Raw genomic sequence first — 144,179 nt, 5'->3', positions numbered from 1 at the left:
CCGGAATACGTCTCTAGCCTAGACCTCTAAATGTTGTGCGTTAAGTTCCAAAGCGTTGTTAGATTCATTCAATTTATTTTAAGTTGATCTTTCTTAGAAGTTTGGCTTTTTGGATCACCACGAGATGTAGATGTAATTCCTAAATGCAATCTAAAGATGATAAGTAAGCTTTTATCTCTTTTCAACAATGAAAATCCTAGCTACAAGGGGAAAAGAAAGACACAATCTTTTCTCAAAGAGCAAAGAGCACACTGTAAATGCACTTTTCCTAAATCAAACCATACAAACTATCAATATGAAAATGCACATATGCATGTATTTGTTTTCACTTTCTTAATATTTATGCCTAAAAAGAAATTTGATGTACAAATCTGAATTTGCTTTCAAGTGAAAAACACAAACAAGCTTCCTTTCGAAATCAAAAAGGTAGAGAAGATTACGACACTTTATGATTTTGAAATAAACGCTCGTTTCGACACTAGAAAGAGACAAATTCAAACCAAAGGAAAAAGTAAAAAGTATAATCAACTGTCAACAGCAAACAAACTTCCTCCTAAGATCAAAATCGACACTTACGACAGATCTGAATCTAAGGACGACAGTATGACTATTCTACTCTTTCAATGGAAAACTGTAAATGATGTAACAAACACACAAAGAACACCTACAGTCTTTTTGTACAAAGGAGGCATAATTAAGGCAAAGAAAAGGGGTTTTCAGACAGGTACACACACTGATAATAGGCTGCAAAAATCAGAGATAAAACTGAACAAAATGAAGCAAAGAACCTCAACTACACAAGGCAAAGGCTGATCAGCGCACCTGTTGCACAGAGAAACTGAATTGCAGCGCAGGTAGCCCTCTCGGGACCTGTGTTGAAATGCAGAACCTCTTCACAGAGCCTGCGCTGGGGCACAAACGAGACTTCTATTCGGGTTCTGGGTCACGGTTTGCAGTTTAATCTATGGATTTTGGCCAAGTAAAAGCAATCAGTAAGGTACAATCAGAGGGATGATTTAAAGGAGGACTAAGAGCTATCACAAAGGGCAATTAGAGCATTGTGGATCAACTCTTCAAATCATAAACAAATCCAGTGAGTGGATTGAAGTAGCAGCTACTTTGCATTTGATAATGGCAAATGCAGTTCGATTGCTACTTCTGTGTTTATGAAACAAACAACAAGAGAAACACAAACAAACTAACTAGAAACGATCCCCAGCGGAGTCGCCATTTTGTTGTTGGGAAAAGTATCTACTCAGAACGCCCCTATCCCACTCTAAGGTGTGACAGTGCCTTAGCAACAAACAAGGAAAACTACTTTCGTATTCTTCTTTATGAAATGTAAATGAAGAGGAATAGGATGAACTAACCTGTGTCTTGCGCTAGTCCGTTGATCCAATCGCTCTCCTCTTTGACAACCTCCAGCTACCTGCTCCCTTACTTGCCCAGCTTCACCAAGTTCCTGCAAGATCACAGAAGAGGAAAACTACACAAAGACATAGATTTACATTCATAAATAGCTTAGGATCAGATTTAAGCTAAACATGCAAATATAACAAAACATCATTGATACACAAGCATGTAGGAGAAACTCAAATAGTTTTATTGATATAACAAGAAGATCCAGGAGGAGATACAACCAAGTGATTCCCGATCCAGCATCTACCTCCCAGCAAAGGAATCCCTTCTTCACCTCCAACAAAGCATAAATCACCCAATGCACTAATCTCAACCTCAAAACCAACAGCAATTCTCTGCAAAGTACAAAATTCCAGCCTCCTGGATCTCTGGGATGAGGTATACATATATAGATGTATGCAAAGAGGATGAGTCAGCTTATGATTTGACTTGTGGCTTCTCTCTGTCAGTTCTTGCTTCCACTTGGAGACCGAGAGCCTCTTACTCATCCTTGGTCGAACTCAGTGAGGCAAGTGTCATTGAGGAAGATTCTGGAAGCTTCCATTGTTTGTCCACCTCGCGGAATGACACTGCCATTTGGAATTTCCCACTCAGCGCACCCTGGTAATGCATTTAGGTGCATTGCAACGCACCTAGCTAGTGTACTGGGGTGCTATGCAACGCAGGTAGCTAGTGGAGCAGCTGAAATGATCATGATTTGACTGATTTTGAGTAGTTTCTGGTGGAGAACTTCTGGGAGAAGCTGTAATTGGTTGACCTTGTTCCTCTAGGGGTAGGAACAACACTTTTAGGGACTTTGGATCCCTTGGATTATGGACATTTCATGCTTAGAGCTGTAAGGCACAAAAATGTCTATAACAGTACTTGCTAGAAATAATGGGGAAAAATGGAAGGAAACATATATCCTATATTTTGTATAAAAGGCAGAATGTTGCTCTTGAACATGACATTCATCTATATCTCATGTCGTGTTTGGGTTATCATCACTTTTCCACTTACCTTATTGGGTTTGGGAAATCAATTTGCCTCTCATTCAATCACATCCTGTTTTCACCATGACCTCTGATCCTACTTTGTGTCCAATGCTGCCAAATTTTGGAGTCGTGTCATCGATATGTTCAACAGAAGTCCCATCTGCAATTCAAACCCCTTATACCCTGTTTGACTTTTCTGCAACAATCCTAAATCACTCTTTCCAACTCTGCAAAATCCTATGGTTTGTGTCAATGATGTTGGAAACATTATGGCCCTCCTTCAATGGGTCACTTCCTTTGGACTCCAACTCATTATCCAGGAAGATGGTCTAGAAACTCTGTTTCAGTACCTTGGATCTTATATGCCTTAATGGCAGGTTCTTCGCATTCAACGATAGGTTCACATCATTGGCCTTTGATCGAATGATTATGTGACTGTTTAACTTCAGCTTCATTATTCACACTCGTGGATTGTGGTGTTGTACCTTGAGAGTCGTCGTCATCATTGGTGGTTTCTCTCATGCTTATTAACGATTTACATCATTGACCGGTAATCAGGTGGTTTCTACCATGTTCGACTCTGACACATTTATTTGCATGGTTAGATTCGTACTTTGGTTGGATCAGGATAGAGATGAAGACCCTAGGTTTCATCTGATAAATCCAGGTTGTGTGGATTTATTAAGTATTCATGATTATACACATGATCCCTTCTATTCAGATGGTTACGTCCATGTCGTGGATCCATAAACATAATCCTTTCTATTTGGATGGTTGCGTCCATGTTGTGGATTCATGTATTGTTAGATGCCTACTCAAAGATGTATTATTAGGCATACTTACATCAGAGATGTCAAATATATTATATTATGTTTGATTTGCAGGTCTCCTGACGGTGTTTCTCGAAGTCCTTGCCTTGGCTTGTAAAGCACTTCAACCATCACTTCCTATTCTGATTTCATGCTTTCAGGGCCATTTGTTATATAATATTGTGTCACACTCCCCATCTCGTATCCTGAAGTGTTGAAATTTGTGTTTTTAGTGCCACATATGTCACAAGATGACGAAATATGTCAGTGTATTCATCATGAAACATGTTCAGAAGCATCCATGAAGAAAAGAAGAAAACATTCCTTGAAAGAATTTTGAAGAAACTTGTAAAAAATCTTTGTTTTCAGGATTAGTGCATTTTTCATGACTAGTGACCCATGCTGGTAAATTATTACACTATACAGTCCTAGCATTGCCAGTGTGACTTTTATCAAGAAAACTCACATTGAACCTCTTTAGGTATTTTTTCCCAAAATGGAGGAGAAGCTTCTCTTACTAGAAGTCTCGAGAGCGATGAGTTGGTTACATGCGAATGAGGATTAGACGATACCTCCCATTCATGTTACTTGATCCTGCTTTCATGGATATTTTCCTTGAGATGTGTAACTTTTCCCTCCTTTCATGGATCCTCAAATTCCTCTCATTCCCTATAAATGAGATCCCTACTATCCACTATCGGTTGGCTATTGATGGGTTGCCTTCCCTTGTTGAATTATGACCAAATGTTGCCCATTTTTCTAAGGAGAAAGGAGTGCTTGAAGGTTAAGGCTAGGACTTGGAAACTCACCTAAAGGAGGCTTCCAACATCAAGGCTTAAGTGGTTGTAATGATCCCTTTACCATCTACTAATAATACATTATGTGTTTTCCTTCCATAAATGTGTCAATGGTTGCTCTTTTAGTGTAATACTCCTTAATCTGTTACATGATTTATATTGGAATGAATTTTTCTATGTATGCGTTTATTGTCTCCACGTGATATTCCTTGCAAGTATTCATCCATAACAGCGAAGATGAGATTGAACTTGGGAGTGAAAGAATAAGGGACAACACCAACGAATGTTAACATCAGAGTGAGGTAGGTCATTTATCCTCCTTTGGGTTTTCTGATATAAACTAGGAAAGTTTACATATATTTGTACTCATTTGTTTCTAGATCCTCCCATAGGACTAGAGGGATCATTTTTGTCTGTAGAAAGGATTGTCTGCACAACAGTTCCAGCATAGGAATATATATTGTTTTTCCTTCTTGTATAGCCGAGAAGCCTAGGTGGCTTACATAGACACTAGAGAAGGAAAGAGAGAAGGATGGTGCTTCATCTACTTCCATTTAGGTAATCCATCCTCTTAAAAGGTTCCCTAGTTATATTGCATTAATGTCTTCCATGATTGATATAAAAATTTCTAGTTATGAGGAAGCAACAATAAAGCAGGTATGGCAAGATGCCATGGTGGAGTGAAAATCCATCATGAAGAATGATGTATACAATATAGAAGATAGTGTCAATACCAAAAAAACCATGGTGGATTCTAGGTGGCTATACAAGGTGAAGCACGCGACAAATAATAGCATCAATAAGTATAAGGCTTGGTTCGTAGCAAGAGGATTCTCCCAGAAAGAGGAAGTTGACTATGAGGATATCTATGCTCCAGTTTCCAATTAGACTTCTATCAAGAGCTTTATGTCTTTAGAATATATTTTTAGTTGACATTTAAATCATATTATGTTATGAAAACCTTCCTTAATTTCCTAATTGAGGAAAAAGTGTACACTTATCAGCCAAGAGGGCTTGACGCTTGTAGGAAGGACACCCATGTATACAGATTGAAGAAGGCCCTTTACGGGATGAAGCAGGAACCCATGGCTTAGTTCTCTAGGATTTATGAGTTCTTGTTAGCTTTGGGATTTTCCAAAACTACTACACATCCTAGTTTTGATTACTTATTTGAGAGATCCAATCTACTTGTTTTGGTCCTACATGTAGATGATCGAATCCTTACAAGGAGTTCATAGAAGCTCATTGCAAGGTGCAAGGCTACACTAGCATGAGAGTTTGACATGATGGACATTGGACTCCTACATTGTCTCTTGGGTCTAGAGGTATGGCAAGGTGTAGGTGAAGTTTTCCTTGGGCAAGCTACATAGTTGAGATCCTAAAGAGGTTTCACGCGATGGATTGTAAACCCATGACCACTCCTATGATTCAAATCTGAAGTTTCATGGTGACTTTAGATTTGGTAATCTTTCCTTGCATAGAAATTTAATTGGATCTTATATGTATCTAGCTAACATTAGAGTTGGACCTAATATAAATTTTGCAATGAACACCTTGAGCCAGTTCATGGTTGAGATGAGGAGAATAATGAATTCACTAGATTGCTGCAAAACATGTGCTGCAATAACTAAAGGGCATGGTATATTTTTGTTCAAGATATGTGGAATATGCTAAGTTGATTTTACATGGATTTGTTGATTTTGACTTGCCAGGAGATGCAGGTGGCAGGAAGAATACTTTAATGTTGTTTCGGTTAGGGTTCAGGAGTGATATCCTAGTTTAGCAGGGGGAAGGCTTTAATAGAATTAGTTCAACTCAAACAAAGTATAATAGAGTACATGGAAGCCAACACTGCTAATTCTTAAGCCATATACCTTAACAAGTTGGGTGCAAAGATGACATTCAAGGTGTTGGAGCCTACTATGATATATTGTGACAATCAAAGTTATATCAAACTCTCTAAGAATCAAATTTCCATTACTTCTCCAAACACATTGACATCAAGTACCATTTTCTCAATGACTGAGTTGAAAAGGGAGAAGTTCTTGTAGAGTATTCAAACAAATCAGTAGATTGCAAATATTATGACAAATCCCTCTGCCAAAGCGAAGTTTGGTATGTTCAAAGAGATACCTGGAGCAATTGAAAACCCTTTTCTGCAGTAAGCGGGAGTGTTACAATATGTATCTCAGATATTATTTTACAAAAACAACATATTCGTACAACATCATAGTCATGGTGTGAGAGTAGTTATAGAAGATCGGGGTACAAGTCCACCAGTTTTAGATAGATGGTTCAGGTTATCTCTCAGTTCTATATAAAGAGTTGAGTCATCTTATTTTTAACCAGTAGATGGATCGAGATATGGGTACCTCTGAGTTCTAACTAAGAACCGAGTTTAGTTTTATTTTCAACTCACTTTTCCTATAGCAGAATTTTCATGTTAAGAATTAATGAAAAACAATGACAGGTTTTGACAGTCATCTTTTAGGTTCAATTTTTTTTTTCTACACTGTGTTATATAGATTATTGCATCTAAAATTTAGAGATGTTTTGATAGGTTTTTAGTTTATGTTGTTTTAGTTTCTTGTAGGAATTATATAACATTGCATATTATGTTTAAAAAAATTTAACACATTTCTTGTAGCAGAACCTATTGATCCTTTCCAAAGGAATCAAACCAAGGTTGGTGATAGGACAACACAATATTTCAACCAACTGAGCTACCCTCCAGGGCTCACAAGATCAATTTTTTAGTCAATAAAGTTTAATTTATTTTCATGGTTATGCACATTTAAGTATGTCCTTGTGGATGGCCAATTGATCAAGAGAAATTGTTGTCCAAGACCATAAGTACTTGATTCATTACAATTCATTTGTCAACAATATGATTGTAAATAACAACAACACTTGACAAAAAATTTAGGGGATTTCTTGTCTTCTTTTTTGAGTTACCATAATGAACTAATAGGCTTCAAAGGATGGAAAAGAAGAAAAAAATGCATAAATAGGACTAATTCAATAACAAATTTACAAATAAGCACTTACATGTATTCTTTGCCCATAATACAACTCTCAACCTCACACACACCTAAAGAACCACTAGCTTCCCTTGATCATCATGATACGCACCCTGCTCATACAAAGCCACGTTAAAAATGAATCACAAGCACACAGGCCTTTATGTAGTCACTTCTCATATGCATGGAACTACTATCAAATAATGGATTAGGTAAATCATCTGAGACACCTATAACATAAACCTTTTTCCTTGACAACCCATGGGAAGCAATCTTTTAAAATTTTTCCAACCAAACCAAACACATGTGATAAATATGCTAGAATGAACTCCAAAAATAAAATGTTATACCAACAGATCATTGGTTCCCCAGAAAAGAAAATTGAGGGTTAAGCTATCCACCAGGGTTCCCTTCTCATTATGGTATGTCCCACCTGCATAGCATGAATTTCAAAGGGATGAAACCAAGTGAAAGGAATGAGGCTAGATGCAAGTCTAGTGTGGTCTCAAGGGAATGTCAATGTATGTCCCTTAGACCTAGCACCTAATCGGGTGGAAGTCTACCATCATGTAGTCCAACTCCTTGGGGCATGTTTAATGAAGCACTTCTGAAGAGAACAAGATGAAGAAAATATTTACCATATGTTTGAGGGTATGCTAAAATGTAAATGAAGCCCAAAATTAGGAGGATCAGATAGTGGTGCTAAAGGATTGTTTTCCAAAATCATTGAATCATCATAATTCTCTAGAATCTGATGGATAATTTCACCAAGAGAAGAGAGGTGAAATTTACGACCCCTGTGAGGGTAAAATTTACAACCCCTGTGAGGGTAAGGTTGGGCTGATCCATCAATTTTTACTGTGTCCATCTATGATTGTGCATTGAATAAGGTTAGTGCATTAGGTGCATTGACAATAGCACAAGTCCTTCTAAACCCGGATCTAATATGCACCACCTCGATGTTGTGAATGTTAAAGATCCATACTTCAAGTTAATAAAAACATGCCATATATCAAATATCACACCAAGGTTTGGATGAGTTTATGCTAATCGTAAGGTTTCTATGGGAAAATGAATCTCAATAAAAAATGGAGATGAGGTATTGAAAAACTTGGCATCATCCAAAAAAAAATATGTGGGGGATTATCAACTCGATAAATCTGCAACATCAGGAAAAATGGGCCAAAATTTAAGTCAAAACTTGGCAAACAAACACTCAGACCATAAAAATTTGCCATCGTACAAAACTCTAAAAATTAGGAAAAATGGGAAGAAATAAAATATTTTTGAAATAGTGTTCAATAGTGACCATCCTAGAGTTTCTTTGAGACACTCCACCACTTATATAGCAATACAGTGTTCAGTTCATCCGGCAGCTTAAGAAATATTTTGAAAAGCGATATGTAGCAACTATATAGTTCATTAACTTTCCCTGGTAATAAAAGTATCTGCAACAATTGCATCGCTTCTAGGAATATAAGAATGCAAAACAACAACACTAAAAATGATCCTTGAAACACCAAGAAAAACCCAAAAACCAAAAATTAAAACACACACACTATCCAATCATGGTAATCAGATCACGGTGTTAGGAGTCTAATTTATCCAATGAGTGCAACCACCCAATTCACTGATAACAAATTTAAACACCCAGTGAAGGATTTTCTATTAAAAAAACCATCAAATTAGTAATAGCCAAGTGTTGAAACCTGATACCCAAGATAAGAACACTGACCACGCCAACATTGACTTTGTTAGGATCTGTATCTAGTACTGAAAGAGCTTCGGTGACTACGAGAATGGAGTCTTTGGGAGTTGGCTCCACAGTTTTCCAGCATCCAAAAGTGTACATCAATATTATGCCCCTTTCGAGATTGGATTTTCTCATCTCAATCATTGTTGTGATGATATTTTCCATTTTGTTACTGTTGTGCAACAATATAATGGCGCAGTGCTCCGTCCGCTACCGAGAAGGTTATATAAAGATCCATCAATTATTGAACCGAAGCTTGTGGAAGGCCACCGATTTTCCTAAATGTGAGAAAGGACCAAATTTCTAGTTGGTTGCATGCAAATTTTGGAGATTTAGCCAAAGGTAGGCTTCTCATTTAAGTCATTCAAATTTAGAAATGAAAGCCTAAGAATATACTTCTTGTGGGTGGCTCTAATGACTTGGGATTTTTTCAAAGGTTTTGTAAGGCAATTGTTCGACATTGGCTTATATCGTATATTTGTATATATGAGGAGTTTTGTAGCTAAATAAATCTAATGACAAGGGATTTTTTTTTTTAAGGTTTTGTAAGGCAATTGTTTGGCATTGACTTATATGGTATATTGTATATATGAAGAGTTTTGTAGCCAAACAAATCTAATATGTAAATTAGATATTCATAGGGATTTTTGCACATTATTTGAGATGTTTAGTAGTTTAGTAGTCATTTGGACGGTAATGGCTAGTAGCCATATGGATGGTGTTGAGTGGTTTTGATTTCTTTTGAAATCTAAATTTTTAAAGTTTTTTAATATTTTATTTGAAGTTTAAAAAACCAAAAAGGTAGTTAAGATGGTTCTTTTTATGTATGTATATATATATATATATATATATATATATATATATATATATAAACGATATATTATGTATAATTTGTATGTGAAAGTTAATTTTGAAGATTAGTTTATGTAGTTAGGAGTTAAATGTGAAATTTTTATATAAAAATTGGAGAGGTTGTAGGTTTGATTTTCTTGATCCCTTCAAGATTAGGTTTTATAACTAGGGTCAAAAGTTTATTCTCATTTTTAGTTTATGGATTATGAGGAAATAAAGAAGTTAATTGTTATTAGCAACAACATAGATCCATCTTAACTCTAGATCTACCAAGTGCCCAAAGGGATTAAATTTATGAAGATGCGATCTATTTTTAAGTGAAAAACTTGGAACATCGGTATTTTGATAGATAGATAATTGACTTGGTCAAATGTTAGATATTCGACGAAAATTAAATGTTCGTCATATATTTGATGAAAATTCAATTTTCGTTGGATATTCAAGCAACAATGACTTTTTTTGGTAACAAAAAGGAGCGATTCAGGATTTGAAGTAGCTTGACTTATGTTATTGACTTCTAAGTTCCTTCGGCCCTTTGAAATATGGTATTTATTTGAGGCATACTTTAAAACATTTTTAGACCTTCTTTTGACCTTTTCCAAAATTTCCTGATAGTGCTTATGTCAACTCCATCAAGTAAGATTTTTTCTTGGATTTATGAGGCTCAATCCATGCTAGTCTTCCTTTAGTAGATAAAAAAAAAAACTTCAAAATTTTTGCTTCTTCCTTGACTTTTCATCAAAGAGAACTCAGATCATCATCATGGAGAGTTAGGTTGTTATTATCTTGTATCATAACTCATCTTACAATAACTTGGATCGTATTGGCTTAAATTCATAATTGTTCTTAGAATTGAGATATTCTTAATCTTGGCTTGTTCTAGGCCTATAGTAACAAACCAAGACCCTTGGTCCTTCTCCTATAGCACATATATTTCACCCCTACCAGAATAGAGATAATGTTAGACCTATTCTAGGTCTTTTTTTTCAATAGGGACTTTGTTTCCAACCATAGAAAATTCTTCTTACAAACTCGGCTTCTGGTGAATATGTCCTTCATAATCTTGACTAGATTTCAGAGACAAATTTGGACATTGTTCCTAACTTTGATACCATGTTGAAATACGAATGCATAATAGAATTTCTTAACATGATAATTGTTTATATATGTTTTTTATTTAGATGTTACTTCATTCATTAGGTCATCAAGACATTATGAAAATACAATGCACAAAAACATAAGAGAAAATGGAAGTTAGGCCAAAGGCCATGGCAAAACCCACTAAGGAAAAACCCAACAATCCTTTCCTTAGAGATTCTTTGTCAACAAGAGAAATCCAAGTCATAGACAAACTGACCACTTGATATCCATTCTCCAAGTTTCAAGTTGACCCTCCAAGCCCTCCAAGATAAGATGCCTTAAACTGTCCACAAATAAGTCTTGCATTGTTTCTATGCTTCAGAAATAATCTGCATCATTTTATCATGATAAGCATGCCAAGACAAGCCAAGTTATAAGGCATGCCAAGATGTGATAGGTGCCAGGGTGTGGTGTGAATGCATGCTAGGGAGTGTGAGGGCTAAGTGCGAGGGAAACACAAGGGAGCACTAGTTTCAAATGCATGGAAATAAAGTGTCAACGAGTTCCAAATGTGCTAAGGAGGGACTAACAAGGTGTGCTAGGTAGTGCCAAGGCATGCTAGAGTTCTAGGGAAGAATACCAAGATGTGACAAGGACCAAGATGTTCCCATGCATGTTAAGGAGTGTTAGGGAGTGCAAGGGAAACACAAGGGAGCACTAGGTTAAAATTCATGGAAATGAATGAATAAGAGTGTGTGACAGGGAGTGTCACCAAGTTCAGGATGTGCTAAGGAGGGAGTGACATGGTATGATACACAACACTAAGTCATGATAGAGTGTCAGGGCGGCATGCATCCAAGATGTTCCAGCTTCTAGGGTGTGCCAACATGTTCTAGGAAGTGTTAGGGAGTGTCAGGAAAACACAAGGGAGCACTAGGTCAAAATGCATGGAAATGAATGAATAAGAGTGTGTGATAGGGAGTGTCAGCGAGTTCCAGGTGTGCCAAGGAGGGAGTGACATGGTATGCTAGGCAGTGTTAAGTCATGCTAGAGTGCTAGGGTGACATGTGACCAAGATGTGCCAGGTGCCAGGATGTGCCAACATGTGCTAGGAAGTGTCAAGGAGTGCTAGGGAAACACAAGGGAGCACTAAGACAAATTAATGCATGCAAATGAATGAATAAGATTTTGTGATAGGAAGTGCCAGTGAGTTCTAGGTGTGCTAATTAGGGATTCAAAAGGTATGCTAGGTAGTACTAAGGCATGCTAGAGGCTAGAGAAACATGCCAATATGTGTCAGGTGCTAGGGTAAACCAATGCATGCCAGGGAGTTTTATGCAGTGCCAGGGAAACACACGGAGTGCTAATTTCAAATGAATGGAAAGAATAAATAAGAGTGTGTGACAATGAGTGTTAGTGAGTTCTAGGTGTGATAAGGGGGGAGTGACAAGGTATTCTATTGTAACACCCTCCTCCCACATATACCCAAGTAACCGACCAACTTGGGTAAACTTGTGATGAGAAGTTACTATGATATGATTCAACCTCCTAAGTTGCATTAAAGAAGTGGAATCGATGAAATCACACCATACAAACCTTCCACAACAACAACAAGACTCTCAGGAACCATCCCCACCTCTCAGAGTCCCACTGAGTTTTTAGACCAATTAACCCTCAGACTCTCCCATGATATGGACATGCTAGCGTCCAGAGGGCTCGGGACACTCCCACAACATGGCATGCCCATGTATTGGGACTATTTTGTTCAATGTTGTGCCAACGTCCCCAAGGTTTGAGCCATTTTTCAGGCCCAAATCTTGGGTCACTGCCTAGAATTGAATGACACTTTCAAAACAGAAGATAACAAGGGAATGGTGATACAAATCTAATTACTTAAATAAGCCCTTGACTGGATCCCTACTAGCCATGACAGGAATTTCGTCAAACATATCACAAATATGTAATCTACAAGTGTAAACAACAGATCTAAGCATAGGGGTCTCATACTCATTTGAGAATCACTAAGAAGCATTGATGCCTCAACACATTAGTTTCGATTTCATCCATTAGGCCATTGATACATTTTTCATTCATTTACAAGTGAAAACAGGATGAGAGCCATACATAGCCACTATCATAATACATATTCATAACCATCATATTAATGATGCAAAGGCCAACTAGTTGTGGGACTTCCACGAACCACCCTACCATACACATGGCTGAGCCACCAAGACTATTACAACTAGGTAGTGCCAAGGAATGCTAGAGTGGGTGACATGCCAATATGTGGCAGGTGCCAGGGTGTGCCAATGCGTGACAGGGAGTGTTAGGAACTACCATTGAAACACAAAGGATAACTAGTTCAAAATTCATGGAAATGAACAGATAAGAGTGTGTGATAGGGAGTGTTAGCAAGTTCCAAGTGTGTTAAGGAGGGATGAAAAGGTTATATGCTAGGCAATGCCAAGGCATTCTAGAGTGCCAGGGCATGTCAGGAAGTGCTAGGGTGTGCTAGGGAGTGCCAAAGCCTGCCAAGGAATGCAGGGGATGCTAACATGTGCCACAAAGTGCCAAGGGATTGCTAGAGGTGCGGGTGTTATGGCATGTCAAGATGTAAACTATGTTGCTTAGTTGTTTTATGGCCACAGTTGGACGTGAGCCTTGACTTGGTAGCTTGTTAAGTGGGATGAGTTATGATTGGGCGCAAGTAGCCTAAGATGAGTATAGGTAGTTCTTAGGTGAATAAGGAATAGTCTAGTTGTAGCATCTGTAACTTAGTCAAGTTTTTGTAGTGGAGGTAGGACTTGGTTGGGTTCCCAAGTCTCAAAAAAAGTAAGGGTAGTTGTGAGTGCATGATAGCTAAGGAGTGTCAGGGCATGCCAAAGAATGAAAAGGTGTGCAAACACATGCCAGATAGTGTCAACTCATGTTCAAGAGTGTTAGGGAGTGGTAAGGGAACAAAATGGATAACTAGGTCAAAATGCTTCGAAATGAATGAATAAGAGTGTGTGCCAAGGACTGCTAATGAATTCCACGTGTCCCAAGGATGAAGTGTTTTAGAATAATTTCATAATAGGATGAGTGGGAGGAAATATTATGGTTGTGATAGGGTGTGGACAAAGTAGTTTTAGAGAAAGGTAGACTTTGGGTTGGGAAAAACATTATATTTCCAATGACTTGGTTGGGTTCCCAAGTCGCAAAAAAAGGATATCTATGAGGGCATGACAACTAGGGAGTTCCAGGGAATGTCAGGAAGTACTACCACATGCTAGATAGTTTCAAGTCATGTTAGGAATCCCAAGGCATTACAAGTGCTAAGGCATGCCAAGATGTGTCACGAGCTAGGGTGTGGTGCCAACGCATTCTAGGATGTGTTAGGGCCAAGTTCCAGGGAAACATAAGGGAGAAATAGTTTCAAATGCATGGAAATAAATGAATAAGAGTGTGACAGGGAGGGTCAGCAAGTTTTAGGTGTGGTAGGTGTCAGGGGGTGCTAAGATGTGTTAGGGAGTGCCAAAGCATGCCAAGGAATGTAGGGGATGGTAACACATGTCACATAGTGCCAAGGGATTTTAGATGTGCTATGTGTTATTGCATATCAAAATGTAAACTATACTGCTTAGGTTTTTTATGACCATGATTGGATGTGAGCCTTGTCTTTGTAACTTGTTAAGTTGTATGATTTGAGATTCAACATGAGTAGCCTAAGATGAGTTATAGGAAGTTCTTAGGTGAACAAGGAATAGTCTAGATGTAGTAATTATAACTTAGTCAAGTTGATGTTATCGAGGCAGGATTTAGTTGGGTTCCTGAGTTGCAAAAAAGTAAGGGTAGTTGTGCGGCCATGATAACTAAGGAGTGTCAGGGCGTGCCAAGGAATGAAAAGGTGTGTTAAACAATTCTAGAAAGTTTTGATGCATGTCGAGGAGTATTGGGGAGTGTCAGGCATTACAAGGGAGAACTAGGTCAAAATGCATGGAAATGAAGAAATAAGAGTGTGTGCTAGGGAGTGTGAGTGAATTCCAGGTGTCCCAAGGAGGAAGTGTGTTAAGATAATTTTAGCATAGGACTTGCAGGAGGCAAGCCTACGTTTGCAATAAGGGGCTTACAAAAGTAGTTTCAGACAAAGGGAGACTTTGGTCTAGGCACAACACTAATTTTTCAATGACTTGGCTGGGTTCCCAAATCGCAAAAAAAAGTAAGGTTGTCTATAAGGGCATGATAACTAGTGTTAGGTCCCTATACTACTAGTGTAACCCCTTATTGTTAGTAGTACAACCCCCTTATTATATTGTTGTGCCCATGTAGTCCCCATATTGTTATTATTGTGCCCCATAGAAGCCCATTATTGTTATTATTGTGCCCTTACATTATTATTGTTATGTCGGGTCTGATTATATTATGACCCCTTAGACTCCTATATATAGAAAGGAGGTCTTGTCATTTGTATCATCCAAGAATTGTTCATTTGTGTAATGTAAAGGAGGTTTCCCCCTTGAAGAGGCTTATTTCTAAGGCGTTTATCTATCTTTTCTATCTTTTTGTGAGTTGGTTTCATAACATTTGGTATCAGAACTTTGGATTCTAGGGTGTCACTGCTCCAAATAGGTCATCGTGGAATTTTCGCTATAGCTTTTTTTTGCGATGTTTCAGAAGCTAAAACAAAAACCCATTTGAGACGAAATCGTTCTAAACTTCGGGTACGAATTTAAGATCTTGTCTCACTACATTTTCAGAGATATGATCTGAGGAAGATAGGGTTTTTGCGGACTCCTGAATTACATTCCAAACAGGTGACCTAGGGAAAATCGTTATAACTTTTGTTCTGAGCATCGGATTGAAATTTCGTAAGAAGTGAAAAAAAAAGGTGTGTAGTTTTTTAAAATTTTGCATAAGATTGATTTGAAAAAATAGTTTGAAGGAATTCAAAGGGAATAGTGAAGAATTATTAGCATTAATTGATGCCCCAAAGAAAGAAAATGGAAACACCTAGTAAGCAACCTGAAAGCTATAGCATGACTTGTGAAGAAAAGGAAGAAATGCAACATGATATATCAAAATTACAAGACCAAGTACAACAAATTTAACTCTCACAAAAGGTAACTGAAGCCAAGATGAATGGCGTGGAAGCTAATATGAATGGCGTACAAGTTAATATGGATGGCGTGGAAGCTAAGATGGATGCCATGGAAGCTAAGATGAATGGCATGGATGCTAAGATGGAAGAATTGAAGATAAATTTGGGTAAGCGACTACAAGAAATGGTTACTAATGGTGAAAGCATAGTAAAGGAAACTCATGATGAGAACAAAAGAAATGTTAATCATGATTTCATAGACTTTAATGTTGGATTGAAGACCCACCATGTTCCAAAAATTGATATGAGGAAGTTTGATGGCAAGGATCCCGGAACATGGATCTATAGATGGAGCAATTTTTCAATCTCCATAATGTGCAAAACACACAAAAGGTACATATTGCAACTTTATATTTGGAACCAAATTGGTTTGTATGGTATCGATGGCTTTTCTCTTGTAAACAAATTGTCACTTGGGCAATTTTTACGGAAGAAATGATAGCACATTATGAGGATACAAAAAGCAACACCTTTTTTAGGCAATTGATAAATCTCAAACAAAAGGGTTCAATGATGGAGCACATTGAGCACTTCCAAAAATTGAACATAAGGGTAAAACATATTCCAGAGGAGCATAGGATTGATGTGTTCATAGGGACTTTAAAGGATAATATCCAACATGAGGTTCGCCTTTGGGAACCTGATTCATTGGAGAAGGCATTTAGGTTAGCAAGAAAAATGGAAAGCAAAATTATGGCAACCAGGAAGCCTACCACTCACAACTATAAAGATGGAAGTGTTTTTTCCCCTAGCCTTCCACAACCTACAAGGTTGACACCACAACAATTGGAAGAAAAAAGAGCAAAAGGGCTTTGTTACAGTTGTGATAGCAAATACACTAAAGGTCATAAGTGTGCTGAGAAGAAATTATTCTACATAGATTGTGAAGAGGAGGAAGAAAAGGAACAAGAAATGTCAAAAGAAGAGGATATACTCTAGGAACAAACCCTAGATAAAGAAGAAATGAATCTGACCATATCTTGTAATGCATTGGTTGGAATTACCACTCCTAAAACTATCAAGATAGAAGAACATATCAAGAAGAAAAATATAATAGTGTTGATTGATTCGGGAAGTATCCAAAATTTTATTCATTGTAAGATAGCCAAGGAATTGAATTTCTTCCTATATCCAGCACCAGAGTGTCAAGTGATGGTTGCAAATGGAGGAACCATAAATTGCTCTGGAAAGTACCATAATATCAAGCTATCCATGGGAGAATATGTATTGAATAGCCCAATGCTTTCCATTCCAATGGGTGGTTTTGATGTTGTACTAGGAGTCTAATGGCTACAATCCTTGGGTACAATAGCTTTTAATTTTCAAGAACTTTTCATGAAATTTTGTGCAGAAGCAAAGGAAGTTGAATTAAGGGGTATTGCAGGGAAACCAGGAAAGATAATAAACTCTAACGGTATGACAAAGATTCTAAAGAAGGAACAGTGAGGCGTAATTGTACAATTATGCTCGCTAGAGGTTCCCACATCGAAATTATCTATTTCTCTAGATCTCAAAATAGTATTGGACAATCATTCCAAGTTATTTGAGACTCCCAAAGGCCTCCCACCTATTCGTGATCATGACCATGCTATTCATTTGATTCCAAGAAGTGTTCCTCCAAACATCAGGCCGTACAGATATTCCTATGCCCAAAAGAGTGAAATTGAACGTATGGTTGCAGAAATGCTAGAGGCTGGTATAATTCAACCTAGTCAAAGTTCTTTCTCTGCTCCAGTAGTATTGGTGCACAAGATGGATCATGGCGCATGTGTCCGGATTATAGGGAGATCAACAAGCTCACTATTAAAGATAAATTTCCCATTCCTGTCATTGATGAATTATTGGATGAATTGCATGGATCAATTTACTTCACCAAGTTGGATCTTTGTTCAAGATATCATCAAATCATAATGAAGACTGAAGACATTCCAAAAACAACATTTAGAACTCATGAGGGTCATTATGAATTTTTGGTCATGCCTTTTGGCCTTACCAATGCACCTTCTACATTTCAAGGTTTGATGAACTCCATTTTCAAACCCACCCTTAGAAAATGTGTGTTAGTATTTTTTGATGATATACTAATCTACAACAAGGCTTGGAAGGATCATGTTCAACATGTTGACAAGGTGCTCAAACTATTAAAGGAGAAACAATTATATGCAAAAAGCTCCAAATGTTTCTTTGGAGTACAAGAGGTGGAATATCTTGGTCATATTGTATCTCATGAAGGTGTTAAGGTAGACCCTAGCAAAATTAAATCCATTAAGGAATGGAAAATCCCCACATCCATAAAGCATCTGCAAGAATTTCTTGGGTTGATAGGTTATTATCGCAAGTTTGTTAATAACTATGGGAGAATAACAACACCTCTAACAACATTATTGAAGAAATATGCATTTTCATCGACTCCAAAAGCAACAAAGGCCTTCAAACATCTTAAAGAGGCAATGTGCCAAGAACTGGTCTTAACTACGCAGGACTTCACAAAAACCTTTATTGTGGAATGTGATGCTTTAGGAAATGGAATTGGTGTTGTTTTAATGCAATATGAAAGACCCATTGCTTTCGAAAGTCGTCTAATCAATGGAACATATTTACACAAAGCTATTTATGAGAAGGAAATGTTGGCAATACTACATGCACTTAAGAAATGGCAACCCTACCCAATGGGAAGACACTTCAAGGTAAAAACGGATCATGATAGTCTTAAATACTTTTAAGAAAAAAGATTATCCTCTGAAGAGTAACAAAAATGGGTCACAAAGATGTTGGGTTATGACTTTGAAATCATCTACAAAAAGGGAAGCAAAATGTTGTGGTAGATGCACTCTCAAGAAAGGATGAGGATGTGGAAGCATTGTTTTGTGCTATTTCTATTATCCAAACAGATTAGATAAATGAAGTAAGGGATGAATGGAAGAAGGACCAAGAAGTGTGGCCACTCATTCAAAAGTTGTAGAAGATCCCAGTTCAAACAATATTGCCAGAACTTGATGAGGAAGGAAAAATCATATTGGAGCCTAGAGCAATCACAGAAACAAGAACCCGACAGCTACAAAATTAATCAATTTCAGAGTATCTCATCAAGTGGAAGAACTTACCTGCTGAAGATTCCACATGGGAGGACAAGAATTTTATACAGAAGCATCAAGAACTACTCAAGCATTGAGGACAACACTTTTTGAAGGAGAGGGGCATGTTAGGTCTCTATACTACTAGTGTAACCCTTTATTATTATTATCACAACCCCCTTATTATATTGTTGTGCCCATGTAGTCCCCATATTGTTATTATTGTGCCCCATAGAAGCCCATTATTGTTATTATTGTGCCCTTACATTATTATTGTTATGTCGGCTCTGATTATATTATGACCCCTTAGACTCCTATATATAGAAAGGAGGTCTTGTCATTTGTATCATCCAAGAATTGTTCATTTGTGTAATGTAAAGGAGGTTTCCCCCTCGAAGAGGCTTATTTCTAAGGCATTTAGCTATCTTTTCTATCTTTTGTGAGCTGGTTTCATAACAACTAGGGAATGCCAAGGTGTGCTAGGGAATGCCAATAATTGCTAACACGTGCTAGATAGTTCCAAGGCTTGTAAGGCATGCCAGTACATGGCAAGATATTCTAGGTGCTAGGATGTGGCACCAACGCATGCTAGGGAGTGTTAGGGAGTTCAATGGAAACACAAGGGAGCACTAGTTTCAATTGCATGGAAATGAATGAATAAGAGTGTGTGATAGGGAGTGTTAACAAGTTCCAAGTGTGATAAGGAGGGAGTGACAAGGTATTCTAGGTAGTTACAATGCATGCTAGAGTGTTAGGGAAGCATGTCAAGATGTATCAAGTGCTAAGGTGTGCCAATGCATGTTAAGGAGTGTTAGTGAATGCTAGGGAAACTCAAGGGAGAACTAGGTCAAAATGCATGGAAATGAATGAATAAGAATGTGTGGCAGGGAGTGTCAATGAGTTCTAGGTGTGCTAAGGAGGGAGTGACATGGTATGTTGCGCAATGCTAAGGCATTATATACTGCCAGGGCAGCATGGGTCAAAGATGTGCTAGGTGCCAAGGTGTGCCAACACGTGCTAGGAAGTGATAGGGAGTGCAAGGGAAACACAAGGGAGAACTAGATCAAATTAATGCATGGAAAATAATGAATAAGATTTTGTGACATGAAGCGTCAATGAGTTCTGGGTGTGCTAAAGAGGGAGTGACAAGCTATGCTAAAGTCTAGGGAAACATGCCAAGATGTGCCAGGTGCCAGGGTGTGCCAATGCATGTCAGGGGGTGTTTGGGAGTGCCATGGAAACACAAGGGAGCACTAGTTTCAAAAGCATGGAAATGAATGAATAAGAGTGTATGATAGGGAGTGTCAGCGAGTTCTAGGTGTGCTAATGAGGGAGTGACAAAGTATGCTTGATAGTGCCAAAGAATGCTAGAGTGGCAGGGTGCTAGGGTGTGTTAATGCATGTCAGGGAGTGTTAGGGAGTGCCATGGAAACACAAGGGATAAATAGTTCAAAATTCATGGAAATGAACAAATAAGAGAGCGTGATAGGGAGTTTCAATGAGTTACAAGTGTGCTAAGAGGGAGTGACAAGGTCATATGTTAGGCAATTACAAGGCATGCTAGAGTGCTAGGGCATGTCAGGGAGTGGTAGTGTGTGCTCAGGAGTGCCAAAGCATGCCAAGGAATGTAAGGGATGCTAACATGTGCCACACAGTGCCAAGGTATTCTAAGACATGCTAGATTATATGACATGTCAAGATGTAAACTATGTTGCTTACTTGTTTTACTGCCAGAGTTGGATGTGAGCCATGTCTTGGTAACTTGTTAAGTGGGGTGAGTTGAGATTGGACATGAGTAGTCGAAGATGAGTTATAGGTAGTTCTTAGGTGAAAAAGGAATATGTTGAATTTCCATAGCACATGAGAATCTGGGTTTGGTCTTATAATATTTGATGCAAACACACTCAAGTGCCACAACACATATGCTTTAATACACAACAAAATCTACACATATCAGGGAACCAACTAGTGCACATGACAATTTTTAACTTTCTATAACCCTTCTTCATTATATTACAAACTATAATATAACAAGTTAGAGCTCCCATACCAAGGATCGTGGCCCTTTACAATCACAATGATACAAGGGATACAACTAGGGTTTGGTGTTAGTCCTTTGAAAACAAATATATCCTTAACAAGATAATAGTTGACCTACTTATTGATGGAGGCCACACACAACCCTTTCAATCCACATGTCCTGAACACATCTGGTAGGTCCTCTTGCCTCCCATTCTGCAACTCCTTAATATGCCTCTATCAATGAGCTCAACTCCTTTAGGTTATTGAACTCGACTCAACAAACCCTGCACTCTAGCTACCTCCTTTTTCCTTCAAGGTTTGCAACACTTAGGGTCTTCAATCAACTGTTCACGACTCCATTTATGATCATCTCTTTGGTTTTCCCACTTTTTTCGATACTACTTCTCCAAGATGACAATTCTAGGGTTATGGAGGATGCCCTTCTTCTCACTGAATCAATCCTCTGTAATACAGTGAACTAGGGCTAGTTGGATGGCCCACTTGACTCCCACTTTAGTCCTTCAAAGTTTGCACATCCTTAGGCCCAATACACCTACCCTTATACCACTCTTGTTGTCCTTCACAAGTATAGGACTTAGGGATATTCTTCGATAGTCATCTAAAAACCCTCCAATTGTAATTGGACTGCCATCAATATGCCCAACCACAATCAATTGTTGTATTGATCTAGGGCCCACAACACTGCCCTCATCTAGGGCTCTTCAAATTTTCCACCTAATAATGATTTGAGTACTCTAAAAATCATTGTTATTGTGTACCAATTTATTTGTTTTCCAATCTATGAACAAATCTGAACTACTCCTCTTATCATCCTTCTAACAATCTGTAGATGACTAAACTAGGGTCACAAATCAACCATTAATAGTCCATTTACTAATTTTTTATAGGTTGTTTAAGATATTTGTCGAAAACTCTATGGATAGTCCACCAAAATCAACTCTTCTTCATGTCAATCCATTCTTCATATGGCACATTTATTCTTCTCAATCTTCTACTCAGGTTCCACCCTCCTTGGGATATATTATCTCCACACATACTTTTTCAAACCATCTTCCATATCTGCGGTCTATATTGTAGAGGTAAACCTCACTCTAAGGGTCACAACCCCTCTTCTTCTACATAGATTTGTCACAGTCTTAATGGCATGACGTATGGACTAAACATGCTAGGAAACCACCCTAACTAGGGAATTATACTGCTGATCTAATTTCTTTAGAACAAACCTTATCCACCGATATCAAAAACAACAACTCTTTCCCCCATAAGAGACTTGACCTAGCTGATATGGATAAATAGATTTTGGGCATTTCTTTGAATGAATCTTGACATGAACTTTAGATCTCTACGACCCTCAAACTAGGGTTACCTCAATCATTATTACGCATGTGGCTACTTCCGTTCTAGCCATAAATTCTAGTGCAAACCCTCCTCCATTTGTGTTGGTCTTTATCACAGACCTTGCGGCCTATTAACCACCACAAGACAAGGTCTCAACCCTCTCTGTTATTTCAGAATTTGATGCGGCCTTCACACAGAGACACCACTGAAATGACATGCCCAAATTCTCATGAGAAGCCTCTCTTGAGCTCGATATACCATAAGAGTTCCAACAATATGACATCCTACTTCCTACCTCAAACCCATTAAGGTATGTGGCATTATTTTGAACCCTCACATGTTGATCTTACTCTTGGTGGATGATCGTGGTCTCCCTTTAGTAGCCCTTACTCAACCCTCTTACTCGGCTTACATTTGGACTACATCTCTCCTGGTCTCCTTGACCAAATGAGCTCCTTCGCTCTTGATGTTCTTCCCTTCATCCTAAGGCCTCCATAAATGGATTTTCATTGGCCTCTTAGGAACCCTCTTAGGAAATATTAATTTTCCTTTTTAATTTTCTTTTAGATTTAAACCCCTTCTTGGGTCAAAACCCCTTCACTTGGATTCTTTGCCCACAAATAATTTTGTGACAAAACTCACATAAACCCATCTCACTAAGCTTGTGGGGTACCTCCCAAGCTACACGATTCAATAATAGTCTAGTTGTAGTAACCGTAACTTGGTCAAGCTTTTGTAGTCAAACAAGGACTTGGTTGGGTTCCCAAGTTGCAAATTAAGTAAGGGTAGTTGTGAGGGCATGATAGCTAGGGAGGGTTAGGGCATTCCAAGGAATGAAAAGGCGTGCTAACACATGTCGTACAATGTTAATGCATGTTGAAGAGTGTTAGCGAGTTTTGGGGCATTGTAAGGGAGAGCTAGGTCAAAATGCATGGAAAGGAATGAATAAGAGTGTGTGTCAGGGAGTATCAACGAATTCAAGTGTGCCAAGGACGAAGTGTGTTAGGAGAATTTCAAAATAGTGTTTCCATGAGGAAAACATATGGTTGAAATAAGGGGCTTGACATTGCAGTTTTAGACAAAGGGATACTTTGTGTTGGGCACAACACTGTTTTGCCTTTAGCTATTATTTTTATATGAGATGTGGTACACTTTGGGTGCATGCTCATGTTTTAAACTATTCTAGATAATTACATATTGTACATTGTTGTGTATAATTTTTTGGGCACTCGGATTGTGTCAGATTATATCTAATATGTCTTGTGCATCTTGTGGTTCTTGCAAAATCTTAGTTAATTCTCTATTGTTTATATGAATTGGGCATACATGTGAAATATTTCCTGTGTAAGATATGTTAGTTGTTTTATGGCCATGGCTAGATGTGATCCTTGTCTTTATAACTAGTTAAGTGGAACAAGTTGATCTTGGACATGTGTGGCCTAAGATGAGTTATAGGCAGTTCTTAGGTGAACAAGGCATAATCTACTTGTAGTAGGTGCAATTGGTCAAGTTGTTGTGGTTGAAGCAGGCCAATGTCACATGAACTGTAGTAGCCAAGGACTTGATTGGGTTCCCAAGTTGTGAAAAAATGTAAGGCTAGCTGTGAGGGCATGAGTGCCAAGGTGTGCTATGGAATGCTAACATGTGCCAAATAGTGCAAAGGCATGTCAAACATGCTAATATGTACCAAGTGCTAAGGCATGCCAAGATGTGCAAGGGTGTGACAATGCATGTTAGGGACTGTCAAGGCAACAAAAGGGAGAAACAAGTTAAACTACAAGGAAATGAACACATAAGAGGGTTAATAAGTCATCAATTTACCTTTTCCAAGAGGGGCACATTAGGCACACCAACACTAGGTGCCAAGTGCCAAGTCTTAGTGCATTCTAAGTGCCAAATCTTCCTTTGTTGCTTCTCATCTATTTTCCAATAATTAATCTCAAATAAATTTAATATTAAACCATGCCAAATCATACTAAGGCATCTCAACACATGCCATACATGTTAATACTTTCCAAGTGCTAACACGTGCCAAGTGCCAATGTGTGTCAGGGAGTGTTATGCATGCTATGAAGTGGCAGGGCATGTCGAAGAGTGCTAAGGTGTGCTAGAGAGTGCCAATGCATGCTGAGGAGTGTTAGGGAGTACTAGGACAACACAAGGGAGCACTAGGTAAAAATGCATGGAAGTGAATGAATATGAGCGTGTGTCAAGGAGTGTCAATGAGTGCTAGTTGTCAAGCCAAGGAGGGAATGACAAGATATTCTAGGCACTGATAAGGCATGCTAGGGAATATCCGGGCATGTCAAGAAGTTCCAGAGTGTGCTAGGGAGTTCCAGGGTGTGCTAGTGCCAAATAGTGCCAAGGCATGCCAAGATTTTCCAGGTGCTAAAGAATGTTAGGATGTGTAGGGTGCCAAGGTATGCCAATGTGTGTCAAGGAAACAAAAGGAAGAACAATCTAATATGAAAGGAAATGAACAATAAGATGGTTAATAAGTTGGGACTTTATCTTTTTCAAAAGGGGCATGCTAGGCACACTAATAATAGGTTCCAATACATGTGAAGTGTCATTGTGTGCCAAGTGCTAATGTATGTCAATGCATGCCAAGGTGTTCCAGGGAATGCTAGGGACTATAGGACATACCAACACATGCTAGGAGAGTGCTATGTTGTGTTAGGACCAACATGTGCTTGGGCGTCCTAGTCATCGCAAGATGTTTTAGGTACAATGATGTTCCAAGACATGCAAGGTGCGAAGGAATGTTAGTGTGTGCCAAAGTATGTTAAGGTGTGCCAAGACTATTGAGGAGTTCTAGGTATCTATCATTAATAGAATCGATAGAGCTTGATTATATATTAAATAATATAGTTCCTACACACACTAGTAGAACTTTATCTAAATGGAATTTGCTAGATGATAAACCTAATAGAGATGAATCGTGTGTTGATTCATAGGAAATCTATATTCTCATTACTTGAGGGAAATGATACACACTAATTACTTCTTAACAAATTGATTTGATCTAACCATTATTGCCTTGGACACATAATGAAAAAGACTCCACAACAATGGTATTAAATTTTTAACATTTGACAAAAAATATAGTAACAAGCACATAGCATCATCAAAAACTCATTGGAATGATCAATGATGATGAACATTTTTTTACCGTCACCAAAAGTAACCAAAAATATCATTGGTGAGGGTCAATAAATGATCATCACTAGAAGTTTCACCAAAGAGAAAATTAGTGATGGGCCTTTAACGACCCACACCAAAAGTGTCATTGAAAATGGCTTTGTTGACAAAAATTAAAGGACCATCACTATATACACTTACAAAAATTCTATTTTAAGGTCCATCACCACATGTGACATTGGTGATGGACCATAAATTTCTGTCACAGGCATGACCCTCACCAATGACCCTTTTTGTTGTAGTGTCATGTGCTAATCTTGCTCCACTTTCCTTGATCCAATCCAAGTTCCAAGACATGCACACAAGGAGTGTTAGTTCCATAACCAAACACAAATTGATATTAACTCCAAAATAATTTTCAATCATTTCTTTCACTACATGATGTTCTTATAATTGCCTCCTATGTTATAATATTTTTGGATTACTTATTGAGTATTTGGAAATAATTCCTTCTAAATGTAGGAATTAGAAGAAATTAGTTCTTCTAAAATACATTAAATGTAAACATACAATCATACCTTATTTAAATTTTATTTTTTCCTATTTACTCTTCATTTTTATTAAGTAATGTATTATAATTAACTACAAAATTTTGGGGAATTTTCATAAAATGTAGTGTAAAATCCAAGAATACAAGAAAAAGGAGAGGTAAACCCTAACAAAGATCTCTTTGATAATAAAATATAGAGAGCCATGTTCACTTTCCTCAAAGAGGCAACCTCCAAGTGCAATGCTCCAAATACAATCAAAATTATTGACAAACATTACATGATCTTCTACTTAATATATAACTATCCATACAAAATATTAGCTACTTATGGGCCCACTTATAATGAGATCCTATTAAATAATTTGGGCCTTCTTATCAAATAATACATTTTTTACAATTAGTGACTATTAATTAACTATTTAATGGGCCTTATTCAATGAAGGGGGCCTAGTATCTTTGTTGGGTCCTTCGTTTTGGCAGTCAAAGTTTTTGGAATTTTTTGATCAAATATGATGGATGGAAAGTTGCGGAGAAAGCAGTCAAGGACAAAGAAGAAATCCACCAAGATCCTTTAAGCGCTAAAGGTTGGCCAATGGAAACGAGGGAACCATGTAGTCATAGTCAAGCCACAAGAACCATCAATAAGACTGGAAACAGTCGCACCTAAGCCACAGACGAAGCTGAGAAGGAAAGGGTGTGGCATTCGAGGAAGAAACTAACATTTCTAGTGAGAAAAGTTCATAAAAGATGAATGGAAAAGAAAAAAAGAGGGATAGAAGGCTGTTATACCGAGATGTTGTCATTGAATGTATTGGGCTTAGCATTGTTCTGTGCTTACCTAATCCTGAGTTAGTCGATGTTTTGATTTCTCATTCCTATCTGACAGGCCTCAGAGCCTAAATGTAATGATGTAATAATGTTTGAAGCTAATGGAAAGGGATTACTTATGGATATTCATGTGTTAGTTTTATGGGGCTCTTTAAAATTTGTATTATGAATGAATATGAATACCCTCTGTTTCTTTGTATGCTTTACTTGTTGCCCTTGATGATGGATATATATATATCTATATATATATATATATATATATATATATATATATATATATATATATATATATATATATATATATATATATATATATTATGTTGTGATTTCTAAGTTAGATGGAATTGTTAGTCCTTGTGCAACTCCCCTTGATGCCTGGTTCTAATCCCTTAACCCAGTAAGGTCGTGAAACGCCTCAGGTGAGATGCCTTAGTCCTTTTGAATAAGGTGAAAATGCCAATGTTACGCTAGAATATAATAGATCCTTTATTGGCCCCTGTGTCTGAACCGAGGGTCTCTACCCTTTCATAATTTTTTGCCAACAAATGGTTCCATTGTCGGGACCTAAAATTGTAAAAAGGTATCTGGAACATGGTGTCGAGGATTTTTAAGAATGATCTAGAAGATTGGTGGCATGAACAAGTAGAGAAGTTTATGTCTCAACAAGCACAGCTCCGTCACAAAAGTGTGAAGCGAGTGAAGGAATAAATTTTGTATGCAGAGCCTACAAGCGATCAGTATGAGATATTCTGGTGTAAGTTCCCTAAAGATCTTTACAATTGGCTTTGAAGGCTGCAGATAAAAGAAAAGATGGAATTCAAAGTATATCTCCTTGTACCTAGTTGAGTTACACCGTCTTGATACAGACCTAATTCGGGTCGTCGCCTTCTAGGTGTATCCTACTTTAGAAGGGTATGTTATCAAGTTTTCTACATAAGGCCATCTGTCCTTTTCCAAGGATGAGGTCATGATCAATTCAAGGTTGTGAGTAAGACTGTTGAAGGAGATCTCGTTTTGGGTTAAATTTTAATGGTGGAATGGAACCTGTTGGTGATTCAGAGCCAATCAATGGCTACCTAAAGCCCTAGTATAGGGGGAGGGGTATAATGGGAGGAATGTTACCTAGCTGCAAGTAATGAAAATGTTGGAGAGATGGATGTGGATGACTTCCAGAAGGCTAGAGATATGAGGGCACAAAGGAGGGTGCATATAGCTTAATAATGGTGGGAGAAAGCCTTGTAGGAGATCCATAGATGACAAAGGGAGTTACAACAAGTATGAGCAATATTAAGCAGCTTAGAAGCACAAGGAGGAGGAAGCTCGATAGAGTTGCAGAACAATGGGGACAAAGATAGAGTGAAGCATGGCCCAACATGGGAGGCTAGGATTGCCATGGTAACACAAGTTGAAAGAAGTAGTAGATATTTTCTCCCGCTAGCAGAGATGGAGATGCTAGATAGATCGTGCCCTACGAGAAAAAAGAGGGCCCGAATGATGACATGCACTTTGCTAGGAGAAGGTTGTTTTCTGAAGGTGATGCATCTATGGAGAATAGCGACTCATTTCCTAGTAGTTTAGGTAGCACCTTCCCTTGGTACTTTATCAAAACTCTATTCAATTTTGATCTAAACTAGTTAATGTTATAAAGGTCCACAAAGTACATAATACCTACAAGGTTGGTATCTCTAGTGGTAGAAATAGTAGTTGTAGTTCAAGTCTCCAAGGATCATCACAACCCGGTTCCCAAGGGTTCATAATTTCCTCATAGATTCAATCATGTATGGTTGCGTTGACGGTGCTAGACCCACCAATATGTCAAGGGGATCTCCCCAGGAAGAAGTCCCAATTAGACCTCAGGTCGTTTGGTGTAGGAGTCCTAGTAGTGGGTCGTAAGGTAATGCCTTGACTACGATGTCCCATAGAGGAAAGTAAGATAACTATGTCAGTAGCAAGGGTGAGACTGATATTGTGAGTCAAGGAGGAAGTATGAGAGGTTCTAACACTTCGAAGGGGGAAGGAGGTGAAGGTGAGTTCCATGTTGAAAGGGATAAGTCTCAACTCGGCTAGGAACACACAACACAAAGGACATGCACTCCTTACGGTGGAGCAGTCCACTCAGATGCAGCAGTCACATCATACAAGGTAATATAACATGTACAACACTCATGGATCAGTCTGAGATGAGTGCAACGGTTGTTACAGCAAGGTTCATGTGAAAGGTCTGTCTAATGTCCGGTAGAGCAGTCGACACAGACGGTGACAACATTAACAACATTTGCAACACATTAACAACAAGATTCATATAATTGCATACAAATCAGTTCATATGTAAGTTAAACAACATATATCATTAAGGCAACCATAGCAGTCCAACTACAATAACAACATATGCATGAAAATGTGTTGGCTCTTATTATATAAAGAATTATAAGTCTCAATCATACAATACATCCATGTAAACCTGCTAGCCCCAACAGTGGAACGTTTTAGCCACATCCACCTGCTCCTCCAAAGAGATGTACTAGCTCCGTGCAGTGGAGAAGCCAAGGCACGTTACAATACTATCCAAGCCTTCTTCAAGATAGTCTTAGTAGAAGCTTGGCTGACCAAAAGCCTATACAATGAGTTATGAGGGACTATTTATACCAAAGGGTGGGGTAACCCTTGACATTCCCCTTTGTGACCATTCAACTATCCTAATGACTCTTCACCTACTCTATGCCTATTACATCCATTCTTGACACTTGACTTACACTTGACATGACTCAACATTACAATGCACATGTACCCATGTGAACAATGGTTTGGACAAGCCAAACTAGACATCATTCAAACTTAGAAAACCATAGAATTCCAACTACTTGACATCCTCATGCTGATCAACTGTGACATATTGATGCCAAGATTGGCAGTCAGTGATAGTGTCTGCGTGTTCTGCTATGACATCCATCTCAAACCTGAACCTTGCCTCCATATCATCTGGGTACATTACTCAGGCTCCTCTGTCCAACTCGTCTGTGAGCATGCACATCATTGTCTTCAGTGTGGCTGGACCAGCAACGTACTTGCGCATGATGTTTGCATTGATAGGCAAGTCTGGGCTGGTGGAGGTGCACATCAACTCATCGAAGTACGAGTCTAGCTCTTGTCAGACCTGTTTCTTTGTCTTCTCTTGGGTGAGAGTCCCAAGTAATGGGATCGCATGAGTGTGCACTACAACATCCATGTTTTTTAATACTCGTGCATGGGAAGCTTGTATTCTAGTGATGAGTTGCGATAGGTCTTCATAGTTCCAAATCTAACTCAAGATACATGCTTGCAGCTTGACCGCATTGACCTTCATCATCTTTGGCAAGTGAAGCGGGGCTCTGTTGTACTTCATCATCCATGCTTGCATGTTATCAACAGTAGCATGTATGTTCTTTAAGATGTGTGCTCTTATCGCACATCGTTGTTGCCATCCGTGGAGATGAACGACTGCTTGATGCATGGTACCAAACTTGGAGTACAATGCTCGCATAACAGTGTCCAAGGACAATACTTCATCTAGTATTTCCTTCTTCAATTCAACTCACGTAGACATTGTCACCAAGTCTCCTCCCTGCTTGGCCACTTATAGTTCCTTTGTCATTCTCTCATTCTTAGCTATGAGAAAATGAACACTTGAGCTAGTGGCTTCGGCATACACTCTAGTTGCATTGGCCAAAGCAGTTGGACGCTTGTGCACATCAGTCATGATCACTTGCTCTTAAAATTGCACAGGGGATGTTTGGTCCTCCAAAGTTGATACTCTCTAAGACTACACAACTCTGTGATGAGATTCGTCAAAGGAGATGTTGTGCATCTCTGCTTCCGACTGACCACCAAGGATCTCAGTGACCCCTTGGTCATTTGACACTTGCTCATCATCAGGATGGAATGAAGCAGGTGAGTTGACCTCTTTGTGATGAGCCATGAGGTCGATACCCTGTTCCAACTCCTGCTACTCCATGTCTGCATCCAACTATTCAAGTGCACGTTCTATCTCATGATAAAAGTCTTGCCCTTGCGATGGTTCACTATGTTCGCCTGATTCTAGTTGTTCATATGAATCAACTACCAGTACAGGCATTGCTTCGTCTGTTTACACATTGTTAGGGCCTAGATCTACCTCAGGCTGAAGGAAGGAAAGTTTAGGGTAACATCAAACCACGCTTAACCTGGTAGCTAGCCCTACCAGGTTGGGAGAGGGATCTCTCCTTGTCAATATCAATTAAAATATGGCAACTAGGGCTTGAGATGACTGAAAATAAATGCTGATTTTAGGCTAGGTATATTAGGTCAGAGGATTTTGTTTGATTTTTGATGATTGGTTGCTGGATCAAATGAAGAAGGTAGCTTTGGGTCTAGGAAATCAACTCAGATTTGCAGGAGGTTATGTGGGGCAAGGTAGGTAGGTGTTTTGGCACTTTGAATTGGATGTGATGGGAAGTCTAAGACCATTGAGGAGTTGGAGAGGGCATGCAAGGTTCATGAGTCCTCTTCAAACAGCAGAAAACATTAAAAACTAAATGTATCCTCAAGGCAGAGCACTGAGTATCAATGGATTCCACCTATTTATCTTGATTCATTTAGTTATGAAGAAAGAAATAGATGTTGGCACATATACACATAAGAGAAACTAAATAACAGAGGAAGAAACAATGCCAAGACACATTACCACAAGAATCCCACAAAATGCTACAAAACCTTGGTGCATTTCCTTGTCAAACTACAGAAGTGATTTACAATAAAGCTCAAAGAATCCACAAGAGTCCAACCTTTACAAATGAATAAGAAAGTACAAAATATATGCATCAAACCACCTATGCTAGCCATCAGGGGTCGAATCCATGAGTCAAGGAGCTATTTCAACAACATCTAAACTAGGAACTAGAAAATAGGCAGTGGAACAACTTGCCTCTAAAACTATGGAAACTGATTCATTCAACCTCAAACCACCTCTAACTGATGTATCTACCCCCTCAAGTCATTTTTCATCATATTTACATCATATTACATCATTTACCATCACAAATTTACCAAGGAGAAGAGAAAAAGTCAACTGATAGTCAAACTGGGCGAAATTCTGAGTTTTAGGCAAAATTGGCAAAAATTTGCCTAATGCGCAGCACCACTTCAAGGCTACTGTTGGAGGCCTTCCACTTCACCAAATCAAGCCCAAGATAGCTTGTTGAAAATCTCTACCTATCTAGTTTCTATAACACTTTGAATTTTCTGATTTGAAGTTGATTTGACCCTTCAAAAATCATTTCACCCAAGACTGGTTCCTGTGGGTCCAAAAAGTGGCAGAGAGGGCATTTTTTAGGTGTTTTTTTCCCTTTAGGTGACCCAGATCTCCTCCAAATCTTATGAAACTTTTTGCGTTTTATTGTTTTTCCATGAGGAATCCAAAAATTCAAGCTATTTTGCATAATACTGAGCCAACTCAATGCGCAGCGCCAGTGGCACTGTGCATTCCTGTGTTGCAAAATTTGATGCGCAGCGCCACTGATTTGATGCACAGCGCCCTTTTGCAGACTGATTTTGGAGGCCTTCCCAGTGTCCAAATTGGGTGCAAGATAGCTTGTTGGAAAGCTTATTGAGTATAATTTCCAAAAAATCTTTCAATTTGGAGTTCATTTTCCCTGTAAAAAGTAAAATCTCCCAAGACTGGTCAAAATGTGAAAAATGAGGCTGCCTAAATGCAGAGTGTTGTTGCAGTCAAATTTTTAAGGTCTTCCTCAACTCCAAATTGAGATCATGATAGCTCATTAGAAATATATTTGTGGCTAGGTATCATTTCACTCATCAATCAAGTCATTTGGCCAACCAAGCTAGGAGAAATCTTGATTTTCCCAAGGTCACTCCAGAGGTACAGCAATTCTCCTGAGGCAACTATATTTTTGATGTTTCTCTAAAACCATGACATATGTGTAAAAAGTGAAGGATTTTTTTCTTCCTTGGCCTATTATGGACAAAAACCTCTCTCACTTTTGTCTAATTAATCTTCTATTTCTCAAAAACATCATTTGATTAAAACCTACCCCGATGTGTGGAACAGGGGATTTGTAGAAATCAAGGGAAATGAAGGGAATAAGGGGCTTCTAAATTCTTGAGGAAATTTTGGGAAATAGGGAGGGATGTTAGGAAGCAAGGGAAATTTTAATTTCAAATATTTAGTGAGAGGAAGGGGTCCAAAAGGGAAAAACACAGGCTTTGCCTAGAAAATTGTCAAATTGTAGCAAGAAACTAGGGTTTGTGGGAAAATGAGGAATTTGAGGGATATCAGTGATGGGAAGTGTTTAATAAGGTACATTAAGGATAGGGGAAGGTGTATGAGCATCAGGATGCAAGATTTGTTCATGATTTGACCATCCAAGGGAAATTACCTTCAAAACCCTAGGAGAGGGAAATGGGCCTTACCCAAGTACAACTCAAGCACGAACAAGGTGTAAAAATGACCCATTGGAACCTGAAATGATGATGAAAACTCTCCGCATGATGGTACACTCAGCTGAATGGTGACATGGACCAACATTTGGACAATTTTGAAAGAAGTGAAAACAAATCCTAAACCTAATACCTAATGACCAAATTTTACTTGAAGACTCACTGAAATGACAAAATTTGACCTTGACACCCTAAGACCACTTTGTAAGAGTGTGTTTGATCACCAGTGGAAGGCTTCAAAGACTGAAACTAACATTGGATCCAATGGGGATGGTAGCTCCTTGGAGGTGCCAAGAAACACATATCTTGGGGAAAGTAGACCAGTTCCTTATCCATCGGGCATGGAGTCAAAAACTCAAACTGAAATGCATGACTGAAAAATGACAACTTGACGACAGAAACTGACTTAAAACTGACTCAATAATAAAACAAAACTGACAAACTAGAAAATATGCTCAAAATGGAGATTATTCAATAAAACCTACTCTAATTGTTCCATTCATCACCTGATCAAGTGAAATGAAACAACTAATGCAACCAATTAAGAATTATGGCTGCTATTTGCATTCTCCACAAGTGCTTGCTTATGAACAATAAGAGAGGACTACCGAAAGGAAACTCCCATGAAAACTTGTAAACAGATCCGTTGAATAATATGGATTCTCTATCTGACTCCAAAAACACTGCATAAGGATCTTGAAATTCATGCACACTAGGACTTAGCTCATCCAATGGATTACTTTTCTTCTCCTCGTACCATGAATGCAAACTTTCATCTAAGCACTGTGACGAGACTCCTGCTGAAACTGACAAAGAAACCGGCTGCCGGATCAAGTTTGTATCAATACTTGTTTCAATCTCACAGTTAGCTAGTGGAGAAGGACTTTTACTGCAGACATCATCCAACACATTAGCTATTGGATCGCGAAAAACTTGAAAAGACTGTTGCAACCCATTTTCTATTGGTTCTAATGAGATTGCATGATTTTCTACAGGCTGCTCATTTGAAGATATACTATGCAATTTTCCCTTCAAAAACTGAAATGATTCAAAAAAAAATGGTACGGAATCATCTTGCATCATTTGATCATATGGTCTAGCTTCCAAATCTTCATTTGCAACTTGACAATCAATGGCATTTGGGGGCTGCAATTCTAGATATGAGAAGTCTTGCACAAGGATTTCATTGCCCTCAAGATGGTCCAGATCAAGACTTGTCGACTGTTGATTTTTGATTGCATGAAATTTGTCTCCGATGAACTGAAATGAAGCAAAACAAAAAGGAAAAGATCCTTCACTTACTTCAAAATTTGCTGCACTTTCCTCCTCACTTCCATAGCTGATATGCATCGGTTGATCACTATATTCAAGCTGCTGAAAGTGAACTTCCTCCTCCCACAAACTAGCTACTGATTTGTCTGCAAGATTAGCTTCTATTTGGAGAACATAATAATCATCATACGGATCAAACTGAGGCAAATCTTCAGTAAAAAATACATCATCAAGCATGCATGTCATATCAATAGATCTCTCTTCTCCAAGATGATCTATAAAACAATCATTATCAAGTCTATGACAACTGGGATAAGAAACAAAATGTTTTGGATTAGCAACTTGTTCTTCTTCAAACAGCGAGCCATGGGCTTGAACATTATACTCATTCCTTGTGGTGATCCTTTTCATCATCTCTTCCACTGCACTTACCAAAATGTCGATCTTTACCTCTAAAGATGTTGATTCCTCTGGATCTATGTTCTTCCTCTCTTCTTTATTCAACTTTTCCCTTCTGATCAGCAAATTAGCCTCTACATCTACTGCACTGTTTTGCATCTCTTCAAGTGTTTCAAGATTCCTTTCCCTCAGCTGAAACTCATTTCCGAATCAAAGGCATCCGGATAGTGCAAGAGAGCGGATCCAGGAGGAGGTCTTATATTAACCGGCATCGAAAAGTAGACTTGGTTAAATATGGCATAAAATTGTTGTACTCTCTCCCCTGGTTGTCTTTTCAGCTAGTTATACTCTTCTAGAATTAAGAGAGGGTTTTGTCTAACCACCCACCTATCAAGGAAAACTTTAACGAACTGCTGGAAATCTGAGATGCTCGCATCAGACAGGGTTTTGAACCAACTCTTGACTTTGCCTTGGAAAGAAAGAGCAAAAATCCTAATACTGACATCATGGAAAATTTTAGGGGCTAATGTTCGCCCAGTGGGCTAATTTTCCTTGATTTTTCCAAAAAAAGATTCGCCAATTACCAATTTTTATAAAAGACGATTCGCCCAAATTTTAGAATATAAAATTATTTTACCTCAAAAATCGCCAACATTATATAGAGACTATATATAAAATCATTATAGATTTGAATAATTCTACAAATATATCAATACACATTTTATAGTTTGCATATTAGGGATTAGTGAGATTCGCCAATGTTTCTAAACTTCAAAAAAAATTTCCATCCTTAAAATTTTCCTTGACTGACATCCTCTTCATCAATTTCAAAAAGGTCAAGAAAAGACTCAAAATTCAGTACATGTCTCTCAGCAGTGATGTTCTCACATTCACCATCAAATCTTGGTAGATATAGGTAATAATTTTTAGGGAAAACATGGGATATAGGAGGTAAAATCAGAGGCTTGTATCGATCTAGAATTATACAAGGTATAGGAATATGTATAGAAAGTGTAGAATCAGTCTCAATCTCTTGAGGCTCATTAGTTTGAAGATGGTCATCACAAGATTCAGAAAAAGGGTCTTGATCAAGCTCAAAGGCATGCAAATCTTTGGTATTCACAATCTTCAAAGGGAAGGAATCAAATGCAGGCCGAGGATCTTTTCTCAAATACAATATACTTTGCAAAGCCTTCTTGACATTCTCGGGAAAAGAGAAGAAATAATTTATAACAAAGAACATAATGTGTTAGATGAAATTCCAACTTGAATACCTGAGCTTTCCATATTGTCCTTTCATTTTTCTGCTGGTCAGGTTCATCCTCCAGTGGAGTCCTTGGATCTGATCTCGAAATTGATTTGGAGTCACCAGGTGAATGATTTCAGCCTTGCTGTGTCTTATCGTTGTTCACCATCAACAATCAGATCTGAACTTGATTAAATTTTGCTGAGGAACATAAAACTACGTTCCCCAGTATGGTCGCCACTATGTTAGGGCCTAGATCTACCTCAGGCTGAAGGAAGGCAAGTCTAGGGTAACATCAAACCACGCTTAACTTGGTAGCTAGCCCTACCAGGTCAAGAGAGGGCTCTCTCCTTTTCAATCTCAATTAAAATATGGCAACTAGGACTTGAGATGACTGAAAATAAATGCTAATTTTAGGCTAGGTATATTAGGTCAAAGGATTTTGTTTGATTTTTTATGATTGGTTGTTGGATCAAATGAAGAAGGCAACTTTGGGTCCGGGAAATCAACTCAGATTTGCAGGAGGTTCTGTGGGGCGAGGTAGGTAGGTGTTTTGGCACTTTGAATTGGATGTGATGGGAAGTCTAAGACCAGTGAGGAGTTGGAGAGGGCATGCAAGGTTCATGAGTCCTCTTCAAATAGCAAAAAACATTAAAAACTAAATGTATCCTCAAGGCAAAGCATTGAGTATCAATGGATTCCACCTATTTATCTTGATTCATTTAATTATGAAGAAATAAATAGATGCTAGCACATTTACAAATAAGAGAAACTAAATAAAAAAGGAAGAAACAATGCCAAGACACATTACCACAAGCATCCCACAAAATGCTGCAAAACCCTGGTTCATTTCCTTGCAAAACTGCAGAAGTGATTTACAATAAAGCTCAAAGCATCCACAAGAATCCAACCTTTACAAATGACTAAGAAAGTACATAATATAGGCATAAAACCACCTATGCTAGCCATCAGGGGTCGAATCCATGAGTCAAGGAGCTGTTTCAACAACATCTAAACTAGGAACTAGAAAATAGGTAGTGGAACAACTTGCCTCTAAAACTATGGAAACTGATTCATTCAACCTCAAACCACCTCTAACTGATGTATCTACCCCCTCAAGTCATTTTTCATCATATTTACATCATATTACATCAAATACCATCACAAATTTACTAAGGAGAAGAGAAAAATTCAACTGATAGTCAAACTGGGCGAAATTCTGAGTTTTAGGCAAAATTGGCAAAAATTTGCCTGATGCGCAGCACCCTGAGCCTGATGTGCAGCTCCGCTTCAAGGCTGCTTTTGGAGGCCTTCCACTTCACCAAATCAGGCCCAATATAGCTTGTTGGAAATCTCTGCCAGTCTAGTTTGTAGAACACTTTGAATTTTCTGCTTTGGAGTTGATTTGACCCTTCAAAAATCATTTCTCCCAAGACGGGTTCCTGTGGGTCCAAAAAGTGGCAGAGAGGGCATTTTTAAGGTGTTTTTGGCCCTTTAGGTGACCCAAATCTCCTCCAAATCTTATGAAACTTTCTGGGTTTTATTTTTTTCCATTAGGAATCCAAAAATTCAAGCTATTTTGCAAAATATTGAGCCAACTCAATTCCAACTGAAAATTCCTTTGTTGCAAAATTTGATGCGCAGCGCCACTGATTTAATGCACAGTGCCCTTTTACAGACCAATTTTGGAGGCCTTCCTGGTGTCCAAATTGGGTGCAGGATAGCTAGTTGGAAATATTATTGAGTCTACTTTCCAAAAAATCTTGAATGTTTCAATTTAGATTTCATTTTCCCTATCAAAAGTCAAATCTCCCAATACTGGTCAAAATGTGAAAAATGAGGCTGCCTAAATGCAGAGTGTTGTTGCAGTCAACTTTTGAAGGTCTTCCTCAACTCTAAATTGAGCTCATGATAGCTCATTCAAAATATTTTTGTGTATATTTATCATTTCACTCATCAAGCAAGTGATTTGACCAACCAAGCTAGGAGAAATCTTGATTTTCCCAAGGTCACTCCAGAGGTGCAGCAATTCTCCTGAGGCAACTATATTTTTTATGTTTCTCTAAAACCATGACACCTGTGTAAAAAGTGATGGATGTGTTTCTTCCTTGGCCTATTATGAACAAAACCTTCTCTCACTTTGTCAAATTCATCTTCTATTTCTCATAAACATCATTTGAGTAAAACCTACCCCGATGTGTGGAACAGGGGATTTGTAGAAATGAAGGGAAACGAAGGGGATAAGGGGCTTCTAAATTCTTAAGGAAATTTTGGGAAATAGGGAGGGATGTTAGGAAGTAAGGGAAATTTTAATGTCAAAGATTGAGTGAGAGGAAGGGGTCCAAAAGGGAAAAACACCGGCTTAGCCTAGAAAATTGTCAAATTGTAGCAAGAAACTAGGGTTTGTGGGAAAATAAGGAATTTGAGAGATATCAATGATGGGAAGTGTTTAATAAGGTACATTAAGGATAGGGGAAGGTGTATGAGCATCAGGATGCAAGCTTTGTTGATGATTTGACCATCCAAGAGAAATTACCTTCAAAACCCTAGGAGAGGGACATGGGCCTTACCCAAGTACAACTCAAGCACGAACAAGGTGTAAAAATGACCCATTGGAACCTGAAATGATGATGAAAACTCTCTTCATGATGGTACACTCAGCTGAATGGTGACATGGACCAAAATTTGGACAATTTTGAAAGAAGTGAAAACAAATCCTAAACCTAATACCTAATGACCAAATTTTTACTTGAAGACTCACTGAAATGACAAAATTTGACCTTGCCACCCTAAGACCACTTTGTAAGAGCATGTTTGATCACTATTGGAAGGCTTTAAAGACTGACACTAACACACATGATTCACCCCTTGTTATGTCTATTTTTTTTGTGTTTCCTTCTCCTATTGGCATAGCTCTTGTTCTCTCTAGAGTTGCTCCCTCAGCTCATGCAACTCCTTCTCTGCTTCTTCCATTCTCTTCTTATCCCTCTGCCTTCGCGTGATGTGCTTGTCACACTGCTACCTCTTTGCCTTAATAGCCATATCTTCTTGTTCTATAAGTGGATCTGCTCAAAACTTGCAGCTTTGATCCTCCTCCATGCAATTGACAATCTTCCTCTTCCCTTTGTTGCACACAGATATGCTTGGCTCTATTGCCTCTATTGTTGCTGCTACTGCTACTACTGTTGGTGCTCTTTGTGATGCTGCTTCATGCTGTTGTGCTAACCACTCTATGGCGAATCTAACCTATTCATTGGGTCTGGAGGAATTGTAGCAGTACCTCCATGAGTCTTCCTCGACCCAATGACATGCCCCATGGATCTAGTTGAACTGAACTCTCGCGCAGTGATCCTTCACAATGCAATGTGGTTCATATGGGTTGAAGCTTCACAGGTAAAAATGATTCTTCCTCATCTATTCTTCTTCAAAATCCGCTTGCTTGATACTCTAGATGTCATATAACCCAATTCGTAATGGAAGAGAGGACCATGGTGCATTCTTCTTCCGCTACAGTCTAGCTGTCAATCCTATCGAGATGTGGTACACTACTTCCTGCATGACAAGCACGTCCAAGGCAAACTTTGGTATAACATGTGGAGACTTATCCACACTGAACACTCGGATGAACATGTCAGACGATGAGGCATACCAATATGAAATTCCTTCATCGCTTCCTCTAACATGCAGGATGGATCCTGTTCTAATATCAACATATACACTGGGGTGACAAAATGGTCGGAAACCCGTATGATCACTCCTCTGAAACTGCATACAGACAATAGCTTGAAATACATTTTCACAACAGTCTCCACTGGTGACCATGCCCACTCCAAGCCCAGGAACTCATGTCGAGCACAGACTGCATCTAGAATGTAAGCGGATATATAAATCTCTACATCCATACCCTTGGGTGACTATCGAGCCTTCGTGACTTGTTCCTTCAGTTGGTGAGCCAATATGCTGGACTAGTTGCATGGTCTTCCTTCTCTACCCAATTGGTCCAGCGCGATCACCCAACTCTAAGGGAAGGTCTCAGTGCTTGCTTGGCCACTCAGTCAGCATGTGAATATGACCAAGTATTGGTATGCTTCCTCAATATCTTTGTCTTACATATTTGGTTGGGTGTCATCCTAAAACGAGTTGGCTCCTTTACCCAATCCTTCAGAATGTCTCTGGAGTGGGCTCTTCTGTTGGGCAAGATGAATGGAGGAGTCATGACAGTCATGGGCTTGGTCATCTGATACATCTCATCGTAATCTCGTGCCTAGAAGGTTGCAAGCTTCATCCCACTAACACTGCTCAAGGTCATCGTCTCAGGGTCAGTGTGAGAAACGATCCAATGAATCATGTTTGCGCATGGGAACGTGGGGTATCTGCATGAAATCTGGTACAAGTTTGACTTGTGAATGTTCATGTACACCTAACGATCTTTGAGGTCTTCCCAAAAAGTGCCTGTGAGTTCTTCATTAACCTCTTGCCACTTTAGCTTGATGTCCTTGTCTAGATACAACTTTGTAGCTCTGTAGATTGGAAAACCAGAGGGCACTTGCTCAGCTGTTGCTCCAGCTGCAATAACATCAGTGTCCTGAGATCCTGTTCTCTTCGAAGCCATTGAGACAGATGAACACCTTAAATATCTAGAAACAAGCAACATGCATGGCAAGAAATATGTTAGTGAAAACAAAGAAAATCTGGGGAAGGACACAACACATGCCTAGGGAACTGATGAGCAAGATTGCGCAAATTTTATTGGGAGGTTGAGTGAATGGCAGCCAAAACTACGAAAAGGGTAGTTTGAGTTGTCTGGGAGGCAGGCATGGCTACTGGATCAGTGAAATGCGCAATACAGTCAGGCAGCTGGCTGCCGATATTGCGCAATTAGCAATTCCAACTGGGAAGGAGAGATGGCCCAGGGATAGATTTGCGCAATTTCTTGGGCCAAGCAACCACTATCCTCCAAAAATGAAAAAAATGGTCTTGGAGGCCAGTGTTGCAAAAGAATGCACAAATCTGGAGAGGAAGGTGAGCCTTCCTTCCCCAAATTGCACAATGCAGCGTTGGTGAAGGCGGAGCCCAAGCCAAGGTTGGCCCAACTCGCCGACGGGCAACTAAAAGCAACTGAGATAGTAAAATGCATGGTGACACTAAGTGATAGAAGAAGTGATTAAAATTGCATGCAAAACATGAATGAAAGATTTAGCAGACAGATCAACATGCATGTGGGTGAGGTAGTTCATCGGTTGGGCGAACGTCCGTGCAACATAGTTTCATGTATGCGACAACAGTGAGATAGCAATGAAAAATGAAACAGAGCTAGGACAAAATAGAATACATGCAAATGATAGTAGGCATTCAAATAAATAAATAAAACATCACTCACACAAGCGAATACACAAAAAGCGACAAAAATGTTGAAAAGACAAGTTGAGGCCACTTACCCGTGAATAGTTGAATCGGATGTGTCGAAGACTCCTAGATGTGTTGTGGGATGTTAGAGCTCCAAGATCAATGTTAATGAATGAGCTCTGATGTTTCAAATAAATATGTTTGGTCTCATGACGCACATGCCACAAATCTAGGAAAAAGCGACACTTGGAGGGAAACTTCTAAAACAACTTTGCATGTAACCCGCAGCTGCTAAAAATAGCTCCCTAAATCATGGGATTCCTTTTGCATTTTGTCTCTTACTATTCCAAGAATATCAAGCATGCAAGCATGCAAGTCAAGTTTCCTCGGTCTCGGGTGGAATTGGTCAACCAGACTGTCCATGCATGCAAGTGCTCAACTGCTTGGGAAAAATACGCATTCCTGGCTGGGAGCTGGGCTGACTGACCAGGAGGTTTGCACAATTTCTGGGTAGAGCAGTTGACTGCTACCCATATTTGTGCAAATCCTGGGCTGAATAGCCTATTGCTGGGAAAATTTTCTCAAATCCTACTAGGATGGTTGGCTAGCAAGATTGCGCAATCCTAGATCCCAACAGGTTGTCAGAGAGGATTGCGCAATTTCTGGAGGGGAGGTTGGTTTCCCTTCAGAAATGCAAAATTTCCAAGGGGAAGTTGCTCAGCCTGTAGTTGGACCAAGTCTGGGTAAGCAGCCTATGATGGGAATGGATCAACCGTGATCGACAGGTTACCTTTGTGCTAGGAAAGCACATGAAGCTTGAGTACTTGACGAAGCAAGACAAAGTGCTGTGAAAGGTTGGTAGGGAGGCTCCAAAACAAGCTAAGGAAAAATTTTGGAGGGTGGTTGTAGCCTCTACAACAGGTTGGTAACATGGCAGGATCCTTTACCCAATATTTGAAGTTCTCTTGGTAAGGGAATGATGATGTAGAATAACAATGGTACTTGCGTCTGGATATCTAGAGGGCTTTCCAATATCCGAATGCCATGAAACTAATTGAATTTCATACCACTCTCTGAGAATGAGCATTGAGATATTTCAAGTGGTCTGCTTTACATTAGAATCCAACAATAGATGAAGTTTGGTGGGAATTTGTTCAATAATTCAAACTTATGCAAACTAACTAACATGGGTTATCTTAAGAGTGGGAAATCAAGTAGTGAGAAGGAAAGACCACTTGGGAAATGATGCAAAGGTTTAAGGATGTTATTGGAAAGATGATTTACCCCATTGATCCCAATAATAGCGGGATTGGTTCATCAAAGTGATGTTGCCACTCTCCCGCACGCCGCTAAATTAAAAAAAAAATTGATACTGTGCATGATGCGCTCGAGCAAGCAACCAAGATCAAGGCCGTGGTAGGATACTCACACGAACATCGAGGATGAACACTTTCCCATGATCCCACTCTCATAAGATTGCAACATCAAATCGATCATCTGACAGAGAAGCTAAAGGACATGCAAGCCTCGCGAATTGTGTGACCTCACATGTGGTGTACCAATTTTCATATTGAGGGGCATCATACCATAGAGTGCCCAAGACTATGGAGCCCGAGGACTCCCTCTGTACCGACGGGGCCTTCCACATCCTTACCCGCAGAGCCTATGAGAGATCAGTATGAGATATTCTGGTGTAAGTTCCCTAAAGATCTTTATAATTGGCTGTGAAGGCTGCAGATAAAAGAAAAGACAGAATTCAAAGTAGATCTCCTTGTACCTAGTTTAGTTACACTAGCTTGATACAAACCTAACTCAGGTCATCGCCTTCTGGGTGTAGCCTACTTTAGAAGGGTACGTTATCAAGTTTTCTACATAAAGCCATCTGTCCTTTTCCAAGGATGAGGTCATGATTAATTCAAGGTTGTGAGGAAGACTGTTGAAGCAAATCTTGTTGTGGGTTAAAGTTTTAATGGTGGAAGGGAACCTGTTGGTGATTCAGAGCCAATCCATGGCCACCTAAAGCCCTAGTATAGGGGGATGGGTATAATGGGAGGAATGTTACCTAGCTGCGAGCTATGAAAATGTTGGAGATATGGATGTGCATGACTTCTAGAAGGCTAGAGATATGAGGGCACAAAGGAGGGTGCAGATAGCTTAATAATGGTGGGAGAAATCCTTGTAGGAGATTCATAGATGCCAAAGGGAGCTACAACAAGTATGAGCGATATTAAGCAGCTTAGAAGCATGAGGAGGAGGAAGTTGGATAGAGTTGTACAACAATGGGGACAAAGATAGAGTGAAGCATGGCCCAACATGGGAGGCTGGGACTGCCATGGTGACACAAGTTGAAATAAGTAGTAGATATTTCCTCCCACCGGTAGAGATGGAGATGCTAGACAGATCAGGCCCTACGAGAAAAAAGAGGGCCCAGACGATGACATGCACTTTGATAGGAGAAGGTTGTTTTCTGAAAGTGATGCATCTATGGAGAATAGCGACTCATTTCCTAGCAGTTCAGGTAGCACCTTCCCCTGGTACTTTATCAAAACGCTATTCAATTTTTATCTAAACTCGTTAAAGTTATAAAGGTCCACAAAGTACATAATACCTACAAGGTTGGTATCTCTGGTGGTAGAAATAGTAGTTGTAGTTCAAGTCTCCAGGGATCATCACAACCCAGTTCCCAAGGGTTCATACTTTCCTCGTAGGTTCAATCATGTATGGTTGTGTTGATGGTGCTGGACCCACCAACATGTCAAGGGATCTCCCCAGTAAGAAGTCCCAATTAGACCTCAGGTCGTTTGGTGTAGGAGTCCCAACAGTGGGTCGTAAGTTAATGCCTTCACCTCGATGTTGCACAGAGGAAAGTAAGATAACTCTGTCAGTAGCAAGGGTGTGACTAATTTTGTGAGTCAAGGAGGAAGTATGAGAGGTTCTAACACTTCGAAGGGGGAAGGAGGTGAAGGTGAGTTCCATGTTGAAAGGGATTAGTCCCAACTCAGCTAGGAACACACAACACAAAGGACATGCACAGCTTCTGGTGGAGCAGTCCACTTAGTTGCAGCAGCCGCATCATACAAGGTAAGATAACACGTACAACACTCACGGATCAGTCTAAGATGAGTGCGATGGTTTTTATAGCAAGGTTCATGTGAAAGGTCTGTATGATGTCTGACAGAGTAGTCGAAATGGACGGCGACAACATTAACAACATATGCAACACATTAACAACAAGATTCATATAATTGCATACAAATCAGTTCGTACATAAGTTAAATAACATATATCATTAAGGCAACCAGAGCAGTCCAACTACAATAACAACATATGCATGAAAATGTGTTGGCTCTTATTATATAAAGAATTGTAAGTCTCAATCATACAATACATCCATGTAAACCTGCTAGCCCCAACAGTGGAATGTTACAGCCACATCCACCTACTCCTCCAAAGAGATGTACTAGCTCCATGCAGTGGAGAAGCCAAGGCACATTACAATACTATCCAAGCCTTCTTCAAGATAGTCTTAGTAGAAGCTTGGCTGACCAAAATCCTATACAATGAGTTATGAGGGAATATTTAAAGAAAAGGGTGGGGTGACCCTTGACATTCCCCTTTGTGACCATTCAACTACCCTCATGACTCTTCAACTACTCTATGCCTATTACATCCATTCTTGACACTTGAATTACACTTGACATGACTCAACATTACAATGCACATGTACCCATGTGAACAATGGCTTGAACAAGCCAAACTAGACATCATTCGAACTTAGACAACCACAGAAGTCCAACTACTTGACATCCTCATGCTGATCAACTGTGACATATTGATGCCAAGATTGGTAGTCCTTGATAGTGCCTATGTGTTCTGCTATGACATCCATCTGAAACCTGAACCTTGCCTCCATATCATCTGGGTACATTGCTCGGGCTCCTCTGTCCAACTCGTCTGTGAGCATGCGCATCATTGTCTTCAGTGTGACCAGACTAGCAATGTACTTGCGCATGATGTCTACACTGATAGGAAATTCTGGGCTGGTGGAGGTGCGCATCAACTCGTCAAAGTATGAGTCAAGTTATTATTGGACCTGCTTCTTTGTATTCACGTGGGTGAGAGTTCCAAGTAATGGGATCGCATGAGTGTGCACTATAACATCCATGCTTTTTAATACTCATGCATGGGAAGCCTCTATGCTAGTGATGAGTTGTGGTAGGTCTTCATAGTTCCGGATCTGACGCCGGATATGTGCTTGCAGCTCGACCGCATTGACTTTCATCATCTTTGGCAAGTGAAGCGAGGCTCCCTTGTAGCTCATCATCCATGCTTGCATGTTATTAACAACAGCATGTATGTTCTTCAAGATGTGTGCTCTTCTCGCACATCGTTGTTGCCATCCATGGAGATGAATGACTTCTTGATGCACGGTACCAAACTTGGAGTACAAGGCTCTCATAACAGTGTCCAAGGACAATACTTCATCTAGTATTGCCTTCTTCAGTTCAACTCATGTAGACATTGTCACCAAGTCTCCTCCCTGCTTGGCCACCTGTAGTTCCTTCGCCATTCACTCATTCTTAGCTATGAGAAAATGAACACTTGATCTAGTGGCTTCGGAATACACTCTAGTTGCATTAGCCAAAGAAGTTGGATTCTTGTGCACATCAGTCACAATCACTTGCTCTTAAAATTGCGCAGGGGATGTTTGGTCCTCCAGAGTTGGTACTCTCTGAGACTGCACAAATATGTGATGAGATTCGTCAAAGGAGATGTTGTGCATCTCTGCTTTCGGCTAACCACCAAGGATCCCAGTGGCCCCTTGTTCATTTGAGACTTGCTCATCATCAGGATGCAATGAAGTGGGTGGGTCGACCTCTTTCTGATGAGCCATGAGTTCGGTACCCTGTTCCAACTCCTGCTACTCCATGTCTGCATCCAACTATTTAAGCGCCTGTTCTATCTCATGAGCAAAGTCTTGCCCCTATGATGGTTCACCCTGTTCACCTGATGCTAGTTGTTCATATGAATCAACTACCTGTATGGGTGTTGCTTCGTCTATTTTCACATGATGCACCCCCTGATGCGTTTATTGTTGTTGCGCTTCCTTCTCCTGTTGGCGCGGCTCTTGTTCTCTCTAGATTTGCTCCCTCAACTCATGCAACTCCTTCTCTGCTTCTTCCATTCTCTTTTTATCCCTCTGCCTTCATGTGATGCGCTTGTCACGTTGTTGCCTCTTTGCCTGAATAGGCATAGCTGCTTGTTCTATAAGTGGATCTACTCGAAACTTGCAGCTTTACTCCTCCTCCATGTGGTCGACAATATTCCTCTTCCCTTTGTCATGCAGAGGTATGCTTGGCTCTATTGCCTTTGTTGTTGCTGCTACTACTACTATTGGTGCTCTCTGTGATGTCGCTTCATGTTTTTGTGCTAACCACTCTATGGCGAAGCCTACCTATTCATTGGGACTGGAGGAATTGTAGTAGTACCTCCATGAGTCTTCCTTGGCCCAATGACATACCCCATGGATCCAGTTGATCTTAACTCTCGTGTAGTGATCCTTCACAATGCAATGTGGGTCATATGGGTTGAAGCTTCAGAGGTTGAAAGGATACTTCCTCATTTGTTCTTCTTCAACATCCTCTTGCTTGATACTCCAGATCTCATATAACCCAATCTGTAATGGAAGAGAGGACCATGGTGCCTTCTTCTTCTGTTGTAGTCTATCTATCAATTCTATCAAGATGTGGTATGCTACTTCCTGCATGACAAGCACATCCAAGGCGAACTTTGGTAGAACATGCGGAGACTTCTCCACACTGAACATTCGGATGAATGTGCCAGATGGTGAGGCATACCAATCTGCAATGCCTAGCAATTCCTTCATCGCTTCCTCTGACATGCAGGGTGGATCCTGTTCAAATATCAACCTATACATTGGGGTGACAAAATGGTCGGACAACCATATGATCACTCCTCTGAAACTGCATTCAAACAACAGCTTGAAATAAATTTTCACAATAGTCTTCACTGGTGACCATGCCCACTCCAAGCCTGGGAACTCATGTCGAGAACAGAATGCATCTAGAATGTAAGCAGATATATAAATCTCTGAATGCATACCCTCGGGTGACTGTCGAGCCTTCGTGACTTGTTCCTTCAACTAGTGAGCCAATATGCTGGACTAGTTGCATGGTCTTCCTTCTCCAGACAGTTGGTCCAGCGTGATCACCCAACTCTAAGGGAAGGTCTCAGTGCTTGCGTGGCCACTCAGTCGACATGAAAATATGACCAAGTATTGGTATGCATTCCTTAACATCTTTGTCTTATAGATCTGGTTGGGTGTCATCCTGAAAGGAGTTGGCTCCTTTACCTAATCCTTCAGAATGTCTCTGGAGTGGGCTCTTCTATTGGGCAAGATGAATGGAGGAGTCATGATAGTCATGGGCTCGATCATCTGATACATCTCATCATAATCTCGTTCCCAAACGGTTGCAAGCTTCATCCCACTAACACTGCTCAAGGTCATCGTCTCGAGGTCAGTGTGAGAAACGATCCAATGAATCATGTTTGCGCATGGGAACGTGGGGTATCTGCATGCAATCTGGTACAAGTCAGACTTGTGAATGTTCATGTACACCTGATGGTCTTTGAGGTCTTGCCCAAAAGTGCCTGCAAATTCTTCATTAACCTCTTTCCACTTTAGTTTGATGTCTTTGTCTAGATATAGCTTCGTATCTCCATAGATCAGAAAACTAGAGGACACCTGCTCAGCTGCTGCTCCAGCTGCAATACATCAGTGTCCTGAGATTCTGCTCTCTTCGAAGTCATTGAGACAGATGAACACCTGAAATATCTGGAAACAAGCAACATGCATGGCAAGAAATATGTCAGTGAAAACAAAGCAAATCTGGGAAAGGACACAACACATGCCTGGGGAACTGATGAGCAAGATTGAGCAAATTTTATTGGGAGGCTGAGTGAATGGCTGCCAGAACTACGAAAAAGGTAGTATGGGCTATCTGGGAGGTAGGAATGACTACTAGATCAGTGAAATGAGCAATCCAGTCAGGCATCTGGCTGCTGGGATTGCGCAATTCCAATTGGGAAGGATGGATGGCCCAAGGACATATTTGCACAATTTCTTGGGCCAAGCAGCCAATTTCCTCCAGAAATGTGAAAAACAGCTTTGGAGGCTAGTGTTTGGCAAGAATGGACAAATCTGGAGAGGAAGGTGAGCCTTCCTCCCCCAGATTGCACAATGCAGCCTTGGTGAAGGCAGAGCCCGAGCCAAGGTTGGTCCGACTTGCCGATGGGAAACTGAAAGCAACTAAGACAGTAAAATGCATGGTGACACCAAGTGATAGAAGAATTGGTTGACAGTGCATGCAAAACATGAATGAAAGATTCAGCAGACAGATCAACATGCATGTGGATGAGGAAGTTCGTCAGTTGGGCGAAAGTCCGTGCAAAACAGTTTCATGCATGTGACAGCAATGAGATAGCAACGAAAAATGAAATAGAGCTAGGAAAAAATAGAATACATGTAAATGATAGCAGGCATTCAAATAAATCAAGAAAACAACACTCACACAAGCGAATACACAAAAAGTGACAAAAATGTTGAAAAAGACAAGTTGAGGCCACTTGCCCGTGAATAGCTGAGTTGGATGTGTCGAAGACTCCTGGATGTGTTGTGGGATGTCAGAGATCCAAGATTGATGTGAATGAATGAGTTCTAATGTGTCAAATTAATATGTTTGGTCTCATGACGTGCATGCCACAAATCTAGGAAAAAGCGGCACTTGGGGGGAAAATTCTAAAACAACTTTGCATGTAACCCCCGGCTACCAAAAATAGCTCCCTGAATCATGGGATTCCTTTTTCATGTTGTCTCTTGATATTCTGGGAAGATCAAGTCATGCATGCATGCAAGTCAAGTTTCCTCAGTCCTGGGTGGAATTGGTCAACCGAACTGTCCATGCATGCAAGTGCTCAACTGCTTGGGAAAAATCTGCATTCCTGGCTAGGAGCTTGGCTGACTGCCCAGAAGGTTTGAACAATTTCTGGGCAGAGCAGCTGACTGCTGCCCAGATTTGTGTAACTCCTAGGCTGAACAGCCTGCTGCTGGGAAAATTTGCACAAATCCTACTAGGAGGGTTGGCTGGCAGGATTGCGCAATCCTAGAGCCCAACAGGCTATCATAGAGGATTACAAAATTTCTGGAGGGGAGGCTAGTTGCCTTCCAGAAATGCACAATTTCCAATGGGAAGCTGCTCAGCCTGTAGTTGGACCAAGTCCGGGTAAGCAGCCTGTGAGGGGAATGGATCAACGGTGATCGACAGGCTGCCTTTGTGCTAGGAAAGCATGTGAAGCTTGAGTACTTGACGAAGCAAGACAAAGTGCTGGGAAAGGTTGGTAGGGAGGCTTCAAAATAGGCTGAGTACTTGAGGAAGCAAGACAAATTGCTAGGAAAGGTTGTTAGGGAGGCCTCAAAATAGGCTAAGGAAAAGTTTTTGAGGGTGGTTGTAGCCACTACAACAGGTTGGTAACATGGCGGGATCCTTTACCCAATATTTGAAGTTCACTAGGTAAGGGAATGAGGATGTAGAACAACAATGGTACTTGCGTCTGGATATCTAGAGGGCTTTCCAATATCTAGATGCCATGAAAATAATTGAATTTCATACCACTTTCTGAGAATAAGCGTTGAGATATTTCATCAAGTAGTCTGCTTTACATTAGAATCCGACAATAGATGAAGTTTGGAGGGAATTTGTTCAAGAATTCAAACTTATGCAGACTAATCAACATGGGTTATCTTAAGAGTGAAAAATCAAGTAGCGAGAAGGAGAGACCGCTTGGGAAATGATGCAAAGGTTTAAGGATGTTATTGGAAAGATGATTTACCCCATTGATCCCAATCATTAGCGGGAATGGTTCATCAAAGCGATGTTGCCCCTCTGCCGCACGTCGCTAACTTAACAAAAAATTGATACTTTGCATGATGCACTCGAGTAAGCAACCAAGATCAAGGCCATGGTAGGATACTCACATGAACATCAAGGATGAACACTTTCCCACGATCCCACTCTCATAAGATTGCAACATCAAATCGATGATCTGACAGAGAAGCTGAGGGACATGCAAGCCTCGCGACTTGTGTGACCTCACATGTGGTGTACCAATTTTCATATTGAGGGGCATCATACCACGGAGTGCCCAAGACTGTGGAGCCCGAGGACTCCCTCCATACCGATGGGGCCTTCCACGTCCTTCCATTGGTAAGCACATAGTTCCACACCTTCCCTAACCATCATGGTACAACTTCGAATTGAGTATTGTGACATCTGCAAAACATATGGACATCTGCCATGCCTTTTTCCAATCTTACAAAAGTATTAAAATCTCCCCAAAAATGTTTCCTATGAGTTATGTGGCTCGCCGACTCACTGCATTGATCAGTGTAGATTATTAGACGCCCTGGATGACTAATTGGATTGTTCTACCTATAGAATAAATGAAGCTCCTAAAGGAAGAGGAGGTGGGGGAACAATTTTAGGCAAAACATGAGGCAGAGGCCAGATCTGTTGCCACAATTTTGATTAGGCATGGAATTTTTCAAAAGACTACCCACTACCCAGAAGACTCTGGTTCTCTTAGTGTAGAGTTAACACACATGCAACAAAAGATTTCCCAGAAATAATGGCCAGATGGGAGGAGAGTGACCATCAAAGGGGATCAAATTTGATCAATGAAAATCTGTAGGAACCTGAACCAACTCCACTGTCAAACATTAACATAGTCACCTGGGGGGAAAGAAGATTGGAGCCGACTTTGGAGCTACTTAGAAACCAAGTATCATAAATCTAGCCTCACCGAAGTGCTCTTATGATTCCAGACAATAGAAGCAGTACTACAAAGATGCCATGGATAATTTATCTTGTTGATTCCAACTGATGGGCCCCAAGGAGAACAGCCAAAATTTTCAAATGCCAAAAGCCCAAAATTGTTGCAGACCAATTCCCAACCTATAGTAGAATGGTTCAAGTTGTTTTTGAAAATCGTGAACAATAAACAAATGTTGGGGCAGTTGCGGAAAAGGCTGAAAGTTGTTTTCAAGGATAGGGAGCTCTTGGAAGGGCTCATTTATGCTAATTTTCCTTAAATAAATTGCAAACAGGTGCAAATGAACAAGAAAAGGACAGGGAGGGAATTTCGGGTTGATACCTAGATTTTAGGATTTCAGATCAAGGATACGATGCTAGATTTTGGTTTAGATGTGAGCATTTTATGAATAAAGACCTGGGAAGCCCTATGAAGGTTGAAGTTGGAATTCTCTCTGATTTAATTACGTATGCTAAATCCATATTGTATCCTCCTAGTTGGATGCCTGGAATATGTGGAATTAGGCATAGAAGGAGTAAAGACATATGCAGACTTTGAGGTCATAAATATCATGGGAGACAAATACCCCCATCTGATATTACTGGGGATAAATTGGGCCTTCGAGAACTATGCAATGATTGACCTGAAGAAATAAACATTGACATTCAAAGTGGATGGAGTGAGGGTGATTCAACCTTTGTATCCCTATTAAGACCCTATGTTCATTAAACCAATGGACTATAGGGAAGACACTGGATTACTGGATCAATTATACTAGCTCACAGTAGGGAAAAGGGAAGAATACATCAATCGTACAACTCATGGGTTGGTGAACTAGAGAAGTTTTCATAGTTCCGAAGTTGGGTCAGAAGTTGTGTGGGATGGTTGGAAGTAAGGAGGCCATGAGATCTCCTCTAGGTGATGCACAATGATCCATCGTATCCACTAGGTTGGTACAGGGGTAAGATAATTTCTTGTTTTTAATTGTATGGGTTTTTTTAATGATTTTATCCATGAAGTTGATTCAAACATTGTAGAAGCACACAAATTATCCTTATAGGATGTTTCCCTCCAAGTGACATTGACAAGGTGGTGGGGTTATGATTACAACCATCTCAAAGAGTGGGAGATGGTTAATTCCACATTGATAGCCAGATTTAGGCATTCAAAAGACTTCTCATCCAGTCTTACTAAGTACGAAGGGTATAGTGATCCTCACCAACATCTACAGAACTGTAAAGCGAAGTGGATCAAGGAGGGACTTCCAAAGAATCTATGGGTACATATCTTCGTCCACACTCTGGGGACATTCTAGTAGGAATGGTACCTGAAGGAATAAATAAGAAGGCAGAATAGTGAATGGGACTACACGACAGGTCATTTTTTCCATTATTTCTCCTTCACTGATGACGAAGAGAGGAGAAGAGTTGCCCTGAAAGTAGTCAAGAGGGTTTTTTTCTCTAATCAGGATGCTTTCGATCACATATATGAATCTGGATTTCATGAGTTTGTGGCTTGCAGGAAGATAAATCCTTAACATGATGGAGACGATTTAGAGGGGTTAAGGCACTTGACCTTTAAGGAATTTGAAGGGGAACAAAACGTTGAAGATGGGCCTATAATAGTTGGTCCACAGCTACAACCTCTGAAGTTACGAAAGCACAACATTGGCAGTGAAGAGAAGACAAAATTAGCCTCTATCAGGTAGTATTGGGATGAGCAGACCACCAAGGAAATATTCGACCTTGTAAGGGAGTATGAAGACCTATTCCCTTCATCTATTTCAAAGATTAAAGGAATTAAGGGGGAGTTGGAAGAAATGAAGATCATGATGAAGCCAAATTTGAGACTAGTGAAGCACAAGCCATATCGATTAAACCCAAGAGTCAAGGAGAAGGTGAAGAGGGAGATTGAAAAGATGTTGGCATCAAGACTTATCTTACAAGTTAATGAGGATGTGTTAGGCCCCTATACTACTAGTGTAACCCCTTATTGTTATTAGTACAACCCCCTTATTATATTGGTGTACCCATGTAGTGCCCATATTGTTACTATTGTGCCCCATAGAAGCCCACTATTATTATTATTGTGCCCTTACATTATTATTGTTATGTCATCTCTGATTATATTATGACCCCTTAGACTCCTATATATATAAAGGAGGTATTTTCATTTGTATCATCCAATAATTATTCATTTGTATAATGTAAAGGAGGTTGCCCCCTCGAAGAGGCTGAATTCTAAGGCGTTAAACTATCTTTTATATCTTTTTGTGAGCTGGTTTCATAGCATTTGGTATCAGAGCTTTGGATTCTAGGGTTTCGCTTCTGAAACCCTCGGGTCTGAATTTCAAAGCTTTTTGCGCTATATTTACAGAGATATGATCTTAGGAAGTTGGTCTTTTTGCAGAATCTTGAATTACATTCCAAACAAGTGACCTGGGGAAAATCGTCATAACTTTCTCTCTGAGCATCAGATTGAAATTTTGTAAGAAGGTATGAAAAGAGGACGGACTGTAGTTTCCTATATATATTTTTGAAACAGTGACATGTGGCACGTCATACAATTTCGCTCTACTGAACTAGTCTATAATCAGGTCACTGTGGAAGATTTGGCATAACTCTTCCTTGGAGAATCCAATTTGGATCAGACTGGTGGCATTGGAAAGAGGACGCAGAGGGCTACTGCAAATCGCAATTTCAGAACTTAAAGATTCAAAAGTACAGAGTTACAGTTGTTCCAAGATTGAGCTCCTAAAATCAAGAAAAAGCAAGATGAGGAAGTTTGATGGCAAGGATCCGGTAAATTGGATACTTCAGATGGAGCAATATTTTGATCTACATGGTGTACCACTGTTACAAAAGATATGTATTGCATCTTCATATTTATAACCGAATCAATTTTTATGGTATAAAGGGCTTTGTTATCATATTCAACTTGTTACATGGTCAATTTTCATGGAGGAAATGATAGCACATTATGAGGATACAAAGAGCAACACCTTCTTTAGAGCAACACCACAACAATTGGAAAGAGTAAAAGGGCTTTGTTACATAGTGGAAAGTAAAATTATGGAAACAAGGAAGTCTACCCCTCACAACTATAAAGATGGAAGTGTTGTTTCTCCTAGCCTTCCACAACCTACAAGGGTTAAACCACAACAATTGGAAGAAAAAAGAGAAAAAGGGCTTTGTTACAATTGTGATAGCAAATGCACTAAAGGTCATTAGTGTGCTGAGAAGAAATTATTTTACATAGAGTATGAAGAGGAGAAAGAAAAGGATCAAGAGACATCAAAAGAAGAGGATATACGCCAGGACCCAACCCCAGAGAAAGAAGAAATGAATCAGACCATATCTTGTAAAGCATTGGCAAGAATTACCACTCCTCAAACTCTCAAGATAGAAGGACATATCAAGAAGAAAAAGGTGCAAGAAGTTAAAGATCACATCGAGAAAGAAGAAATGAATCCAACCATATCTTGTAATTCATTGGTCGGAATTACCACTCCTCAAACTATCAAGATAGAAGGGCATATCAAGAAGAAAAATGTTCAAGAAGTGAAAGATCACATCAAGCATCAAGAAATGAATCTGACCATATCTTGTAAAGGATTGGAAGAAATTACCACTCCTCAAACTCTAAAGATAGAAGGACATATCAAGAAGAAAAAGGTTCAAGTAGTGAAAGATCACATCGAGCATCAACAACAAGTTCTCCGACTTTTAAAGGATAACGCCACTTTGGTGCAAAATCGAATGAAACAACAGGTATATCAACATTGTAGTGAAAAATGTTTTGATGTAGGTGATTGGGTATTTTTACTGCTACATCTCAAGCAAGCTATTTATGAGAAGGAAATGTTGGCAATACTATATGCACATAAGAAATGGCAACCTTACCGAATGGGAAGACACTTTAAGGTAAAAATGTATCATGATGGTCTTAAATAAATTTTAGAACAACTATTATCTTTAGAAGAACAAAAAAAATGGGTCAAAAATATGTTGGGTCATGACTTTGACATCATCTATAGAAAAGGGAAGCAAAATTTTGTTGCAGATGCACTCTCAAGAAAGGATGAGGATGTGGAAGCATTGTTTTGTGCTATTTCTATTATCCATCTAGATTGGATAAACAAAGCAAGGGATGAATGGAAGAAGGAAGAAGAAGTATGGCCACTCATTCAAAAGTTGCAGAAGATCCTTATTCAAACAATATTGCCAAAACTTGAAGAGGAAGGAAAAATCATATTGGAACCTGGAGCAATCGCAGAAACAAGAACCCAACAGCTATGAAATCGATCAATTTCAGAGTATCTCATCAAGTGGAAGAACTTACCCGCTGAAGATTCCACATGGGAGGACAAGAATTTTATACAGAAGCATCAAGAACTACTCAAGCATTGAGGACAACACTTTTTGAAGGAGAGGGGCATGTTAGGCCCCTATACTACTAGTGTAACCCCTTATTGTTATTAGTACAACCCCCTTATTATATTGATGTACCCATGTAGTGCCCATATTGTTACTATTGTGCCCCATAGAAGCCCACTATTGTTATTATTGTGCCCTTACATTATTATTGTTATGTCAACTCTAATTATATTATGACCCCCTAGACTCCTATATATAGAAAGGAGGTATTTTCATTTGTATCATCCAATAATTATTCATTTGTGTAATGTAAAGGATGTTGCCCCCTCAAAGAGGTTGAATTCTAAGGCGTTAAACTATATTTTCTATCTTTTGTGAGCTGGTTTCATAACAGGATGAGTGGGTCAGTCTGATTTTCATCCAAAATAAGAAGGATTCTAAAGAAATCTAGGTTTGTGTGGATTACAAGAGTTTGAACAATGTAAGTGTCCTTGACCCCTTCCCTACTCCATTCATAAACAAAATCCTTGATATTGTTGTAGGTAATGAAGCATACTCTTTCATGGATGGGTTCTCTTGTTACCACCAAGTCTATATTGTGGAGGAGGATAAGAATAAGACCACATTCATGACCAAATAGGGGTCTTATGCCTACCATGTCATACCCTTTGGACTAAAGAATGCTCCAGTAGTATTTTCGAGGATTGTCATAGTTTCCTTCGGACACTACATTCACAGATTTCTGGAAGTGTACAAGGAAAATTGGAAAATTTACAATTTATTAAAAAGACACTCCATCTTTCTCTAATTGATGTTTGACCACTGCGGGCAATTTTAGATATCTTTGAACTTGAAGAAGTGCATTTTTTTCCCCTTTGGAACCCTCTTGGGGCATATAATTTGTAAAGGAGTGTGTGTCAATCCTACTAAGGTTGTGGTAATCCTAAATATGCCTCCACCAACAAGTTTCAAGAAGCTAAGATCGACTCTCATCCACACAAGATACTACCATAGATTCATCTGCAACTATGCCTTAATCACTGCATCACTAGAGAAGTTTCTAAATAAAGCTTAAAGGTTTGCTTGGTCCGATGAATGTGACATTATCTTCAATGTCTTAAAAGAGAAGCTAGAAAGTGCACCAATCCTGGTTTACCCAGATTGGAGTAAGCAATTTCATGTCCATATTGATGCATCAAGAATCGCTTTGGGAGGTGTTTTGGCCTAGCTCAAAGATGATAACCTCAATCACTTGATCTACTTTGCGAGTAGAAAACTTTTCATGACGGAAAATAACTACACCACAACTGAGTGGGGAGCTCTCACAAAGGTGTACTCACTATAGAAATTTTGGCACTACCTTCTCAGTGGTCCATTCAAGTTCTTTACTAACCACTCCATGTTGAAGTACCTAGTAAATAAGTCTATGATTGAAGGGAGTATTTGTATATGGCTCCTACTGTTCTAGGAGTTCCTACTATTCCAGGATGAACTTCCTTTGCAACCGGTATGGGCACTACATGCATTTGAAAAGTGGGCGGTGGATTTTGTGGCAGCCCATTAATCCACCGACGCGTCACTTGCATGCTAGTTACATTTTCAGTGCCACATATTACCTCACCAGATGGGTCAAAGTTGCACTAGTTAAATACTGCACTATAGAAACCGTTGCCTGGTTCATCTTCAAAAATATTATCACTCAATTTGGGTTCCCATGAAGCCTCACAAGTGACCAAGGGATCCACTTCATTAATGAGATAGTTGCCACACTACTGCGGAACTTCATGATCCAACACCATAAGTGCAGCCCATACCACCCACAAGAAAATGAATTTGTGGAAGATTTTAACAAAATCCTAGAGAAAAGCCTCACCAAAATATTTCTACCAACCAGGACAACTAGGACGAGCAAGTATCAGCTACTTTATGGGCCTACCATACCACCATCAAGTGCCTACACAAATATATGTCATTCCAACTTAGTTACATTGAGTCACATTATTTACTTTAGTTGTGTCTTTTATTTTAGTTGCATTAGTCATGTCAATTGCATCAATTATGTCAGTCGCGAATCAAGTTACTTAAGTTAGGTCTGTTAGTCAGTTCAGTGCAACCCTTTGTAATTGATTGTGGTAGGGGAATCACAAGTGGAAATAGTCTTATCCACCATAATTAGTAATAATTCTCTGCATCTTTTATAATTTGGGTTAAATCTCTCTCATAATATCCCTGACACGATCTGATTATCAGCTTTTTGGATTTTTCCATCATCTCATCATGATCACCCATCATTTTAGTTTCTGTGTCATCCAGGTCAGGTCTAGGTACAGTCTTCGTTAATGCCATGATTTGAATCGAGTATAGAAACTTATCATATTAATTAGTTAAATGGTCTAACCAAAAATTTCATGTGAAGTATTTCTATTTAGTTTGCATGGCAACTTTAAGCTCTCTATTGTCAAAGAATAGGTGGTCGAATTACTCAGTCTGTTTTTGTATCAAAATTTCCCGATCCTTAGCCAAAATTCAAACCCCTTATGTCTGTTATGTATAGTCGTAAAATTACAACCATGACTAAGGTATCCAAAACTATTATTACCACCCCTCCATCTAACTCCAGAGTCACTGAGATTGAGAATATCTATGGTAAATATGAGAAGACCATGATCGTATACAATGTCCTATTAGATGCATTCCATTTCCCCACGCTCAAGTACGAAGTTTTTACATAGACTGTAACCAGACAAAATGGAAACCATTCATCCAGAATCAAAGAGGATTTCAAAGGAATATAGAGGTCCACATTGTTGAACTTGCGAAGTTTACTAATGTTTGGCACTTTAAGGGAATAAATCGACTACATGGGGGTTCTCTCCGACTAGACAAGAATACCCCATACATGCTAGTGACATTCAGCAATTGGCAGGACTATCTTTTGTAGGGATTGTAGTGTCGTTTATGTTATAGACTACTTCCAAGCATGGAAAGAATATGGGTGATAGAAATTACTACACCAAGTATGCTACTCAGCGCAGTGGCAAGGGAGCCAATATAAAGCCAATTAACGTTCCCACCATCAAATTCACCTATTACATAATTGATATAAAAATAATGCTCCATTACACAAAGGGTGAGTGTGTTCTAGACACCATTTCAGTGGAGGAAGCTTGTAATAAAGGGGAACAATTGAATTGGTATAGTTATTTGTTGAATGAAATTTTTGAAGCATGTGAAGATGTGTACAAAAGGGCGACATACTTAATATATGGATATCTTGTCGTTTCTCTGTCTGTGATGAAGTGGTGCCCTCCAAAAGGTAGAGAGTTGGCGCCAGTCCCTGAAGATCAGTCCCTAGCACTCATGTACTTACATGGAAGAAATCAGGGGACCCAAATAGCAAGGAAATCAATGGGGCCCCTTTCGCAGGATGGTATGAAAAGATGTTGGCTATCACCAAAGCCAATCCCAAAATCCCAGGGTCACTTCTATATGACTACTTGCATGCAATATGGTTTTCTGTCCACCACAAGAACACTTGTATTCACCCTAAAGTTGTCAATCCAGACACATTCCAAATGCATGCTCAGCCTTACATTGTCTCAGAAGAGGTGTTCCACACTTAAGTTTTGTCCAGACCATCATCACTTTCCAGAAAGGTCGTTACAATTTCCTCTGCCCAGGTCGTTGATCTCACCGATAAGGAACCACAATCCCTCACCAACACACAAATCATTCAGTAAAACCCTCCATCCACCTCCACTGTGTCCCCAGCATCACACAAACCATCACCCCACACAACCTCCCCCTCTGCCACTATTTTAGACCTTCCTCTGACCAAAAATCTTCTCGGTGCAAAGACTGAGATGGAAGTCGACTTCATAATCCAATCCATCACTAAAACTAACCAATATGCACTCATTTTTCACCCTACAACCATGGATTCAGTTAACACGTCTATGTTATCTTTGTTACTAGCACCAGACCCACAAATGACAACTAGCCAACCTATCCACTCTGATTTCTAGGGCACAAAAGTTATCAACACCTTACCTCTGACATCCAACACCACTTCCCTTTTACCACCGCACTCAGTTCTAGGCCATACCAGTACCCACACCACAGATGCCTTGTAGCAGGAGACTTCACCCAAAGTGCAATCCTAGAAATTGGTTTCCATTGGACGACTACTGCAAACCCGATACCCTCCACCTGCTACCATGAAACCCAATGACACATGAGCATGAGAAAAAAAAACAACAACTTCTCTCTATTGCAGCTGAGTGAGATCAACTTCTCTAAGAAAAGCAAGAGCTACAGCAACAAATTGATCATATCAGCTCAAAATTTCAGGATCTTTGGCCTACAGTTGCTAAGGTAGTACCAAATGCACCAGAGGACTTTTCAGCTTGCACTCTTTCAACTTGTTGCAATCACATCATAACTTCATGCACTGACCTTGTCTCAGCAAATAAGGAGCTTCAGAGAACTATCACCTCCAACCAAAGGGCACTCCTTGATCCAGCAACCTAGTATGCCAACGACATTGAGAAAAAAATTGTTGATGTTGCTTCTCTGAAATACTCCTTTCAACATACTACTAGGGAAAATAAATAAATATTCACTCAAGTTCGTTACTAGTTTGGTTTCCTTTTAAAGAAAAATAACCAATCTACACTCTACACCAACAGGCTCACCAACTATTCAACCAAGCCTTTACCACCCTAGACCTCAACCAGCAAAAGGATCTTTTTGCACATACCGATATGCTCAAAAAACATATCCAAAAGATTGAGGATGATTCGCGCGCCACCAAGGCCTTGCTCCATGACCTTAAACCACCTACACAGGTCCACTTCCAAAAACTAAAACAACTCAGCTAGAAGAAAAAAATCAGTGGAATGATCTCCTGACTATAAGACCTTCCAAACCAGCAACTGAAATCACCACGCACTTCCTTAAGAAATCTAGCAATCTCACAAATCAATGGCGAGCGGCCCTTGCTGAATATACACAATTCAAAACCGCATACATCCAATATGTCTTGGAGTTATGTCCTTTGTTTGAAGGAGAACTTGTTGCACATGAAGGAACATTCCAAGAAGGAGCAACACCAGCAAGATCCCCACAATAGCAAGAAGAAACAACAACATCAGCATAGGATTGATGCATGGACAAGTCAATCAATTGTGGTCGGGGCCTGTTGGGTCCTTCGTTTTGAGGGACAAAGTTTTTTCAATTTTTTTATAAAATATGACTGATGGGAAGTTGCAAAGAAAGAAACCGAGGAAAGAGAAGAAATCTATCAAGATCCTTCATGCGCCAAAGGTTGGCCAACAGAAAATAGGAAGTTATGCAGTCACAGCTGAGCCACAATAGTCATCAACAAGAGAGTGAAGTTGTCACAGCCAATCCACAAAAGCAAATGATAAGGAAAGGGCATGGCATCTGAGGAAGGAACCAACAGTTCAAGCGAGTGGAGTGCATAAAATTTGAAGGGAAAGGAAAACAACAAGGGAGAGAAGGCTAGTATACCGAGATGTTTTCACTGAGTCTATTGGGATTAGCATTATTTTGTGCTTACCTTATTCTAAGTTAGTATATGTTTTAATTTCTTGTTCCTATATGATAGGCCTCAGATCCTGAATGTAATGATGTAATGATGTTTTAATATAATGAAAAGGAGTTGCAAGATCTCTTATGGATATGCATGTGTTGGTTTTATGGGGCTTTTAAAAAATTTATTATGAATGAATGTGTATATCCTCTATTTCTTTTGATGCTTTTATTGTTGCCCTTGGTGATGGATATATATATCGGATGTTGTGATTTATAAGTTACATGGAAGTGCTAGTCTATTTGAAACTCCCCTTGATTCCTGGTTCTAATCCCTTAACCCAGTAAGGTTGCGACATGCCTCAGGTGAGATGTCTGATTCCTCTTGAACAGGGTGAAAATGTCAATGTTGCACTAATCCTAAACTACATAGGATCCTTTATTAGACTCTATGTCTGAACCCAGAGTCTCTACCCTTTCATAATTTTCCGCAAACAATATTAATAAAATATTTAAATAAGAGGGTTAGCATAGGACCCTAACATGCCCTCCTCCTTTGAAATCTACATTTTCCTTAATGCTGAAGGTGAGAATTTTTTTGTAGAATTGTTGTTAGTTCCCATGTGGCATCTTTTATGTAGTATACCTAGGGGGGATATTATGGTGTACAGAGGGAGGTACCCTAGGGAATAATGTAATAATGTGATGGGCCATAGTTAATAAATAAAGTGGTTAATCTACATCATGTAAGGGACCACTAGTAGTTAGCAATAATGTGATAAGCCAATTGTATTAGATATATGGTATTGAGAGACAAATGGTATTGTATGTATGAAGCCTATATAGAGGCTAGAGACTCCCCATTGAGAGATGTCAAGGATTATTGTATTAAAAATCATATGGCTTGTGGAGTGTTCTCCTTCCTTAAGGAGTGATTGTATGGTGTTACCCTACCTCAAGGGTTTGATATTAATAAATATCTGAAGTTTATCTATTCTACTCTTGTTATTTCTAGGTGTATTTGCATTATTTTAATATATTTATGTACCTCATAATATCCCCCCTAGGTATACTACATTTTGGTTGTATATATTTCCACTAGATTAATACTTTATTGATTGTGTGTTAGCACAACCTACACTCTTTGATATCCAATATGATTTTGGTTTGAGCCAAATGGAACCTTATTCATCAAGTTCTGGAAAGTTAGTTTGCACTTTGCAATTTGATCCAACAACATTCTTGTAAGAAGACACATGAAAGATTGGATGAAACTTAGAGTGGGGTAGGAGAGCCAGTTTATTGTGACTTGACCAATGCATTGCATGATCTGTGAGGGACAATATGACCTAGGAGTTATCTTCTAAGGAGCCTTACCTTTGAGTGATGCCAATTTATAAGCTCTAGGTGAAGGAACACTTGATCGACTTTGGAAAAATAATGTTCATATTTATGATGATAAACTTGTTGTTTCATTTTATATTTTTTCCATAACCAAGTTATTCTTGAGAATATGGATAATGGATTCTCTAGTGCAAAGATTTTTTACCTACTACATGAACTTTGGATGTGACGGTACATAATATTCCACTGACAGGGGGTTTTGGCCATAAATAGATACATATGGTGTAATTTCGGTAACTCTGTGATAATTGGTATTATACCACCATTAAAATAGTGGAAGCCATTATGCCCATTGATGTTTATTTTTAGAATAAAAGCCTCTCAAATAGATTTCTAAGAACTTGTTGACAACTTATATTTGACCACCAATTTGAGGATGATATGTAGTGCTCATATAAAATTGTCTACCTTGAAGTTAAAATATCTCATGTAAAAAATTGTTGTTGAATGTGGGTTCTTGATCTAAAACAATGGAAGTTGGCATGCCATGTAGCTTAAATATCTAATCCACAAGGCTTGGGTAGCTAAGGAAGGATATGAAGGATGAGGTAGGGCACAAAAATGAGAAAATTTTCAAAGACAATCAATCACCACCCCGATGATTGATTTGTTTTGCACTTTTTGGAGTCTTGTGATAGAATTCATTGAAATGTCTATCTATATTTGTGTTATGATTCGTAAAGGTTGCATTGTCTCTCATTTATTCCATGTATTTCCCTTAATTATTTGGAAATCATCATAGGATACTACAAAATCCTAGATATTTGTTTTCATTCCTTCCTAAAAGGATCAACACTTAGTTTTTTCATAGATTTATGAAAGCTAGAGTGACATAAGATGTATTATTTAGGGTTGGGTCTTTTTTAAAAATAGTGATCCCTTTATACTAAAATATATCTTATTTCCATGTATAGCTTTTAGGTGGTTTTGTGATCTATCTGAAGATGTTGGATGACCCACCTTAAAGTACTACTTTCTAGTCATTCCTATCAAGTTTCTTTGATCCATCATGGACTAGGTAATGATAAGGAAATGATTAACCCAACGTCCTCAATTTTTTTGGGATAAATCATTAGCCACAAAATTCTACTTACCATTCTTATATATGATGACATAATCATGCCCCAACATTTTGGTGACCCATTTATGTTTCTTTGGTGAATTCAAACATTGTTTGAGGAAGTATTTCAAACTATGATGTTATATTTTATCTAAAAATACCTCCCTCTAAGTTGGGTCACCAAGTCTCCATTGCATGAAGGAAAACCATAATTTCCTTGTCATATGTGGATTCTTCCAAATTGTAATTGTGCAATTTCTTATTGGTGAATTCCAAGGAGTGTCATTCTTACATCAATACTACTCCTATACCTCTACCTAAGGCATCAAATTCTAATACAAATACTTATTAAATTCATGCACTGCTAATCCTAGAGTAGTGCATATGGAATACTTCAAAGCAGTGAATGCATGTGCTACTTCCTCAGTCTAGACAAATACATTCATTTTAAGGAGTGAAATTATGGGAGATGCAATTTTACCATAATTTTTCACAAATTTCCTCTAGTAACTTGTAATCCTAAGATCCCCTCAAGATATTCAATGTTTTGGGATGGGATTAATCTTACATAACTACCATTTTCTTGGGATCAACTTGTATTCTCTCCTAACTTAGAATGTGACCCAATTATTCAAACTCAAGAACCCCAAAAGAACATTTGGATCACTTCACAAATAATTGGTTGTCTCTCAAGAGTTACAATGACTTATCACATTCACAAGGTGTGATTCCCATGCTTTACTATAGATCAAGATATCATAGAAGATTACCATCACAAACTCTTGAATGAAGGGTTTGAAAATCTTGTTCATGAGGCTTTGGAAGGTGGATGGATAATTTAAAATATTGAAAGGTATCACTAGAGATGTGTAATAAACTCCATATGTTTTTAAGGTTATACTAGGTATGTTTGTCTCTATCATCCTAATTTGGTCGTATCTTAGGTGTAGATAAAGTGTAGTGAAATTTTTTTCGCTATGAAGTTAGTCCAGGAGATCGTCAAAAACTAGGATGGGTAATTTTTCCTTGATTATTAAGTTATTGAGAGCCCTAAAATCAAGACACATGCACTAAGTGCCTTCTTTAAAAACATGACTATGGGGGTGAGTAAGAGCTTGTACTTTGACACATAACCCCTACCTCTAACAATTTTTGAATGATCTTTTCTATTCCATACATTTGTTTGTTGACTTCCTAGAATTAAGGGAATTACATGGTCATGATCTCCTTGAGAAGGTATTAAACCCTTTGGTGTCTCAACTATTTGATGTATGTTTGTTGAGGACCATCTACAAATCTAGGTGGATTTTCTTGTGTCAAATTATCCATGACTTGTATGTAATTAAATTATGCAATAATTCCAAAACAACATTTCTTTAATAACTTTTCCATATGATGAGATTTGACTATTTCATGGGATCCTATCCAAAGCCCTTGAGAGGCGTGTACATGTCCCTCTTTAGCGAAACTCATATAGAGTTCTTTGAAATCCATTATTACTAGTCCCAATGTGTGTAGCCATTCTACCCCCAATCACAGCCACCCATATTGGTCACAAATATATGGGTTTTGATTTTATAGTCTCCCATCTAGAGTTTGGTATTTTCACATTTTCCTCCACATTTCATGATACCTCCATTAGATATCATTATTTGAAAGTTGTACATTGGGTGTACAGAACAATGGATTTCTTCTACCACTTTATTATGAATGAAATTGATTACTACCATTATCAACTAGGACTAATTTGGTGCTTGATGTATCTCATGAGTTTCAAGGTTTGTGGAGTTGAAATACTTGATAATCCATGTAGGGAGATTAGGGTTTATTCATGAGGAAACGGAGGTTCAGTATACTCTTAAGTTTGATTGGTTAGTGTTTTCAACTAGTACCTCCAGTGATTCTTTGGTAGTTATGTCTATGGTTAGGGTTTGCACGGTTGTATCAATTTGGAATAATTTGTACTCTTTACACCTATGACCTAGAGCATATTTGTCATCACAATTATAGAAAAGTCCATGCCATTGGCAGTCTACCATTTTTTCTAGCTTGACAATCTTTGTACTTCAAGGGATGTGTAGGAGTTGTGTTTGGGGAATTTCCTTTGGTAGGATGAGTGCGGGGAATGAATGATGATATTGTTATTTGTGTATTGATCAACATATCAACTTCTATGGCCATCTCAATTGTTTCTAAACATATAACAATATGATGCATTCTGACATGAGATCAAATATCCTCCTTCAAGAGGCCACTAATAAAATATTATTTATAGAAGGAATTTGTTAAGTTATTTGTAAGAATGGATAATTGTTTAAAGGTTTCTCTAAATTTGGTGACTAAGCCTATTTGGTGTAACTTCGTAAGTCACCTTGAACTATTAGTATCTTTGTCAAAATGTGCATAGATATATTTAACAAGGTGACTCCATGTGATGTTGCTTGAATAGGTATTTTTATGCCATTCCCATCACTACCATTGTTTTGGGTCTAAACATATGATGCTCACTTTGAGTTTCATCATGTAACCAATAATTCCCTAGATGGTGAAGTAATTCTCCATCTAGGTGACTCATCTTGATGGGTTAGAACCATCAAAATTATTAATTCCACCTTAGGAGAATGATGTCATATGTTATCCCCATTGGTTTATTATTTTGAAGACCTAAAGAGGGTTGTGGGTGGTGACATAGTCTTAAGTTAAAATCCTCTTCCTAGTGTATATCAATGTTTTGTATAATCTAGGTGTGTTATTCTAGCATACCCTAAGTTTGCATATTCATAAACTTGTCATTGAATATTTTTTCTATGTTTGCAAGGTCCTATTAATTATGTTGTTGTAACTTCTCATATAGCTCCTTATCTAACTTATTAATCTAGTGCTTTATCAATTATTTCTTTCAACCCATTTATGTTATGCTGAAGTATATTAAGATTACCTTCCATGGACTCCTACCTTCCTATATCATAGTAAGTGTTCATGTTGTCCAGGGAAGTATGAGGCTCTTTATAGGTATCATCCTTCATGGGTGAGCTTACTAGAAAAATTTATCGGCTCATGAATACAAGGGAGTGTCAAGTGCTATAGCTCTATGTTAAATGTGTGAGGTCCCATGGTAATACTTGGCTCGATATCATAGGGAAATAACTTAGTAGGCTCAATTATGTCCTTATTAGTACTACTCATCTACCTAGGTACTAGAAAGTGGTCTCCTCGAGCATTGTTCTTGGTGTACTATAACAACAAGACAACCAATTATCTCATCTAAAGTTGGTTTCAAGTATACCTAGGTGAATTCCTATATACCCAAAGGTACAAGGAAGTGGTATTCCAAAAACAAGTCCTATTTTATGTTGTACTACTTGAAAGGGTACCAACAAGTGTTATAAGGGTTTCCAACATTATAGTCCCACTTGTATTTCCTACGTTTATTCTTCCCCTACCACAATTTTACCCACTTAAAATATATCACTATGTTATTTAAAGATGTTTTACCATGTCTCTAATAAAATATATAAAAATGAGCTTTCTAACCCAAGAAAAAGATCTTAAAATCACTATAAAATAACCATTACAAGGTAGGTTTTTATGGTGAAAATTTAAAATGATCACAACTTCTGCTATATTTCTTAGGTTGGCTATTATGATACAAATTATGAAATGCCACATCGTATTTGTATGTATTGAAAATGGTTTGACTAAAATATGTGCACTCTATCAAAATATATCCAATCTATGAAATCCATGGCTTTCCCAGAAAAACCCCCAAACTCAATGATATATCCACTTCCTAGACTTCATTTTGGACGTTTTTTAATTATTATTAAGTAATTTTTAGAGACAAAATCAATCTGGATTCTCCCAATTCTACAAAGAAATGTTTAAAAATCAACCTCAATATTACCATCCTAATTCTTCCATCAAAAACCAACAAAGAAAAAAAATTCTTCCACTTTGTGCCAAAACATTTCCTACTTTATACCCAATAAAGAGCTATGATACCATGTGTAATGTAATTAACTCAAAAACTTTGTAGAGATCACACAAACGTAGGGTAAAACCCAAGAATATAAAAGTAAAGAGAGATAAACCCTAATAAATAGCTCTTTGATAATAAAAAAAACGAAACCTATGTTCACTTAACTCTTCAAGTGGGAAACCTCCAAACTCAATGCTCAAAATGGAATCACAATTATATACAATATATTACATAACCTCTACTCAATATATATCTATTGAGAGGGAATTTTAACTACCTATCTTCCCACTTATAATGATATCCTACCAAAGAAGTTGATCCTTATTAACAAAGAGGATCATTTTTACAATGAGTAATTGTTAACTAACTATTTAGTGGGCCTTATTCAATCAAGGTGACAGCATAACCTAAAAGAGCACCTAAATAGGAGGGTTAAGGTAGGACCCTAACAAATATTAAAGAAGAACAATGTGTTGTGTGGAGGGAAAGAAGAGATACAATATCTTTTATTGATTAAAACAACAATATACAATATTTAACATGTTGTCTTGTTGTCAACACCTTCCATGACCATAATCCTTGTTCCTTCATCCCTAGTCCACTTAGGACTACCTCTAGTTTACAACTCTTCTCTGTGAAAAAATAGGAGGTGAACTAGGGTATCTTAGGATCAAATGCATGCAAAATAGGTATGACTTGAAAAATAAGGTTTTTTTTAGGGTAAAGGGTCATAAATATCCAAGGAAACAAACAACTTTGAATGCTTTCGCATGAGGATACCAGTGTGATAGCTCTACTACTATACTAATGCTTAGCCTTTCCTTCCATAGTAGATCCCTTTTCATACCATTTTGCAGTCTAGAATAGGTTTTAGGGGCATAAAAGTGTACATAGTTTGAAATATCCACTCAACAACATGTGCTTTTCCAAGATTTTATGCTTTTTTAATCAACTTTTTAAGGTGCACACAACTTTTGTGAGTAAAAAGGGCATGTACGAACTTCTTTTTTGAGGGAAAATATTGTGTGGATTATAAAGGAGGTTCTTTAAGGAGGATATAGCATGAGAAATGAAAACAAATGATGAGTATAGTGGAAAATTAAGCATAAGGGCATAGTGGTGGACATAAATGATATAATAGATGCTCCCTAATTTATGCGGTTAGAAGGGGACTTGATGGGTAAACTATGTTACAAAATCATAAGGAAAATTTATGATGAGTATGACCAAGTGGAGCTCGTTGAATTTTGGATTAGGAAAGTACCTGTAGTAAAAACCAATGTATCAGATGACTCTCTTCTTGGGGTGAAAATACCCATGCTTAGTTGTGAAAAATAATGGCCACCAAATCAAGTACAATACAAATCCACAAAGTATATAGAATGCAAAAACCATGGTCATAAATAATATACATGGTGGATCCATGTAAAATAGATCATAGCCATAAGAAAATACAAAGTGGATATATGTCTTAGTGTACATTAGGAGAATAAATAGGACAATGAGTTGAGAAAATTTATTCTCCAAAATTACCAATGTATATGGGTAATTGGTATTGTCTTGCACAACTTGAGAAGTAACATAAAAAGGAGATGATAGTATGATAAAATTCCTTCACTCCAAATCTACCTATGATATGAATCTACATTATTTGAATGAATTAGATAACATCAAACATGAAGAAACCGTTTGATTATTGATAATTGATATTAACAAAATTGAGACTACCCACTAATAATGATAACATGTGTTTAGGTACCTATTAAATTTTAGAAAGTGTGAATAAATGTGCTTTTATTAAACACTTATGGAATCTATTGACCAGTGGACATTGGTGTATTCCCACTGTCGATAGTAAGGAAACCTTCCACTGATGACTGCAATCCCTAAGGCACTACTACATCTTTAAATCATGTTCCTAGAGAAAATGAGTCAGCTTTGATGGGAAGGGTTCTATTAGAGGTAATTGAGGCATCCTTCTTCACCTAACACGAGTGAACATGATGAACATTTTTTGAATATCTTGGAAAAAGGTTATAAGAACCCACCATCAAGTACATATCACACATGTATCAAACGAAATAACACATGGAAGATATCCTTTGAGAAAAAACTGATAATGAAATATATTGAAAATGGTGAGGAATTCCACCAATGATGGAAATGGAAACCAGGGTATGTCATGAATCCTAATATGTGAATAAATTTCTTGCCATCAGACACATGGGAAACCATTCAATCAATGATAAATTTCGTCTACTAAGCACAAGGTAACCTACTAGTGATGAAAAAAATTTAAAGTGCTATGGACTCTGTCAATCTCTCAAAGTGATATGTTGTATTCAATACTATATGATCTTTTAGTGACAAGTCAATGAGGACCTTCGACACTGCCATAGAAAAAATACATTGATATTGATCCAACTGAGGACAACTTGACAATGGGAAAGGATGGCATGGATGGTTAAGGATTCTAAGGAATGGATGACACAAGCTAAAGACGACCCTTGAATGTATGCATGACAAAATGGTGAATTGGCCAAAATTTGATGTAAATAGGAACAATAATAAAAAATGTAATGCGTGATAGATAGAAATATCCTCCGTATTGATTGGAATAGTAACCAATCAAAAGAGTGAAAACTCAAATATCAAGGTCCAACTTCTAAGGAAACACTAGGACCCAACTTGTGAAACATAAGACTCAAAACATGGTGCCTTGTTTAAAGGTAACATAACTAAAAACTACTACCACAAAATTAAAGATCAAAATTCTTTTACCCCTCACTCTTTTTTCCAAAAAAATTAGTATTTTTGACCTTTTCATATTGCAAAAGCCAAAAAATAATAAAAAAACACCACATGTAGTTGTTAATTTGATTATTTAACTACCATAATTTAATTGTTGACAATTTATAAGGGTTTGGTATCTCAAGGCTCCTGAAATATATAAATGTGAATTAACCTTCGTGGATTATCTTTGAGTTTTCGCTTGGGGTAACTCTCTTATGGCCTCGGGGCAAGGTTTCCTTTGGTAGGAAATAGTCTCCCATGATCACCCATTAGATTTGATCACCTTTATCATACTTATTTTTGTTCAAATGACTTTCTTACCTTCAATTGGGTATCCTTCCACCATTGGCTTTCACCACTTTTGGTGGATGTATATTTCTAGGGTACCTTTACAAAAATTTTACTTGAAGCTTAATAGCATGTCATAAGTGTGTGGTGTATATAATTCATTACTTAATATTAACACCTTTAAGAATTTAGAGAATTTTGTGAAAAAGTGTGGCATCATTTCTTTCGACAACCTTAGCCATTTTCTTAGACTTAGTGGTGAAACTACAACATTTAATGGTTTTTAACCTCTTCACAGGAAAACACATGGCATCACTTTACAACATCCAACATGGCTAATGTTGGTGTGAGCTCATTAGGTGGAACCTATTTTAGAAGGAATGTTTCTTGGGAAAATAAGTGGGTCACCTCCTTGTTCTCCATTTTAGAACTTGTTCAATATTAAGGAGATGATGTACTATCACCTTCTCTCTTTTCTTTGTTTGTTGGATTCCCCTTCACACAAACTCCTTAGTTGTTATCGTTTACTTTTAGAGTTAAATTGTGTTTCCTTCTCTTTATTTCCTCCATTTGCGAGTTGTTTATTCTTTGATGAAGTTTCACTTTCTTCATGGGATTTTACAAATGTGGTTTTTTTATCGACTCATTTTTATTTACTAGTTAACAAGGTTGAATTGCAATCCAACATCTTAAAATAAACCTTTTATTCACTTGTATTATAACATTATCCATTGGTCACTACACCACCCAGATACCTTATACTATCATGTGTTGGTACAAATTCCATTTGAATTTGGTTTTCCTGAATTTTACATTGTTTTCATATGTTTTCCCCAAATAATCACTTTTTTCATTATTTTGAAGTCTACTGATAGCACCAAAATTTTGCTTAGTTGTATAAAACAATGTTATCTTATAAAGCATTTCTAGGTGGTCTACACAATATAAAATTGATGGAAATATCTAATAAATTTGATTGAATATAAGTTTTACTTGGTTAAAAGGGCCCATGTGCTTTCCTCATCAAACGACATGCAACCATCGTCAAAGAGGTTTAATACCCGTGTGATTGATTTTATATGGTAAAAAATGATCAAGCCACACACTATCTTTGATAGAGCCCAATTTGATTACAAATTATGTGGCAAAAGCATGGATATTCCAAGATGGTTCTAGAAGGTGTATTCTCCATCTAAGATACCTAAGGAGAAACCCTAGTCCTATAAGAGGCCCAACTTTACACTTGATTATGGATCCATTTTTGGGAAAATGCAGGGTCAAAATTATGATATTATGGCCTTTCAAATATTGGGCTTGGGTTTCTCTTAAAAGTGTGAAAGGATTAGGATCATTTAAAACAATTTCCCAATTTGCAACTTTTCTTCTAATTTCCCAAATTGCTTATGGAAGAATGAAAGGCAGAATATTTTGGAGAGTTAAAAGAGAATTGGACTACAAAGATATTTAAGTGGAAAGGGTGCCATTTATTAGGGATTTGGATCCATAACATTGCACACGGTAACGATATATTGGTGTAATTGTTTCTTATTGTACTAGAAACACATTTCTTCCCTTCAAAATTTTCTTGTATTTTCTTTTTTCATGTATTTAATTTCATTGAATAATAAAGAAATTAGAATAATTTTATATTTGTTTGTGAATTGACCCAAGTGGATATTGGCAACCATCTACCTACTCCACTAGCTCAAAGCACAATTCTCCATCTTGGTAGTTTTTCTACAGTTTTTAAAGTCCTAAACTTTTGTGGCCTTTTTTATGCCTTAAATGATGTTTTTTTGACACGAAAGGGACCTAGGTTGTAGCCATCAACAGAGCCTAGGTGAGCCCAAAATGTGTCTATACCTTTCTAATGGAACATAGAGCATGCAAAATTAATATTGTATGCAAAATTTATGACCTCAAGAAGTTGATGTACCAACTACCCCAATGGGGCCCATAAGAATTTTGGTGTTTCGACTCATAGGATTAAGTTATTGGATGTTTAGGGTTTCATCATTGCTTTTGATGTTAAAAAGGGCCTCTTGAACTCAATTTAATTTACTCTAGTGAAGGTGTGTAACCATCACATCTCTTCTCAAAGATAAGCTACCACCATTTAAGTTAGTTTATTCTCATTCTATAAATTTACAGTTTCAACATTTTCCATTTATTAATAGAAGTCAAGTTTCAATGTATCTCTGTGTTTTGGTTATGAATTTTTATTTCATTTCATTCCCTTCACAAATCTGGATCAGTGGTATGATAGTGCCCTACTCCTTATTTATTTTTCTATGCATGTTCCCAATGAGTTCAATGTATAAGGAGTTAGGACTTGAATTGCTTGAGCCCTTACAAGACCATCCTCACAAACCTTGATGACCTCTTGTGGTGAAAGAAAAGAAATACGAGTAGGAGATCATATTAAACTATTGCTCGAGGAAGCCCTCACAAGACAAAGGAATGAGATGATGGATAATTTTTCGAAAATCCTTCAATGGATGCCAATAGGTAACACATATTCATCAAGTGGCCACTTTGGAGGTGTTTCCATCTTCAAGGTACAAGTTAATTTTGATATTCCTATATTTGAAGTCCAAATATATGAAAATGCTCTAGACAAAGGATTAAATCTGCTAGAAGGGTATTTTCAGTCCATAATTTTTGCGATAGATAAAATATTACCTTTTCACTCATTAAGGCTACTCCCCATGTCAAGGATTGGTGGGATACATATCGGGAGAAAAGAGACATAGAGGAATCTGCATTTTTTACACTCACACCCACTTGGGACTCTTTTAAGGATGTTATTAAGGAATAATATTTCCCTATGGGTGTTTAAAATATGTTGTCGATTGTGGAAAAGGTTAAGCATTGATGATGTTTTCATTGATGGAAAAGGTGAAAGTTGATGAGGATGAAGGAAAAGGAAAAGAAGATGATGGGATATTGTTAGCTTATGTTATCAAGGAGGTGCTCATTGATGTCATGTATTGATATGTTGTTGATAATCTGATTATGTTATTGGTCCAAGGAGGATTTCATAGGTGATTGTCAATGGTGTTGTATCCATATCACGGGTAATGCAATGGAAAAGTAGAGAAGATTGCAAGAAGAAGGAATATTAGCTGAAGGTCCCCAGTTTACAACTCATCCCAACAATGTTTCCCCAGAGGGTTCAATGCAATGTGTAATGGGTACCTCCCATGATGACACAAGCCCGAGAAGAGGTGGCATGACAGAGCATCGGAAAGCATTGTTAATTGGACATCGGAGGTCCCACATGACACATCATCCCAGCAAGAATAACCTCGGAAGGTTTCGAAAGGGCGCAAAAATTTGAGCCTAGTATGATGCAACACTGGCTTGGGAGGTCATTCCTCGAAAGTAAATGGTGCAATTCAAATATAAAATGCCTAGGACGGGGCAAGGAGGATGCAGATAGGGCTGGCACGACCACGGCCTGAACAGGGTAGGCCATCCTCCTGTACACTTGGGACCTAGTCGTAGACTTGGTCCATTTTCCATCGCAGTCTGCCCGTAACCTGCCATGAACCCCGTTATTCTCCTCATCATGCTTACCCCCTGATCGGTGACTTGAGCTAGTGTATGTGGTTTGGCGTTTGTAGGGTTTGGTCTCAGACTGCATCGGTTACACCGTTTTACCACGGCAGTTGGCATAAACCCTGGAGAAACATGGAAGGAAACCATATATACTATTCAGAGGACCCCCTCAAGGGCATCTCCATCTTCGGTAGACCGACAAACAACAAATAATACTTTTCGTTTAGCAGGGATCTCTCTGAGGTTATCGCCCCATCTTCATCGCTATCAGGACAACCTAGCTCTATGATCGAACTACCGGAGATACCTGTGACCTGGCCGGCTTCCTTTACACCTTTCCTGACACCATTCCCCCATCAATCCGGCACCTTCCCTTCTACTTCTGCTCAAGCGGTTGGACCCTCCGGCTTATCCTCCCTCCACCCATCTGTGGCTTCCCACTACCCTCCACGATCTCTGCTCAACGAAGCCCTTCCTTCTCACTCCTTCCCACCCTTGGAGCCAGCTCAACCGTCTGGAAGCTACACCATCGTCCCCCCCTCTCGGACACCTACCCACCTGGATCTGAACAGTTGTCTCCAAACCCTAACCCTAACCCAAACCCTAACCTTCCAAACCCTTGTTCTGAAGAATACCCTAAAGAAGTTGAGGCCACGGAAACAACCTGGGGAAAGAAGCAAAGGTGTGTGAAGCCTAGGACACAGGACGTATTCATTAACAGGGAAGAAGATTTCCAGTGGCAAGACACCATGGATATGGCAGCAACGGTCCTGGTAGGCAGAGTCAGAGGAAGGAACTACACCGCAGCTAGATTGAAACAATGGGAAGCTGAAATATGGGGCCATCACTTGGCAGATCTACCTATTGTTCAAACCTTTGTTTGTGGCTGGTTTTCTCTTATATTCGCATGAGCCGAACACACAAACTGGGTTCTATCATCCTTCTAGCACATCAAACAAGCCTCGGTCATGCTTAGGAGATGGAGTCCGTTGTTTGACCCAGACATAGAGCAACTTGGTGCAGGGCCAGTCTGGGTTTGGCTTCCTGGACTGCCCCTCCACTTCTGGATCGAGGAAATTTTCAAAATAATTGGTAATACCCTGAGGACTTACCTAGATTATGACAGATCCTATCTCTCCATGGGAGTTATGGCCTATGCAAGACTGTTGGTGTGCCTTGACATTAGAGGAGGCTTGCAAGAAAAAGTTACGCTTCATTGGAGGAATTATAACCGGACTCAAATACTAGACTATGAGAGGGTCCCCTTTCGTTACAGATGTTTCCATAAAGTTAGCCACCTCTACAAGGATTTCCCTCTCCTCGCAAAAATCAAATCGAGTATCAGAGGGAAAACCACATCTGCAGGGGGAGCACAGTCGTAGAAGGAAAAATTGGATGGGGCCAAATTGAACGACTCTAAACCGGAAGGACCCAGTCCTAACTCGATGACGCCAAAGAAGCATGGGACTACACCCCTTCGGCCACCTTCACCTCCTCTGACCAGGTCCAAGGCGATCATTGGCGGAGCGCTATCTTCGGGTATGTCTTGTCCAACCTCTCACTCTGCATCCATTATTTTTTCATCTGCACCTTCAATTAGCCCTTTACATCCTAGGTCAAATCCTAACACTACTCATCATTGTACAAGCCACTGGGCTAGCCCCCTCAATGCACAGTTGGATGTTCCTCCTCTAGCTGCGCCGCCGTCCAATCCTATGAAACATGAAATCCCCATCCCTGGGACTGACCCCGAGCCCCATCGATACGATCTCCGTTCTCACTCCCGTGCATCTATGTCAGATGCCATCAGCTTGAACATTACTCCTTCCTCCACTGCCCCGAAGCCCACCCGAGGCAGACCTTCCTCAATGTCTAAAGAAAAACAGAAGGCAAGAATGGAGGTGGTCTCTGGGAAAAGATTTCTCTAGATAGGGTCCTTACAGCACAGAGCCCTCCACCAGTGTTTTCCCCATGAAGGCTATCTCCTTCAATTGCAAAGGGATTTCTAGCCCCGATAAAAAGCTAGCGCTGGGGAGACTTATTCGTAAGGAGCCAGGAGATTTGGTCCTTCTGCAGGAAACCCTGGGTGTAGCAGCTATCATATCTCCTCTATTGGAATCTATGCTCCCAGGTTGGCAATTCCATGCCATGGATGTTAATGGACGATCAGGTGGCATAGCCCTAGGATACAACCCTCGCTCTATCAAACTTTTGGGAGCCTAGGGGGGCATAAGGTTCATAGGGGTTGACATATACTCGTCTGAGTTGGGATTTGAGATTAGAATGATAAATATTTATGGACCCTACCACCATCGAGAGAACTTCTAGGAGAGGATACTAGGAACCAACATTTTTCAGTCGGACAATATAATCATAGGTGGAGACCTAAATTTTTCCCTAGGATACTCGAAATCCTGCGGTCACCAAGCACAGGCAGACCCATTATCGGGATTTTTTGAGCAGCTCATTGATATCCCCGTGGCTAAACTAGCCCCCACTTAGAGGAACAAAAGAATTGGAGAGGCCAGCCTTACAAGGAGAATAGACCGATTCCTCATCAAGGAACATCTATTGGAGCAGGGGTACACATATCGCCAATGGGTGGGATCCGGTGGACTCTCAGACCATCTGCCTACCCACCTTGAAATCTGTGGAAATATAAACAAACCTAGAGCTCCCTTCAAATTCAACTCCTCATGGTTGAAAGACATTTCCTACACCAGCCTGGTGACAGACTATTGGAAGGCCCACCCACCGGCCAGAAATGGGCACATCACTGAGGGATTCGTGGCCAATCTGAAGGAATTAAAGAAGTTATCCAAGATTTGGGCTCACAACAAGAGATGCGAAGATGAGCATCGGGAGAATGAAATTGAACTGGAGATAGCCAACTTTGAGGATAATACTGGAGGCACCTTCCCTACACTCGAGCTTAGGGACAAGCTCGCTGAATTAAGAGCCTTAAGAGGGAAAATTCTCAAGGATAAAGAGGAAACTTGGAGGCTGAGAAGCCAAGCTATATGGTTGAGAGAAGGGGATGATAATACCAAATTTTATCATAAATTTTCTAATGGAAGGAAGGCTATAAATACCATCTGGAAATTGACAAATGAGCAAGGAGAAGAGGTAGATACCTTTCCCCATATGGCCTCAATGGCTACATCACAATTTAATCAGGTCTATCAGGACCCCCCTAATGCTACCCTAGCTGAGGTCATCATAGTAGCGCAATTGTTCCCTCGGTTCAATGACATTGAAGAAGCAGAGTAGCTTAATAGAGAAGTTACAATGGGGGAGCTTAAGGCTACTCTAAAATGGTTCAAAAAGGATAAGAGCCTTGGCCCAGATGGATGGTCAGTTGAATTCTACCTAGATTTTTTTGAGGTTCTAGGGAATGACCTACTCAAGGTCATTAAGGAATGCAGGAAGTCTGGGCGCATGCACGGGGCCATAAACACCACTTTCATAGCACTCATTCCCAAATCTAACAATCCTTCATCCTCTAATGACTTCTATCCCATCTCCCTCTGTAACTACCTATATAAAATCATTTCTAAAATCATAGCCAATTACATCCGCCCCATCCTATCCGCCCACATATCCCCAGAGAAATTTTCTGTTCTAAAGGACAGATAGATTCATGAAGCCAACGGTTCAACTCGGGAGGTGTTTCACTCCATACAATCTAAAAATATCAAAGGTATGATCCTCAAAGCTAATCTCTCCAAAGTTTTCGACAGGGTAAGCTAGCTATACCTCAGAATGCTTCTTACTCATTTAGGCTTTCCAGTAGGATTTATTAAATGGATCATGTGTTGCATCACCAATATTTCCTACAGTGTTCTGATCAATGGGGCCACCTCACCCTTCTTTGGTTCTGAAAGGGGCCTCAGACAAGGGTGCCCTCTGTCCCCTCTACTCTTTCTCCTAGTTATGGAAGGCCTAAGTAGATTGATTAAGGACATGCATCATATAGGTAGACTCTCTGAAATCATATTATCAGAGGATTGTACTATAACTCACCTCCTCTTTGTGGATGATGTTCTTATGTTTCTTAATGGAGGAACCGGTGACCTCACTACCATTCAGAACACCATCAATATTTTCAAAATGGCTACAAGCATGACTATCAACAACTCTAAATCCACAATAATTGTATCAGAATGTTCCCCCTATGAAATAAAATTTTCTATTCAAAGGTTTCCCTTCTCTCTGAACCAGATAGATGGAGGCCTTAGATATCTAGGATACAGATTGAAACCACTTGGATATAATATTGCGAACTGGATATGGTTGATCACCAAGCTCGAGAAAAGACTCAATATTTGGAATCACAAACATCTTTCCAGAGTTGGTCACCTGGTGCTCATCAAATCAGTACTAGAGGCCACCCCGGTTTATTGGATGTCCCTTGCATGGATTCCCAGAGGCACACTCAACCGAATTCAGAACCTTTGCAGCAGATTCCTTTGGAAAGGCAATCAATTTGGGAGAATATTTGCATGGGCTAGATGGGACCTTCTATCTATACCCAAGAAATGGGGGGGTGGGGCATCAAAAAACTGGAGGATTTTTCCTCTGCACTAGCGACCAAGTTAGGGTGGCATCTAATTACCTCCATCAGTATCTGGACCAAAATTGTTGTAGCTAAATATATTTCTCCCCTCAGGCTGTTGGATTGGCTGAGGCTACCTAGCTGGAACAAATCAGGGATCTCAAATATCTGGAAAGCAGTTCTGAACTCGATGCCCCTTATACGTAATGGTCTAACCTGGAGAATATCCAATGGGGCATCCATCCGAATCGGCCGAGACCCTTGGATAGGATGTGAAAATGCACACCAGCTTCCTCTGGACTTACTCCAGAAGCTCAATGAGAAATGAATCACCCACTTAATTCATGCAGTAGATTCAAAGTGATCGACCTTCCTTCATCAAGCTTGGAAGACAACTTGTAGCTTACTCCTCCCTCATCAATGGCACCAAGCTTGGTGCACTTACACTTCTGCTCTACAGGAATCACACATTCGTCTCAGAGAAGGGAATGATGAGATCATATGGGCCATTGCCAAAAATAGTTGGTACTCCCCAAAGGAGGGGTACCTACTACTCGCTAATAAACACAAACCACAGCACATCAAAACATGGTGGAAAGACATGTGGGAGCTTAAAGAACCTCCCCGTACTAGACTACTTTTGTGGTCTATACTGAAAAACAAGGTGCCGACAAGTGATAACTTGGCTAGAAGAGGACTATATGGCCCTGATTGGTGTTGTTTCTGTAAGGAAAACTCTGAATCCCTGGATCATCTATTTCTTTCTTGTCCAGTCACTATTGACCTTTGGACTTCCACCCTTACCCACTCTCACCTGCCTATTATCTGGGGGGGACAGACTACCAAGGAAGCTTGGGCAAATTGGTGGTCATCTATTACATAGCCCAAGGTCAGAGATCTTCCCCTACTCATATGCTGGGAAATCTAGATAGCTAGTAATTTCTATATCTTCCGAGACATCGCCCCTCATTGGACCTCCATCTCAGCCATAATTATAGCTAACTACTGCTCCCTCCCTGAGCACTCGGCCGCCACACCTCCCAGGAATATCAATCTTGAATCCATCGATCACACAAAGCCCTGGGCATATTTTGATGGCTCCGCACAAGACACAGGATGTGGAGGTGGGGTTGTTCTACACATAATAGATAACCATTATTATCACATCCAAATGGGACTTGGAAATGGCACCAACAACTTTGTTGAACTCTCCACGGCAAACTACCTCATCCAATTTGCTATAGAAAAAGAATGTCATAATCTACAAATTTTCAGTGATTCCAAAATTGTTTGTGACTGGATTAACAAAACCACAACTTGCCACACATTCACATTGGGACATAGTTTGGATGAAGTGCATAGATGCATCTCATATTTTGACAATTTTGTTTGCCATCACATATACAGGGAACGAAATACCATCGTTGACCAACTTTCCAAAGCGGCAGCGATCAGGCCACGCAACATCTGGATGATCCAGGAGCAGCGGGGAGGTGAACATTTCCAGTACTACCACTGGCCATATATGGACCATGCAAAACAAGCTCAACAGGAACCTAAAAACATATGATAAATTTTGTCTATTTTATTTCTGTTTATTTTTAACTATGTATATGCACATAACAATACATGTTCTCAGGAATACTCTCTGCATAGAGTAAGTTTTTTTTTTTATGTCAATTATGTAGTACTATTAAAAGATTGTCTCCCTGCGTGGAGAACATATTTTGGGACTTTAAAATTTTTGAACTAGCACATAGCCACTACTTTTGCATATGCTCACAGCATCTATAGCATGTAATTTTCCTATTAATGAAAATTACGATTTTTCCAAGGGGAAAAAAGGCCTGGGATGAGTCAAAGTCGGGATAATAATGACAAAGAATGAAAAAAGTAAAGGCCCAATGGTATTATAGTAGGGAGAATGTGGAGGAGAAATAGATTAGTCCATCAACATGACACATTTTGATTGGTCATTGAAAGAAGCAGGCAAACCCACTTTCATAGCCCATCCCACACTTGCGATCCCAGAAGGATTTTAAGAGCACAAAGGAGGAACCTCTAGGCTGATAGGAAACTGGAACACAACGACAGTACAATTGGGAAGCCCAAGACCAATTAACAGAGTGCAAGTGAAAGAAAGTGGCCCCACGGTAAACATGTAATCCTTGAAGCATTGCCTGGAGGAAAAGTAAAATGTTCACAAAGAATAGTTAAACGCCAACAAAGCACCAAGCTATGGTGGCAGCTGATGGCAGAGTCATCGACCAATGAGAAAGGTGATGAGCCCCAATATTGTAATAAGAATGTTTCAACTCCCAAGGATACCAGCTTAAATTATCAACCGATGGTTTATACAAAATTAAGAGGTGTCAACACTATATGTGCATCATATAATATGTCCTTATTTCATTGATCTGATGCAATGAAGTGAATGCCATGAAATCCAAGCCTAAACTAATGAAAGAAATGGAAATGTTACTCTATTTGCATAAAGGAAACCTAATTACTTTTGCAGAGAGAAAATCCTAGTTACTTTTGTAGAAAGGAAAGAATACTCTACTTTGCATGAGTGTAAAGATAATCCTATTTGTAGAGATGTAAACATTAACATATTTGCAGAGTGTAAATGGTACATCAAAATAACAATGTTGGAAATGGAAACAATAGCTTAAGAAGTATGAAACAAAATGAAATCATTCTTAAATCACTACATCCAAGATAGATTTTGTCAATAGAGTTCATAAAGTAATCATGAAAATCATCATTATGTTATTCAATTCATGAATTTGTCCACTAATCCAAACTGCAATAAAATAACAATGGAAGCATAGTGTAAATGGAATCCTAGTCTATGAAATAAAATAACAATGTTGGAAATGGAAATAGTAGTTTAAGATGTATGAAACAAAATGAAATAATTCTTAAATCATTTCATTCAATATATATTTTGTCAATAGAGTTCACAAGGTGATTCATAAAGTAATCATGAAAATCATCATTATGCTCTTCAAGTCATGAATTTGTCCACTAATCCAAACTGCAGAGGTGAATTGCAATGGAGAAGAGGCAAGGCTTAAGAGGTATTTTGGTCTTACTAAATCACGGATTCAGAGCCTGGGGGTCATTATTAAAGCCTAAGAGACAAAAACCAAGCTTTTGGAGCAAATTTGGTCAAATTTACACGTGCTACAAGAGTGCTACAAGAGGCCCTGTTTTGCTACAAGAGTGAGATAACTTGCCAAATTCCCAAGTAAATAAAATGAAAATGAGATGGGAATTTTTTTTATTAATTAGGATGTACTAGGACCCCATTCCAAATATAATAACTCCAAAATACCCTTGTTAACATGTGCTAAAAAATAGTAGAAAATTACTACTCTAAAAACTGGAAATTCAAGAACTAGTGAGCTAGTTAACATACCAAATGCCTAACCTAATCAAGTGAAAATTCTATGGGGTGATTTTTTTTATTAACTTGAATTATTTTATGACCCAATACAAGTGTAATAAAATCAAATGAAACTCATTATCATGTTCTAAAAAATAGCATAAAAATACTACTATTTTGTTACAAGGGAAATTTTCCAAAAAATCTAGATTTGTGAACTAGTAATCCAATCCAAGTAGCTCAATGATGAATATGAATTTTCAAAGTTGTTCTAAGGATGAATAATTCCATTGACTCTCTAAATAACCTACAAAATAACTCACTTCAATCATTTAACCAATGTAACCTACAATAAACAAGGCATGAATGGTAAATGCATAAATAAGAGATGCAAGTGAAAAGGATAGTCAAAGGAAATAAAGAAATTGTACAAGAAGGATTTGAGGCTCCTAGGATGGCCAAGCCAAGGAAACTAATAGTCCTATGAAGAAAACCAAGCTTTATAAGATAACGATGGCACCAAACTTCATTATTTGAATCAATCCAAGTACATCCTTGCTAGAATGAAAGTAGAGCTGCTAAATAACAAGTTTTCTCCACAAGAATACTAAGAAATACATGCCTCTATAGGCCAATTCGAATTTTTACTTATACAAAGTGATTAGGAAGAATTATTCTTGAAAGGAGGAAGACTTCCCCTCCAAAATCCGTTAAATAGTGGATCTGGTTCCCAACACTAGGAATTTGCATTAAATGACAGGGAACGCATTCCTATATTTTCTCAATCAGTGGAGCTCCATAACTCATCAATAATTTCATGATATTTTGTTCATTTATTATCCAATATTGGTCCATCATGTAGTAGCAATAAATTCCCTAAATTATCTCATCCTCCAAATCTTCATAATCTGCTCAATATTCTCACAATATTCTACAAAAATAAATAATATTAGGCACAAATATGCAATTATCTCTAAACCTTCCTAATGAACATATTAAAGCTAAAAATATGTCATCTAATGCAAAAAGAGATGTTTAATGTGCTGAAGGATGGTTAGATGGGCCTTAATTTATGTCTCATTTGGTGGCCCATCATACCCCCTATTGAAAGTGTTGCTCTTCCTCTGAGCAACTTAGTGACCTATTTGTGCTTCATTCATGGCCCTGGTGGCCTCTTGAACATCCCAAGCTACCCCAAAAGGAATTTTGGCACATATTCTCTTACTCCATCCTCTTCCTCTTCTTCTCCATATTCTTCTTCTATAGACCCATTGTTTTCTCCAAGTTCGAATTAGGCTTATGCTTGTGTCTTAAGAAACATCTCCCTGTCTATGTCCACAAAGTTTTCCCATGATACAAGTTTTCACAACATATATGATAATTGAAATCCTTGATGAGTCTATGGATTCTCTGTAATTGAAACCACCCCCCATGATTGTCACTTTGATTTTCCAAAGTTTGGCAAACCAACACTCCCAATTTGCTACAAGGGTAAAAGAGTAGTATTAACCATATTGGTTAGAGGAAGGAAAACTTTGGACTCGACTTAAAAACAATTCCATTTCCTTTTTAATCTTACTTCACTCAAAAGAAACATTCACATTAAACTTTTTTATTCTCAAATTGCTATCAGGATTTTGTTACAGGATGTATTGTTGAAGGAGTGATAGGTTTTGTAGGTTTCTTGCCTGAAGATGACAAAGAAAAATGTGTACTTACTGTTCTCTTGGATGTCCCTCTTCAAATATACGGTTTTATGATTTTTGCAGCTCTCTAGACTTCCTTGTAGCGCTTTTTCTTCTCTTGTAGCAAATCGGTTTCTATTGTAGCAACTTTGCTTCTCCTGTAGCAGTGTGTCCAATCTTGTAGCACCTACAAATTAAGCATGTAGCTCTTCTTTAGCAGCCTAGGGGACCCCTAGTCATTGCTAGCTTGACTCTTGATGTCTTAGTGGACCTCTCTTACTATTTTAGGAATGAACCTTCTCAGTACAAATGTGATTCAGGCTTGTCCTTTTATTCTTCTTGTGGTATTGGGCTTAGTGTGATGGGCGAGATGTCCCACTCCTCATAATTATCAACCTCTTTTCACTTTCCATGTTGCAGGAGTGAGGGAGTTAGTTGCACTTAACTGTTCGAGGGTGATCGATATTACTGGCCACCTTCAGCCTAGAAAACCTTCTCTCTTGTGCATTGAGAACAAATTTCTAACCATAATACGCTCAACAGAAGAGGTGAAGGATAGTGCATACTTGTTCCTACCTGGTGGTTGATTGTTGATGTGTTGATCCTTTGGTTGCATGGCAGATCTAGACATGGGTAAGGTTGTTTCTAAGTATCTTCTGAGAGGTCATTGTTTTGTCTCCCTTACTTCCTACAATTTAAAAAAATATAATATTTGTTATGCTTTCTATTGGTTGAAACTTCGATGATGTAAGTCCTTCTGGATTTAGGTGCTTTTCTTTGGATTAGATGCTACTGTTTGTTGGGTAATAAAATACGCTTTGGAGCTTGTATCAATGGTCTTCTGCTTCAAGGATTTACTGCTTCATAAATCCTTGTGTTTGATTTGATACATGCATGATTCTTCTACTGTAATGATGATATTGTATCATCTTACAGTAGGTCTTATAGCTGCTCAATATCATTGTTTTGAATCCTCCAATGCTCCATGGTGGTTGACTTCTGGATTTGGTGCTCTAGCTATGGTCTGACTAGGGATGTGCAGACTACTGCAAGGCTATGTGTCTATCTGTAGCAATCATATAAACCCTGCTAAGATCACAATTTCCTTTAGGTTCTGCCTCTAAAAATACTAATAATTCATGAGTAACCAGTTGATAGTGGTCAAAGGTATTTTTTGTGGTAGAAGAGATGGAAGAAGGGGTGAAAAGTGGTGTTTTTGATGGACAAAGGTGGAAATGAGAGTGGAGAAGAGGTCAAGTGGTGTGGAAAATGAATGATGAGGCTATGGTGGACCCCTCCTCCTATTCCTAAATGAAAAAAAATCAAATTTTCCTCCCTTTCTCATGCTCAACAACTTCCTGTAGCAATTCTAGAACACTCCTGTAGCAATTTTGGAACACTCCTGTAGCAAAATTTCTTTATCCATATCTCTCAAAACTTAGATTGGATTGGCTTGAAATTTGGTGAGAATATTGTCATCATCCTTATGCATCTATCCATAAAAAAAACTTGGCCAATAGATGCACGAATCTCAAGAAAAAATAAAAATGATTATAGATGATGGAGCCCAATTTCTCGAAAATTGTGCACCGGAATGTTTTGAAATTCCTTAAGCATGTTACCATCATCCATATTCATCTCCCCATGAAACAACTTAGCCAACAGATGCATGGTTTTATAGATATTGTAAAAACAATTATTTTCCCTATGTATTTTGGCCTCCTGTAGAAAGACAAAACCTTCCTTTAGCATTTTAGGACAGTGAGGAAAATGAATAGGAAAGACTTGGGAATGATGGGTGAATGTGGGAAATTGATGAGGGTGATGGATTGACATGTCCTTGGTCCTTATTGAGCAGTTTTCACAAAAGGTAAGAAGCCCAAGGTTTATTGTTTTTTACTTTTTTCTTGCCTCATTGCTCATTTCCCTCTTTTTCTCTTTTTGTGGTGCTAGCATGTTTCTCTTCCTTATGCAGGTGGAGGAGTACCTACATGAAAACACATATATGCAACTAGAAAAAACAAATTTTTTTTATTTCATCTTTTTTCCCATTTTTTTCTCTTTTCTTTCATTTTTTCTTTAGGCCTCCCAGTCACCTCAATGAGGTTTTCAACTAGTAGGTCTGGCTAGGCACCTCAAAGGAGGTTTTCACCTAAGATATTTTCTTTTTTTCTTTTTTCTTTCCAACCCACTGACTGCCTCATGTGTAGGCTTGAAACATATGCTTTTACATGTACCTGAATATTAGAGACCAAATTTTTTGACTTTGAAGATATCAAGCACTGTTGAAGAATAGAGTGATGCTCCATCTTGTTGATTTTATGGACCCAAACCTCAATATAGTTTTGATGCCCTTAGTTCACTTACTCATTTGGATCATTATTCATGTCTTCCTTTTTTGTATTCAACTTTTTTCCAATTAGTCCCTTACATACATAACGTATCGATGGTAAGCATAACAAAAACTCTTCAATCTCAGTCTTCAATGGTTACTCTCCATAAAATGTGATACATGCTTATTTTGGATCTTCTTCTTCTAGATGTTGTTCTTCAATGACATCAGGAAAAATCTATTTTTTGCAATACTCTTCCTGAGCTAAAATGAATACCATTTAGATCAAGATGAGTTGTTTGGAAGTGTTGTACCTCAACATTGTAAGTGGGATGAGTTACTTCATTGTTTGGGTTTGGAAATGGTGGTACAAGTAGCTGAGTGAGAGTGGATCTTTGAGATGGATGTGGTTGGGGTTGTGGTTGTGGTGGAGGTAGATGGCAAGGATAACATAGAGTTGGGTATGGAGGATATTGAGGACAATATTAAGGATATTGTGTATTTCTCCCATATGGTTATTTCCAAACTTGTTTCCAAGATTTCTTTTGGGGTTGAGATAGCCAAAGTTGCCAAGGAAAGGGTGTGTTCCAATTACTTTGCGATGGATGTGCATAACCTTGAAATTGTGAATTAGGTTCTTGAATCATATCAGGTTGACTAGGCTGCCATGGTCTTATTTGAGCTACATAACATAGTTTCTTTGGTGATTGACTTGCTCCATTGTCCTCTTGGTAAATTTCCTTCAACCTTGGTGATGATGGGAAATATTTAGTAGCATGTGATTATGCATGGATAACACATATATCAACATCCTGTTTTTGCTCATTTTTCATTCTTAACATTTCTACTTGTGCACTTAGATTGCTAAGAATTTTTTCCTTAAAGTTATCAAGAAAAATTCCAAGTCTAGTTTGACTTACCGATCTTGATGCTAATTTATGTACTCTTTCCCTTCCTCTTGATATGCGCTTTCATCTTTCACAAATTTCTTCAAATGATAATCGGTATACATCGCCTCTACTCATGATATCAAGGAGATCAACCCACTCATCTTTAATTGTTCTAAGTAAGAGGGTTTTTAGTATGTCAAATTCTAAATGATGAAATTTTCCCCTCTTAACATTATACATGAATCTCTCTATTAGTTCCTCAAGGCTCCCATCTTCTTTTTGAGTCATTATAAACATTTATTCTTTAATATCATGATATTTATATTTTTTCTAGAAATATCTTTTGCATATCATTCCATGTTCTTATTGAATTAGTCCCTAAACACATGAACCATTTAAGATCTCTATCCTTCAATGTTGCCAGAAACAATCTCAATTTTTGAGTGTTTTGTAAGTAACCATAAGATCTACAAAGGATTTCAAATTCAAAGAAAAAAGTTTCCAAATCCTCTGACCTTATACCCTGGAAGTTGGGAAGGAAATATGGGGGGATTTTCTTCATATGAACACTGATATCAATATCTTGAATGGGAAATCCAAGAGGATCTTTTTCATTGTCATCATCTCCATCCTTTTCTTCTACCTTCTCTTCCACCTCTTCTTCTTCTACCTGGAAAATTGGTTGGTGATGTGGTTCTTATTGCACCATGTGATCAAGTGGGGGGTGTGGTATTGAAGAAATTTTTTGTTTGAATGAAAACACTAATGCAATGCAATTTTCTATTTTTGAAATGAAAGATGCCTAATGCAATTTTAGTGTGTTTTTGCATAAATGAACCAGCAGGGAAGAAAACAATGCATACTTTGACACCTCCCCAGCAACGAATCCAAAAAGTGATGAGCCCCAATATTGCAATAAGAATGTTGCAACTCCCAAGGCTACCAACTTAAATTATCAACCCAATGTTCGTACTAACTTAAGAGGTGTTGGCACTATATGTGCAACATGCAATGTGTCCTCCTTTCGTTGATCTGATGCAATGAATTGAATGCCATGAAATCCAAGCCTAAACTAATTGCAGAAATGGAAATGTTACTCTATTTGAAAAAATGAAACTTAATTACTTTTGCAGAGATAAAATCCTAGTTAATTTTGCATAAAGGAAATACGATTCTACTTTGCATGAATGTAAATGTTAATCCTATTTGTAGAAATGTAAACATTAACCTATTTGTAGAGTGTAAATGGTACATCAAAAGAAACCCTAGTCTATGCAATAGAAATAACAGTGTTTGAAATGGAAACAATAGCTTAAGATGTATGAAACAAAATGAAATCATTCTTCAATCATTGCATTCAAGATAGATTTTTTCAATAGAGTTCACAAGGTGCTTCATAAAGTAATCATGAAAATCATCATTATGCTCTTCAAGTCATGAATATGTCCACTAATCCAAACTGCAGAGATGAATTGCAATGGATAAGAGGCAAGTCTTAAGAGGTATTTTGGTCTTAATCAATAACTGATTCAGAGCTTAGGGGTCATGATTCAAGCCTAAGAGGAAAAAAACTAAGTTTTTGGAGCAAATTTGGTCAAGTTTACACGTGCTACAGGAGTTGCTACATGAGTAAGATAACTTGTCGAATTCCCAAGTAAATCAAATGAAAATGAGATGAGATTTTTTTTATTACGTAGGATGTCTTAGGACTCCATTTCAAGTGGAATCACTCCAAAATACCCCTATTAACACGTGCTAAAAAATAGCAGAAGATTACTACTCTAAAAACCGGAAATTCAAGAACTAGTGAACTAGTTAACTTACTAAATGCCTAACCTAATCAAGTGAAAATGATATGGGATAGATTTTGATATTAACTTGAATGTTTTTATGAGCCAATACAAGTGGAAACAACTCAAATGAATCTCATTAACATGTTCTTAAAAATATCAGAAAATTACTACTATTTTGCTACAAGGGATTTCCAGAAATTCTAGATTCGTGAGCTAGTAAACCAATCCAAGTATCTCAATGACGAATATGACTTTTAAAAGTTGTTCTAAGGCTATATCATGTTGGTGAATCTGTAAATAACATGAAAAACACTCACTTGAATCATTTAACCAATGTAACCAACAACAAAAGTGGCATGAATGGTAAATGCATAAATAAGAGATGCAAGTGAAAAAGACATTCAAAGGAAATAAAAAAGATTTACAAGAGAGCTATGAGGCTCCTGGAATGGCCAAACCCAAGGAAAATCATAGTCCTATGAAGGAATCCAATATTTAGAATCTAAAAATGGCACCAAACTTAATTATTTTAATCAATCCAAGTACATCCCTGTTAGCAATGAAAATGAAGCTGCTAAATAACAAGTTTTGTCCACAAGAAAACTAAGAAATGCATGCCTCTATAGGCCAATTTGAATTGGTATGTATACAAAGTAATGAGAAAAAATTCTCCTTGAAAGGAGGAAGATTTCCCCTCGAAAATCCCTCAAATAGTGGATCTGGTTCCCAACACTAGGAATCTGCATTAAATGACAGGGAACACATTCCTAGATTTTCTCAATTAGTGGAGCTCTAGAATGTGTCAATAATTTCATGATATTTTGTTCATTTATTATCCAATCTTGGTCCATCCTATAGTAGGGAGCAAGCCCCTAAATTATCCATCCTCCAAATCTTCATAATATGCCCAATATTCTACAATAATAAATAATATTAGGCACAAATATGAAATTATCTGTAAACCTTCCTAATGAATATATTAATGCTAAAAATATGTCATCTAATGCAAAAATAGAGGTTTAATGTGTTGAAGGATGGTCATATGGGCCTTAATTTATGTTTAATTTGGAGGCCCATCAAAAGGCACATGTCGGTCCCATCGTGAACACGTCATCCCAAAGGATTAATATTGGAAGGGTAAGAAAAGGCACACAAAAGAAATTGGCCAGGATGATAGGCCCAGGAGACGAAGATATTTGTTGTGATGTGACATTCTATCAAGAAACATAAATCAAGTCAAGACACATTTTTGTTGTGGTTCTTTGTGATCAAGGGCCTTCGGGCTATAAGTAAAAAAAAGTATTGCATTCATGTTTAAAAAGGCTTAGTGTCTTATTCATGAATGAGCCAATAGCAGTTAAGGGACCAAGGGCGTGAAGATCCACAAAGTTTAAATAAAGTGATTTTCGGCTTATTTCTATGTTGCCATCCAAATATATCATATTCTTTGTTAACTCCAAAGTGTGTATATATATATATATATATATTTGGCTAGAAACATAAAAATAAGCCCGCAGAGAATGAGGCATATAAAATATAGTTGGAAACATTTTAAATAAATCCTTCAGGCCTTGACATGGATGAGTCGACAATTTTGAGTTTTGAAATTATGCCAAACATAATAGTAGAGTGCTAAATCTTGATAATGAAGGCATGAATGAGTTGAAAACGTCGTTAGTGGCATGGTCGAGATTAGAGGCAAATTTGGAAGTTAATCCAAACTTGAAGATTCACCAAAATTAGAAGACCTCTGCTAAAACCTGTAACAATTCCAAAACTGCATAAATTGACAGTTAAGCTCAATTTTTCCAGCAGAAAAGGGTAAGAAGAGTTTGATAACTTTAAGAGTAGATTCAGAAGACTCAGCTAAACAGGACAAAAAAATAAAGAAGATTCATGCAAGCATTCAAGTGCAAGAGAAATAAAGTTTCAAATCCAAAATATCAGTCCAAATTTATTTATAAGAAAAATTCGAGAAACTCGGAAAAGAGTGTGCAGAAGTGTGCAAGAGTGTAGGTGAGTGGAATTTTGTTGGTGCAATGAGATGCATAGTGTTGGTATGCATCAGAGGTGAATCAAAGACCAATCTTGGTATATGAGAGGTGAAGAATGAATTGGTGATTGGTGTTTTGGTGTGTTCAACAAAGGTGATTTTATTGTGATTGATGTTGAAGGTGGTTTTGGTGATTGGTTCAGTAATAAGAGAATTGTTGAAGATGTTTGTTTGGAAATTTTGGTGGGAATTGGAGGTAGGAAATTTTATTTGTTTATGAAAGAAAATGGTCTATTGGTTATAGTTTGAAAATGAATGAAATATGGATCAATAGGAACAAGTGGTAGCTTTCATTCCAAGGGAAAGAGTCCCTTTCAACACAGATTGATAAATGAGCAGGGGAAAGAGTCCCTTTTAGTAGTGGTTGATAAACGAGTAGGGGCAAGAGTCTCTTTCAACATAAATTGATAAACGAGAAGGGCCATCAGTCCCTTTCAGTGAAGACTGATAAATGAGCAGGGGAATGAGCAGGGGAAAGAGTCCCTTTCAGCAGAGGTTGATAAATGAGTAGGGGCAACAGTCCCTTTCAGCGAAGACTGGTAAATGAGTAGGGATAGAAGTTCCTTTCAATAGTAGCTGATAAACCTACGAGTAGAAGCTTATGGGGAAAAGATGTAATCAAGTTAAAGCTTGTATTTGCCAAAGTAACAAAAGGAATATTGATGTCTTATGTAGTTGTTTTATGTGTGCTTGATGATGATTATGATGTTATGTTTTATATGATTAAGTTGTGTTGTTGATTACATGAGTAATTTCTAAAGTGATTGAAAAGTATAAATTGTCAAGGGTTGTATAATTTTGTCACACTACTAATTTACCCCCCCCCCCCCTCTCAGTAGTGTCCTGGTTTCCATTGTTTTGAACATTGGGAAGACACGAATACTATTACATGAGAATGAGCACACTACAGAAGGAGAGGGACCAAACAATGCTAGGTTTCACAAATATCTCTAATACCTTGTGCACCAAGTTGGGTATCAAAGACTCCAAGTGACATATGTTTCTCAAGTAGCATGGTTTTCTACATAGATACATCTAAAGATAAATGGAATTCCTATACATCTCCTCACTTGGTGCAACATACCAATATATTTTCAAAATCGAGCAAAAATTTAAATAGAAGAAGCAAGACTTTGGATCTGTGTATCCCTCACAAAATAAGCAAGGAAAGGGAATTATCAAATCATAAAAAAAAGGAAAAACATAGGGTGGACCACCCCAAGGCAACCCGTTAAAGTTGTAAACAAGGAATGGTAATGGGAAGATGAAAAAAGACATGGGAAAGTGGTGTGAGTACCACAAGAACCCCTCTCATAACACCGATGAATGTTGCACAAGGAAATCATTGGTGGTCGAGCTGAAAGCCTCAAAGTTAGATGTAGGTTTTGAATTTGAATTAGACTTAGACAAAGGGAAGCAGATCATTGATGCAAAACCCAATGCCACCGTTTCCACCACCAAGTTCCAACAAAGTGAGCTCGAATATATAAAGGAAGGTGTTTTTTTGTTTCACTCACAGGTGTGGGTGAAGGATGCTCCACTACATTTCATTCTTGATAGGGGAAGTAAAAATAACCTCATCTCAGCAAAGGTCATCAAGTAGTCAGACCTACCGATAACACCACACACATAGTCATACACAATCAGGGGGATCTACCAAGGGTGAGATCTCCACGCCATCCAACAATGTTTATTTCCCTATGACATCAATCCCTTCAATGATCAAGTATTGTGTGATATTTATCCCCTTGAAGTTTGTGATGTTATTTTAGTCCAACCATACTTATGGAAGCATCATGTTGTATATGATTCTAGACCTCATAGTGTTATTATTACTTTAGGCAGACAACTATATAGGATACCAGAGGTAGCTCCACCTACTTCCATTTCTTTAATATATGTTAAGCAATGTAGTAGGGTCATCTCCGAGACCAGGAAATCAATATTCTTCCCAATTCACTCTCAAAGTAAGGATAATATTGTGGCCACATCCATGTCCTCCATAGAAGACCCCTCCACACAGTAGAAGCAAGTGGACAAAGTCATGGAAGAATACAAAGACATCTTCTCCTCACCCAATGGGGTACCTTTGCACTATTAGGTCAAGCATTCAATCGATCTAACCCTTGATGCACCTCTACCCAATAGGCCAATCTACCACCACTCTCTTCTATAAAATGAGGAAATCAAGGACCATATCCAAGAGCTGCTACAAAAAGGGCACATTTGATTGATTTCCTCACCCTATGGAAGCCCAATTGTACTCATGCAAAATAAATACAGGATCCAATGACTCAGCATTGATTATCAGGACCTGAACAAAATCATAGTTAGGAACTGGTACCCAATTCCCTAGATTGATTACCTTCTTGACTAGCTCAAGGGAGCTAAGTGCTTCACTAAGATTTATTTGAAGTTCGTCTACCACCAAGTCCTAATAGAACAAACCCATGTATGGAATATTACTTCAAGCAAAGGAGGAATTTTTTGAATGGTTAGTCACGCCATTTGGTTTGATTAATGCCACAACAAATTTCATGAGGTTGTTGGATGATATAATGTGGAATTTCACTAATTCTTTTATGGTTGTATAATTGGATGATATCCTCATCTTCAACAAGAATTGGGTAGAACATTTGCAACATATTCAACATGTCCTTCACACTCTACAACAACATAAGCTACGTGCTAACTTGGGAAAATGCTCCTTTAGCATGCAAAAGGTCTAATACCTAGGCTACATTATTGATGAGAAAGGTGTGCATGTGGATCCATATAAGATCTAAGTCACTTAGTATTAGCTAGCTATAATGACTCTAACAAAGATTTGTAGTTTCTTAGGTATTTCTAACTTATACCAAAGATTCATGTTGGGGTTTTATTATATTGGTTGGCCCTTACTTCAAGTAACAAAGGGAGGAGAAAAAAAAGTATTTTGATCTAAGTCACAACAAAAGGAATTTGATGATCGGAAACACCGCCTTTGGTTTGCACTAGTACTCACCCTGCCAAAACTGCAACAACCATTTGAGATTGAGACATATGCATTTGACTATGCTATTGGTGCAGTCCTCAGTTAGTAAGGGAATCTAGTGGCCTATCATAGTGAAATACTCTCTGATATTTTCTAGAGATTCCCCACCTACGATAAGGAGATGTACTCCATCATTCAGTCCTATAAAAAATAGAAGCATTATTTTATGGGGAAGGAGACAATCATCCACACTAATCACAAACCTCTAAAATTTATGTAGACACAAATGAAGTTATAAAATGATTGCCATTATAAATTGTCAACATACCTGCAACAATTCCATTTGAACATAAAATACATGAAGGGCAGCACCAATCATGTCACAAATTACCTTAGTCAACCCCTAGTTATGATGGTAACCATAGTTCTCAACTCTTGTGGGCACAAGACCTTTGCGTGGCCATAATTATACAACAATGACTTGGAATTCACTGCAACATACAAGATGTTGGTGGAAGACAAGAAATTTCTATACCTCCACCTCCAAGATGCATTGTTGCACTACCTAGGCCACATTTGTGTTACTTTAAGTGAGCATTCTAAGCTGATCTAGGAGGCACATTACAAGTGGGTGGTGGCACACTTTGGTGTGGAGAAGATAGTAGCAGTAATTCAATAATATTTTTACTATCCAAAGCTTCGATTAGATTTCCAATGATATGTTATATCATGCACCATTTGTGCCATTGCTAAACCAACCATCAGAAAGAAAGGGTTGTAAACTCTACCTACTCAGGTTAAGCCTTGGGAGTTAGTCTCCATCAATTATATGTTATATTTTCCATCCACCAAGCATGGAAATGATTGTTTGTTTGTGGTGGTTGGTCGGTTCTATAAGATGACCATTTCTGGCATCGTGCAAGAAGAGTATCATAGTTGAAGCCACTACTAAACTCTTCTTTGAGCGTGTTTGGGTTCATTTTAGGTTACCTCAGACCATTATTTTATATAGGGACAAAAATTTCCTCATCTCCTTTTGGTCTAGCCTATGGTGGCTCATGGATACCAAGTTGACCAAATCAATTGTTTTTCATCCCCAATCAGATGGACAAATAGTAGTGGTCAATAGGATGATTTTGCATATCTTACACATGTACACTCCAAGAACCTTCTTACATGGGATGAAAACCTTCCATATGTTCATAATAGCTATAATAGATCCTTCCATAGCTCTATTTTCCAATTCCTTTTCAGGTGTGATTTTGGTTCCAACCATTGGCCCCAATTGATGTAGTTATGCCCATTGCATCTATAACAACCAACTCCTCCCATTCTCAAACCAAGGAAGATAGGGAAGCCAAATTTTTTGAGTGAATCCAACACCTCCAACAACGGGTCCATGATATTTTGCATAAATCCAATTCCAAGTACAAGTAGTGACATGACCAACACAGGGTTCCACAAAATTTTTAGGTTGGTGATAAGGTGTGGTTACACTTACAGAAAGAGTGTCTCAGATGACCCAATAGGAAGATCAGACCACTCTAATATGGGGTGTACACAATCACAAAGGTGGTGGGTGAATATTCTTTTGAATTTAACATTCCCCCATTCCTTAGCTTGCACCTAGTGTTCAATGTGGAGTTGCTTCGACCATATTATCCACCTCTATTGGACCTCAAAGACACCCAAGCAATTGGCCTCTAGAGATATCAATCCATAATACATTGAACATGATACAATGGATTGTACCATGTATACCAAGACAAAGGATACCCACCAGCAACACATCCAACTCTATTGTGTTGTGAAAGCCAAGTAGCTTCTTCACTAAGGCAAGTGGCTCACCAGGAGCCAAATTCAATAGGAGTTTACCCATTTGATGGGAACCCTAAATGAAATGGATACCATTTATTCTTGATGGGGGAGGATTGATCCAAGTGTATATTGGTGGTCATCCACCTACTTCACTGGTTCAAAGCACAATTCTCCAACTTGGTAGTTTTCTACAGTTTTTCGGGCCCGGTTTGATGCCCTAAATAATGTTTTTCTTTGACATTGAATAGGCCTAGGATGTAGCTATAATCATAGCCTAATTCAGTTCATAATGTGTAATTCTTAGGTAGACCTTTCCAACAAGATGCTAAATGTGCCAAACAAATAGTGTATACAAAAGTTATGACCACAGAAAGTTGATGTACCAACCAACCCCAATAGGGCCCATAAGTGTTTGGAATTTCATCTCCTAGGGTTAGGGATGTTAATGTATTCCTCATTACTTATAATGTTAAAAAGGGCCTTTTGACCTCATTTTAACTCACACTAGCGAAGACGTGTAGCCTTCACATCTCTTCTCACAGATAAGCTCCCACTGCTCAAGCTAGTTTGTCATAATTCTGCATTTTTACAGTTTCAACATTTTCCATTTGTTAATAGAAGTCAAGTTTCACTATATCTATGTGTTTTGGTTATAAATATGTATTTCATTTGGTTCTCTTCACAAATCTAGATCACTTGGGTTTCACTTAAAATCATAAAAGGATTGGGATCATCTAAAACAATTTCCCAATTTGTGCATTTTCTTCTAATTTCCCAATTTGCTTATGGAATAATGAAAGGAAGAGGATATTGGATACTTCGAAAATAATTGGACTAGAGAGAGATTGAAGAGAAAAGGGTCCCATTGATAAGGGATTTGGATCCATATCATTTCACAAGATAAGGATCTATTGGTGTAACTGTGTCTTATGTTACTAGAAACACGTTTCTTCCCTCCAAAATTTGCTTGTATTGATTTTTTTTCATGTATTTAATTTCATTGAATAATCAAGAAATTAGAAGGTTTCTATCTTACTCTATGAGTTAAATCTATGGTTTTACCATTTTACTCGTAAAGGGATTTCTTATATTATGTTTAAGGTTCTTAATTCCTATCTATGTGTAAGTTTTAAGTTACTTGGAGGTACCTGATCTTCCTCTTTTAGCTCTTCCATCTCAATAATCATGCTTGGAAGACTAATGAACAAAATCGCATTATAAATTATTAATTCCCATATTGCCAAAACCTAGTATAGATCATGCTTGCTTGATTTTTTAGATAGATTAAAACTCATGTGTGTGTGTGTGTGTTTTTATTCTTGGCAACATAATGGTTTCCACTATGAATGAGTTGTTTCCATTTCAAACGCATCCTTAGATTGTTTATACAACTATCTTGGTTTGATTGAATCTCTACATATATGTCAATATCATCTCTATATTCAATTTAGCACTAGTGCAACATTGTGGTTGCATTCCTTGAATCTATTTTTTTTTTCTTAATTTCTCTTTGTAGTGCCCCTATTATAGTTTTTTATGTATCATCACATGAAATTTATAAATAAAATGCACACCATTGCACCGAAAACCTAAGGAAACCCATAAAATCCACTTTCCAGCCTCTATGCTTACCATGATAGGTTAATCAATTCCATGAATTGGGGCATTATTAGCTACCACTTGGATCAAAATCTCACAAAATTGGTTCATTTGACCTAACAATTAGAGTTTCTAAAATGGCGTAGAAACCATTTGATTTTCATGTTGGGTCGAGCGGCCTCATACCACTCTATATTAGTAGGGCACAAATGGTGTTCCACCCTAATTAGGTTATGGCCATAAGTTACCAAGATTAAAGATCTCAAATTATTTCTATATAAGTAATATCAATACCCTAGGATTTATGCTCATGTGAAATAACACATTTATTTTACCTCTTGCAATGTAGTTACACTTCCTATGCTTTATTTTTGTGTGTATATTTGTGTTTTTAGGATGAAAAAACTAGTTTTCTATATTTTATAGTTATTACTTTTAGCTTGCTTCATATGTTTCATGGTTTCTACTTTCTTGGGGTTTTTATGGTTACTAAATTAAGGGGAAGTGGATAATTTTGTATCAATTATGACTATATGTGTGTGTGTGTGTGTGTGTGTGTATATATATATATATATATATATATATATATATATTCATTTTTAACGATTCATTTAAAGTAAGCCCCCGGGGGCATCTCAATTGGAAATGGCCATGAAAATGAAGTGTTATGTGTGAGGAGGTTCGAGGTTCAAATCCCACTGATTCACCTCTTGTTGAAGTGGAATATGTAGGCACCTAGTTATAGTGGTAGTGATTGGAATTGAACCCATGAGATGCAAGTACAAGACTAGCTCAATTGTCGATTCCACTATATTAAAATAAATAAATAACCTATTCATTTCAAACCCCCAAAACCCTACCAAAACTTGATACCTAGAAATTAATTTTGGCGAAATATCATATTAACATTTTAGCATAACCATAGAGGGACATTCAGTTGTACAATTGAATGTGTACACCATTGTGACATGGGAACCTACAGTTTCTGCCTATACACATGCCATGGACTAAATAAATGCCAACTAGAGGAAACATGGTTAACCCAAGATTGATTAAATTACTTGACCTCCATAAGTTAATTGGATTGTCATCATTGATAATTTATAAGGGTTTGGTAACTCTATTCTCCTCAACATACCAATGTGAATTGGTAACCTTAATACATTTTCTCTATGTTTTTACCTAAGGTAACTTGCATCTATGCTTATGGAAAGGTTGTCTTTGGAAAGAAATATTTTTCCTTGATGATATAAAAATGGTTCTAGTGGGATGAATCTAATTTTCATGTATAACCTTGGGTTGAGTTACAAATGAAATTGTAAAAAATGCATGGGAAGATGTTACAAAATGAAGGCATCATGTGGAATGTAGACTTGTTATAATTATCCTAAAATGTGATCATAGTTGTTGTAGAATAGTGAAATTAACATTCTACAAGTTACTCCAAATTTAGTAACACAATGTGTTGGAAATAATACTGAGAGGGGGGGGCATGGTTTTGAATCAGTATTAGCAAATCTATAATCTTTCATTTCCATTATCAGATTCATATACGCTACTTTAGTTAAGGTAACCCGCGTGTATACGCAATTGTGTTTAATGCAACTAGCGTATATCCAACAAACTTATGATTTAATTAATTCATCATATGTTGATCTTTAATGAGTGCATCAGAACATTATCAACCATATAAACAGTAAACAGGTGCAGTAAAATAGAACAGATCATCACACATAAGAAGCACACATGAGCACCATGATATAAGGTGGAAACCCAATGCGGGACAAAAACCACCTGTTGTTGTTTTCTTTAAGATAAGAAAAACCTGTTTAAAATCTTGTATTGGCGTAGAGTCATACCAGTACGTAGGCACCCACCTGAAGAAGGCTACAACCTTCTCTCATTTTCCAGCTTCTATAGAAGGGAGCTACAACCCCCCAGCTCTTGTACTAGCCGATCTGTTTACTAGTACGTAGGCGCCGGCCTACTGAAGGCTCCAACCTTTACTCGTTTTCCAGCTACTACTGGAAGGGAGCTCCAACCCCCTGGCTCTTGTACTGGCTGATATGTTTACCAATACGTAGGTGCCGACCTACTGAAGGCTATAACCTTCACTCTTCCTCCAGGGACCACGTTTCATAAATTTTCATACTGGATACTCTTGAAGCACAACACCATAATCTGAAGGCTACGTTTCATCCAATTTTCATACTAGACCCATCAACAACATTGAAGCACAAAATAAATCACCACTGTAATACAACCATCAACTACACCTGCATCATCAATCTCTGAATCACCCAATATTGAATCACTGAAACCCTGTCAATAAAACACAGTCACCAGAACACAGAGCAGACCACAGAATTCTGCAACAACAACCTGATCCAACTACAACTTCAAATATCATACTTCATATTGTATATGCTAATCTGATGAGCCGAACCAGTGTGTATACACACTTTTACCAAAGTGAACCCGCGTACATATCTGCAAATATTTATTCATAACTTTGCAGCTATTCCAGACATCAGTCATACCCAAATCATAACATTTATACAATAAAACATGCATCAATAATTCAGATCTAGTCTATCCATGATCAAACCACATAATGATAATATATTCCAAGCCTTATGATCCTGATCCATCATCCATCATCAATTGCATAGGTGCATCCTTGGTTCAGATCAAGCAAAGCATCACAAACCCATAACCAGCATACTAGATCTCACACTTAATCAGATATTCATCACTTGTACACTTGCACCTTGGCGTAATGATCTTCTTCTCCTTATATAGGTTTAGGCCTCTCTCAATACCATGGTCCAAAACCACATAGGACCAATACCTTGGACCCAATACCTGGGGTCAATACCTCGGACCAAATACCATGGACCAAATGCCATGGACCAAAACTTAGTTTTCTAACATGTACGCGCCTTTCCTTCTGTGAAAGTGCATGTGTACATTATACGCACCTTTGTATATAGTGAACCTCCATGTATACGCTACTTGGTATATAGTGAACCTGCATGTGTACATGACTTGGTATATAGTGAACCTGCGTGTGTACACAACTTGGTATATAGTGAACCTGCGTATATACGTGACTTGGTATATAGTGAACCTACGTATACCTTTCTTTCTTCATTTTGTGAGTCTGAACTATGATATATCATCTGAGTGACTTGCCATCAAGGACAACACTTGATTCATACCTGTATCATAATGTCAACAATCTCCCCCTTTGGACTTGATGGCAACAACCACACCAACTCACTCTCCCCTTTGACATCAAGGGCAAAGTGCGAACCAAGATATTTTCTCCCTTGATATACATTCTGTTGTCCATACTCCCCCTGAGTACATGCTGAAATCTTTGATTGAGCTTCCCCTTTGTAGATGCCAATATGTACCAATCCGTCCATGCTCCCCCTGAGCACATGCAGAGTCTACAAAGATATTTTTCAAAAGAATAACATGAATTTAAAACTCAACTAAATGAGTATGACATTCCTATCACCAATGACTCATACATACACCAATCTCCCAACCAAGTGGGGATACACCATTTTGACTCATCCACCCAATCAAGTGGGGATATACCAACTGTTTATACATGACTGAAATAGACATTATTACATCATTCTTCCCATGAAAATTGGTGTTAAAAATTACATCATATGACTCATGGATCTTGAAAAGAAATACATGACATTTTTAACAAAGACCAACGACCTAAACAAGACCATGATAGTCATCAGCAACTATCATACACCATATGATCTGCACCATAAGCATCTCTCATCAACATCAGCAACCTGTAACCTGCAATACCATTCTCTTGACCAACCAATAATAAGTAGCAAGATGTATCATTTAGCCACATAAGCATTATCACCAAAGACTTCTAACCATAATGCCAACAATGCATTATTCGAAGCATATGCTCCCCCTGAACCTGTGCCAGCCAATACTGTCAGATCTGATCATGCATATATCAACAAGAAGTATCAAGGCATCATCATCATCAAGTTAGGATGAAAAGCACTTATAAACAACATCTTATGAGTACCAACACATTTCCACACATCATCAGCAGATTGTAACCATCATCAAACAGAGCAAATAATTGACTGAACCATATCAGGCCCTTTTTCCTGAATCTGTCCCACTACTTTTCCTTAAACCAACATACGTGACTGTGCAGCTTAAAACTCGCATATACATGCAACTTATCTTCATGAAAACTGTGTATGAGATTTAGAACACTGAGGTTCCACACTTTCAGCTCCCTCTGAGTCTGTCATGTCTATATACTTTTCTATGCCACATATTTATGACTGTACTTCCTTTTTCTTCCATATCTTCAACTGTGATGATGTTTTCTCCTTTTGGTATGGTGCCCAAAGTCTTCTCCTGCATTCCTTTGCTATATGTCCAAGCTTGTTACATGCATAACATCTTATATGTTTCATATTCCTTCTGTAGCAGTCAACAGCTTTGTGACCAAACATATTGCAAGAAAAACAATACCCCTTAAAGTACCTGGAACGTGATGATCTTTCTGTGTGATGGTCTTGAACCATTCTACTTCTGCATCTGGCTGCAACATGTCCAAAATTATGACATACATAACATTCAACATTATTCATCTGAGAACCGACTATCACTTCCATAGTTTGGAGTAAAATATTTTCTTTGAAGGATTTCTTTCCTTGGTTGTTGATGGGGTTGACCTCTTATCTCTTTATTGAGCATTTCAGGTTTTGCATTAGAATTCCTTGCCTCACCCTGTGAGCTAGATTCACCTTCAGCAGATTCATAGAAACCAAGACCAGTTTTGATAGCAGGCGACCTTTGACTACTAAGAATATCATCCAAAATCTTAGTACTGTCTTGAAATCGTAATAGTTTATCTTTTTCTTCTAATTTACCTTTCAAGATATTTACCTCAACCTGATGTTGTTCTTCCTTTTCCAGATATTGCTTCTTCAAGATTTCTTCAGAATTTCTTCCTTCTTCCACTTGTTTCCTTAGTTTGAGAACCTCATTTTCTTGTTCTTCATTCTGCTCCTGCAGCATTTGACGTACTTTGAAGGCACACTCCAGCTGAGCTTTTAAGCTGATAACTTCTTCTTTGAGGGCACTCTCCCTTTTGTTAAATAGATCTTGTTGATCTATGATTTTATCTGATGCTTCATTTGCTTGTTCATCTTCAATCTGAGGTGATTCAGAATCTGAATACTTGCTTCCACCTAATGGCAGGCTGTCACTATTCCTTTGAGCTGTCTTCTTCTTCTGACACGCTTTCTTTCCCATTGTTCTACAGATCTCCTTCAAGCGATCAAGCTTCTACCAAAGGACTTGCTCTGATACCAGTTTTTGAAAATAATACTGAGAGGGGGGGTGAATCAATATTAGCAAATCTATAATCTTTCATTTCCATTATCAGATTCATATACGCTACTTCAGTTAAGGTAACCCACATGTATACACAACTGTGTTTAATGCAACTAGCGTATATCCAGCAAACTTATGATTCAGTTAATTCATCATATGTTGATCTTTAATGAGTGCATCAGAACGTTATCAACCATATAAACAGTAAATAGGTGCAGTAAAACAGAACAGATCATCACACATAAGAAGCACACATGAACACCATGATATAAGGTGGAAACCCAATGCGGGACAAAAACCACCTGTTGTTATTTTCTTTAAGATAAGAAAAACTTGTTTACAATCTTATACTGGCGCAGAATCATACCAGTATGCTGGCACCCACCTGCAGAAGGCTACAACCTTCTCTCCTTTTCCAGCTTCTACTAGAAGGGAGCTACAACCCCCTAACTCTTGTACTAATCGATCCATTTACTAGTACGTAGGCGCCGACCTACTAAAGGCTCCAACCTTTACTCGTTTTCCAACTACTACTGGAAGGGAGCTCCAACCCCCTGGCTCTTGTACTGGCCGATATGTTTACCAATACATAGGTGCCGACCTACGGAAGGCTACAACCTTCATTCTTCCTCCAGGGACTACGTTTCATAAATTTTCATACTGGATACTCCTGAAGCAGAACACCTTAATCTAAAGGCCATGTTTCATCCAATTTTCATACTAGACCCATCAACAACATTGAAGCACAAAATCAATCACCACTACAATACAACCATCAACTACACCTACATCATCAATCTCTGAATCACCCAATACTGAATCACTGAAACCCTGTCAATAAAACACAGTCACCAGAACACAGAGCATACCACATAATTCTGCAACAACAACCAAATCCAACTATAACTTCAAATATCATACTTCATACTTCATACTTCATATGCTACTCTGATGAGCTGAACTAGCATGTATACGTGCTTTTACCAAAGTGAACCCGCATACAGATCTGCAAATATTTAGTCATAACTTTGCAGCTATTCCAGACATCAGTCATACCTAGATCATAACATTTATACAATAAAACATACGTCGATAATTCAGATCTAGTCTATCCATGATCAAACCACATAATGATAATACATTCCAAGCCTTATGATCCCGATCCATCATCCATCATCAACCGCATAGGTGCATCCTTGGTTCAGATCAAGCAAAGCATCACAAACCCATAACCAGCATACTAGATCTCACACTTCATCAGATATTCATCACTTGCACACTTGCACCTTGGCTTAATGATCTTCTTCTCCTTATATAGGTTTAGGCCTCTCTCAATACCATGGTCCAAAACCACGTAGGACCAATACCTTGGACCCAATACCTGGGGTCAATACCTCGGACCAAATACCATGGACCAAATACCACAGACCAAAACTTAGTTTTCCGACATGTACGCACCTTTCCTTCTGTGAAAGTGCATGTGTACATTATACGCACCTTTGTATATAGTGACCCTGCATGTATACACTACTTGGTATATAGTGAACCTGCGTGGGTACACGACTTGGTATATAGTGAACCTGCGTGTGTACACGACTTGGTATATAGTGAACCTGCATATATACGCGACTTGGTATATAGTGAACCTGCGTATAGCTTTCTTTCTTCATTCTGTGAGTATGAAATGTGATCTGTCATCTAAGTGAGTTGCCATCAAGGACAACACTTGAGTCATACATGTATCATAATGTCGACACAATGTACAAAATCTCTAAAAGGTAGTTACTACAAAACATCCCTAGTTATTGGAGAAGCAAGCAAGTTAACAAACTAGTTTCATAATATTATCATAACGAGGGAATATGAAGTGGGATGAAGATGAAATTTTGAATGAGGTTATCGTACACATGTTCACATGTGTCAACCAAAACCAACCTTTGTTTCATTAGTTTACTCTTGAAAAATATGAAATAATTGTAGGTGCATTTTTCCTATAACTCGACCATATAGTGTATGTTTGTATTGAAATTTTTATAATAGGATTGATAACCATATCCACATTCTCACCAAATTTCAGTGTCAAATTCACTCATTTGATCCCCAAAAAGGTTAAAAGGAAATTAAGATACTAGTTATAAAATAGATGGTAACCTATTGACTTTCTTAGAGGAAAGATGTTTTGCATCTCTCCTAAGGGAGAAAAAATGAATTGGGAGAGGATGTGAATGGATATAGAAGATATGAGAGGGAAAATGATGGTATTCAAAACCTAAGGATGAAAAATAAGAGAGGAAGAAGCATTGTGTCAAGGGTATTTTTGAGTAATCAAAAGTCAATTAGTTAAAGAGGATTTCCCCAAAAGCTAAATTGATTGAAGACTATCCATCCATGATTAAGGGAGTTGACCTATCTCATAGTGAAGCATGGTAGAGATTTAAGGGAATTATTCACTTTCCTTTGTCCCTTATCCTTTATACTAAGGGTTTTATTAAATAAGACATAGGAGGAAGCACGAAATAATTCACTATAGAAGCTACTCAAGAGCGTTGTTGAAGAAGACCCAATGTTGCAAAACACAACAATCAACATGATGTAAGGTTGAGGTCCATTTTGAAGATAGAAGATGTGTTTAATAGTGGCAACATGTTCCAAGACCAAATGGATGAAAGCCTAAAATCCTTCTCCATGGTAGATGGAATGCATTATGTTACTACGTATTGAAAATGTATTTTGCAAACAATAATGGGTAAAATGGATTTAAGTAGTAATTAGAAAAATATACATTTCAAAGAAATAGTAAGAACAATATAAAATCTCTTAGTAAGAGTGTGTTTCTAATTTATTATGTTGCGTGTAATTTCCTCTCACTAATAAAAAATGATGAGAAGCCATGATTCTTTTGGATTTCCAAATATTGGGTTTGCAGGGTATATCTACATTATTGTTGTGTTAATAACTTCAATATGATTATCTTAATTTATTCTACAACTTATGTTTGTAGACATTTATTACAATGAAATAGAAAGATATATACAAATTTATTTTCCAATTTCGCACCAATGTTAATGAAATGGATGGCCATAAGCCTACCATTTATGGATCATTCGATATCGTAGCCAAGTTCAGAGATGGGAAAATCTAGTTGAAACTAGGTCCAATCTTGAGAAAACTTAGATCATATTTAGAACCAATTTCAATTGATTCGAGAAAATTGATGGTATAAAGAGTCCAAGTTTGAGGCACTTGAATAAAAAATATGCCATAGCTTTTGCAAGAATCAAAATCATAAAACAAGGAGGTCTGATCTAAAATGGATCTAGTATAATAAATGAAATTCTCTGAGCTAAACTTAGGTTGAATTAAAAACACAAAAGTCACCAAAAATGTGTTGGGAAGATGATGTTGCAAAATCAAGGCATGTTGTGGAATGAAACCATGTTTTTGTAGTTATCCCAAATGAAATATGCTTATGCTTATTGTAGAAGAGTGGAGAAATCCTACTACAAGTTGTCACAAATTTTCTAATATAGAACATAAAATATCCAAACTGCATTATTGTATACCACCCTATTTTTAGAACTATTTTTTCTAAAAATAGACAAGTTTAAAAAGTAATTTTTTATTTTTAGTATAATGAGGGAATATGAAATTGGATGGTGATGAAATTTGGATTGAGCTTAGATATCACATATCCACCCATGTCCACAATGGATGTAGATGTAATTTTTTCATAACTCGGTCATATGGTGTTTATTGGAAATGAAATGATTATAAGAAGTTTACAACCATATCCACATGTCCACCAAAATTCATTGTTAGGTTCACTTATTTCATCCCCTATAAGTTGGAACATATATAGCTCTACTAACTAGAAAATAGTTGGGAATCCCTTAGAATTCTTGGAGGAAAAATATTTTGCGCCCATACCAGAAAAGTGGAAATGGATTGAGAGGATAATGTGAATGGACATTAGAGATAAGGAAATGAAAATGATGGTGTTCAAAACTTGAGGAATGTAGAAAAAAATAGGAGGATGAAGCATTTTGGCAACGGAAAGAAAATAGTGATGGTTACCCTAAAGTTCAAATGGATTAAACTTTGTAGGTCCATGGTTGAGGGAATTATTTTGTCTCACAGTGAAGCATTGAAGAGATCCAAGTAAACTATTCACTTGTTTGTATACCTTGGCCTTCATTCTAATAGTTTTATTAAAGAGGATGGAGGATGAAGTTAGTGAATAATTCATTGTAGAAGTTTCTTATGAGAATGATTGAAGAAGACCCAATGCTACAAATAATTGAACATGTGTCTCATAATGAAATCATATTTTGAGACTAAATGGACACAGGTTAAGATACTTCCATGGAAATGGGAGTAAATTTTGTTGCTAGGAATTGTGCATATATTTTGCAAACAAGAGGAAGTAGGATAGATTGAAGTGGTAGATTATAAACATTTGATTGAAAATAAATAGTAAGAACACTCTAAATTTTCTTATTAAGAGAGTGTGGCCATTTTATTCTATTTCATGTATTTCCTCTTACTACTAAAATAGTTAAGAAGCCATCAATTTTTTAATTTTCCCAAGATTGGATTTCCAAGGTTATTTGGTTTATTTTTGTGGTGATAATTATATACTTTAGTATTGTTTATGAATTTTAATTCATTATGTAAGTTATGTTTCCATTCATTTACTGTAGTGAAATGGTTAGTGATATACAAACTTATTTCCATATTTTAGGATCCTTGTTTTTAAGATGGATGCACCATAGGCCTATCATTTACAAATCACTTGATGACCCCTTGGATTTGATCATCTCTAAACATACTTGGGATTTGTTGAAATCATTTTCTTACTTTGACCCATGTATCCTTCCACCATTAGATTCCATTAGTTTTGGTGGATGTACATTTGGAATGCACCTTTACAAATTATTTGGTTGAAGCTCGATAGTTTGTCATATGAGTGTTGTTTTTATTTTATAACTTAAAATTAACACAATTTAGACCACATATAAATTTGTTAGAAATTTTTATGTCAATACTTTGAACAAACTTTAAAAAATACACTTAATGGCAATGCCACTCTATATAGTGGATTTTCCCCCCTCAAAGGCAAGAAACCAGTTGCATGTTACCAACATCCAACATGATTTAAGGATGTTGGCATCACATTATGCAGAACCTCTTTTGGATGCAATGTAACTTGTGGAGATAGTTGGTTCACCTCCTTGTCATCCATATTGGAACTTGTGCAACATGAAGGGAGTGAAATATAATCACCTTCTCTCTTTTCTTTGTTTATTGGATTTTCCTCCTTGAAAAACTCTTTAGTTTGATGTTGTTTCATATTAGAGTAAAATGGGGTTGCATTACTTTTTTTAGACTGTTTTCCCTTACTTATCTATGATCCATTCCATTTACTTCATTTGGGGGTTATTCATTCTTTGATGAAGTTGTACCTTATATTTGATATTTCACCAAGGTGGTTTTGGTGTTGAATTATTTTATGTGCTAGGTAATCTAGGTGGATTACATTCAAATATCTTGGAATGCATCTATTTCTCACTTGTATTAGAACATCCCCACTGGCCACTATGTTTCCTAAATGCCATAGGTCATCATGTTCTGATCTAGATTCAACTTCAGTTTTGTTACCCATGCAATGGCCATTCTTCACATATACCCAACCTTCATAGAACATATCTTCAATAATTTAAATCTTATTTATGCATTGAAAATTAGATTACATGTAAAAAAACAACGATATCTTTAGAATACATTTCCATTTTGTCTACATAGTATGAATTCATTGAAATATCCAAGAAACTTGGTTAATTATCAATTTTCCTTTGTTCAAGTTATCTTTAAACTTTCTTGTACAAAGGGGGGCACAACCATAGTCAAAGAAATATAATACCCACGTTGTTGAGTTTCCATAGTAAAAATTGATCAAGGCACACATTATCCTAGACATACTCCACTTTTATCAATGATGGTGAACCCAAAACACATATATTCCTAAATGGTTCTATAATTTGGACCTACTTCTCTTGAAAACCATAGGATAAATCATAATACTATAAAAGAGTTTCCTTTACACTTAATTATGAATCCTTTTTTGGACAATGAAAGGTTAAAATTATAATACTATGATTCTTTCCTTGTTGAAAATGTAGCAAGAAAGTCTCAATTTTTATTTTTACCTTAATCAAATTGAAGAAATTCAAAATTCCACATCAACAGACAACTTGGAGGAGCTAACTGAAGTGGCATTGCTCTAGTCACTCAGTTAAGAACACTCCATTTGAGTTAATGATTTGAAGTTCATTTTGCTTGAGTTGATTCCAAAAAAATAGGAGTCTAGCTCAGTTAATTCAAGTTAGGGGCATGAAGTCCAATTGTGAGCAGTGATTCCTAAATTTTAGGAGCCTAGGTTGAGTTAATTTCAGTTGTAGCAATTTATTTTAGTTAAATTGAGTTATGGTCAATACAACTAGTTCTAATTGTTGGAGGAACTAGTGGGAGGTCAAGTTGTGGAAGTGGAACTTCAACCACTCACATATTTGTATATATAATGGAGGAGATAGCTCTTACAATATTATCATCATTGCACTATGTATTTTTACTTCTCTTTGAGACATTAGATTTCATGAGGAAACCCTAAAAGAGAGAAATAAGTCTTATAAGGGGAAAGGCATTAGTGTTCATGAGGAAACCCTAGGAGCTAGATAGGCTAGGGTTCATTTAGAAAGTCTCATACAAGTAAAGAAAGGGGGGAGACATCTTATATATTCATGGAAAGATTACTCTTATGTGATGCTAAGGTTTCTATTAAGCATGTAACCCTAGAAAAGAACATGGCGTTGAAGATAATGATAGTTTTCATGGCTCTTATTGAAACTCTAGGTTCCTTCCTTATTAGAAGACCTGAAGAGCGAAGCTAAAGCCTTACTTTATTTTGGAACCTTATTCTTGTAGAATGTGAGGCTTGGAAAATTTCAAGAGAATCATTTGATGAGTCATGAGCTTAGTGTGATGCATTACTTGGAAAAGACTTAATTATTATATCCTTAATGTTCCATGGAGGTATTGATGCTTATGGTAATGCCAAAGTTGAATACCTAGGGTTTGAGGATTCAAACCTCTTATGGACATGTAGATTCAGATACTAGCATTAAAGTTATCTTTATATATACTTATGTGAAGTAAAATGTCTATGGTTTGCAAAACATAAAGATAAAATAGGATAAGTGTGGAGAGATTCTGTAAAAAAATATTGTTGTATGTGCTGAGGAATACTTACTAGTTTTGATGCTAACTTGTTAAGGATATTTGGTGGGATACCATTTGGAGCAATTCCTAGCTAGGATGAATTGAAGTCTAGGCTTTCTTACTCTTTCCCTAGCTAGGGTTTGGACACTATAACATTTGGAATAATCCATAACAAATTATCAAAGTCATTTTGGCAACCACATTATGACATTAAGATGAATTTAATTAGCCTAGCTCATTGGGACAGTTCCATCAAATCTAATATGCACATATCTAGACATCATGTGTTCAATGCAAAAAATTGCCACATCGCAGATGCAAGTATACTTACTTCAATGAGATTTTGTTGTAATGGTTCATTTCCATTGTGATATATGGTCGTACATTCAATAAAAAATACTACCATGTGGAAAATGTGAGGAGACTTGCTCTACTAAACTTTTCTCACACTATATTTTCATATTTGTGATACACTAGTCAGATAGATAGATTAGTTAGTTGGTGTACCGCTAAAAATGGATGTATATACTTACTTTAAGGACTCTAAGAAAGACTCTTGTATTATACGTATGTTGTATTTCTTCTACTGGTATTGGTGCTTACAATGGATTTTTTGGAAAATATAAGAAGAGAAAGTTTGAGCATTGATATTCACATGAAAAAAAAATAGGCTAAGCCTCTACAGTTTCATTATATCCCTATTGAAAGGCTTGTTCTCCTTGGTCAGAATAGGTCAAATTACCATCATGAAGGTGGGGGTGGGGGGATTTAATATTTAAAACACATAATGTCATACATCTAATGAGTGAAGACTACTAAGTGGCAACTAGGGGATACTTAATACCCTGAATTTTCATCAAAATTTTGCATCACTATTCTGATGGATAGTTTTATTTTAGATGTTCACGACTGCCATGTGATATTTATATATAGGTTTGATCTATCTGTTATAAAATCAAGGATATTATATTAGGGTTTGATTCTCCTTTCTTGATAATTACTTGTGAGTGTGTTTGCTTCTTTTACTTCTTTATTATCTTAACTTTCATCAAGCAATTATACATACATGAAGATCACAAAACAAGAGACACAGTATATAGGAACATGCTAGGGAGAAAACCCTCTCGAGGGGAAAATCCGGTCAATATAATTCTTCCTTTCAATAGTATTCTTTGAGACTCTTTACCCTAGAGCAAGACCAAACTTTACCTCCACACCATGTCAGCCTCCAAGATCTTCGACCCCTTCCAGCAACTTTGACTAGGCAAAAGCTTCAGCAACATGCAGTGTACGGCAATAGTGAAATCTTAGGAGACTTCGATCTCCCAACCTAGACCACGAAACAAAGAGATAGAGGCACCAAAAGTTCGATTTTCCTCTTCTCTAGAGACTCCCCCAAACTCACACTTCTTTTGTCATCCCGATAAAAAACTTCACAATTCACCAACTCTTCTTAAGATATCAAACTTGCTTGAGAGTGCACCAAATGACTTCGACCTCCTTCAATATATAGGCTTCTTGTGGGTCGAATGGGGGTCCTCAGGCTGAATTTATCTTCCTGAGGCTGACATGATGTGGAGGACACATAATTCATATTTGACTTGATAAAAAACCTGTTTACACAATCTGAAAGCCCAAGAAGGGTATCTTTGAATGTACAATGAATCTATAAACTCAATATTAATCCTAGGAGTCCAAAATGGGAACTTTGACTAATATAATGATGACCCAAGCATGAAACCCATGCTTTAATAAGTCATTGTTACAATAATAAAAATTATTTTCTTTATTGTTTTTGACAAGTACATTACATAATGACTCAAGTGCATTATTGAAGACCAAACATGGTTAATTTTCCAACACTATCGAACATTTGTCACACGTCTAACACCTATGGTGGCACAACCTTGGCGTAAAAAATGGTAGTTTTGATACATTTTACAATGCAGTACCTTTCATTATCCATTAGAGTGGGAATGGAGTGCAGGGAAAGTCCATAGGAGGTGGTTGCTGGAGCAGTGATGCACTAGGTGCATTTTTGATGTAAACCTATTAGATATTTTATATTCAACCATAGTCAAATCATTAGCATTATGCCTACATTGGTTCAAATCCAACTCGACCCAACCAATATCATCAATACCAATCTATCGGTATGGTTATATTCATGCCAATCATGGATGAAAAGATAATTGGATATTTAACCCCGACATCGATATCTATTAATATCGTAGATCCCCAATTCTGTATGAAATGATACATTTCAAAAACGAAAGAGAAGGATAATAATTAGATAAGTGTTTTTTTTCCATTAAAATCCATGGTTATTCCATGATTATTATGCATTGGAAATAATGTAACAACCCCACCCAAATTCCCTAGGTGACCTTAATGAAAATGAGGGGGGGTCCTAAAAATATTCCACTTCCAAACTTCATATCAAGACCCAATATTAGGGCCATCATTGGACTTCTCTCTTCAATAGATTTACAATGACGTAAACTTTGTTAACTTTTGATGTCTAGGTACAAAATTGTGCCCTTATGTAACCCTCTCAACCCTTTGTAACCATGTCCACAATATGCATGTTTATCATGCTAAATGCACACAAGGCTTCCGCCAATGCATGCCCATCGACACAAAAATGTGTGTCCAAGGGATAAACTACATGCCTAGACCTTAAGAAAAGGCCAACTAGTATTACCATGCCCACAATATGCACAGCTAGCATACTAAATGCATGCCATGAGGCTTCCACAAATACATGCCCATAAGCACCAAAATGCATACCCAAGGCTCAAAATGAACACCAAAGGCATGCTGGAAATTCATGACTATCCCTTTTAACTCTTAATTTCTTTCAAACATTCTTAAATGCAAAAAGCAAGTATAGTGACAATTCTTCGCATACACCTCTTCCATATTAATATATCTCTGCAATCATTAATACTTAGTTATTTTTATACTTGCATAACTTTAATGCTCTTTAAAAGTGGTGCATAAGTAGTCAAATTGATGAATATCAATTAAATGTAGCGTGCATTATGATTGATGTAGATAGAAAAATGAAAAATGTGAAACTCCGCAATTGTGGAGTATTAATATATAGAATGGTCAGAGGCATTCTACATATACAATGAAAAAAAAATGTGTGTCAAGATAAGTGCATTTTTCATGTTGTGGATGTTTTGGGTGAATTTTAATAGACGTGGAAATGCAAAGGTGTAAAGTGTTCCACAATATGACTTAACTCCACATTAGAGTTACCTCTCATTTGAGAAAAAATATAAGTATGAAAGTGCGAAGGTATTGATGTGAACAAGGAATATTTTAAGAAAGCCACCAAAATTTATATGTATAATACATGGGTGAATCCCCATTATACATAGGAAAATGTATAAGCTATTTTATCAATAATATAATATGCATACATAATTTTTTGGTGAATCTTTCACAAAATTATAAAACATTGTAAAATCTTGGCTAATCCTTGATAACGTATACAAACCATTTATATTAATAAGAAAATGATTAAACTATACTCATTTTGCATGTGTGTAAAAAGCAACATCATGGGTTATGTTTGTTGAGGTTCTTACTATACACTCTTGCAAATCTCTTTGTATTTTTTTATCATTTTTTACCACACAAGTCTTATTACCCTTGAAGGGGTGATTAGTTGGAGAAGCACCCCAAAATCTATGTGAGATTGAACTGCAAAGGTACTTTTCCTCAAATTAGGTCATGATACATCCAGATAACTCATTCATATTGTATGTAATTTATATTCTAAAGGCTTCACATGAAAATAAGGTCTATGAATAGTTATCTCAAAATCCTGAATCTTTACATAAAATTATTTTGGTGTCTTATATATTATTCATTAATAGCTAGATACTTCTCAAATTCCTTGGCTTCAAATAAACCAACTACTTTATGATTTGGTGCTTCGTCATCATTTTTAGGTCTGTCAACTCCTTGGTATGTAACTATTGTAATAGTTGTTGCACTTTATTCTACAATTTACAACTCTAATAATGATCAACTCGCAAACAGTTCCTTGAAATTGCACAAAATGAAAAGTGATATTGATTAGAAGATATATCTGCAATGAAACTTAATTTCATACCTGATAAACAAAAAAGTGATAACAAAATCTTTTTAAAAAATGACAATCAGTGAGTTCAAAAATATAACACATAAATTTAAACAATATTCTCTACATGTTCATTACTTGGTAGAACATGTCATAAAATAGTCATCATCAAGCAATTTCACACTTAAGGAATTATAGTGAACTAAACATTGTATCATCCTACATTGATTACATGTGATGTTATTTTAGTCTTGGCATCACATTTATAACTGTGTTATAGGACTGCCAATCTCATTATAATAGGTCTTCCATGATGAATACATAGGAACCTAGTGTATAGACCATTTTTCTCTTTGCTTAGCTAAGAATAGCGCATTTCCCTTTCTTCATAACCAATAAGTATTTTCAAAGAAAATATAAAATAAACATAGTATACTTTAAAAGGTGAAGATGCTTCAGTCATGCCACAAATGTAAAGGAAATAATAAAATATTTCCTTGAACCATCAAATATATAAAGAAAATGATCACGATACCTCTGTTACTTTGACAATTCTCTGTTTATATTCATGGACATACCAATTTTTTTTGTAACTCATGGAAAATTCTGATACTGTTATGATATGTATTGTTTAAACCTACTTGAGGGTTGCGCGAAGTAGAAATCCATATGTTTGGGTTGGTTGCATCCACTTTTTTTTCTTCTGTCAATATTTATGTTGCATACTCATGGACAAAATTTCTTATTTGTCTGATATCATCCTGTTAGTGTCGGTCATGATGCCCTCCATCGGTGATCAAAAGCTCTTTGCATTATGCATAGGTAGGTGTCTCATCAATGTCAGTTTTGCATTCCGTTAGGCATGCCATAAAACTGATGGAGGAGCTGGTCCTTGTTCCCTTCTTGGCTTTGCTGGATCAGGTCATATCAGTTAATGAGCTTGTGTCACATTTGTTTTGCGTTGTCTTGAAGTCCAAAGTCTTAGGTCTAGGGTTTCGGTCAAAAGTCTTTGCAATGTCATGAGTCAAAAGTCCATGAGTCCCCAGCAAGCCAGAAGGAGGTATGTAAATATGTTTCATTGATATTTTCATCAGGTACAGCTCATTTATACCTTGGATTTAAAAACCCTGTTTTTAAAGCCAAGGTCATGTCAATTTTGCAAAAAATAAGGAAATTTCAAAAATTCTTCAAAATGTCGGCAATAGCCCTGGTCTTCTCGCCAGAGTCCATCAGATGGTCTACCTGCAAAAAGAACGGATTTAAAGCACTCAAAGAGCCAAATTCAGGACAAAGAAAACTCAAATCAGTGTTAAAAGTGAATGCCAAAACAAAACATTAGAAAGTGGGTTTGGTAAGTAAATTTTTTCAAATTGGGCCTATAAAGAGTCAAATTCCCTCTAAAACACCCTCATTGTGCATCTAAGAGCTTGCAAGGCAAAGAGATAGGGCGAAGAGGCGAACGAAGGCGAAGTGCAGAGAAATTGGTCGTTTTTCAGGTGTGCGACCTGTCAGGGACTGTGCGCGACCTGTTGGGCGGTGCGCGACCTGTCAGGCCCCTCTCCGCAGTGCAAAAACATAACGGGCGCGACCTGTCAGCCCGTGTACGACCTTTCAAAGCCCGTGCGCGACCTGTCAAAGCCTGTGCGCAACCCGTCAACCTGTCACTCACAAAACCGCTTCAAAATTTGCTCAATCGCCCTCGTGCTTGCCAAATCAATTGAGGTAGGGTCTTTTAACGTGTTGGACGCTTGAATCAAGGATGTTGGGCTTGTGCTTATATATATTTTTGCTACCAAGAATGTAAAGAGAAATGGATTTTAGTTATTGCTTGTTCATGTAGGCATAGTGCTAGGGTTGGTGTTTTTTCAAGGTTTTTATTCCCATTTATATTCCCTCCATTTTTTCCCATTGATTTCGCAATTGTCATTATACATCTCTATCATATGTCATTTGCAAAGAAATTAAAATTTTCCCATCTCCAAATGTCAAAACCTATCCCTCCCTAAACATATTCCCAAAACCCTAATACCCTCCATTGTGATATAAAAACACACACAGCAAAAGAACAAATTTCTATGCAAGAAAAACAAAATGATGTGCAAAACGAAAAAGGCAATATGATGGCAAAATGACAAAACTAAGAGAAAGGCAATATGGCTGTGCATAGTCATTACAAAACAGAGAACATATTGCTGTGTGTATTCAAAGCAAAAACAAAGACAATGCAGCTGTGTATATTTATCAAAAAGACATATTGCTTTGAGTATTCATTACAAAAATAATGTTGTTGTGTCTCCCAAAACTAAACCCTGTTTTCCCTTTTCCCTTCTATCCCCTAATATCCTTGTTTCAATACAACTCTTTTCCCTTTTGAAGTTGTCAATGAAATCCCTTTTCCCCTTTTGACAAAAATGTAAATAAAGCCCTCCTTCCCTTATGACAAATGTAAAAGAATCCCTTGTTTCCCTTAGCATCAAATGTACATGAATCCCTTGAAAAACAGAGTATGCCTTATAATGTACAGTCAAAAGACAAAATCAAAGAGCAAGTTGTTGATGCTAGTGATCTATGCTGCCCCATACCCCTGTTATACATGCTGTCCCTTACCCCCTGTTGAGCATGTATATCCTTTCCCTTGGTTATTATCATCCATGTTTCCCTAATAAAAACATTTCTTTGCAAATGATTTCCCGGTGATTAAGATGAGATTGTATGTTTGACAGTTTGTGAATTGTCCCTTAGAAATTCCCTATTTTTATATGTTTCCCTTTCCTTATGAAAAATCCCCTCCCCTAACATTTCCTTCATGATTTTGTTCCCCTTGAAAACAGCATACAACTCAGCATTTTTGCAGGCAAGGGCAGCAGTCTACTTTATCTATTTTCTCCATTTTGCTCAAAAGCACCATGTCAACCACTGAAACCTATGAGCAAGGTGATGACCGGTCTTCTTCCACAGAGGTTGAGGTACAGCGGAGGCCTCGTAGGGGTGGCAAAGGTGGTCATCATAAAAGAGAGGAGCCCACCTCTTTGGCAGAGTTGCAGGCCTGTCCTATGGCAGTGAATTGTTTCCGTTATATGTCATGTTTTCAGTTCTGTGAGAGGCTTGCCCAGATTCAGCACCACGGGGAGTTGGCCCGCTTATTTGTTTTGCACCTTCATGATGGGCAGGTTACTCTTGCAGGGGTGAATTTTGTGCTATCTCCGGAAGTGATTTCAGAGGCTACCGGGATACCAAATGTGGGTGAGGTGTGGCCCAAGCGCAAAATGCTGGATTATGTTTATTTTGAGCCATATGTCAGGCTAGCATTCATGAGCCACTTGTCGGGGGTCTTTCCTTTCAGATTCCTCTGGGGGGAGTATGCTCCGATCATGCGGCTTATCATGCATTACTTCACATGTGAGGGGAGATTTTCACAGGTCTTCTCTTATCACATTCGCCTGTTGATGCACTTTACCCGAGTGAGGATGATGAACATCCCGGTTTTCTTCTTCCAGGACATTCAGAGGATGTTGTCCATGTTTCAGAGGCGGTCCCCAGCTCAGCAGTATAGGAGTTTGTGCCATCATGGTCTCATCCAGCTCATTGTTTCCCATCAGTTGAGTCAGCAGGGCATTCCATGGGCAGACTTCATTTCTCATGAGTTCTTTACAGTGCCACCACAGCCAGAACCAGAGCCAGAGGCCATTTATGAGGAGGGAGGTCCGTCACACCAGCCTGAGATCACTGTTCCGAGACATGTTGCTTCCTCATCTCAGCTCACTTATCAGAAAGGACCGAGGGCCTTGTTTGCAGCAGCTCGGCGAGTACTATCTCCACAGCAGGTGGAAGGGGTCTCGCCATCATCATCTACAGGTCAGCGAGTGTTATCTCCACACCAGGTGGAAGGGGCCTCGCATTCTCCATCAGCAGTACGGGAGGGCAAACAGCCCATGACAGAGGAGGAGAGAGCCGGTGACACACAGGTTGACATCATTGATCTTGATGCTCGCTCCCCCACTTCAGATTTGCATGAGATCATCCGACAGAGAGAGGCGGAAAACCGCTTGTTACAGCAGAAGCTCGACATGGCCCAATGGACAATAAACTATCTTGAGCAGCGCAACAAGCAACTTGAGGATGAGAAAGAGTTGGATGAGCTGTGGAGGATTCGAAGTGACCGAGTCATCAACCGTAGGAGGCCCGGTGACTTGCTGCCCAAGGAGAGGGAATCCATGCTTATCCGTGTGAATGCACACTTGGAGAGGCTGTTGGAGAAGGCCAACCAGGACAAGAGACTGCTACGGAACATGAAGAATCATTACTGGGCGAGGATGCATGTTTGCAAAGCAAAGATGAAGATATTCCAGAGGAGGTTGTCCGAGGCCCGCAAGAGGAAGAAGAAGACCAACCCGCCGTATCTTGGCTGAGGCCTCTCTCACTCACCATGATACTCATTAGCATCCTCCTAGCAGAAAACCCAAGAAATTTTGAGAGTTTTGAAGCATTTTTGGCATTTTTGGGAATTTTACAGGTTTTGGCCATTTGACGGGTCTCACCCCGCGCGCGACCCTACATGGGGGCAACTCAGAACGGGGAAAACTTTGCATTTTTGGAATTTTCATGCAAAAATACACTTGCCTATGGATGGGTTTCAGATTTTATGGAGATTTGGGCTTCCAAAAGCTCAAAATACATGCAAATTTTGACTTTCTGCCCCTATTTTGAGTTGCAGAAAGCTGTCTTGGGAGAAATGACTTTTGAGGGGACAAATCAACTCCAAATTCAAAAATTTCAGTGGGGTTGGAAAGTAGACTCGCAGACCTTTCCAACGAGCTATTTTTCACCTGATTTGGACACAGGTAAGGCCCTCAAATAGAGATGTGAATGTGCACGACCTGTCAGAGTAATGTGCGCGGCCTGTCAGGGAAATTTGCCTGTTTTGACCAGTTCGGCCAGCAAAACACTGTTTTCATCTTGGTTGACTTTTGAGGCATGTAAATGATGGATTTTTGTGTAATTTTCATGGCACTTAGATACTTTTACTCTCCTTCATCACTTCTAGAAGATTCTTTGATGTAAATGGTAAATATTTAATGCATGGATAGGTTTCCTAAGTTTTAGAGGCAAGTTGTTTTGACTGCCTATTATCTAGTGCTCAGTTTAGAATTAGTTGAAACAGCTCCTAGGAAGCTGAGCTCAACCCCTAGAGGTGGGGAAAGGAGTTATATCATCTATATTATGCCTTCTCTTGCTCATTTTCATGGTTGGACTCTTGAGGGAGAAGCTCCTATTGTATATTTTACTTGTATCTCTGCAATTGGAGGAAAAGGAAGACCGGGGTTTTGCAGACATCATTGGGATTCTTGTGGACTCTTGTGTTGATGGTGTGTTCTCTTATTGTAATTGTAAGTGTGTTTATGAGTTCCATCTCTTTCTTTACTGCAGCTTATTAAACAAATGAAGTGATAAAGTTTGAATTCATGCTTGCCATGCTCAGCTTTCAAATTTGTTTAATGTTCATGTTTTCCACTGTCTAGAGAGGATTCAAAGTCATTGTTTGCCCTCTTTAGCTTCTCTTTTTTCTTCCTTGATCATCCATCTCAGCTAAAGGCATCAGCACAAACTCCTACCTTGCCCCAAAGACCCACCTGCAAAACCTGAGCTCAATCCCCGCACCCTGAATTGCACTCCCTCCAATTGCCACCAAAAACCCAAAAAACCCCAAATCAACCTTTATAATCAGTTTACTAGCCTAATATCAGTGTTACCGTGTTGGTCATCTCATCCCATTGAAAAATCCACCGAGATTGACCGGAGAGAGCCTTCTCCTGCCCCGTAGGGCTAGCTACGAGGCTGAATGGTTTGATGTAGCTTTGAGATTTGCCTTTTCAGCCTGAGGTGAAATTTCAAGTGCTAACATACTGGCGACCATACTGGGGAGAACAAACTGATCTTTTGTTCATTGACGTGTTATTTCATAGGTCCTAGACGGAGCCTGAAGTTACGCCAGGTAGCCTTCGAAAACGCTCTTTTTTTACATCAGTGCAATTAGATAAACGCTGCTTCAGTCAATCTCCGTGAGCTTGTGAATATAGCGCTGCTTTGACATCTTATCCCCATGTATTTGTTAACTCTGAGCCGTGGATGATAGGTTGAGAGTTTTCACAGGGTGAAACGCTTTTTCTTTCCTAGTCATTCTGAGAAAACAAGCTGGCTACAGCTCCTAAACCCCTTTTCAGATCTCATTCATGCCCGGCTATTTTTTAGTATCTTGAAGATTTAGATTTTGACGAAAGTTTTGAGTTGTCTCTGTTCAAAACAAAATCTGAAAGTGCACTTGCAACTCTAGTTCCTAATCCTGATTTTGCAGCTGCTATTGAATTTGAGAGGCATAACAAATTAGTTGAAAACTTCATTTTGAGAAATCTTCAGTCACGTGTACAAGCTACTACTCTTGCTGATTTCCTTGAAAATATCTCTGGTCATATTGGATCTTCTATCACGGCGCATGAACAGACAAATCCTCCTTTCATTGTAATCTCTCCCATAGTTACTCATCCTCCATCTACAGTTGTTTCGCCTTCAGCATCACATACTGCTTCTCCTCCTCTTACTCCTCATACCGCTACACCTACCCCGCCTGCTACTCCAAGACCTACCTTACCTAGAAAAATGGCAGCCCGGTTTGCCCCACTTGCATTGCCTGCTAATCTTCATGATATGCCTGCTGATTACCAAAGTAAAATCCCCATGTTTGATGGCACTCCACAAAGTATTACAGCACAGCAACATATCGATAAAATGTCCACTTTCTTTGATCTATATGAGTTAGATGAAGAAGATGTTACCATGGGGTTGTTCGTGCAAACATTTGCCGGAGAAGTAAGAAAATGGTTCAGAGGGTTGGCAGCTAACAGCATCACTACCTTGGAAGCTCTTCAGAATCAATTCTTGGATCGGTGGGAAATCAGAAAGGATCCGCTTCAAATCAATGCCGAATACAACAACCTCAAGCGTAATCCGGGTGAGTCGGTTCAAGATTATATAATCAGATTCAATTCAGTTTATAATGCTATTCCCGACGATTTGAGGCCATCTAGAAAATCAGCACTTCTCAAATTCCCGGATGGTTTTGATCCAGAAATGGCTTATTCATTGAGAGACCGAGATCCCCCTACCTTGGAGGACATGCAGAAAATTGCTGTCAGCGTTGAGGCAAATTTGAATGACAAAAGAGCAAGGATGAAGGCAGAAAAGCGAGTTACAATCAAGGAGGAAGCATCCACATCAAATCAGGTTCTTCAATCAGTTGAACAGGTGAAGAGGTTACTTGAAAGGGTCACAATTGACAAGCCGGAACCTCAGATTCGTAACCCAAATTTCAGAGGTCAGCAGCAACAATATAGGATCAAGCAGCGTGAAACAAAGGCACAAGAAACAGCAGTTCAGCAGCAAATGAAACCGCCTTTTCAGCAGAACTTTGTTAGTCAAGAATCTGAAGATGAGGGTGATAATGTTGGTGAGGAAAATCATTTCTTTACCCCTGATGATATGCCTACATATATCACGGAAGAAGATGAGTTGGTAAGTAATTCCATCTTTCCACAAGATGAGCATTATATTTTGTCAAATGATATGATACTAGAAGAAGAATCTGAAGAATATCAAAGAGGGTACTTGAATGCATTATCATCTCAGCAAGGACAGCAAAGGCAATTGAGAGGTCGGACTATTCCTATAAATCATGTGCAGAAGAAGAAAGACATTGCAGCGAAAAATGATTCAGTTTCTTCAAAAGGTAAAGACATAGTTGGTCCCTCAACAATCCCATCATCATTAGCAGCTAAAGTGGACCAGCCATCAAATGCACCAAAGGATAAAGCTGAGAAAGGAGATAATCCTGCAAAGGAAGGTGAGAAGTTTCCAGTTTTCAGTTTGGAGAATGAAATTGCAAAGGTGAAGATATCTATTCCTTTAACGGAGGTCATGAAGAATGCCACTTACCGAAGCCAAATTTCCAAGTTGCTGAATTTTGACCCAATGCTAGACATGGTGAATGTACAAGATGATCAGCCGGAGTTAATCTTTGGGCCAGCTTTGAATGGTGAGTCTCCCGAGAGTGACATTCCTCCGTTTTATATTAGTTTGCGATTGCATGAGTTTGTGCTGCACAATGCTATGTTTGACTCGGGAGCTTCACATAATTTGATGCCGAAAACAATCATGGAGAAGCTGGGGCTTGACATCACAAGGAAGTACCATGATTTGTATTCGTTTGATTCTAGCCGGGTAAGATGCATTGGTTTGATCAAAGATTTAGTGGTGAGTCTAGATCAAATTCCAGCAAAGAATGTTTTGATGGATGTGGTGGTGGCGGACATTCCTCCACGATTTGGCATGTTGTTGTCGAGGTCATGGGGAGCCAAACTCAAAGGTACGATTCAGCTTGATTTTTCATATGCTTCAATTCCAGTTTTCGGTCAAATGAGGAAGTTATATCGGGAACAGAAGATGAAATACATGATCACTAGTAAGGAAAAGCCCGTGAATCATCCTGTAAATTATGTACAAACAGATTTAGAATCTTTTGTTTTGTTTGCGGAAAATTTCAATGAGGTAGATAGTCAGTTAGTTCAAGTAGAAGACATACCAGACATTTCAGAAAATTTCAGAGAAGTTTTGAGAAAGGAAAGGGAAGAAAGGTCTGCTGTCATAAGGCCAATTGCAGAAATAAATGGGCAGCAAACAGAACATGAAACAAAATCAGATTTTCAGCACCTAGAAGATGATGAAGAGGGTCTTTGGACAATGGATTTTGATGGTGCAGTGGGCAGCGATGGTGCTGGCATAGGTGTATGGATCCGAAGCCCATTCTCCGCCCAAGATCAAGTTCCAAGCAAGGTACGGGTATGAAGCATTTGATTGCTCGAATAATGAGGTAGAATATGAAGCTCTTATTGCTGGTTTGAAAATCCTTCTGAAGTTAAAGGCAAAGAAAATAGCGGTATATGGCGACTCTGAACTAGTTATCAAGCAAGTGAAAGGTGAATTTCAAGCCAAACATCCTCGCATGAGAGCTTATAGAAATGTTGTTTTAGATATCCTGAAAAGATTTTCTGAACATACTTTGACATGTGTGCCCCGGATTCAAAATGGTGTTGCGGATGCATTGGCTAAGGCGGCAAGTAATCTGAAAATACCCATGAATTCCAGCAATAAGTTCGAGATATATGTGAAGCATCGTCCTACAGTTCCAGATAACCAAAGGTGTTGGCAAGTGTTCCAAGATGACGAAGAAATTGAAGATTTTCTGCAAGTTAAGGGTAAGTTTGAAGACATCTCAATAGATACGGAAGCTGAAGGAGTGAATCAGATGGATGTATTGCAGCTCAAAGACAATCACATTCCAAAAGGATTGATTCCTTTAGAGGAATTGTTTGATCAGGATGATGTCGCCCGCAAGCCAACTTTGAGGCCAACGGACGAAGGAGTTGAAGATGTGAACCTTGGGACAGCTGCAAATCCAAAGATGGTGAAGCTTTCAAAAGCGTTGCCGCCTAAGGTAAAGAAAGAGTATATCAGATTATTGTCTCTGTATTCTAATGTTTTTGCATGGGATTATTCAGATTTGAAAACTTATGACACAAGCATTATTCAGCATACCATTCCCATAAAGCCAAATCAAAAGCCTTTCCGGCAAAAGTTGAGAAGAATTAATCCTAAATTGCTGCCATTGATTGAGAAGGAGGTCAACAGGTTGTATAAGTTCGGGATCATAGTGCCAATCCGATTTTCCGATTGGATCTCAAACTTGGTGCCCGTGAGGAAGAAAACCGGTGAGATTCGCTTGTGTATAGACTTTAGAAATCTGAACAAAGTGTCATTAAAGGACAATTATCCGCTGCCCAAGATGGATCACATATTGCAGCGGGTTGTGGGGGCATCCAGAATGTCATTGCTTGATGGTTACTCCGGGTATAATCAGATTTTGGTGCACGAAGATGACCGTGACAAGACAGCATTTACTACTCCATGGGGTACATTTCATTATGCCAAGATGCCGTTTGGTTTGAAAAACGCGGGTGCTACATTTCAGCGGGCAATGGACATGGCCTTTGCAAACGAGAAGGATGTCTTCTTAGTGGTTTATCTTGATGATTTGACCGTGTTTTCCAAATCATATGAAGAGCATTTGTTTCATTTGACTAAGGTGTTTGAAAAGTGCAGAAAATATGGCATCTCATTGAATCCGAAAAAGAGTCTTTTTGCCATGAGTGAAGGCAAGTTGCTGGGACATATCATTTCCAAAGATGGTATTCGAATTGATCCTGCACGGGTGGAGGCAATTCAGCAACTAGAGCAGCCCCGAAACAAGAAGGAAATACAATCTTTTAATGGCAAATTAAATTTTCTGCGCCGCTTCATTCCTAACCTTGCAGAGCACCTTAGAGAGATAACAAATATGCTCAAGAAGGACAGTGAAATAAGATGGACCGAAGGGGCGGTGAAATCGTTTAATTTGATAAAGGTAATCTTATCTTCAGCTCCAACATTGATTAGCCCGGATTATACACAGGATTTTATTTTGTTTTCATTCGCCTCTGAGCATACATTGGCAGCAGTACTGATGCAAAAGAGAGATGGAGTTGAGAGACCCATAGCCTTTTTCAGCCGTATCATAAGAGATGGAGCACTGAATTATAATATCATTGAGAAGCAAGCATTGGCCCTGATTAAAGCATTGAAAGATTTTCGAGTTTACATATTGAATTCTCATGTTCTAGCATATGTTCCTAATGCAGCTGTGAAGGATGTTCTAGTGCAAACGGAACCGGAAGGAAGAAGGGGTAAGTGGATTGCTGCACTCTTAGAATATGATGTTGAAATTAAGCCTACTAAGTTGATTAAAGGCCAAGGTCTAGCTAAGTTGATGGCTGAGGCAAACCTTCATGTCCTTGATATAAATTTAATTGCTGCCTTGTCGGATGAAGATGAAGAGAATTCAGTTCTACAGGTGTCTGATATCTTTGTGTCTTCTCCTTGGTATGCTGATATAGTTTATGTGCTTCAAAACTTATCTGCACCTCCTGGCATGCCTAGAAACAAAGCTAGAACATTGAAGCTTAAGGCTACCAAATTTTGCATCATCAAATCTGCACTTTATTGGAAGGATCCCGGTGGCATCTTGCTGAACTGTTTGGTCGAAGAGGAAGCTACAACAACAGTAAATGATTTCCATAAGGGTGACTGCGGGGGTCACTTATTTTGGAAGACCACGGCTAATAAGATTTTGAGAGCTGGTTTCTATTGGCCTTCTTTATTTTCAGATGTATATAAAGCGGTAAAGAGCTGTCATGAATGTCAAATTTTTCAAGGAAAACAGAAATTACAGCCCTTGCCTCTCAAACCGGTGGAAATCAGTGCGCCATTTCAGCAATGGGGTTTGGATTTTATTGGCGAGATTCACCCAGCATCTTCCGGGCAGCATCGATGGATCTTGACAGCTACAGATTACTTCACAAAATGGATTGAATTCATTCCCACCCGGCAGGCCACGGATTCGGTAATCATCTCTTTTCTTGAAAATAATATCTTGTCACGTTTTGGTTGTCCATTCAAATTGATTACAGATAATGCAGCGGCATTTAAGTCCAATAAGATGGTTGATTTTTGCTATAAGTATAACATCAGCTTGGGGCACTCCACGGCTTATCATCCGCAAGGTAATGGGCTGGCCGAATCATCAAATAAGTCATTAGTGAACATTATCAAGAAAATGCTGGAAATTAACAAGAAAAGTTGGCACACGAAGTTGGTAAATGCATTGTGGGCTGATCGGGTAAGTCAAAAGAAGTCAATTGGCATGTCACCATTTGAGATTGTTTATGGAATTGATGCAGTTTTTCCAACATCACTTAGTGTACCGGTCGCGAGATTGCTTCAAGAAGCGGGTGAAGATCCGGATCCAATGCAACGGTGAATCAATCAAATGATTCACTTACAGCAAACAAGGGAAGAGGTTCTCCAAAATTCTTTGAGATTGCAAGAGCGCATCAAGAAAATCTATGACAAGAAGGCAAAGTCGGAAAACTTTCAGCTGGAGGATGTTGTTTGGAGATGGGATGCCCGAAATGAGGACAAAGGTAAGCACGGTAAATTTGATAATTTGTGGAAAGGTCCTTATAAGATTGCTACATATCGTGGTCCTAATGCTTTCCTTCTCAAAGAGTTGAATGGTGATGAATGTCCCGGTGGGTCGGTGAATGGCTGGCTTCTGAAAAGATATCATGCTTGAGCAATTGCTGCTCTAATCATCCTCATTGTAATTACCGTTTTTCTTTCATATTACAGCAAGTGTGAACTGATCTCTCATCCTTAGTTTGGGGCCCGCGGTGAAGGCTATAATTCTGAGGATGGGGATTGGTTGGTGAGAAGTTTTCAGATTGTTTATTTTCTGCAAAATTTAGTTTGTTTGTGTCAAAGTCCTTTGAAAATTTCAGTTTTCAGTCAAAGTCCAATACAGTCATTTCAAGTTTGGTCATGTGTGTACAAGTTGACTCCATTTGCCCAATGAATAAAACACTGGTTTGCTCTCCCAGAGGTCTAAGGTTCTTGGTACCTCCAAGGAGCTACCATCCCCATTGGAGCCAATGTTAGTGTCGGTCATGATGCCCTCCATCGGTGATCAAAAGCTCTTTGCATTATGCATAGGTAGGTGTCTCATCAATGTCAGTTTTGCATTCCGTTAGGCATGCCATAAAACTGATGGAGGAACTGGTCCTTGTTCCCTTCTTGGCTTTGCTGGATCAGGTCATATCAGTTAATGAGCTTGTGTCACATTTGTTTTGCTTTGCTTGAAGTCCAAAGTCTTAGGTCTAGGGTTTCGGTCAAAAGTCTTTGCAATGTCATGAGTCAAAAGTCCATGAGTCCCCAGCAAGCCAGAAGGAGGTATGTAAATATGTTTCATTGATATTTTCATCAGGTACAGCTCATTTATACCTTGGATTTAAAAACCCTGTTTTTAAAGCCAAGGTCATGTCAATTTTGCAAAAAAAAAGGAAATTTCAAAAATTCTTCAAAATTTCGGCAATAGCCCTGGTCTTCTCGCCAGAGTCCATCAAATGGTCTACCTGCAAAAAGAACGGAGTTAAAGCACTCAAAGAGCCAAATTCAGGACAAAGAAAACTCAAATCAGTGTTAAAAGTGAATGCCAAAACAAAACATTAGAAAGTGGGTTTGGTAAGTAAATTTTTTCAAATTGGGCCTATAAAGAGTCAAATTCCCTCTAAAACACCCTCATTGTGCATCTAAGAGCTTGCAAGGCAAAGAGATAGGGCGAAGAGGCGAACGAAGGTGAAGTGCAGAGAAATTGGTCGTTTTTCAGGTGCGCGACCTATTGGGCGGTGCGCGACCTGTCAGGCGCCTCTCCGCAGTGCAAAAACATAATGGGCGCGACCTGTCAGCCCGTGTGCGACCTGTCAAAGCCCGTGCGCGACCTGTCAAAGCCTGTGCGCGACCCGTCAACCTGTCACTCACAAAACCGCTTCAAAATTTGCTCAATCGCCCTCGTGGTTGCCAAATCAATCGAGGTAGGGTCTTTTAACGTGTTGGACGCTTGAATCAAGGATGTTGGGCTTGTGCTTATATATATTTTTGCTACCAAGAATGTAAAGAGAAATGGATTTTAGTTATTGCTTGTTCATGTAGGCATAGTGCTAGGGTTGGTGTTTTTTCAAGGTTTTTATTCCCATTTATATTCCCTCCATTTTTTCCCATTGATTTCGCAATTGTCATTATACATCTCTATCATATGTCATTTGCAAAGAAATTAAAATTTTCCCATCTCCAAATGTCAAAACCTATCCCTCCCTAAACATATTCCCAAAACCCTAATACCCTCCATTGTGATATAAAAACACACACAGCAAAAGAACAAATTTCTATGCAAGAAAAACAAAATGATGTACAAAAAGAAAAAGGCAATATGATGGCAAAATGACAAAACTAAGAGAAAGGCAATATGGTTGTGCATAGTCATTACAAAACAGAGAACATATTGTTGTGTGTATTCAAAGCAAAAACAAAGACAATGCAGCTGTGTATATTTATCAAAAAGACATATTGCTTTGAGTATTCATTACAAAAATAATGTTGCTGTGTCTCCCAAAACTAAACCCTGTTTTCCCTTTTCCCTTCTATCCCCTAATATCCTTGTTTCAATACAACTCTTTTCCCTTTTGAAGTTGTCAATGAAATCCCTTTTCCCCTTTTGACAAAAATGTAAATAAAGCCCTCCTTCCCTTATGACAAATGTAAAAGAATCCCTTGTTTCCCTTAGCATCAAATGTACATGAATCCCTTGAAAAACAGAGTATGCCTTATAATGTACAGTCATAAGACAAAATCAAAGAGCAAGTTGTTGATGCTAGTGATCTATGCTGCCCCATACCCCTGTTATACATGCTGTCCCTTACCCCCTGTTGAGCATGTATATCCTTTCCCTTGGTTATTATCATCCATGTTTCCCTAATAAAAACATTTCTTTGCAAATGATTTCCCGGTGATTAAGATGAGATTGTATGTTTGACAGTTTGTGAATTGTCCCTTAGAAATTCCCTATTTTTATATGTTTCCCTTTCCTTATGAAAAATCCCCTCCCCTAACATTTCCTTCATGATTTTGTTCCCCTTGAAAACAGCATACAACTCAGCATTTTTGCAGGCAAGGGCAGCAGTCTACTTTATCTATTTTCTCCATTTTTCTCAAAAGCACCATGTCAACCACTGAAACCTATGAGCAAGGTGATGACCGGTCTTCTTCCACAGAGGTTGAGGTACAGCGGAGGCCTCGTAGGGGTGGCAAAGGTGGTCATCATAAAAGAGAGGAGCCCACCTCTTTGGCAGAGTTGCAGGCCTGTCCTATGGCAGTGAATTGTTTCCGTTATATGTCATGTTTTCAGTTCTGTGAGAGGCTTGCCCAGATTCAGCACCACGGGGAGTTGGCCCGCTTATTTGTTTTGCACCTTCATGATGGGCAGGTTACTCTTGCAGGGGTGAATTTTGTGCTATCTCCGGAAGTGATTTCAGAGGCTACCGGGATACCAAATGTGGGTGAGGTGTGGCCCAAGCGCAAAATGCTGGATTATGTTTATTTTGAGCCATATGTCAGGCCAGCATTCATGAGCCACTTGTCGGGGGTCTTTCCTTTCAGATTCCTCCGGGGGGAGTATGCTCCGATCATGCGGCTTATCATGCATTACTTCACATGTGAGGGGAGATTTTCACAGGTCTTCTCTTATCACATTCGCCTGTTGATGCACTTTACCCGAGTGAGGATGATGAACATCCCGGTTTTCTTCTTCCAGGACATTCAGAGGATGGTGTCCGTGTTTCAGAGGCGGTCCCCAGCTCAGCAGTATAGGAGTTTGTGCCATCATGGTCTCATCCAGCTCATTGTTTCCCATCAGTTGAGTCAGCAGGGCATTCCATGGGCAGACTTCATTTCTCATGAGTTCTTTACAGTGCCACCACAGCCAGAACCAGAGCCAGAGGCCATTTATGAGGAGGGAGGTCCGTCACACCAGCCTGAGATCACTGTTTCGAGACATGTTGCTTCCTCACCTCAGCTCACTTATCAGAAAGGCCCGAGGGCCTTGTTTGCAGCAGCTCGGCGAGTACTATCTCCACAGCAGGTGGAAGGGGTCTCGCCATCATCATCTACAGGTCAGCGAGTGTTATCTCCACACCAGGTGGAAGGGGCCTCGCATTCTCCATCAGCAGTACGGGAGGGCAAACAGCCCATGACAGAGGAGGAGAGAGCCGGTGACACACAGGTTGACATCATTGATCTTGATGCTCGCTCCCCCACTTCAGATTTGCATGAGATCATCCGACAGAGAGAGGCGGAAAACCGCTTGTTACAGCAGAAGCTCGACATGGCCCAATGGACAATAAACTATCTTGAGCAGCGCAACAAGCAACTTGAGGATGAGAAAGAGTTGGATGAGCTGTGGAGGATTCGAAGTGACCGAGTCATCAACCGTAGGAGGCCCGGTGACTTGCTGCCCAAGGAGAGGGAATCCATGCTTATCCGTGTGAATGCACACTTGGAGAGGCTGTTGGAGAAGGCCAAACAGGACAAGAGACTGCTACGGAACATGAAGAATCATTACTGGGCGAGGATGCATGTTTGCAAAGCAAAGATGAAGATATTCCAAAGGAGGTTGTCCGAGGCCCGCAAGAGGAAGAAGAAGACCAACCCGCTCCGTATCTTGGCTGAGGCCTCTCTCACTCACCATGATACTCATTAGCATCCTCCTAGCAGCAAACCCAAGAAATTTTGAGAGTTTTGAAGCATTTTTGGCATTTTTGGGAATTTTACAGGTTTTGGCCATTTGACGGGTCTCACCCCGCGCGCGACCCTACATGGGGGCAACTCAAAACGGGGAAAACTTTGCATTTTTGGAATTTTCATGCAAAAATACACTTGCCTATGGATGGGTTTCAGATTTTATGGAGATTTGGGCTTCCAAAAGCTCAAAATACATGCAAATTTTGACTTTCTGCCCCTATTTTGAGTTGCAGAAAGCTGTCTTGGGAGAAATGACTTTTGAGGGGTCAAATCAACTCCAAATTCAAAAATTTTGGTGGGTTGGAAAGTAGACTCGCAGACCTTGCCAACGAGCTATCTTGCACCTGATTTGGACACAGGTAAGGCCCTCAAACAGAGATGTGAATGTGCGCGACCTGTCAGAGTAATGTGCGCGACCTGTCAGGGAAATTTGCCTGTTTTGACCAGTTCGGCCAGCAAAACACTGTTTTCATCTTGGTTGACTTTTGAGGCATGTAAATGATGGATTTTTGTGTAATTTTCATGGAACTTAGATACTTTTACTCTCCTTCATCACTTCTAGAAGATTCTTTGATGTAAATGGTAAATATTTAATGCATGGATAGGTTTCCTAAGTTTTAGAGGCAAGTTGTTTTGACTGCCTATTATCTAGTGCTCAGTTTAGAATTAGTTGAAACAGCTCCTAGGAAGCTGAGCTAGACCCCTAGAGGTGGGGAAAGGAGTTAGATCATCTATATTATGCCTTCTCTTGCTCATTTTCATGGTTGGACTCTTGAGGGAGAAGCTCCTATTGTATATTTTACTTGTATCTCTGCAATTGGAGGAAAAGGAAGACCGGGTTTTGCAGACATCATTGGGATTCTTGTGGACTCTTGTGTTGATGGTGTGTTCTCTTATTGTAATTGTAAGTGTGTTTATGTGTTCCATCTCTTTCTTTACTGCAGCTTATTAAACAAATGAAGTGATAAAGTTTGAATTCATGCTTGCCATGCTCAGCTTTCAAATTTGTTTAATGTTCATGTTTTCCACTGTCTAGAGAGGATTCAAAGTCATTGTTTGCCCTCTTTAGCTTCTCTTTTTTCTTCCTTTATCATCCATCTCAGCTAAATGCATCAGCACAAACTCCTACCTTGCCCCAAAGACCCACCTGCAAAACCTGAGCTCAATCCCCGCACCCTGAATTGCACTCCCTCCAATTGCCACCAAAAACCCAAAAAACCCCAAATCAACCTTTATAATCAGTTTACTAGCCTAATATCAGTGTTACCGTGTTGGTCATCTCATCCCATTGAAAAATCCACCGAGATTGACCGGAGAGAGCCTTCTCCTGCCCCGTAGGGCTAGCTACGAGGCTGAATGGTTTGATGTAGCTTTGAGATTTGCCTTTTCAGCCTGAGGTGAAATTTCAAGTGCTAACATACTGGCGACCATACTGGGGAGAACAAACTGATCTTTTGTTCATTGATGTGTTATTTCATAGGTCCTAGACGGAGCCTGAAGTTACGCCAGGTAGCCTTCGAAAACGCTCTTGTTTTACATCAGCGCAATTAGATAAACGCTGCTTCAATCAATCTCCGTGAGCTTGTGAATATAGCGCTGCTTTGACATCTTATCCCCATGTATTTGTTAACTCTGAGCCGTGGATGATAGGTTGAGAGTTTTCACAGGGTGAAACGCTTTTTCTTTCCTAGTCATTCTGAGAAAACAAGCTGGCTACAGCTCCTAAACCCCTTTTCAAATCTCATTCATGCCCGGCTATTTTTGAGTATCTTGAAGATTTAGATTTTGACGAAAGTTTTGAGTTGTCTCTGTTCAAAACAAAATCTGAAAGTGCACTTGCAACTCTAGTTCCTAATCCTGATTTTGCAGCTGCTATTGAATTTGAGAGGCATAACAAATTAGTTGAAAACTTCATTTTGAGAAATCTTCAGTCACGTGTACAAGCTACTACTCTTGCTGATTTCCTTGAAAATATCTCTGGTCATATTGGATCTTCTATCACGGCGCATGAACAGACAAATCCTCCTTTCATTGTAATCTCTCCCATAGTTACTCATCCTCCATCTACAGTTGTTTCGCCTTCAGCATCACATACTGCTTCTCCTCCTCTTACTCCTCATACCGCTACACCTACCCCGCCTGCTACTCCAAGACCTACCTTACCTAGAAAAATGGCAGCCCGGTTTGCCCCACTTGCATTGCCTGCTAATCTTCATGATATGCCTGCTGATTACCAAAGTAAAATCCCCATGTTTGATGGCACTCCACAAAGTATTACAGCACAGCAACATATCGATAAAATGTCCACTTTCTTTGATCTATATGAGTTAGATGAAGAAGATGTTACCATGCGGTTGTTCGTGCAAACATTTGCCGGAGAAGTAAGAAAATGGTTCAGAGGGTTGGCAGCTAACAGCATCACTACCTTGGAAGCTCTTCAGAATCAATTCTTGGATCGGTGGGAAATCAGAAAGGATCCACTTCAAATCAATGCCGAATACAACAACCTCAAGCGTAATCCGGGTGAGTCGGTTCAAGATTATATAATCAGATTCAATTCAGTTTATAATGCTATTCCCGATGATTTGAGGCCATCTAGAAAATCAGCACTTCTCAAATTCCCGGATGGTTTTGATCCGGAAATGGCTTATTCACTGAGAGACCGAGATCCCCCTACCTTGGAGGACATGCAGAAAATTGTTGTCAGCGTTGAGGCAAATTTGAATGACAAAAGAGCAAGGATGAAGGCAGAAAAGCGAGTTACAATCAAGGAGGAAGCATCCACATCAAATCAGGTTCTTCAATCAGTTGAACAGGTGAAGAGGTTACTTGAAAGGGTCACAATTGACAAGCCGGAACCTCAGATTCGTAACCCAAATTTCAGAGGTCAGCAGCAACAATATAGGATCAAGCAGCGTGAAACAAAGGCACAAGAAACAGCAGTTCAGCAGCAAATGAAACCGCCTTTTCAACAGAACTTTGTTAGTCAAGAATCTGAAGATGAGGGTGATAATGTTGGTGAGGAAAATCATTTCTTTACCCCTGATGATATGCCTACATATATCACGGAAGAAGATGAGTTGGTAAGTAATTTCGTCTTTCCACAAGATGAGCATTATATTTTGTCAAATGATATGATACTAGAAGAAGAATCTGAAGAATATCAAAGAGGGTACTTGAATGCATTATCAGCTCAGCAAGGACAGCAAAGGCAATTGAGAGGTCGGACTATTCCTATAAATCATGTGCAGAAGAAGAAAGACATTGCAGCGAAAAATGATTCAGTTTCTTCAAAAGGTAAAGACATAGTTGGTCCCTCAACAATCCCATCATCATTAGCAGCTAAAGTGGACCAGCCATCAAATGCACCAAAGGATAAAGCTGAGAAAGGAGATAATCCTGCAAAGGAAGGTGAGAAGTTTCCAGTTTTCAGTTTGGAGAATGAAATTGCAAAGGTGAAGATATCTATTCCTTTAACGGAGGTCATGAAGAATGCCACTTACCGAAGCCAAATTTCCAAGTTGCTGAATTTTGACCCAATGCTAGACATGGTGAATGTACAAGATGATCAGCCGGAGTTAATCTTTGGGCCAGCTTTGAATGGTGAGTCTCCCGAGAGTGACATTCCTCCGTTTTATATTAGTTTGCGATTGCATGAGTTTGTGCTGCACATTGCTATGTTTGACTCGGGAGCTTCACATAATTTGATGCCGAAAACAATCATGGAGAAGCTGGGGCTTGACATCACAAGGAAGTACCATGATTTGTATTCGTTTGATTCTAGCCGGGTAAGATGCATTGGTTTGATCAAAGATTTAGTGGTGAGTCTAGATCAAATTCCAGCAAAGAATGTTTTGATGGATGTGGTGGTGGCGGACATTCCTCCACGATTTGGCATGTTGTTGTCGAGGTCATGGGGAGCCAAACTCAAAGGTATGATTCAGCTTGATTTTTCATATGCTTCAATTCCAGTTTTCGGTCAAATGAGGAAGTTATATCGGGAACAGAAGATGAAATACATGATCACTAGTAAGGAAAAGCCCGTGAATCATCCTGTAAATTATGTACAAACAGATTTAGAATCTTTTGTTTTGTTTGCGGAAAATTTCAATGAGGTAGATAGTCAGTTAGTTCAAGTAGAAGACATACCAGACATTTCAGAAAATTTCAGAGAAGTTTTGAGAAAGGAAAGGGAAGAAAGGTCTGTTGTCATAAGGCCAATTGCAGAAATAAATGGGCAGCAAACAGAACATGAAACAAAATCAGATTTTCAGCACCTAGAAGATGATGAAGAGGGTCTTTGGACAATGGATTTTGATGGTGCAGTGGGCAGCGATGGTGCTGGCATAGGTGTATGGATCCGAAGCCCATTCTCCGCCCAAGATCAAGTTCCAAGCAAGGTACGGGTATGAAGCATTTGATTGCTCGAATAATGAGGCAGAATATGAAGCTCTTATTGCTGGTTTGAAAATCCTTCTGAAGTTAAAGGCAAAGAAAATAGCGGTATATGGCGACTCTGAACTAGTTATCAAGCAAGTGAAAGGTGAATTTCAGGCCAAACATCCTCGCATGAGAGCTTATAGAAATGCTGTTTTAGATATCCTGAAAAGATTTTCTGAACATACTTTGACATGTGTGCCCCGGATTCAAAATGGTGTTGCGGATGCATTGGCTAAGGCGGCAAGTAATCTGAAAATACCCATGAATTCCAGCAATAAGTTCGAGATATATGTGAAGCATCGTCCTACAGTTCCAGATAACCAAAGGTGTTGGCAAGTGTTCCAAGATGACGAAGAAATTGAAGATTTTCTGCAAGTTAAGGGTAAGTTTGAAGACATCTCAATAGATACGGAAGCTGAAGGAGTGAATCAGATGGATGTATTGCAGCTCAAAGACAATCACATTCCAAAAGGATTGATTCCTTTAGAGGAATTGTTTGATCAGGATGATGTCGCCCGCAAGCCAACTTTGAGGCCAACGGACGAAGGAGTTGAAGATGTGAACCTTGGGACAGCTGCAAATCCAAAGATGGTGAAGCTTTCAAAAGCGTTGCCACCTAAGGTAAAGAAAGAGTATATCAGATTATTGTCTCTGTATTCTAATGTTTTTGCATGGGATTATTCAGATTTGAAAACTTATGACACAAGCATTATTCAGCATACCATTCCCATAAAGCCAAATCAAAAGCCTTTCCGGCAAAAGTTGAGAAGAATTAATCCTAAATTGCTGCCATTGATTGAGAAGGAGGTCAACAGGTTGTATAAGTTCGGGATCATAGTGCCAATCCGATTTTCCGATTGGATCTCAAACTTGGTGCCCGTGAGGAAGAAAACCGGTGAGATTCGCTTGTGTATAGACTTTAGAAATCTGAACAAAGTGTCATTAAAGGACAATTATCCGCTGCCCAAGATGGATCACATATTGCAGCGGGTTGTGGGGGCATCCAGAATGTCATTGCTTGATGGTTACTCCGGGTATAATCAGATTTTGGTGCACGAAGATGACCGTGACAAGACAGCATTTACTACTCCATGGGGTACATTTCATTATGCCAAGATGCCGTTTGGTTTGAAAAACGCGGGTGCTACATTTCAGCGGGCAATGGACATGGCCTTTGCAAACGAGAAGGATGTCTTCTTAGTGGTTTATCTTGATGATTTGACCGTGTTTTCCAAATCAGATGAAGAGCATTTGTTTCATTTGACTAAGGTGTTTGAAAAGTGCAGAAAATATGGCATCTCATTGAATCCGAAAAAGAGTCTTTTTGCCATGAGTGAAGGCAAGTTGCTGGGACATATCATTTCCAAAGATGGTATTCGAATTGATCCTGCACGGGTGGAGGCAATTCAGCAACTAGAGCAGCCCCGAAACAAGAAGGAAATACAATCTTTTAATGGCAAATTAAATTTTCTGCGCCGCTTCATTCCTAACCTTGCAGAGCACCTTAGAGAGATAACAAATATGCTCAAGAAGGACAGTGAAATAAGATGGACCGAAGGGGCGGTGAAATCGTTTAATTTGATAAAGGTAATCTTATCTTCAGCTCCAACATTGATTAGCCCGGATTATACACAGGATTTTATTTTGTTTTCATTCGCCTCTGAGCATACATTGGCAGCAGTACTGATGCAAAAGAGAGATGGAGTTGAGAGACCCATAGCCTTTTTCAGCCGTATCATAAGAGATGGAGCACTGAATTATAATATCATTGAGAAGCAAGCATTGGCCCTGATTAAAGCATTGAAAGATTTTCGAGTTTACATATTGAATTCTCATGTTCTAGCATATGTTCCTAATGCAGCTGTGAAGGATGTTCTAGTGCAAACGGAACCGGAAGGAAGAAGGGGTAAGTGGATTGCTGCACTCTTAGAATATGATGTTGAAATTAAGCCTACTAAGTTGATTAAAGGCCAAGGTCTAGCTAAGTTGATGGCTGAGGCAAACCTTCATGTCCTTGATATAAATTTAATTGATGCCTTGTCGGATGAAGATGAAGAGAATTCAGTTCTACAGGTGTCTGATATCTTTGTGTCTTCTCCTTGGTATGTTGATATAGTTTATGTGCTTCAAAACTTATCTGCACCTCCTGGCATGCCTAGAAACAAAGCTAGAACATTGAAGCTTAAGGCTACCAAATTTTGCATCATCAAATCTGCACTTTATTGGAAGGATCCCGGTGGCATCTTGCTGAACTGTTTGGTCGAAGAGGAAGCTACAACAACAGTAAATGATTTCCATAAGGGTGACTGCGGGGGTCACTTATTTTGGAAGACCACGGCTAATAAGATTTTGAGAGCTGGTTTCTATTGGCCTTCTTTATTTTCAGATGTATATAAAGCGGTAAAGAGCTGTCATGAATGTCAAATTTTTCAAGGAAAACAGAAATTACAGCCCTTGCCTCTCAAACCGGTGGAAATCAGTGCGCCATTTCAGCAATGGGGTTTGGATTTTATTGGCGAGATTCACCCAGCATCTTCCGGGCAGCATCGATGGATCTTGACAGCTACAGATTACTTCACAAAATGGATTGAAGCCATTCCCACCCGGCAGGCCACGGATTCGGTAATCATCTCTTTTCTTGAAAATAATATCTTGTCACGTTTTGGTTGTCCATTCAAATTGATTACAGATAATGCAGCGGCATTTAAGTCCAATAAGATGGTTGATTTTTGCTATAAGTATAACATCAGCTTGGGGCACTCCACGGCTTATCATCCGCAAGGTAATGGGCTGGCCGAATCATCAAATAAGTCATTAGTGAACATTATCAAGAAAATGCTGGAAATTAACAAGAAAAGTTGGCACACGAAGTTGGTAAATGCATTGTGGGCTGATCGGGTAAGTCAAAAGAAGTCAATTGGCATGTCACCATTTGAGATTGTTTATGGAATTGATGCAGTTTTTCCAACATCACTTAGTGTACCGGTCGCGAGATTGCTTCAAGAAGCGGGTGAAGATCCGGATCCAATGCAACGGTGAATCAATCAAATGATTCACTTACAGCAAACAAGGGAAGAGGTTCTCCAAAATTCTTTGAGATTGCAAGAGCGCATCAAGAAAATCTATGACAAGAAGGCAAAGTCGGAAAACTTTCAGCTGGAGGATGTTGTTTGGAGATGGGATGCCCGAAATGAGGACAAAGGTAAGCACGGTAAATTTGATAATTTGTGGAAAGGTCCTTATAAGATTGCTGCATATCGTGGTCCTAATGCTTTCCTTCTCAAAGAGTTGAATGGTGATGAATGTCCCGGTGGGTCGGTGAATGGCTGGCTTCTGAAAAGATATCATGCTTGAGCAATTGCTGCTCTAATCATCCTCATTGTAATTACCGTTTTTCTTTCATATTACAGCAAGTGTGAACTGATCTCTCATCCTTAGTTTGGGGCCCGCGGTGAAGGCTATAATTCTGAGGATGGGGATTGGTTGGTGAGAAGTTTTCAGATTGTTTATTTTCTGCAAAATTTAGTTTGTTTGTGTCAAAGTCCTTTGAAAATTTTAGTTTTCAGTCAAAGTCCAATACAGTCATTTCAAGTTTGGTCATGTGTGTACAAGTTGACTCCATTTGCCCAATGAATAAAACACTGGTCTGCTCTCCCAGAGGTCTAAGGTTCTTGGTACCTCCAAGGAGCTACCATCCCCATTGGAGCCAATGTTAGTGTCGGTCATGATGCCCTCCATCGGTGATCAAAAGCTCTTTGCATTATGCATAGGTAGGTGTCTCATCAATGTCAGTTTTGCATTCCGTTAGGCATGCCATAAAACTGATGGAGGAACTGGTCCTTGTTCCCTTCTTGGCTTTGCTGGATCAGGTCATATCAGTTAATGAGCTTGTGTCACATTTGTTTTGCTTTGCTTGAAGTCCAAAGTCTTAGGTCTAGGGTTTCGGTCAAAAGTCTTTGCAATGTCATGAGTCAAAAGTCCATGAGTCCCCAGCAAGCCAGAAGGAGGTATGTAAATATGTTTCATTGATATTTTCATCAGGTACAGCTCATTTATACCTTGGATTTAAAAACCCTGTTTTTAAAGCCAAGGTCATGTCAATTTTGCAAAAAAAAGGAAATTTCAAAAATTCTTCAAAATTTCGGCAATAGCCCTGGTCTTCTCGCCAGAGTCCATCAAATGGTCTACCTGCAAAAAGAACGGAGTTAAAGCACTCAAAGAGCCAAATTCAGGACAAAGAAAACTCAAATCAGTGTTAAAAGTGAATGCCAAAACAAAACATTAGAAAGTGGGTTTGGTAAGTAAATTTTTTCAAATTGGGCCTATAAAGAGTCAAATTCCCTCTAAAACACCCTCATTGTGCATCTAAGAGCTTGCAAGGCAAAGAGATAGGGCGAAGAGGCGAACGAAGGTGAAGTGCAGAGAAATTGGTCGTTTTTCAGGTGCGCGACCTGTCAGGGACTGTGCGCGACCTATTGGGCGGTGCGCGACCTGTCAGGCGCCTCTCCGCAGTGCAAAAACATAATGGGCGCGACCTGTCAGCCCGTGTGCGACCTGTCAAAGCCCGTGCGCGACCTGTCAAAGCTGTGCGCGACCCGTCAACCTGTCACTCACAAAACCGCTTCAAAATTTGCTCAATCGCCCTCGTGGTTGCCAAATCAATCGAGGTAGGGTCTTTTAACGTGTTGGACGCTTGAATCAAGGATGTTGGGCTTGTGCTTATATATATTTTTGCTACCAAGAATGTAAAGAGAAATGGATTTTAGTTATTGCTTGTTCATGTAGGCATAGTGCTAGGGTTGGTGTTTTTTCAAGGTTTTTATTCCCATTTATATTCCCTCCATTTTTTCCCATTGATTTCGCAATTGTCATTATACATCTCTATCATATGTCATTTGCAAAGAAATTAAAATTTTCCCATCTCCAAATGTCAAAACCTATCCCTCCCTAAACATATTCCCAAAACCCTAATACCCTCCATTGTGATATAAAAACACACACAGCAAAAGAACAAATTTCTATGCAAGAAAAACAAAATGATGTGCAAAAAGAAAAAGGCAATATGATGGCAAAATGACAAAACTAAGAGAAAGGCAATATGGTTGTGCATAGTCATTACAAAACAGAGAACATATTGCTGTGTGTATTCAAAGCAAAAACAAAGACAATGCAGTTGTGTATATTTATCAAAAAGACATATTGCTTTGAGTATTCATTACAAAAATAATGTTGCTGTGTCTCCCAAAACTAAACCCTGTTTTCCCTTTTCCCTTCTATCCCCTAATATCCTTGTTTCAATACAACTCTTTTCCCTTTTGAAGTTGTCAATGAAATCCCTTTTCCCCTTTTGACAAAAATGTAAATAAAGCCCTCCTTCCCTTATGACAAATGTAAAAGAATCCCTTGTTTCCCTTAGCATCAAATGTACATGAATCCCTTGAAAAACAGAGTATGCCTTATAATGTACAGTCAAAAGACAAAATCAAAGAGCAAGTTGTTGATGCTAGTGATCTATGCTGCCCCATACCCCTGTTATACATGCTGTCCCTTACCCCCTGTTGAGCATGTATATCCTTTCCCTTGGTTATTATCATCCATGTTTCCCTAATAAAAACATTTCTTTGCAAATGATTTCCCGGTGATTAAGATGAGATTGTGTTTGACAGTTTGTGAATTGTCCCTTAGAAATTCCCTATTTTTATATGTTTCCCTTTCCTTATGAAAAATCCCCTCCCCTAACATTTCCTTCATGATTTTGTTCCCCTTGAAAACAGCATACAACTCAGCATTTTTGCAGGCAAGGGCAGCAGTCTACTTTATCTATTTTCTCCATTTTTCTCAAAAGCACCATGTCAACCACTGAAACCTATGAGCAAGGTGATGACCGGTCTTCTTCCACAGAGGTTGAGGTACAGCGGAGGCCTCGTAGGGGTGGCAAAGGTGGTCATCATAAAAGAGAGGAGCCCACCTCTTTGGCAGAGTTGCAGGCCTGTCCTATGGCAGTGAATTGTTTCCGTTATATGTCATGTTTTCAGTTCTGTGAGAGGCTTGCCCAGATTCAGCACCACGGGGAGTTGGCCTGCTTATTTGTTTTGCACCTTCATGATGGGCAGGTTACTCTTGCAGGGGTGAATTTTGTGCTATCTCCGGAAGTGATTTCAGAGGCTACTGGGATACCAAATGTGGGTGAGGTGTGGCCCAAGCGCAAAATGCTGGATTATGTTTATTTTGAGCCATATGTCAGGCCAGCATTCATGAGCCACTTGTCGGGGGTCTTTCCTTTCAGATTCCTCTGGGGGGAGTATGCTCCGATCATGCGGCTTATCATGCATTACTTCACATGTGAGGGGAGATTTTCACAGGTCTTCTCTTATCACATTCGCCTGTTGATGCACTTTACCCGAGTGAGGATGATGAACATCCCGGTTTTCTTCTTCCAGGACATTTAGAGGATGGTGTCCGTGTTTCAGAGGCGGTCCCCAGCTCAGCAGTATAGGAGTTTGTGCCATCATGGTCTCATCCAGCTCATTGTTTCCCATCAGTTGAGTCAGCAGGGCATTCCATGGGCAGACTTCATTTCTCATGAGTTCTTTACAGTGCCACCACAGCCAGAACCAGACCCAGAGGCCATTTATGAGGAGGGAGGTCCGTCACACCAGCCTGAGATCACTGTTCCGAGACATGTTGCTTCCTCACCTCAGCTCACTTATCAGAAAGGCCCGAGGGCCTTGTTTGCAGCAGCTCGTCGAGTACTATCTCCACAACAGGTGGAAGGGGTCTCGCCATCATCATCTACAGGTCAGCGAGTGTTATCTCCACACCAGGTGGAAGGGGCCTCGCATTCTCCATCAGCAGTACGGGAGGGCAAACAGCCCATGACAGAGGAGGAGAGAGCCGGTGACACACAGGTTGACATCATTGATCTTGATGCTCGCTCCCCCACTTCAGATTTGCATGAGATCATCCGACAGAGAGAGGCGGAAAACCGCTTGTTACAGCAGAAGCTCGACATGGCCCAATGGACAATAAACTATCTTGAGCAGCACAACAAGCAACTTGAGGATGAGAAAGAGTTGGATGAGCTGTGGAGGATTCGAAGTGACCGAGTCATCAACCGTAGGAGGCCCGGTGACTTGCTGCCCAAGGAGAGGGAATCCATGCTTATCCGTGTGAATGCACACTTGGAGAGGCTGTTGGAGAAGGCCAACCAGGACAAGAGACTGCTACGGAACATGAAGAATCATTACTGGGCGAGGATGCATGTTTGCAAAGAAAAGATGAAGATATTCCAGAGGAGGTTGTCCGAGGCCCGCAAGAGGAAGAAGAAGACCAACCCGCTCCGTATCTTGGCTGAGGCCTCTCTCACTCACCATGATACTCATTAGCATCCTCCTAGCAGCAAACCCAAGAAATTTTGAGAGTTTTGAAGCATTTTTGGCATTTTTGGGAATTTTACAGGTTTTGGCCATTTGACGGGTCTCACCCCGCGCGCGACCCTACATGGGGGCAACTCAGAACGGGGAAAACTTTGCATTTTTGGAATTTTCATGCAAAAATACACTTGCCTATGGATGGGTTTCAGATTTTATGGAGATTTGGGCTTCCAAAAGCTCAAAATACATGCAAATTTTGACTTTCTGCCCCTATTTTGAGTTGCAGAAAGCTGTCTTGGGAGAAATGACTTTTGAGGGGTCAAATCAACTCCAAATTCAAAACTTTCGGTGGGGTTGGAAAGTATACTCGCAGACCTTTCCAACGAGCTACCTTGCATCTGATTTGGACATAGGTAAGGCCCTCAAACAGAGATGTGAATGTGCGCGACCTGTCAGAGTAATGTGCGCGACCTGTCAGGGAAATTTGCCTGTTTTGACCAGTTCGGCCAGCAAAACACTGTTTTCATCTTGGTTGACTTTTGAGGCATGTAAATGATGGATTTTTGTGTAATTTTCATGGCACTTAGATACTTTTACTCTCCTTCATCACTTCTAGAAGATTCTTTGATGTAAATGGTAAATATTTAATGCATGGATAGGTTTCCTAAGTTTTAGAGGCAAGTTGTTTTGACTGCCTATTATCTAGTGCTCAGTTTAGAATTAGTTGAAACAGCTCCTAGGAAGCTGAGCTAGACCCCTAGAGGTGGGGAAAGGAGTTAGATCATCTATATTATGCCTTCTCTTGCTCATTTTCATGGTTGGACTCTTGAGGGAGAAGCTCATATTGTATATTTTACTTGTATCTCTGCAATTGGAGGAAAAGGAAGACCGGGGTTTTGCAGACATCATTGGGATTCTTGTGGACTCTTGTGTTGATGGTGTGTTCTCTTATTGTAATTGTAAGTGTGTTTATGTGTTCCATCTCTTTCTTTACTGCAGCTTATTAAACAAATGAAGTGATAAAGTTTGAATTCATGCTTGCCATGCTCAGCTTTCAAATTTGTTTAATGTTCATGTTTTCCACTGTCTAGAGAGGATTCAAAGTCATTGTTTGCCCTCTTTGGCTTCTCTTTTTTCTTCCTTTATCATCCATCTCAGCTAAAGGCATCAGCACAAACTCCTACCTTGCCCCAAAGACCCACCTGCAAAACCTGAGCTCAATCCCCGCACCCTGAATTGCACTCCCTCCAATTGCCACCAAAAACCCAAAAAACCCCAAATCAACCTTTATAATCAGTTTACTAGCCTAATATCAGTGTTACCGTGTTGGTCATCTCATCCCATTGAAAAATCCACCGAGATTGACCGGAGAGAGCCTTCTCCTGCCCCGTAGGGCTAGCTACGAGGCTGAATGGTTTGATGTAGCTTTGAGATTTGCCTTTTCAGCCTGAGGTGAAATTTCAAGTGCTAACACATCCTTTGCCACTTGTTTTTCAGTGGAGTATTACAACTATATGTTTTGGGTTTGATGATGTCAAAATGTATAGTCATTTTTTTCAGTCTATTCCTCACACGAGCTCTTTTCTAATGTTGTTAGTGTTGGGGTATTACTTGAATACACTCACGAAGTGTATATGTGGAATGTAAATTCAATCATTTTAATATTAATGAAATTATGGTCTTTTTCTTTGAATATATATATATATATATATA

This window comes from Pinus tabuliformis, chromosome 6 (genome assembly GCF_031772625.1).
Source record: "Pinus tabuliformis cultivar Carrire ecotype Pingquan chromosome 6, CPIR1, whole genome shotgun sequence".
NCBI lineage: Eukaryota > Viridiplantae > Streptophyta > Pinopsida > Pinales > Pinaceae > Pinus > Pinus tabuliformis.
Note: the sequence above shows the minus strand (reverse complement) of the source record.